The sequence below is a fragment of the Coffea eugenioides genome, chromosome 10, assembly GCF_003713205.1.
Source record: "Coffea eugenioides isolate CCC68of chromosome 10, Ceug_1.0, whole genome shotgun sequence".
Classification (NCBI taxonomy): domain Eukaryota; kingdom Viridiplantae; phylum Streptophyta; class Magnoliopsida; order Gentianales; family Rubiaceae; genus Coffea; species Coffea eugenioides.
Genome location: NC_040044.1, coordinates 36,793,832 through 36,935,357, shown reverse-complemented (window position 1 = coordinate 36,935,357; position 141,526 = coordinate 36,793,832). Strand labels below are relative to the sequence as shown.

General features: G+C 35.2%; 15 protein-coding genes, 1 non-coding gene and 1 pseudogene across 25 annotated transcripts; 8 read left to right on the top strand and 9 right to left on the bottom strand.

The window, feature by feature from the left end:
• Positions 1-17,682: 17,682 nt before the first annotated feature.
• Positions 17,683-17,788, top strand: LOC113750928. The gene has a single exon (XR_003464698.1). It is a non-coding gene; the product is annotated as a small nucleolar RNA R71 (small nucleolar RNA).
• Positions 17,789-26,485: 8,697 nt separating this feature from the next.
• On the top strand, positions 26,486-28,148 carry LOC113748933 (beta-D-glucosyl crocetin beta-1,6-glucosyltransferase-like). Its single transcript, XM_027292533.1, has one exon. It carries the CDS (start codon positions 26,521-26,523, stop codon positions 27,949-27,951), a length of 1,431 nt encoding a protein of 476 aa, XP_027148334.1. The 5' UTR covers positions 26,486-26,520; the 3' UTR covers positions 27,952-28,148.
• Positions 28,149-28,511: 363 nt separating this feature from the next.
• Positions 28,512-30,912, bottom strand: LOC113750799 (pentatricopeptide repeat-containing protein At3g29230-like). Its single transcript, XM_027294742.1, has 2 exons — positions 28,930-30,912; positions 28,512-28,831 (listed from the first exon to the last, which is right to left on the bottom strand). Exon 1 carries the CDS (start codon positions 30,910-30,912, stop codon positions 29,020-29,022), a length of 1,893 nt encoding a protein of 630 aa, XP_027150543.1. The 3' UTR covers positions 28,512-28,831; positions 28,930-29,019.
• Positions 30,913-33,841: 2,929 nt separating this feature from the next.
• Positions 33,842-38,032, bottom strand: LOC113748738 (increased DNA methylation 3-like). 2 transcript variants are annotated; one of them, XM_027292285.1, is made up of 3 exons: positions 37,730-38,032; positions 34,317-34,851; positions 33,842-34,153 (listed from the first exon to the last, which is right to left on the bottom strand). In XM_027292285.1, exons 2-3 carry the CDS (start codon positions 34,795-34,797, stop codon positions 33,894-33,896), a joined length of 741 nt encoding a protein of 246 aa, XP_027148086.1. In that variant the 5' UTR covers positions 34,798-34,851; positions 37,730-38,032; the 3' UTR covers positions 33,842-33,893. The 2 variants fall into 2 exon arrangements, with proteins under 2 accessions (XP_027148086.1, XP_027148085.1); XM_027292284.1 differs by having other exon boundaries at positions 37,884-38,032.
• An 801-nt stretch (positions 38,033-38,833) lies between these two features.
• On the top strand, positions 38,834-40,835 carry LOC113749071 (pentatricopeptide repeat-containing protein At3g21470). Its single transcript, XM_027292719.1, has one exon. It carries the CDS (start codon positions 38,834-38,836, stop codon positions 40,580-40,582), a length of 1,749 nt encoding a protein of 582 aa, XP_027148520.1. The 3' UTR covers positions 40,583-40,835.
• Positions 40,836-40,955: 120 nt separating this feature from the next.
• Positions 40,956-43,095, bottom strand: LOC113749072 (psbP domain-containing protein 4, chloroplastic). Of its 2 annotated transcripts, none has more exons than XM_027292720.1 (5): positions 42,573-43,095; positions 42,141-42,244; positions 41,839-41,950; positions 41,387-41,614; positions 40,956-41,298 (listed from the first exon to the last, which is right to left on the bottom strand). In XM_027292720.1, the coding sequence occupies exons 1-5, from the start codon at positions 42,889-42,891 to the stop codon at positions 41,234-41,236; spliced, it is 828 nt and encodes a 275-aa protein (XP_027148521.1). In that variant the 5' UTR covers positions 42,892-43,095; the 3' UTR covers positions 40,956-41,233. The 2 variants fall into 2 exon arrangements, with proteins under 2 accessions (XP_027148521.1, XP_027148522.1); XM_027292721.1 differs by having other exon boundaries at positions 42,141-42,248; positions 42,573-42,665.
• A 1,180-nt stretch (positions 43,096-44,275) lies between these two features.
• On the bottom strand, positions 44,276-48,748 carry LOC113749410 (probable glucuronoxylan glucuronosyltransferase F8H). Its single transcript, XM_027293142.1, has 8 exons — positions 48,358-48,748; positions 47,555-47,701; positions 47,240-47,304; positions 46,676-46,745; positions 45,789-46,004; positions 44,980-45,123; positions 44,758-44,893; positions 44,276-44,682 (listed from the first exon to the last, which is right to left on the bottom strand). Exons 1-8 carry the CDS (start codon positions 48,721-48,723, stop codon positions 44,453-44,455), a joined length of 1,374 nt encoding a protein of 457 aa, XP_027148943.1. The 5' UTR covers positions 48,724-48,748; the 3' UTR covers positions 44,276-44,452.
• A 991-nt stretch (positions 48,749-49,739) lies between these two features.
• On the top strand, positions 49,740-61,316 carry LOC113748858 (putative transcription elongation factor SPT5 homolog 1). Its single transcript, XM_027292439.1, has 22 exons — positions 49,740-50,171; positions 53,065-53,303; positions 53,387-53,533; positions 53,683-53,844; positions 53,942-54,025; positions 54,209-54,285; positions 54,380-54,737; positions 54,839-54,994; positions 55,076-55,173; positions 55,242-55,290; positions 55,361-55,516; positions 55,600-55,743; positions 55,832-55,928; positions 56,211-56,369; positions 56,491-56,539; positions 56,614-56,708; positions 56,819-56,897; positions 58,127-58,181; positions 58,263-58,350; positions 58,463-58,606; positions 59,858-59,958; positions 60,734-61,316. Exons 1-22 carry the CDS (start codon positions 49,859-49,861, stop codon positions 60,983-60,985), a joined length of 3,102 nt encoding a protein of 1,033 aa, XP_027148240.1. The 5' UTR covers positions 49,740-49,858; the 3' UTR covers positions 60,986-61,316.
• A 2,404-nt stretch (positions 61,317-63,720) lies between these two features.
• LOC113748978 (alcohol dehydrogenase 1) lies at positions 63,721-66,476 on the bottom strand. Its single transcript, XM_027292590.1, has 10 exons — positions 66,355-66,476; positions 65,977-66,113; positions 65,792-65,838; positions 65,348-65,673; positions 65,162-65,244; positions 64,994-65,069; positions 64,749-64,810; positions 64,554-64,649; positions 64,197-64,358; positions 63,721-64,090 (listed from the first exon to the last, which is right to left on the bottom strand). Exons 1-10 carry the CDS (start codon positions 66,389-66,391, stop codon positions 63,974-63,976), a joined length of 1,143 nt encoding a protein of 380 aa, XP_027148391.1. The 5' UTR covers positions 66,392-66,476; the 3' UTR covers positions 63,721-63,973.
• An 8,278-nt stretch (positions 66,477-74,754) lies between these two features.
• On the top strand, positions 74,755-80,966 carry LOC113750213 (auxin efflux carrier component 6). The gene is made up of 7 exons (XM_027294190.1): positions 74,755-75,179; positions 75,627-76,210; positions 78,839-79,061; positions 79,456-79,541; positions 79,790-79,947; positions 80,058-80,134; positions 80,879-80,966. Exons 1-7 carry the CDS (start codon positions 74,755-74,757, stop codon positions 80,943-80,945), a joined length of 1,620 nt encoding a protein of 539 aa, XP_027149991.1. The 3' UTR covers positions 80,946-80,966.
• Positions 80,967-85,934: 4,968 nt separating this feature from the next.
• On the bottom strand, positions 85,935-90,982 carry LOC113748727. Of its 3 annotated transcripts, none has more exons than XM_027292272.1 (8): positions 90,710-90,982; positions 90,518-90,602; positions 89,410-89,451; positions 88,590-88,758; positions 88,024-88,076; positions 87,686-87,904; positions 86,966-87,012; positions 85,935-86,640 (listed from the first exon to the last, which is right to left on the bottom strand). In XM_027292272.1, the coding sequence occupies exons 1-8, from the start codon at positions 90,973-90,975 to the stop codon at positions 86,586-86,588; spliced, it is 936 nt and encodes a 311-aa protein (XP_027148073.1). In that variant the 5' UTR covers positions 90,976-90,982; the 3' UTR covers positions 85,935-86,585. The 3 variants fall into 3 exon arrangements, with proteins under 3 accessions (XP_027148073.1, XP_027148075.1, XP_027148074.1); XM_027292274.1 differs by having other exon boundaries at positions 90,705-90,895; XM_027292273.1 differs by lacking the exon at positions 89,410-89,451.
• A 2,073-nt stretch (positions 90,983-93,055) lies between these two features.
• Positions 93,056-100,677, top strand: LOC113748950 (alcohol dehydrogenase 1). 2 transcript variants are annotated; one of them, XM_027292558.1, is made up of 11 exons: positions 93,056-93,145; positions 97,027-97,030; positions 98,259-98,391; positions 98,881-98,927; positions 99,037-99,362; positions 99,446-99,528; positions 99,620-99,695; positions 99,782-99,843; positions 99,969-100,064; positions 100,157-100,318; positions 100,454-100,677. In XM_027292558.1, the coding sequence occupies exons 1-11, from the start codon at positions 93,106-93,108 to the stop codon at positions 100,568-100,570; spliced, it is 1,146 nt and encodes a 381-aa protein (XP_027148359.1). In that variant the 5' UTR covers positions 93,056-93,105; the 3' UTR covers positions 100,571-100,677. The 2 variants fall into 2 exon arrangements, with proteins under 2 accessions (XP_027148359.1, XP_027148358.1); XM_027292557.1 differs by lacking the exons at positions 93,056-93,145; positions 97,027-97,030 and having other exon boundaries at positions 98,233-98,391.
• Positions 100,678-101,227: 550 nt separating this feature from the next.
• On the top strand, positions 101,228-102,710 carry LOC113750798 (annotated as a pseudogene).
• Positions 102,711-102,758: 48 nt separating this feature from the next.
• LOC113749878 (maltose excess protein 1-like, chloroplastic) lies at positions 102,759-111,013 on the bottom strand. Of its 5 annotated transcripts, none has more exons than XM_027293751.1 (10): positions 110,703-111,013; positions 107,801-108,145; positions 107,457-107,630; positions 107,070-107,360; positions 106,893-106,982; positions 105,509-105,610; positions 105,277-105,395; positions 103,548-103,610; positions 103,410-103,471; positions 102,759-103,177 (listed from the first exon to the last, which is right to left on the bottom strand). In XM_027293751.1, exons 2-10 carry the CDS (start codon positions 108,044-108,046, stop codon positions 103,095-103,097), a joined length of 1,230 nt encoding a protein of 409 aa, XP_027149552.1. In that variant the 5' UTR covers positions 108,047-108,145; positions 110,703-111,013; the 3' UTR covers positions 102,759-103,094. The 5 variants fall into 5 exon arrangements, with proteins under 5 accessions (XP_027149552.1, XP_027149556.1, XP_027149553.1 ...); XM_027293755.1 differs by having other exon boundaries at positions 107,801-108,122; XM_027293752.1 differs by lacking the exon at positions 110,703-111,013 and adding an exon at positions 109,293-109,518.
• Positions 111,014-111,542: 529 nt separating this feature from the next.
• LOC113749820 (tumor necrosis factor ligand superfamily member 6-like) lies at positions 111,543-112,474 on the bottom strand. The gene has a single exon (XM_027293684.1). It carries the CDS (start codon positions 112,448-112,450, stop codon positions 111,767-111,769), a length of 684 nt encoding a protein of 227 aa, XP_027149485.1. The 5' UTR covers positions 112,451-112,474; the 3' UTR covers positions 111,543-111,766.
• A 942-nt stretch (positions 112,475-113,416) lies between these two features.
• LOC113749601 (protein trichome berefringence-like 7) lies at positions 113,417-117,098 on the bottom strand. Its single transcript, XM_027293394.1, has 4 exons — positions 115,880-117,098; positions 114,544-114,702; positions 113,849-114,139; positions 113,417-113,710 (listed from the first exon to the last, which is right to left on the bottom strand). Exons 1-3 carry the CDS (start codon positions 116,746-116,748, stop codon positions 113,851-113,853), a joined length of 1,317 nt encoding a protein of 438 aa, XP_027149195.1. The 5' UTR covers positions 116,749-117,098; the 3' UTR covers positions 113,417-113,710; positions 113,849-113,850.
• Positions 117,099-121,801: 4,703 nt separating this feature from the next.
• Positions 121,802-127,677, top strand: LOC113750797 (WAT1-related protein At1g43650-like). Its single transcript, XM_027294740.1, has 7 exons — positions 121,802-121,974; positions 122,093-122,155; positions 122,288-122,404; positions 122,496-122,730; positions 122,839-122,997; positions 125,347-125,498; positions 127,473-127,677. The coding sequence occupies exons 1-7, from the start codon at positions 121,802-121,804 to the stop codon at positions 127,675-127,677; spliced, it is 1,104 nt and encodes a 367-aa protein (XP_027150541.1).
• Positions 127,678-141,526: the final 13,849 nt, after the last annotated feature.

The window sequence follows — 141,526 nt, the reverse complement described above, 5'->3', positions numbered from 1 at the left end:
CCAAAAACTTCCTTGCAACTTGCACAACTCGCACAATTTGTCCACTTTGAGCCGTCATTCTTTACTTCAACTTAGGGATGAAACAACAACTTGATAGCAAGACGCAAAGCTCAAGGCAACATCTTTCAAGCAATTTTCATCATTTGATTCTATTCTTAGCAAGTTTTGTGGATCATTTGGAGATTCTTTATCAAACTTTCCCAAGGACATTATCAAGCAAAGAAAGAGATAAGAGAAGCTTGTAGAGAATTCTCTATAAATAGGGGCTTGTTCTCTTCATTTGGGAGTTTAGGTTTGCGACCTTGGAGGGAAGAAGAGAATCACTAAAAATGTAGCTCTAAAACTACAAGATCCTAGTAGTTAATTTAGGAGTAGAATAGGTTTGTGTAGTTTTTATCCATTCTTCTACCTGTAGCTAGACTTTGAAGAAGATTTTAGGAGTAGAGATGGAGAGCTTGGGATCTCATGTGAAAGGGTGACTTCTTTCCTTCTACTTTCTTTCTTGTATTTGATTTTATGGTTTAGTTATAATATAAGTTTGGTCTTTTCTATAATTTTTACCATGTTATTCTAAAGTTCCATGCATAAGTAAGTTTAATCTCTTCTTTATTGGATGAAATGAACTTGGTTATTGTGTTTATCATTTGAGCAAATATTTAGCACTTTCATTTGTAAAATTTTGATTAACTAGCCATTAGTTATAAGTATCTAAAGGTGTTAGATCATCAATGAGAACTGAGATTTGATACTAAGTCAAAAAATTGCTAAATCTAGAGAGTTCACCTATGAGAGTGGAGGAGCATTTTTGTGAGTTTTTATTCATGTAATTTCATAGGAACTAATGAGTTTATAACTAATTTCATAACCATGAGAGTAGATATGAATTAGTTATGGATATAATTGATTCATTGTAAGAGTAGGTTTCATATACATTGGAAAATCATGCCATGCTTAGTCAAGGTGATAAATTTCAATAATCAAATCATTAATCTAAGAGAGAAAACTGAACCTAGGAATTTTTCTTGTGTTTGTATTTTTTATTCATTTATGCTCCTACTGTAGTTTTACTTTTTTGTTATTTATATTGGTCTAACTAATAAAAGAATTTGAATAGCGTCTGTAGATAATCATCTTTCTCTGTGGGATTAACACTCGAATATTGCTATACTCATGTATGACTTGTGCACTTGCTCCAAAGACCAAGTTGGGATTTGAGAGTCCAATAATGAACTTCATCCAGAAACCAAGTTGGGATTTGAGAGTCATTTTCTTTTTTTCTCTTCCCTCCTCATATTCATTTTATCTTAGGCATGGGGTTGAAGAGTCTAACCATAAACCTCACCTGATGATTACTTGATTAATATTAATAGCAATCAACTAAACTCAACACAGAAAAATTGTGATTCAAATGCAAACTTTTGATGTACTGGAAGGGCTGTTGTACAAAGTTCCGTTGACATATTCGAGCATGATGTGAAACTGTGAGCACTATCATCAATTCATCTCTTTTATGCATCTCTACAAAATCAAATGCATCATCTTGAACAAATTTTTGCGAAGCCTAAGCCACGACCGATTATTTTTTTAAATGCCCAAGCTGATGTGAACTTGAATTAATCAAGGTTGGTGACGAGATTGATATTTAGAAGTCTTGAGTCTTCTAACTGTCAAACTTTTGTTAATGCAAAATTAAACCATGAATTTTACTTTCTACATTTCGCGCTTTTCTTATTAAATTGTTATTGAAGATTTATCACTTATAAGTTCTTTTATTAGATTTTTTGGGTAAAGGATCAACAAAAAGGAGAACGTTTGGGAGAATAAAGGGACTAGAATGCAACCAATTTATGCTTTAAGACAAATAAATATTTATATGATACATTGCTTAAAAAAAATTTTTTTTTTACGATGCTTTACTACAAGGCTTGCATAGTTCACCAGGAGTAGAACTTCATGCAAATTGCTTACAAAAGGTAGATAATGAGAACCTTTGATATATATATATTTGTGTAAATCTAATCTAATCATGGTTAATTAAACTTGGTTGACATGCCAATACAATTTCATAACTCGTTAGGGTTTGCAATTTTTAAGAAGGTCCAGCACTTCATTACTTCTTACTGTTAGGTGAATGTACCTATGAAATCATCAAGTTAATAAAACAAGGGGAATTCGTAATCAAAAAAATATTTTTAAAGCTATATCTTGGAAGAGATTTGAAAATTCATTAATTGATTAATAAAGAAAAAATAACTCTTGACTCTGTGATGTTGAAGTTGAATTTACTTATTCATAGACATAAATTTACAAATCGATAAAATACATCGCTTTCTCTATCCTTAGATCATGTGCCAAGAAAAAGAAAGATCAATACTATATACTGCCTTCTGCGCATTAGTTTTCAGCCTTCTGCGTTCATCTATATCTTTTGATGTTGGACAGATGGAGAAAATATAATTGAGAAAATCACGCTGAGGTTGACGACAATTGCAGTTTAAGCAGCGGATGATGTTTCATGAATAAAGGTTGAAAATTACAGATAATCATAATTAAGTTTCTGGTTAATATTCTAGAGTTAATTCGAGTAGTTTTTAAAGCTGTACATCATAGTCATCATAAACATCATGTCGGCTAGAATTAACTTTGTTTAATTGGTATATGATAAATCTTAGAAATATTTTACATCTGCAACTCGATGCATGAACAGCTCAAAAATTGTGTGTAGTCGTGGTGATGTCAGACATCAAGTCAAAGGTTAACAGATTCAGCTTTGGCTGGATTTAAGCTCAATTTTAACAAGCATTTCAGCTTGTGCATTAGCACAGATGTGTTTCTCTTTCATATTCATTCATGTAATGAATATTCATTCAAACAAACTATTGTATCCAAAGTTAATAAGATATATTAGAACATTCAAAAAAAAAAACTATTGTATTTAAAATTCAAGGAAGTTGTTGTATCCAAAGTATTCAAACTACCATCCTAATTTTGCCAAACTTTTCTAGATCAGTTGATTATGATATGATAAGATTCATGGGATCCCATGTTCGGGTATAATTGAAAGGTGCAAAATGAAACTCAACCCGTAAACAAAATTCCAACAAGGGGAAAAAAAAAAGGAAATTGAGCAGAAGAAAACGTTGCCGGTTACCAAAAGGTCCAGAAGAGATCAATTCCCTCTTCCTACACGTCACTCATCGGCCTCAACTTCCAAAGCTGCTTCTGAATTGCCATATCAATCCCTTCACTCTCCCATTGCTTGCCTTCTTCTAGATCACAATAATGTGTGCCATGTCTCTGCCTTCGAATACAAAAGACACATGAACAAATGGATACACTTGACGTTTCTCTATTCTTGTATGCATACAAATTAAACAAAATTTGCTACTGTTTTGGGAGCTTCAAAAGGACGCAAATGCTACTCATTGATTTGAATCTTGGACCATGTGAACCGACTCTATTGGTTTTTTTCCCCCTTCTTTTTTGTGGTTGAGTATGATATTGGAATCTGTCTTGACCGTTGTTAAGTACGTTTCTGTTTGATGTCTGATTAAGTGCTTTTCAAGGGATATTATATTATTTTGTTGCGATAATTGTGAACCCGCCAGTTAGTGGTCTAAATTTATGACTTTGTGACAAATTTTTCGTAAGTTTTGAGGTTAAAAACATGTTTTACGTGAATAAAATCTTATCCATAGACATTGTTGAAGACTAACAAGCGAAAATGTGCTTGACAGTCACTTGCCGGATGTTAGCCACGGGCAGTAGTCTTGCTATTTTGGAATTTTGAAGCTATGGTTTTGGTGACCACGAGCCATGGGACAAGTGGTCATTGCTAGTGGTCAGGGAGTACTCCCACCTACCAAATCAGGGTTCGATCATGGCTACAAAGTTTGAGTTAAGGAGGTAATAGAAGGGTAGGGGAGTTAAAAAAAAAAAAAAAGCTATGATTTTGGTGTTTGAAAGAATAAGGAAGAGGAGGAGATTAAGTTATTGGGTATTTTAAGAACCATATAGAAAAGATCGTAGGGGCGTATGTGTTTCAAACTTGTGACTTAGAGCCTTTTGAGGAAACTAGTTTTTCGTATCTGGGTTAAGCTTGAGTTTCAAATTTATATTTGGTCAAATCTCAAGGAAGGTAAATATAGTTAACCTTTTTTTAATTTTTATCAATTAACCCAATGAAATTTACTTCTTTCAAATTGCAAAATTTCAATGAAGAAAACGCCTGGCGTTGTTACTTGTTAGTCATATAGGCAAATGCTAGATCCTCGGTCCCATTAAAGACCTCTTTTTTAACGTAAAATTGATCTTTATTGGATAGAAAACTGCTTGCAAGTACCTGACGCACATTACATCAAGTTACTTCTAAAATTCCCATTTCTCAGAAAAATACACTTGATACACCTTAATTCAATACCAAGTGGTGACTTTTATTTTTATTAAAACCCTTTTTAAACTATTATTTTGGGACCAAATCGTTGAACTTTTAAGTTTCATTTTAGGCCCTTTTTTTTTCCTTTATTCACTAAAAATCAAAAATTCATTTTCACTCAAAATTAATCAAAAATTCATTTTTATAACTCGTCACTTTATTTTTTGAAAAAAATGGGGCGCAACAAATACATTGAGGAAAGTTCCAACTCAAACTCAGTAACCAGTTTTCTTTCGTATTTGGAACATTTCGCCAACTGGCTACATAACTCCAAACCTTCTTGATCACTCTCTTGACAATCACTTCTGCCTCAACAGCTTGATGCTGAAATATTCTGCAATTCCCTTCTCGCCAAATGCCATACACAGCTGCCCCTAAAGCCAATCTCTATTTTGTATTAGCAAAACAATCAGCCTTTAAATGATGACTCTACCAATCAATATCAGTCCTCCAATCATAGACTTCTTTATACTGCAAACAACATTGTTGGATACGGGATCAAATAAATGCCGAATACTCACAATTAAAGAATAAGTGGTTGCAAGACTCACTTCCAGTACAATACAACACACATCTTTTATCAGTCACTACTCCCCAACCAAATAAACCAAATATTTTCTGAACCAAGCATGGTGATGCCATTTTACCTCTGTTGTTGAAGGTGTAAGAATCTCAACAGCGGATTTTACCTATTAAAGACTTTGTACTTTAATCCAAGTCAGTTCACACCCGCTTTTAATATAAGAAGGCCGGCTTTTCGAATGAACATGTGGAAACTGCAAAATAATAGATTATAGATATTAAAGGATTAAATCACACTCATGGTCCTAAAAGAATATAGCATGAGGTCATTTTTCATTTGGGTTAAAAGTGTGAGTCAATGACCAATTTTAAACATCCTTATAAATTTGTAAGTAAAAACAAAAAGTGGTAATAAGAGCTGTAAAATTTGGCAACAACGTATTAAATTTGGTTTAATTTTTTTGTAGTCTTTGGAAGAAAAGGTTGCAAATATTTTATAGTTGTCAAAATTATTAATTCGGCTATTTAATTCTGCACATTCAACTTTTTGCTGCTTCTTAGCAAATTCTTTACCAGCCTTAAGCTTAGAAAAAATGGACAAGTACAAACAAGATTAGGAGATTAATTGAATCCTAATATAATTACTGATAACTGTTCGTGCCCTTAGTTCCAAAGTTTCAACGAGGATTAACTTTGATTGTATCTGTGCCAGTGTGGAGAATGTGTGTTCATAAATACACGTATAGATATACATGTGTGTGTAAATGTATATATACATACATATACGTGATGAACAGAGATGTTATATCATATTGATCCGTTCTTTTTTCACTTCATCAGGATCAATCAAATTTAAAGGAAAATTATGAAAAAATGGAAATACAGAAACCTATTGAATCTTTAAGTGATTAGTGGTTTTATGATCCTTCGTGAATCCACGCTAAAAGAATATGGTGTCCTTGTTATTGTAAAAACTTTTAGCTTTATCTTTAAAGGTTACAGACGCAGCATGTGACATTCCCATGGTCAATAAGTTAACACTTATTTGAAGCCTTTTAATGTTTGTCTTTTTCTTATACAATGTGGAGACTAATTTAGGCATGGGATCGAGTAGAATATGTCATACGTATCTGCTTGCTAGTCTGGTGAGAGTGAGATAGATTGGTGGAGACCGTTTATCATATATTGTAGAATTAGTTTGTTAAATGAAATAGAACAAAAAGGCTCGTTGAATTTCTGGGCAAAAAATCCGCAGACGGGTCCAGGTGGATCTGTGCGCGGATCCCGAACGCGGCCGTGCAATCATGATTGGGTCCTTGTGTGGATTCCCTCTAGAATCTGGCCTTGAATTCAGTCCATAATCCGGGGCCAGATTCTAAGCAATGTTCAGACCTTTATTTGACACCTTTTACTTCACATGGTAGTTTTATTTTGGGGGGACATTGATTCTGAACCTTAAATATAAGTAGAAAACAATTTTTTGCTATAAAATTCACAAGTCTCTAAGGAATTAAACTAACTTTCATCATTTGATCTCTTCTTGTTAGAAGGAACTTGGCAATAAGTTTCCTTTTCTTTTGTTGTATCCTATGGGTAAACTGTCTTAATTCGTTAGTAATTACAAAGTGTAGTTAGGCAATTAAAACTCTAAGGATGGTGTATAATCAAACGTCGAGAGTTGTCAATTCTCCCAGTTTTGTTGTGATTCTTTATTTAGAGTTTTCTACGTTTTTAGTGTGCTTTGTTCTTTGTTTTGTACTGCACACATCAACAAATGTGGCAGGGTAGAAATCAGTTTATATTTTGAACTTTGAAGCTAAATAAGATGGCCATCCAGCTAAATATGAAGATAAGAATTTTAAGTGATGAATGATGTCAAATATGGAGCTATATATGAGCTAGATAAGAATGGAGAAGACAACTAGGAGCTGTTTATCAATTGAAATTGGACAAGAGATTTTTACAGTGGTGTTTTTATTTGTTTTTGTTGCTTTGATTTTGGGTAAAGTTTGGGTGATAGACGCTGTAACTTAAAAGATCAACAGACGCTTATCTCCCTTGATTTGTTGATATTGAAAAAGTATCACCACATTTTGGTTTATTACAAAATGGACCCCCAAACAAAAGCAGCACTCCCACCTAGTACCGCCCCTGGGCTTGGTGGCTTCTGCTCCAACACCATTATACAAAAAAAAGATTCCGACAGCCCCATGCGTCTAGATGAATTGGACTTCTATTTTTTCTATTCAACGTTCAACCGTCCGGAGTTGCTTACTTTTTCTTCTTTCTTGTGGACATCCATGTTTCTCTGCCAAAAACCCAAAAAAAAAAAAGAAAAGAAAAAGGGTTGTGATTTTGTCTATTTGGGAGTGTCAAATGCTAATAAGTTTCAACAATTTATAATTCAATATTCCAACATAGTTCTATATATCAATTAGGAGACAAATACATTTGTCCAAATCAAGATTTCCTGGTCTAAGCTGTAAACTCCTCGCTCTTTTTCAGATTTTGAAAAGCCACATATACAATGACTGGTGGAGTATAAAATGGAGATTCCTCTAGAAGTATACCACAAGAGAGTACAAGTTAAACAAGCTCAAAATACAAGTATCAAATGATTTCCAAGCTATTTATGCAACATCATGTAATAATAAAATAAAGGACATGTCAAAAGAACTTCTATAGAAAAATTTGGCCAAGGAATGATAAAATATTATCTCAACTCAGATGCACTTATAAGCTAAAATATTAGGCTTTGTTTGAATAGATGAAAAGTTGTGTGGGAAAGTGAAATAAAAAATATATATGAAAATCGTTTTCCAATATATGTTTGGTTTTTAAGAAAAAATTTGAGGGAAAATGGGAAGTTAGAGACAGTTATTGGCAATTATTAATTTTTTGTATCTAATCATCCATTTTCTCTCAAAATCTTGTAAATTTTATAGGACAAAAGGATAACAGGAAAAAAAAAAAAAAAAAAGTGATTGCAAGTTTCTGCAGTCGCATTTTAGAATTCAACCCGGTTCTCCTGAATAACGCCCCAGTCACAAGCATGTCTAGGTGCACTTTACATAATCTCTGACTACATTGAAAATCTAACCTGGAACATTTGGCACACATTTAAACCCACTTGTATAAGCAACTCTCGAAATTGTCATTAATCGATAAAAAAAAAGGGGTAAATTATATATTACCTACTCGAAAAGAATGTACATTGTTTTCACTCGTAATTGTCTAACTGAATTAATCCACATCCTCTGTTTTCTATCTTACGAATGTAATGCAATTCCCAGATTAAATTTGGTTGCGTCATGTAAGATGCACATATTACAAGGAAATGAGTACTTTCTTTAATCTTAGATCAATAAATTGTCAATTTGGGCAGAAAATATAGACAATTGGAGCATCTTTATTTTATCAACAAGGAAATTATGTGTTATTGCACGTTTCTCCCCAAATTATTGCTTCTATTGAGAGCATAAATTGCGTGCAATATTTGCATCTAAATGACGAAGTAGGATTTTACTTAGGTCGATTTTTGTATTGCAAAATATTGAAAAAAATTAACGAGCGAATCGATCCAATTGGGCAACAAGGGGAGTAAATGAGAATTAAAACCGTGTGATTGATCCAAAGAAATGTAATACTAGTTTTTTTTTTTTTTTTTTGCTTGGATGGTGTAATACAAATATTCTTTTATTTTATTTTTATTTTTTTTAGTGTAAACAGAAGAACTCGAACCCGAGACCTCTTGCTTACACTCCCTCCCCCCATACCACCCAATCCATCCCTCCCCCCTAATACAAATATTCAAATTGCAAAATTTCAATTAAAAAAAAAAAACAAAGCGTTGTTAGCCATATCGACAAATGCTAGATCCTCAGTGCTTTTTGAAACTTGTATTTTAAACCAAGTAATGTCCAGTTTTTAATAGAAGAAGGACGGCATTTATAGTGAACATATGGAAAGTGTAAAATAATAGATGATCGAAAATTAAAGCATAAGTCTTACCTACGACCCTAAGCAAATAAAAGTTGAGGCCATTTCCCATTTCAATTAAAAGCGTGAGTGGAGGACCATTTTTGAAACACATATATGTAAATTCATTTTAAAAAATAAAAAAATAAGTACAAAATAGTGGTACAAAGAGCATTAAACATTTGGCAGAAATCTACGAAATAAAAATGGTGATTTTTTTGGGTGAAATTATAAAAAATGAATTCAATTTTTTCAATGCACGAGTTAAAGTTGCAAATACTTCATAGTGAGCCACCTGCACCTATCAATGCAAGAAAGCAACATAGTCCTCAAATTGACTAATTCCGCACTATTTGACTCTTTTGTTCCGCACTATTCAACCTTTTGCTGCTTATAGAATATTGTATACCGACCTTAAGGTCAGGCAAAAAAAAAAAAAAAAAAAAGGGACTACTACAAATAAGATTATAGCAGAGTAGAATATTAATACATAGTACTATCCGCAAGAGAGTGACTTTTTAAATTATATGAGTATAATATGAGTATTTACTAATTATATTTTTAAAACTTGAGCAGCCCTCATAGTCAAGGTACCAACGAGCATGTAAGTTAATATTTTGTTATTGATCCTTTGTGGTTTCTAGCATGATGCTTTTGTAAGATTGTGGATTTTGACGTAGGGGTTTCTCGGTTTTGGGCGCCCGGAATGCTGATTAAATACTAAGAAGGTTCAACAATTTATAATTCTATTAGGAGACCATCACAATTGTCCAAATCAAGGTTTCCTAGTCAAAGCTGTAACCACACACTTTTTCAGAATTTGAAAAGCTATGTACAATGGACGGTGTCAAAATAAACAAGCTCAAAATATATCAGGATGGTGTCAAATGTTCTGCAAGATATTTATGCAACATCATCTACTAATAAAATAAAGCACACAAAATATAAAAAGAGCACTTGTTATGAAAAGAGCATTTACAGAAAATTTTGGCAAGAATGTTATATGGTCTTGAGAGAAGACGTGAGAGCATAAATTGCATTGGAATGAAGTTGCCTAGATTAAGATGGAATGAGGTTGTCTAGATTAAGTCGTGAGAGCATAAATTGCATTAGAATGAAGTTGTCAAGATTAAGACGTGAGAGCATAAATTGCATTAGCATGAAGTTGTCTAGATTAAGACAGAAATTACTTGGTCTTCTCTAGACTGTAGCCATATTGTCTCAACTCTGATCCACTTAAAGTCTTGCACCAAAGAAATTGATATTGAAAGTTACATCTGTCCAACATTTTTCTCTTGTACAATAATTACTGTATGCAAACAGAAGTTTCATAGTTGTACAAGTGACAGGTGTCGAGCCTGTGCAATAATAAATACCTGCTCGAGAAAAATAAATTTTCTGTGTATAGTAGTGAGCAGGGTCGAATCCACAGGGACTGGAAAAAATTCGATTCTTTTTAAATTCGAGACACGGGGGATTTTTATCAGAATAAAACTAAAAATAAATAATTAAAAAATTTAACTAAAAATAATTAAACAATTTAACCAAAAATAAATAATTAATTAATTAATACAAATGTAAATAGCAATCTAATAAATAATAAATAAATTTTAACCAAGAATACAACTACGCAGACACAGTCCATTCATCCGATCATTGATGCAAAGAAGGTTCACTTAATTTTATTAACAGGTTAGTTATAATCGCCGATAAACTCTAACGATCAGCTTTTCTTTAATTTATTGATAACCAAGGTACGACCGTTGATTACCCCTAACCAGGAAATATTCCTAGGTACGACCGTAGGAATTAATTTCCTAATTGTTTTAAAAACTAGAAAAGCCTAACCCAAATTAATAACACGCTACGAGGGTTATTTAAATCAGATTGAATATTTTCGTAGTATGTAAAAATACTATTTGCCACTAATATTAACCAATTAAACAATTACGGATTTAATTGATTAATTTGACAGGAGATTAAAAAGTCAAATTGCACATCGGGCCCTTGATATCCAATTAACAAAATAATCCCATGAAAATTAAAATATAAAACATGTAAATATTAACAAATTAAGGAACACGTAAAATTAATTAGATCTTACAGATATTTGGGACTGCGTCTTCACGTTGATCCTTGACTAGAAGAGAAAATTAGCCATGCCTTATAAGAAAATCTCCACGCAATTTAATTGAATTCAAAGACATAAACACTCGCTAATAATTTAGAATAAAACTTTGAATCTCCGTAGACTCTTTGAAGAAAAATTACATACCACTCAACAAAAGAAGGAACAAGTTCCTTCTTACATAAAAGACTACCTATTCTCCTACCTACGGAGCTTCTTTGGAGAGAAAACTAAAAACTAGTCTGATCGCTTCTGCCTTCTCTCATAGCTTTTTTTATTTAGCACTAGTTTCCTAAGAGAACTAGTGACGTAGGAAGCAAATTGGAAAAGCTCAATCATCAAAGCCAACACCTTGGCTAATGAGTATATCTCCCACAATAAGAACAAACTTTCTACGTGGTCCTCGCCTAATTGAGATGTTTGCCATTCCCATTCTTCTTCATCAGCAAAGGAATGGACGTTGGTCTTCACTGGACCAATTGTGTAAAGCTTTTAGAAGCTTTCACGTGTGGAGAAATCTTCTCAAGAAGGTTCCCTTTTTTAGCACTTTTCTGCTCCACTTTTTGAAATTATATCCAAATGTCAAATATAAATATATGTTAACAATTAAAACAATATTTGGCAAGGATAAAGAGGAGAATTAACAATAAAATTACTAACAATTAATACCCTATCAATTCCCCCCACACTTAAATCATGCTTGTCCTCAAGCATGAGAATAACTAAATTCAACAATGGCTAACTCTCATTTCATTTATTGCCAAGCTGCGTTTATCCCAAAATCAAGTTTTAGTAGCTAAGTGTCAAGACATATTTCTCTCGGTTAGCTCCTGAAATCATAAACTCGTCCAATTCATGGCTAACTCATATAGGAAATCAAAATATTAAGCTAGCAAAAGTTAGCAATTGGGTCAATTGACAACCAAAATCTCAACATTGAAGAACAAGGATTGGCAGGCCAACATGATCATAAGCTTACACTTTTTTTTTTTTTGGGAAATCTCTTATTTTTATTTATTTATTTTTCGATAAATGCTCAGTCCCAAGCTATTCAAGTCTTTTGACGTGAACTCTGACATTTTTAGATGAAAGAGCCTAGTTACTCAACTTTTCACAGCTTCAGGACTAACTAATCATAGATATCGCCACTTTTTGAAGCGAAAGTCGACACTTGTGGTGAAGACTCCCGGTTACTGGGTGACGGCACTAGCGGAGTAGAGTCATTTATTAATCACAATTAAAGCACCAGAATACCAGATAATTAAAGATCATGGCCCACGTCATCTCCTAATATGGAGAACTAAGATCAACAATTGCCCAATCCACACAACAATTGCTAATAAAATATTTATATTGCCTAAACAAGTTAACCACAATTTACACCAAGTCATTAAACTCATGATATTCACCAAGATAACATGCTTTTACTTGCCACTTAAACTAAATTCATAGAATAAATCATAACCAGCAATAGACGAGTGAGATGCCACATTTATTCATCAAGTCAACAGTAAGATAAGCAGCAAATTAAAGAAATACCAGTCAAATCCAAATCTCCCCCCACACTTAAAGCACACATTGCCCTCAATGTGACAATTAAACAGTAAAAATAAGAAGAAGGGCAACGAAACTCCCCTTAAGTCGTCAAAACAGCAGCGGGCTAGGTGCAAGTTGAGGTTCAACACCCACATGGTGCATAAACGCCGTCAAATTCTACGCCATGCTATGCACATTCGCATCAATATTGGTTACCTGAGACTCCAGTTTCTGAACTCGCATCTGGAGTTGGTGCCAGTCATCAGTCCTTGGGGTTGGAGGAGGTGGAGCAGAGGTCGAAGGGCCGGGGTCACCGCTAGCAGTGGAGGAACGGGCACAAGATGAAAGAGGGGGAATACAAGACGGTCCCGGTCCGTTCACTGGAAATCCTTCATAATACGGCTTGAGACGGTGACCATTCACCACAAATTTCTTCTTTGTTTTCAAACTCTGGATCTTCACTGCACCATAATGAAAAACATTAGTCACAACAAAAGGACCGATCCAACGAGAACGTAATTTACCTGGAAATAACTTCAATTTGGAGTGGTATAATAGAACTTTTTGCCCACTGACGAATGTCTTCCTTGATATCTGTTGGTCATGAAATACCTTATTCTTCTCTTTATAAATTACCGCATTCTCGTATGCTTCATTTTGAATCTCCTCCAATTCTTGTAATTGTAACTTTCTTTGAATTCCGCCTTCCTCGATATCCATATTGCATTGTTTGACCGCCCAAAATGCTCTATGCACAAACTCAACCGGGAGATGACATGGCTTTCCAAATACTAATCGATAAGGGGACATGCCAATAGATGTCTTGTATGCCGTCCTATATGCCCATAGTGCATCCTCTAGTCTCATACTCCAATCCTTCCTATCGGGTCGGACCATCTTTTCTAGAATTGATTTGATCTCTCGATTCGAATACTTCCGCCTGACTATTTGTCTGAGGATGGTAGGATGAATAGACTTTGTGCAAGACACAATATCTCCTAAAAACTGCAGCAATCGTCTTGTTACAGAAATGAGTACCCCGATCACTTACAATTGCTCTCGGCATCCCAAAACGGACAAAAATATTAGACTTAATGAATTCTACAACCACTTTGGAATCATTAGTGCGGGTGGCCTTTGCTTCTACCCACTTCGAAACATAATCTACAGCAAGCAATATATACAAAAAACCAAAGGACGAAGGAAAAGGACCCATAAAGTCAATACCCCAAACGTAAAAAATTTTAACAAAAATCATTGGGGTCTGAGTCATTTGATCCCTACGAGAAATATTACCTACTCGCTGACACTTATCACAGGACTTACAAAATAAGTAGGCGTCCTTGAATAGGGTTGGCCAATAGAATCCACTCTCTAGCACCTTACGAGCCGTTCTCTTCGGTCCAAAGTGACCTCCACATGCAAAAGAGTGACAATAGGCTAGAATAGATTGAAATTCAGCTTCACTTACACATCTACGGATGATTTGATCGGCACCCCGCTTCCAGAGGTAAGGATCATCCCAAATGTAAGACTTCGCATCGCTTCTCAACTTGTCTCTCTTCGCCTTAGGCCATCCTGTAGGAAACTTGTCAGTGACTAGAAAATTAACAATATCCGCATACCAAGGCAAAGATGAATTAATAGAAAATAAATGTTCATCGGAAAATGCTTCTCTCAGTGGGAGGTCATCTTCGACGACTTGTACTCGACTCAAGTGATCTGCTACCAGATTCTCCGTCCCTTTCTTATCTCGGATCTCCAGGTTGAACTCTTGTAACAACAATATCCACCGTATTAATCGTGGTTTTGCCTCTTTCTTGGTCAACAGATACCGTAAAGCTGCATGATCAGAAAAAATAATAACTTTAGCACCAAGTAAATAAGACCGAAATTTCTCTAAGGCAAAAACAACTGCTAAAAGCTCCTTTTCGGTGGTTGAATAGTTCAATTGAGCTCCGTTCAAGGCTCGAGATGCATAGTAGATAACATGAGCTGCCCTTCCCACTCTTTGACCCAATACAGCACCAACTGCATAGTCGCTGGCATCGCACATGATCTCGAATGGGAGGTTCCAGTCAGGGGGTTGGATAATAGGTGAGGAGGTCAAGAGCTCCTTTAACTTATCGAATGCCCCCTTACATGTTTCATCGAACTCGAATGATATATCTTTTTGTAAAAGTTGGAACAATGGTACTCCAATCTTCGAGAAATCCTTGATGAACCTTCTATAGAAACCTGTGTGACCCAAGAAAGAACGAACTTCCCGCACACTCGCGGGGTAAGGTAAAGTAGATATAACATCTATTTTTGCCTTATCAACCCCGATACCTGTAGATGATACTACATGACCCAAAACTATCCCGTATTCGACCATAAAGTGACATTTTTCTCAATTAAGCACGAGATTAGCTTCTATACACCTTACTAAGATCAATTTCAGGTTATCTAGACAGTTTTCAAAGCTTTCACCATACACACTAAAATCGTCCATGAAAACCTCAATAATCTTCTCAACATACTCTGAAAAGATACTTACCATGCATCTTTGGAAGGTAGCAGGTGCATTATACAATCCAAATGGCATCCTTCGGTATGCAAATGTTCCAAATGGGCACGTGAAAGTAGTTTTCTCTTGGTCCTCGGGTGCGATGGCAATTTGGAAATAACCTGAAAATCCATCCAAGAAACAATAGTAAGCTCGACATGCTAATCGCTCTACCATCTGATCAATGAAAGGGAGGGGGAAATGATCCTTTTTCGTGACGGCGTTTAGCTTCCGGTAATCGATACACTGTCACCATCCGGTGGGCTTTCGAACTGGTACGAGCTCTCCCTCTTGGTTTGGTTCTACCGTCACCCCTGTCTTTTTCGGGACCACCTATACTGGACTTATCCACGGGCTATCTGATATTGCAAATATAATTCAAACGTCTAGTAATTTCAGGATCTCTTTCTTCACTACCTCCATCATGAGAGGATTTAATCTCCGTTGAGCTTGCCGTACGGGTTTAGCATTCTTCTCGAGTCGAATTCGGTGCATACACACCGCGGGGCTAATTCCCTTGATATCGGCGATGGTCCATCCTATCGCCTGCTTATGTTCCCTGAGAACTCGAAGTAGTTTATCTTCTTGAATCTTTGACAAACCCGCGGAGATGATCACTGGAAGTGTCTCCCCTTCACCCAAGTATGCATACTTCAGGTGTTTCGGCAGCGGTTTCAGTTCCAAGATAGGTGCCTGCACCACAGATGGAAGTAACCTTTTGTGAGGTTCAGGTATAAAAATGGGTGCGAGGTCATACCTTGTCTCCATGGTTGGTAACGTTCGCAACGATCCAATCACACATTTGAGCTCTTCACTCAACTCTACCCCAGAGGTCGTTTCGGACTCGAAGTGCCTAGTTAAGGCGACCTCTAGCTCATCCTTGCCTTCAATTTCAAAAACCTCCTGTATAGCAGGGTCAATAACATTTATGGAGAAAACAGAGCTAACATTTGAATCGGATGGATATTTCATGGTCTCAAAGATGTTAAAGTGAACAATCTCACCATCAAATTCCATAGATAAAGTACCCTTATTAACATCAATTTTGGTTCGGGCTATGCTCAAAAAGGATCTACCTAACAATAAAGGTGACGGATCACGGGAGTGTTCATCCTCCATGTCGAGCACATAAAAATCAGCTGAAAAAACCAATTCATTAATTTTTACCAAAACATCTTCAATCAACCCGTCAGGGTATGCGTTGGTCCTGTCAGCTAGTTGGATTATTATTTCAATTTCTTTCAAAGGGTCTAAGTTCAAGGAAGCATAAATAGACTTTGGCATGACATTAATCGAGGCTCCTAGGTCTAACATGGCCTTTCCAATCAAATATTACCTATCCTACAGGGAATAGTAAACATACCTGGGTCTCCGCATTTCGGTGGAAGCTTCCTTTGTAGAATTGCTGAAACATTCTCCCCAACTATAACTCGTTCATCTCCCTTCAATCGCTTGCGGTTGGCACACAGGTCCCTCAAAAATTTTGCGTACCTGGGTACTTGTTTAATCGCATCCAGTAGGGGTATGTTGATCTCTACCTTGCGAAAGATCTCCAGGACCTCTTTTTCCTTGTCTTGCTTCTTTGATTTCTCTAACCTTCTAGGAAAGGGAGGTGGATTAGTTTTAACTGTAGGAATTGGGTTCGAGGGTACCTTTACATTTTTGTTGTCTCTGCCCTCCTCTTCTAATTCTTTCTCGATCCGTTCCTCGTCATTGTCTTTAGGAATCACGGGTTCGGGTCCTTGAACTTCCTTGCCACTCCTCAAGGTCATTGCACTTACATTCTTTGGATTCACCTCAGGTTGAGATGACAACTTCCCTTGAACTTGGGACTCCAAACGGTTGATTGTTATGGCCATTTGATTCATTTGATTTTGCAATAATTGCACCTGTTCCAGTTGATTCCTCATGCTTTACAAGTCTGAATCCGTCTTTTGTTGATTAGCAAGTAATTGCTTCATCATCTCTTCCATGGACGGACTTGAATTTGAAGGGGGTGGTAGTGGTGGTGGGCGAGGATGATACTACTGTTGGTGCCCTTGTGATCTATTTGGCACAAAGTTAGACTGTCTATTCCCTCCATAGCTAAGATTTGGGTGATCTCTCCAACCAGGATTGTAGGTACTTGAATATGGGTCGTATTGCTTTCTTGGCGCGGGCGCGTGGCCAGCCATGTTCACCTGTTCTGCAGTTTCTTCTTGAACCAATGGACACATTTCCGTAGGATGACCCACGGCAGTGCATACCCCACACACTTTGGCTTGCGATGCATTCTCCACAGCTAGTTGTCGCACAAAAGATGTCAATTCGGAGAGTTGCTGTTGAATAGAGGATGTTTCTACCTCATTCACCCTACGCGTAGGGATGTCCTCTCTTGAACCAAACTGCTGTGAGTTCTCAGCCATCCCTTCAATCAACTCCCATGCTCCTCGAGGAGTCTTGTTCACCAATGCCCCTCCACTTGCAGCATCGATTATGCTTCTGTCCCTGAAAAGCAACCCTTCATAGAAATATTGAATGGGCAGTTGCTCACTTATCTGATGCTGAGGGCATTTGGTGCACAGTTTCTTAAACCTCTCCAGTACTCATAGAGTGACTCGCCTGGGTGTTGTTTGATGCCACATATCTCCTTCCTTAGGCTCGTAGCTCGAGACGCCGGAAAGTATTTGTCTAAGAATTTTTTCTTCAGTTGGTCCCACGTGGTGATACTACCAGGCGGTAGGTAGTAGAACCAGTCTTTTGCGGAGTCCTTCAAAGAGAAGGGGAAGGCCCTCATCTTTATTTGCTCTTCTGTAATTCCCGGAGGCTTCATACTGTTGCAAACGACGTCGAACTCTTGCAAGTGCTTGTAGGGCTCCTCACCTGGTAGACTATGGAAAGATGGTAAGAGATGAATTAGACCAGATTTTAGTTCAAATGAAGTGTCATCATTTAAGAGATGAATTAGACCAGATTTTAGTTCAAATGAAGTGTCATCATTTAAATGCGGAAAAGTAATGCACAAGGGCTGCTGATTTAAATCAGGAGCAGCCAACTCCCTTAGTGTTCGTGCATTTGCCATGATGACTTCCTCTTGGTCTGAACCACTCGAATTGTCACCAGAAAAATTTGTCGGCTCAACCTCTGGATCAAGTCCCTGAGGTGCAATACCGTATTTCTCCTCCCTAAGCTGTCTGGTTTCTTTCCTCGTTCTACGCGCGATCTTCTCTACTTCAGGGTCGAAAATTAATTCGCCTGTATGAGAAAAGCGAGTCATAAACTAGAAAAATATCAGAAAATTAAAACAAAAATGAATTTAAAAAGAAACAAATAATTAACGCCAGTCCCCGGCAATGGCGCCAAAAATTGACAGGTGTCAAGCCTGTGCAATAATAAATATCTGCTTGAGAAAAATAAATTTTCTGTGTATAGTAGTGAGTAAGGTCGAATCCACAGGGACTGGAAAAAATTCGATTCTTTTTAAATTCGAGACACGGGGGATTTTTTATCAGATAAAACTAAAAATAAATAATTAAACAATTTAACTAAAAATAATTAAACAATTTAACCAAAAATAATTAATTAATTAATTAATACAAATGTAAATAGCAATCTAATAAATAATAAATAAATTCTAGCCAATGATACAACTACCCAGACACAGTCCATTCATTCGATCATTGATGCAAAGAAGGTTCACTTAATTTTATTAACAGGTTAGTTATAGTCGCCAATAAACTCTAACGATCAGTTTTTCCTTAATTTATTGATAACCAAGGTACGACCGTTGATTACCCCTAATCAGGAAATACTCATAGGTACGACCGTAGGAATTAATTTCCTAATTGCCTTAAAAACTAGAAAAGCCTAACCCAAATTAATAACACGCTACGAGGGTTATTTAAATCAGATTGCATGTTCCCCTAGTATGTAAAAATACTAGTTGTCACTAATATTAACCAACTAAACAATTACGGATTTAATTGATTAATTTGACAAGAGATTAATAAGTCAAATTGCACATTGGGCCCTTGATATCCAATTAACAAAATAATCCCATGGAAATTCAAATAGAAACATACAAATATTAACAAATTAAGGAACACGTAAAATTAATTAGATCTCACAGATATTTAGGACTGCATCTTCGCGTTGATCCTTGACTAGATGAGAAAATTAGTCACTCCTCATAAGAAAATTCCCACGCAATTTAATTGGAATCAAATACATAAATAACTAACTAAGAATTTAGAAAGAAACTTCAGTCTCCGTAGACTCTTTGAAGAAAAGTTGCACACCACACAACAAGAGAAGGAAGAACTCCTCCTCTGAAAACCAAAAACTACCTCTATCCTCCTACGGAGCTTATTTGGAGAGAACTCAAAACTAGTCTGATAGCTCCCTTTCACGTCTAATGTCTTCATACATAAAAACCAGCCATCCACCAAAGAGGTCATCATTTCTCTACACAATCAATTCCACTCCACTCAAAACAAAAGCAATTGTCGGTTTTCTTTTTGACCAAGTGCACACGTTCACCAACAAGAAAGCAAAACCACAAATGTGCAAAGAAAGCAAACTTCAGACAATACTTATTTGCGGTCCCCACCAACTTTGATACGCTGTCTAGCCAAATTGAATTCCCAAATGCAATTCCATTCTTTCTTCGTTGGTTTGCACCGGAATTGTGTAAAGCTTCACAATAATCTTCTCAAGAGGTTTCTGCTCCAATTTCTGAAATTATATCCAAATATCAAATATAAATATATATTGACAATTAAAGCAAATTAAAGCAATATTTGGCAAGGATAAAAAGAAAAATTAACAATAAAATTACTAACAATTAACACCCTATTGGAGAGTTTGGAGTAAACCACGTTCTCTTCCTTGGCCTAAATAACTAACTTGTTTGCCTGTCACTTGATTCATTTGGTAAACACCCAATATACGACAGAGTGGGAAAAAAAAAAAAAGAACGCAAGGAAGAACGTCAAGTGTTGAAGGACTAGTGAAGGGGTAGAGAGGGATTAATTCAATATGGAGAAATCAACACCCTCGACATCTCCATTGGATTGAGTAAGATTTCAATCATGTTGCTTCGTTTACTTATTTGTTTGAATTTTCACTAAGAAAAACCCCTAGGCATATTACTAGGGACCTAGGCTATTGACAAGCTTAAATGTAATTATCAATGTTTTATTAATAGGTTTTATATGTTCAGAACTCTAAAATCAAATGGGTATTGTTATAGTCCTGATCAATGTCTTTGGCACATATTATATCGCTTTGGATTGTTTAGTGTTGAAGGAAATATAGAAATTGTACCCAACAAAGATAAATAACTAGAGAATCAGAATCTTCAGTCTGACATTTGGTACAAATTTTGAAGGCAAAGTAGTGATGGTTTGTTGTGGTTTTTTGGTTAGAATCAAAAGGATGAAAAGAGTCAAAGATTGATCAAATTGGTGGGATTTGCGTAATTACAAAAGCATTGATTACAAATACAAAAAGGGCCATGGCTTTTGATTTCATAAGATTGAGTTTGTAAGAGAAGTCAATTCAACAAAATAAATGAAGAACACTTGTTGATGATATTAGGAGAGGAAAATCATAGGTTGAGATGATGGGTTTGAAGATTTGTTCTTCTTATTTTTATCTTTCTTCAAAATTTAGTATTGGCCCTTGATTTCAAGATAATTCAGCTAAGGCTCAGAAACTAGTATTTTTAATTGTCTAACTAATGTCTCAGGCCGAATGCATGTGAACTAGTGCTCTCTTATATGATAATCAAGGCTGGAATCAAGTAACGGAGGTCATTTAGGCCAATTTACTAGGACCAACTATCATCATTCTTGGAGCTAGACATAAAGAAAAAATAATGATAGCTTGGGTTAAAAGAAAAATTTTGGGCCTATTAGGTTTTCTAATAAATGAATGAACATATTTTACCAAGCCTAATAGCTGCATTTTAAATATCCTAATATGGACTCGCTATAAGTTATTAAATCATTAAAAAAAAAAAGAGAAATTCAAACTTTACTTCCAAGGCTTATATTTTAATTGGTCAAACTCAAGATATCTTTTATTAAATTCAATTTCATTACTAAATAGTATCTAATAAATCCGCAAACCAACTCTAGAAAACCAAATTATCTTCTAAATCTCAGTTGATTAAAAATAAAATAGAAGAAGTTTAATTAATAAACGGGCTTAAATCCTAGGCCGGCCGTACCCAGGACCTGACCCAAGTTAATGTGGGCCATTTTCTACATAAGTAAACAAATAAACAAACAAACAAACGAATGAATGGATAAATTGATAATAAATGAATTCTATATAATCGAGTTAAGAGACTTCCTAAAATTAGGACACCCTCTAAAAAAAAATCGTCTCAATTAACAAATTTTTTTAAAACGAAAAATCTTTTATTTCAAGAAACTATATAAGTATATTTTAGAGAATGTCCAGACACGTTTTCTTGGTTATTTAAGGTAGGGTTAGGCACTTTAAGAATAAGATAATTAAATTAATTAAGGTATATATGTTATTGGTTATAGGCTTGAAGCAAGTTTAAATGGATCATGGTAGATGGTGCTTACCTCTCTGTATTTTTGAAATGTTAAATATGAATATTTTTTTCGAGTAAGAGCATTATTTTGGCATATGAATAAATGGATCACGTATGCCTATTTCAAATGTTTTGCAAGCATGCAATTACGAATACTTGAAATATTTTGCTATGCAATATTTTATGGAATGAGTGGCATATTTTCATAAAATGAAAGAAAGGTGCATGTGATGTGTGAAATGATTTTATATTACGAAAAGCTCTAAACGGTCATGGAATAAACGGTAGGGGCTGTAGTCCTGCCTAATGGTCATGGTAGTCTGGTATAGAGTTCGGCCGATTGACAAGGTCATGATAGTTCGGTATAGAGTCCGACCGATTGACCTATGTATGTAATGAGACCAATCGGTAGTCATGAAACCTATTGGTCACCCACCTAGAAGGGTTTAATCTCTAGACTGGGTACTCAGAAGCCAGATATTGCATGTGCTGGTTTATGAGCTATGTTATGAAATGAAATGACATGATTGATATAATTTATGATTTGCAAGTATGTTCAATGAATACAATCATGTCATATTATGTGTATTTCTAAACTATGTTCGGCGGGGGCCACCTCTAGAACCTACGGGACTAAGTGTCACGTCGGACAGAGGCCACTTATGTTTAAGCCACTCACTTTCAATGAGATATGTTTATGTAATATATGAAATGAGATGATAAATGTTTGTAATTGCTGTATGCATGTGGTATGGTGTGACCAAATTTGTAAATGTATATAATATGTATATAGCTACATGATCCAACAGGGGAGTAAGTACTACCTACTGGGCATACGTCGCTCAACCCACGTCCATTTATCTTTCTTGTAGATCAAGGAAGTCAATTCGTGTACGTTTAGAAGATAAGTGAGAAAGGTATATAGATAGATGTTTAAATTCTGAGGAGTTAGAATAAAGCATTTTGTAGATATAATTTATTGAAGTGTACGTGTCTCATTGGTATATGTAAGATTTAAATTTTAGTGAATTTTTGTAAGTTATGACTATGATGCCTTGTATTTATGGGAGTAAGGTCTCATAGATACGACATGCCACGTTGCAAATCCAGTCCAGGGACCCGGATTTGGGGCGTGACATGAAGTTAGTAATCTGGCGACGTAATTGGCTAGTGATTGGGCGCATTCTTAGCTTTTACGCTTGTGAAATTACCAAAATAGTCACTTGTAGTACCACAAGTTTTCTAGCACTTTAGACATTTTGTGTCAAAATGTCCATACAATATACAAAATAAGTGGTGAAAGTTTGAGAAGTTTCTTTATTATTATTCTTTTTTTGGTTGGAAGACAATATACAATCAACTAGAGTTAGAAGTGAAATAGACCTTTAGCTCACACTATAATCATAAACTTTGACCGAATTTGGATGTTTTGGGAAAGGGGAAATGAGCATGTTCCTGTGGTTTCATTTTTACTATTGAATTATTTGCCTATGATATGATCACAAGTTTAACTTCAACGGGGTTGTGATAACAGAAGATTGTCTAAACTCGAAAGAAGACTTCAAATGGTGGAAATTGCGAATGAGTGTGCATTTGATCGCATCTAATCAATACATAATATATATGTATATATATATATATATATATATATATAATGAAAGTTGTAATTTCAATTACCCATATTCTCTCTCTTAGGTGGTTTACCTAATTGAAAAGAATTAATGGAAAATTAACCGGTTATTTGGATACTTGAGTTTCAACTATATTTGTATCTAATTCTTTTATAATTAGTTTTCTTTATAGTTTTTCTCTCTTCTAACAACTTTATCTTTTTACATAAGTTTGAGTTATTTGTTCTTATGGTTTCTCTCTCTTCTAACAATATGATAAATTCATATAATTTTTTTATCCATAGGGATTAAATTAGTGTTAAAAAAAACTTTAACTGGTAACTCATAGATTTATCAATATTGCTGGAATTTAATATTTGTTGATGTAGAAAATAAATTGCTAAATCTTTTGTACTTAATTAAGTAGGAATATGTAGCTAGATCTATGGTTATTATAAAATTTTTAATTATATAAAAAATATCCACATAAAAAAGTAGAATATCTATTGATTTTTTGATATGCGTTATAATATTTGATGAATGTTTTTATATTATAGTAAAAGTATGTAAAGAAATTTTTAAAAATTAGTATGATAGTTAAAGAAGTTGTGAAGAAGTTTTTAAAAGTTACTATGATAGTTAAGTATTTTTATTACATCAATTTTGTAAAATTAATATGAATGAACTTGTAAGATCATCGTTAATTTTTTATCTAAATTGTTCATGCTCGCACAAATTCGTAATAAATTTTTTTAAAAAAAAACTTTGCTAAGGAACAGGCAAAATGCTAGTTCAACTTAATGTTGTACATGTATGGGAGCCACATAACGGTTTGGTGCCCTAGCAAATGGAAGGGGACATCTAAAGTAGTAGGACAAGATTCACATTAAAGCGGGAGATTTGTAAACCAATTGAGCGTAAACAAATGAGGTTGAGGAAAAAATTATATCAGTTGCAATACAATCATAAAAGCTGTGACACATTAGTTAAAATAAGAAATATTTATTATTTTGGTGCAGTCTAATTGTAAACCAAGGAAAAAAAATATGAATGATCCGTAAGGGGGAAAGATGTCATTTGACTTTAAATAAAAGTGTGATTGGATAGAGGTTTAGTTAAGCAAAAAAATTAGATTAATCTCATAACATTTTTTGTGACTTGATATAACGTACGTGAGACAAATTGATAGTTGATAAAATTAAAAAAAAAAAATTATTCGGGTAAGTATGTTGCACACCATGCAATTAGTGTTTTAGATTAGGTAAATTTGTGGAATTGATTAGCTAACACAACTTTTAATGAATACACATTTATTAAGCTTTCAATCCAAATAAGGCTAAATTACCTTCTTTTTTTTTTTTGCCCTTAACTGGAATTCTAAGCCAATAATGTATTTTAGGTGATTTTCTTTAAAAGGTTTATCAATTTTAGTAAGGACCGCATCATCATTACCAGCACCAACAAACAAAGAAAAGTAAGAACACATGCATCTATTGAATTCTTCAAGAAATGATAAGCAGAATGCGAGGCGTCCTTTTTTTTTTTTTTTTTTTTCGATTGTCATCTCTATCTCTACTCCTACTCCTACTCCTATTCTATCTACGAGGAGGCTCAACTGAGCCTATGGGGACCGATGGGGACAGAATCACCACCGGATCAAACGGGTGCACTACGCACCCGTCTGAATTTAAAGCAGAGCCACAAGAGTGACATTTTTTTTTGGTGAAACCTTGCCTCTAACCCATCAAAGCCTTAAAGGGCTTGGTGGTGGCCACAAGCCCAAGAGCTGGTGGTTGAATGCGTGGCGTCCTTTGAGGCATGGGAAAATGAAGACGTGGACTACTCCAGCAGCATTGGGCAGAGACAAATTCATAAGAAAAGAAAAGGGGGTATGCTTTTAGTACGTGCGGTGTTGGAAGAAGAGAGAAATGACAAGGGAGTACGATGGGAGCCAACTACTAGATTGGACAGACTTTTTTTTTTCTTTTTGGGTAGTGGATTGATTACACAGACTATTTAAGAGGATATATTCTAAAAGAATTTTAACAAACACAAGAAAATTTTCTGAAAATACCCAATTAATTTAGGGGAAATCATTGCATGAAAATATTTATCAGATGAAAGATTTTACATTGACAAACAAATATTATTATTAATTTATTGTTCATGTTTCTTGGGACTGGGTAATTATGGTGGGGTGGAGGCGTGCACTGTGGTAGGTGAAAGCGTCCGTCTTACCAGATACCTCGTACATTTCATTTATTCATGGACCCGCCAGTGGGCCAGTATTTTACATGTGTTAACATTGCTTTGGCGTTATTTTTCGCGCCAACAAATGTGTCATACTCCCTCCGTCCAACTTTGATAGTCCTGTTCTTTTTTTCACACAGTTTAAGAAAAAATAGTTAACTTTGTTAGAACAATCAATTTAGGTAGTTATTTTCCTAAAATACCCTCACATTAATTAGAGTATAACTTTATGGGAACTTGAATTGATAGTAAAAAAAGAATCAACTCTCATTAAATAGGGTAGGTTTATAGTAACAACAACTTACATTGAATAAGGATATTTTAGGAAAATTAAAATACAACTACATTCTTCGATTGGAAAGTGAACTATAATTTGGGACAGACAAAAAAGGAAAACATGACTATCAAAGTGGGACGGAGGGAATATAATTATTTTTGTACAAAAGTCTGATGACAGCAAACGGGTCACCAACTCTTAATTTGTCGGTACTTAGGACCCAATTCGACGTGATTGTTCGGATTAGGTTCCTTTTAAGCTATTATTGTTTCTTCTAAGGTCTATCATGCTAATTTTTTAAGGGACAACATTATGTTACTGATCGATTCAAAAAAATAAAAGAAACTACTCTTTAAATTATTGAATGGTGACGATTTCACACGATCAACTTTCCAATTATTGAATTTAAGCCAAGTAATTGGCATCTACCAAGCAGCAAATTCGTTAGCATTTGAAAAAAAAATAGCACTTGGCATCAACTTTTCTTTTGGGTTGTGATTAGTTGGAATTAAATAATTTTAGCTTATTGCTCAACCATAATTAGTCTTTTTGTCCTGAAGTCGCTGCTCAACCACTTCATTATCCGTCCAACGAATCCAAAATTGAGATTTTTTATTATTATATAAGGAATGCTACCATTCTCCTGACAAAGAAACCCATAGGATTCCAGAGATTCAATCAAATCGCCAATGGAGAAGACATCAAACGAATCTAATACTCGTAGATTCAGAGTTTTGATGTTCCCATGGCTAGCTCATGGCCACATATCTCCCTTCTTAGAACTATCCAAGAGACTTGCCCAAAACAACTTCCAGATCTACTTTTGTTCCACTGAGGTAAATCTGAGTTTCATCAAGAAAGATAGAAACTTGGACGAGTACTTTTCCGATCATTCAATAGAATTAGTGCAACTTGATTTGCCACACTTCCCTGAACTCCCTCCACACTATCACACAACCAAAAACCTCCCACCCCACCTGCATCTAACCCTCCATGTTGCGTTTTACATGGGAAAGACCAACTTCCAAAACATCCTAAACATTTTGCAGCCAGATTTGCTAATATACGACATGTTCCAAGCATGGGCCTCGGAGCTGGCTTCACTTATTCATATCCCATCTGTTCTTTTCTTATGCGGTGGAGCAGTTTTCTGGTCTTGGTCGTACTTTTACCATGTCATGAATGAAGGAAACTCCGGTATCGATGGGACTTACCCTTTTCCTGCAATTTTTCTCCGGGATTATGAAATAAAGAATTCGGCAGCATGGTTCTTAGAATTCAAGAAAAACGTTCCCGAAGAAGTTGTGCTGTCTATGACTAAGAGCTTTGAAGTATCTTCTGACATTGTTTTGCTGAAAACCTGCAGAGAGATTGACGGGAAATACATTGATCACTTTTCTTCCTCTCGTGGGAAGAAGATTTTAGCTGTAGGTCCTCTTATTGAACTAAAACATGATGATACCAAGATGGAGGAGGAGACGGAAAGCAGTTCCCATATCATTGAATTTCTGAATGGTAGAGAGGAATCATCAGTGGTTTATGTTTCTTTTGGGAGCGAATACTTTTTGTCCGAGGAAGAAAGGGAAGAGATGGCATACGGGCTGGAGCTGAGTAATGCTAACTTCATATGGGTAGTCAGATTCCCCGTGGGACATGCCATTGCCCTTGAAGAAGCTCTACCAGAAGGGTTTCTGGAGAGGGTGAAAGACAGAGGTGTGGTGGTGGATGGATGGGCACCGCAGGCTAAAATTCTCGAGCATCCAAGCACTGGTGGTTTTGTGAGCCATTGCGGATGGAGTTCTTTTATGGAAAGCTTATATTATGGGGTTCCATTGTTAGCCTTGCCCATGCTTTATGATCAGCCTCTCCAAGCTAGACTTGCGGTGGAGATTGGTGTTGGCATTGAGATTTTGAGGGATGAAGATGGGCGGATCAAGAGGGAAAATGTTGCTAAAGTCATAAAAGAGGTGGTCGTAGAGAAAATAGAGCTGGGAGAATCAGTGAAACAAAAGGCTAAGGAATTGGGTCACAAGTTGAGGGAAGAAGGTGAAGGGCAGTTGCATGAAGCAGTAGAGAAGCTCAAGAGTTTATGCAGCAAGAACCAGTCGCAAGAACAGTGAATCCAAGGAATCCCATGTATCTCAATAATGTTTATGCTGAACTATTCTATGCTATGGATGCGTAAAGATTATTTACATTCATGTGCGGATGATGTATGCCAAAGAAAAATGCCTATCATGGTCTTGAAATTTCATAAAAGTTATGGTTTTTACAGCTCTTTTTTGTGAAATAACTCGTGCAGCATGCTGTTCTGAAACTTGGCATTCAATGCAACTTTTAGTGACACAGCAAACTAACTTTCATTTGGCCACAACTAGGTGTTTGTATCCCAAAAAAAAAAAGTACTTTTCTATCTTAATTAGTTTCAAAACAAGTACAAGCAGCTTCTTTAATTTGTATTCGCTTCATTTCAAATTTTCCAACAAGCGAAAATAAAACTGTCACTTTAGAAGACTTGTATAAATAATTGTTTGGTTCACTCAAGCAATTAAGTAGAAAGGGCTCTGAAACTTCATCAGAATATGAAAATTCATAGTGAGCAATCAACATATATATGCGTGGTAACTACTAAAGAGTTTAGTTAGTTTAATCATGTCACATATTGCTATTCGTTGTTACATGAAACCAGTAGCTGTTTTTTAAAAAGAATAAAAGTATCTGCTGTCACTAATTTTTTGCCATGAAAAATACTTTTAGATGACTTCCATTGATGAGCATCACGCATTGAAAGAGCATTAGTGATCAAGAAACACTTTATGATGGAAGCCCATTTAGTTACAGCAAAAAAGAGTGGTCCTACCTCTTTTTTTTTTCGAATTCCAGAGCCGGCAATGAGTTGAGCAGCGATAATGGAAGAAGTTGCAGAATCAGCATTACTGTTGAAAAGCCAAAGGATGAACTCCTCATTCTATCCGTGATAGCTGAGAGCCAGAGCAGTATCTTCAAAAATAAATGTACAAGTTAGATGTGCTTCACTTAAGTTTCATAAAGCACAAATGCTTTTTATCTACAAAATCTAAATACAGTTCACATATTACCCATACAAGTATGTTGTCCATCTGTGACAGCATAGCTTTCCTCTCGGATATCAGATCTAGAAAAAGTCGAAGCTTATACATAACTATGCATTAACCAGAGTTCTTGCACGTCTGACTCTGAGAAGAAGCATTGGTAGTCAATGCAAGGGCCAGGAGTCCCTGCATGTCATAAACTGACTTTAAGTGTCCATTCAGGCTAGCTAAAGACCTATAGACCTCTTTCCTTTGTGTATGCCTTGTATCCTTAGCTAAAAATTCATGCACACTGTTTCCTATTTGGATTGAGCTACAACCAGGTACCTTTTCTGTTCCCTGTTGCCTACTTGCTACATGGACGTCCAATGCATCTTGCCATCTTCCAACATGCAAGCTTAAATTTGTAATCAATGTTAAGTAACCAGGATTCATTGGCTCTTGCTCGAAGATCTTTCTTGTCAGTGACTCCAACAACTTTCCATTACCATGGATCTTAAAAGCAGAAAGTAAAGTAGCCCAAATGACAGCATTAGGTTGTAAATGCATGCTCTCTATGATCCTTAATGCCTCTTCCAACTTTCCTGCTCGACCAAGGAGATCAACCATGCAGCCATAATGCTCAATTCGTGGTGTAATATCAAAGTCGTGCACCATCTGATCATAAACCCTTTTACCTTCTTTCACCAGTCCTCCATGTGTACAAGCTGAAAGAACTGCAATAAAAATCACATCATCTGGTTTTAGTCCTTCTGAGCACATTTCATCGTATAGGTCCAAGGCTTCAGTACAATATCCATTGACTGCCAATCCTGATATTATTGAAGTCCAAGTAATAATACATCTCTTTTTCATCTTTTGAAAAACTGCTCTTCCATTTTCTACATCCCCACATTTCGCATACATGTCTATCAAAGCATTACCCAGTGGAAGTGACAGTTCAAATTTATTTTTCCTAGCATAGGAGTCAACCCATTTTCCATGGTCATGAGATCCCAAGTGAGCACAAGCCGACAGGACACTAACTAAAGTAGTTTGATCAGGCTTGCATCTGCCATCAATTAACATATGATGAAACACAGAAAGTGCTTGATCAAACAAGTGACCGTTAACATAACCTGCAATCATTGCATTCCAAGAAACCACATTTTTTGCTGGCATCTCACCAAAAATCTTCCTTGCTGATGGAAGGTCACCAACCGTTGCATACCCTGAAACCATTGCTGTCCAAGAGACTACACTTCTTTCCGGCATCTTATTAAAGATCGCCTGTGCAGTTTCCATATCACCAACCTTTACATAACCAGACAACATTGTATTCCAAGAAACATCATTTCTTTCTGGCATACGTTGAAATACAGACTGAGCTAACTTCAATTTTCGAGCTCTCAAAAGCCCACTGATAACCGAATTCCATGTCACAATACTCCTTTCCGGCATGGACTCAAACAGCCCAATTGCAGATTCTATCTCTCCACGGCTCATACACCGTCCAATCAACGTATTCCACGAGACAACATCTCTTTTAGGCATATAGTCAAACACCTTTCGAGCCACACCCAAATCCCCACAACAGTTTCCATAAAAATCCATAAGCGTATTCATAACAAAAACACTTGACTCAAATCCCAACTTCACAATCTGATTATGCACCATTTCACCATCTCCCAACGCCTCAAAAGACTCAAAACATCTCAAAAGAAAAGTGAATGTGAAACTGTTAGGCGAAATCATTGAGGCCCTCATCTTTTTATAAGTCAATAATGCATCATTACTAGTCTTACCAATGAAGCATTGAATCAAAGTATTATAAGATATAACACTGGGATTATTCATACTTTCAAAAGTTGCAACAGCATAGTCAAGTGAAAGGTCTGAGGATCGACTTATGAGTTTGGGTACAATAAAGTTGTCATCTTTGAGGCCATTGACGATAATCTGAAGATGGGTTTGTTTCAATTGTTTGATCGTTTTGCATTTCTGCAACAATTGGAGCATAGAATGCTCCATTGCTTTGTAGTATTACCATTCAAACAGAGCTCCCCTTTAACGGTTAATAACGGTCAATTCAAGAAAGCAACATGAGAGGGGCATTTTCGTAATACACAAATACAAAGACATGGTGCTATATTACTATGTCTAGCTTAAGCCTTCTCCAAAAGAGAAAAAAAAAAAAAAAGGAAAAAGTGGGGACCTAGATCAAGCCTCAAGGAAAATTCTTTTTAAGTGTCAAAAAGGTGCTTTGGACACTACCAAGTAGTTAAGTTAATTATTATGGAAAAATCAAATTGCCCCCAAAAATAGCCTAAGTCTCCCTAAGAAAATAATTGATAGTCTATACTGGTAAATTGCTCAAGTAATGGAGTGTTGATTGATTTTGAGTATTACTAAATTTGACGCTATAGTAAGACTTCTAGTTTAAACTGTTTAACATGGATTTAGTTGCTCAAGTTAACTTGGCTGAATAAGAATTGATTGGCCATTTGACAGAACCATGGTTTATTTGACAGAACCATGAACCATATTTGAAAATGATATACTACAAAATACTGTTAAAAGTTACAATAATTGTGAAATTAAGCCTTATTCAAAAGTATTTTTGAGCCAAAACAATTGTCTAGAAATTCATGTTGAAAAGAAAATAAAACTTTCTAGGAATGCTTATCAAAGATCACCATTTTTTTTTAAAATCATTTCTCTAAGAATTGATTATCTTTTACATAAAAAAGCCGTGCTTCCAAATGGTTTTGTATCCCTAAACTAGTTTGTAAATGGCAAAAACTGTTGGTAATAGTTTGTAATGAGAATGTTGAAGTTCATTGTCCCACATTGAAAGAGGATAGAGTGCGCATTGTCTATATATGCATCATTGTCTTGTTTCCTTTACAAACTTGTTCCAAAATATTAGTTTGGAGGGAAAGTTAGGTAGGAAAGTTATTTTAATTTATATCTCATACACTTGAATATGAATCGGAAGATATATAAAATCTTGACAAGGGCACTTGGGGCACCTTGGGGCTTTCTGATTAGGATAGGGGGTTAGAGGTAGTTAATGACGGTTACATTTAGTAGACATATCTATTTATTGGTTAACTACCTATACACCTATTCAATAAAGATTGCATCCTCTGATAGTGCCTTGGATAGGTGCTTCAATTCTTTTAAATAGTAAGATTTTGACAAAATTAAATCACTTTTTCCTTTCATTGATAGTTTTCAGACTTTGTTGTATCCTAGAGGTAATTTGTCTAACAGAGGCAAATAACACCTTAAAGTGCTTTCACGCCTCAAAGTCTCTGCATTTGTTTAGTTTAGATTTGTTATTTACTACAATTTCTCAACAAAAACTTGGATGAACCGGTATGCAGACCCATTTTATGGACCTCGTGATTGTTAAAAAGCCACATTGCTCCTCCCAAGCAAAGTTAGAGTTCCCGTTCTTGTATTACACTACTATTTTTCAATTGAAAAGAAGAAGAAAAAATCGAAAGAGAAAAGGCAAGGAAAACCCTTCAATTCTAGAGGAACAAAACCTATGATTTTCCTCATTCTTACAAAATCAAACCTTTCATGGGAGGAAGTTCATGAGAGTTTATGCAAGTTAAGTTACACGAATCTGATGTATTATTAAAGTTTTGCTTAGTTTATCGAGAAGATTAATTACAGAGAAAGGAAGAAAGAGTGGAAACATTGAAAGATGAAGAAAAAATTCTTAAGATAAGGAGAACGCAAACATCATACGAAATCTTCGCAGTTGAGTCTCATAAAGACCCATGTAGCTGCATAAAAATCTAATTTTTGCTTATGTGTGTGATTTTTTTATCAATATACAAATTTTTAGCCTCTTTAGCATTTTTAATTGTAAGATTATGTCAATGGATCTAGTAAATTTTGGATCAGAAAAATACTAAAATAGTTTATGCCAGATTAGTAATGAGTTATTAGTTTGCTTGTTCTTTATGTTGCTTGTGCTTTGAAAACCGAGAAAACGATCTCCACAAAAAAGGTAAATTCATATTTCATCTCTTTCTTTTTTTTTTTTTCGAGATTATGCTAGAGCTGTTAACGAGCCGAGTCGAGCTCGAGCACATGATAATCGAGCTCGACTTGAACCTCTAATCGAGCTAACTCGAGCTCGCTCGATTAGTAATTCGAGCTTCACAAGTTGTTCGAGATCGACTCGGTGTACTCGATAGAAAACTCGAGTTCGAGCTCGAACTCGAGTTTTCTATCGAGTCGAGCTTATCGAGCTCGAAACTCGAGCGAAAACCACGAGCTGAGCTTATCAAGCTCGAAACGGGAGAATGAATTAGGTTAGAATATCAAATACACAATGAAATGACGCTAATACCCCTACTATTCGAGCCTGTTGAGCTTTAATCGAGTCGAGCTATGCTCGACTCGTCTATTAAACGAGCATCCAGTTGAACTCGAGCTCGGCTCGTTTCTCTCAATAAACGAGTCGAGTCGAACCCTTATCGAGCCGGGTCGAGCTCGGCTCGCGAGCTACCCGGTTCGATTAACAGCTCTATATGCTAGTAAGATGAAGTTGGCAATTGGACGTGAGTGAAGATAGAAAGTGAAAGTATTTTTTATGAAGAATCAGTGATGGAAGAACTCAACTTTTGTATGCAATTAGGCTTTTTTTTTTTTAAGTTCAAAAATAGGGTATATTGAATTTTGGATTCTATCAGTAATCATCTGATCTGCATTTTACTGATGGTTCTCAGTTCATTTTAAATGATATGAAACAATTTTGTTTCATTACGACATATAGCTAGTTTAATTTTCAAAAAAGTATTCTTCCAGGATTGTCAACAAGAATTCAGAAAATGAAAATAGCTTAAAATCTTTGCACAAGTTCGTTGTGTTTTCTTTTCAAAAGAACTTTGTGGGATCGCTCTTCAGAAAGTGCTTGAGCACAAAAAACAGAACAAAATAAGAAAGGGCGAAAGCCATTGCTCTACTTCTCTTGGTGGACAAGATTGTTCCTACTTGTTCATACTAAAGTCTCTTTCACTTTTTACTACGACACCTTCAAAAATGCCGTCAGATCTAAAGTTGGGAGAAAAAAGTCGCGGATCAACTGGTCCTGGAAGACTGAAGGAAAGAGTAAAGGGTCCAGGGGGGCATTGTTGCTGAAACTTCATTCCATAGACTCGAGAATTCCTCGAAACAGTTCTTGCACCAGTTGTTGTCACCCCTCGCACATGAACATTTCCATCGTGTTCGACCTCACAGCTAAATTCACCTGCAGTGAAACCATTCTCAATGTCAAATTTGACAAGTATTTGTGTTCCTAGTTTTTAACGCATGGAGTATTTGAATAACAACAATTAGTGCAGACGGATGTAACTAAGTTGGACATTGGCACAAGCAAGATGTGGAAAATAAAGAGGCAGAGCTATTTATACCAGGATCTTTCTTTACTCCAGGTAGGGCGACACAAAAGTAATATGCTGACTTGCTAACACCAATATCTACAGCTCCTACGGGTGGCCCAATTCCTCCTCTATTTGCTGCTCCATTCAAGATGACACGCAAATCTGAGCTACGTTCTTGCATATTGGGAATGGGAAGAAGGGGCATCATACAAGGTCCATACAGTGAATTGTTTGTTTGTAACATGGATGTCTGAGGATCACAAAGAAGCTGGTTCTGCAGATCATATTGGAAGTTCATTGATGCATCATGATTTTCAGGTTCATCAGAATCCCGAGTGCTAGGGACTGCAGTAAGAGGTGAACGATCACAACAGTGGCTCTTTTTCGCATCATCCTGAGATGTTCTTGAAGAACTATCATGGTCATCATTAACTTCATTCGCAAATCTTTCCCTGCTGCTGCTTTTCCAAACTATTCTCTTAACCTTCATCTCTGGATGTAAGTTATTCATTCTGATTTTAAAGTATCTCCAATGGAAGTATAATTATGCGCCCTCAAAGTTTATCTATAATAAGATTGTCAATACAACATCATAAGGGCAAATAAACAAAAATAGGAAGAAGAAGAAGATTAAGGAAAAGTTAAGCTCATTGTATACTAGTTTCTTTGCATGTATCAATTAGATGGCCATGTCAAGTAGGGTGTGTTTGTTAGTCATCTTACTTTGCATCAATAGTTGAAAAGCAATTAGTTAAATCCCACCAGTATCAAAAACTAATCATAATTGTTCCACGGGATAATCAGAACCTTCCTTAAGATGGGTTCACAAGACAATATTTTTCCACATTAAAACTTGGGTGTGAAAAACTACTACTGCTTTTTCATATTCTGTAAGTCCTTGGATCATAGTGTCCTCACTTACAGTTAACAAAACTCCAATATCTAATCAATTCACTTACCCATTCTAGAAGTAGTTGTCTAGTTCAATCAATAAAGAAACACATGTAGCCACCAAAATCACAAGTCTAATCATCATCGTCAAGTTCTAAAGATAAGCAAGTGCCAGATACAAGCACATACTGGATTTAGGGTGGGAAACATTGGAGCAATGCGAGGTAATATAATAATATAATAATAAAGTGAAGAATAAATGAATTAATTGAACACATTCACTGCAAACATAAGCAGTTTAAATATTATTATGAAACACAGAAACAGAATCTGTGTCCTGCATGCCGCCATTCAGTCGACCACCCGAGGAATTACAGATTCGGAAGCACAAATATATGGATAATTTGCAGCAAGTGGTCATGACTACCAAGTAAAACTAGTAGCCAAATAAAAAGCCCACAACACGTATGCACCATTCAAACAATAAAAGACTTTGATCCTGCACCATGCATTATCAAGCACTAACGCTACTTACTTTTTCCCCAAATGCCACCAAGAACTAAGGCCCTGTTTGGTTCCAAGAAACCAGTGAGGAAATGGAAAGTGAATTCCTTGTAGAAACCTACTCCTTTCTCTTGTTTGGTAAACAAAGGAAAGTAGTAGGGAAATGGAAAAGAATTCCACGGAAAGTAATTCTTTTTCTGAATCATGGATTTTGTGAAAAAAATGGGATAGGAAAACATGAAAAGATAAAGAGAACTCATCTTAAATCAATCATAATCAATTTTGATGAAGCTGAACTTTGATGAATGATGATTCTCACTCTTAAAATTGCCTAACAATTGTATTGTATTTTAATTTACTTTAAGTATAGTGGACAACCATGGTTAGGTTCTAAATGGTGGACAACATTGACAATTCAATTGATTATGTAAACAATTCTATAGTGAGTAAGCTGGTAAGAGAATTGCATTGTTACAAAACTAAGTTCAAAAGCAAGCTTGAATCATCAAACTCCATAAAATTGAAACAAGTAATGTATTAATAAAACTGAAAAATAACCAACATGTTAACCCAAAGAATTCAAAAGAAATAAAAAGTTGCAAAATTCACCAAAATTTAGCTCTCTTTATTCCAAAAAAAGGCCTAATAATCTGAAATTACATCAAAATCCACTACCTCATAAATTTATGGTAAAATATCAACTGAGTTATGGTTTCTTTGCTTTTTGGAGAAACAAAAGAATGAAAAGTAACCTTTGTAGTTGCAACTGCTGCATATAAGGCAGTTTATTTGAACTATTTCATAGTTAAAAGGTTGAAAATAGATAAAGGGTACAACCTTTCTATGCATAATAGTAATGCTTTTTATTACTGAATCATTTGCTATTACAGAGCTATAACCATATCCTAGTCGACAGCAGCAAGGCCACAAAAGAAATTTTTCAATACATTGGCTGCTCAATTATGCCTCCAACATTTACACTTCGGAGGCTCTATCTGCGAGTAATACATCTTCTTAGCGCATTCGATTACATTAGGACAGAGGATTCTACTAAGGGAAGAGAACCATGTCCTTCAATATGACTCCGTCACATACCTATCTTCTTGGAACACTGCATTCACATTCAATTTTTTGCACATGCTCTAGAAACTTGTCATTGGCATCTGATCAACAATAGCATGTACAACCACATTTTAACAAAGAAATCTCATTTTGCAGTAACATTGCTGAATTTTTGTCGAAACTCAAACGTCTTACCGTTGCCATGGTCGAAATTACATAAAATGAGATTGAGGCAAAGCAAATTCAAGAGTCCGCTGGACAAAATACAACCATAGATAACTTATAGAAATCCAACCTGCAATACCCTTAAAAACGATAAATAATTGTCAGTTTGGTTATTTAACATCACAAACATCTCAAGTTTATGGATGTCATGAGTTAGTTAGAAGTTTCAAGAATTTCACATATCTTTCCATGTAGATTACACAATGTGATGTCACATCACATATGGTTGGTTCTTATATCTGGACTAAACTGATGAAGTTAAGTTCTTTTCTGTATCTTAGTCATAATGACAAATATCTTCCTAAGGCTAAACTGCTAATTTAATAATATTCTAAAAGGATTCTGATCATCCCCGTTTTACTCCCGATGGTCATGTAGGATTAAGAATCTTAAACTTGCTTGCATGGTTGTAAATCAGAAAATTCAAAGAATATATCAATTAAATGTTGGTAAGATCAAGATTAGCTGTGACTTTAGTGCTTAATGAAGGTAACTTAAGTTAGCTTGAGCAGATACAGAACAAGTCAAAATTCATCTCCTTATACAACCAATGCATGTATGATTAATAGACATAAAAATCTATGCAGACCCATATACAAATTTCTAAGGCCATGAATCAGGAATACTATACATATCAACCTACATTACAGGTATAACCACGAAAATCATCACCATCAAACGGTTTGAGAGATTGAACAGCTTGGAATGGTACTAACATAGTCTACTCACAACACCAAAGCGAAAAAAAAAAATCAGTTTACCTGAATACAAAACAATAATAAGTATAAATCTCTTGAATGAACAGGAAAAAACCAATTCCTATGCCCATGGAAACAGAAGAAAAGCAACAGAATTTAGAAAAAGGACCCCCGAGGGGAGGGGGGTAGGGAACTGAAAGTCTCCAAGGGAGCAAACCTATGCCAAAAAAGAGCAATTCGTTTTTATTTTGCACTTCCCCTGAGCCTTCTATCGTCCTTTCTCTAAAATTGGCAACGCCGACTGCCGGAAACCACGTTGGAGAAGGAAATCTAGTGGCTAGAGAGGAGAAAAAATTGTTTGAGAGAGGCTAGGGTTCGATTGCAAAGGGGAGACGTTTTTTAATTTGACCCGATTTCTCTTATTACCCGGTAGGATCCACATTTGGCCCAGTCCTTCGATATTTTTACCCAAATAGAGTCCGCATATTGACCCGGTTCTCAGTGATTTCCTTCATTTCCTCCCATTCTCGTAAGGAAACATTTGTTAAAACTTAGAATGTATTATACATTTAAACTTTATTTAAAAATATTTTTAAGCCAAAACAATTTTCTAGAAATTCTTTTATATTTAAAAAAAACTTGCTAGGAATACTTATCAAAGATTAACACATTTTTTAAATCATTTCTTGAAGAATTGATTATCTTTTACATAAAAATAATCGTGCTTTTAAATGATTTTGTATTGCTAAATTATTTGTAAATGAGTTCACCTAACGACGAAATATCATGAAATATTTTTAAACGATAAGCAAAAATATGAAAATTTTAAAAATAAAAAAAGTGAATCATCTTTTAATTTATTTCTATTGCTTAAAATCGTATTATCATTTAGTATAAGATTTTTCCTTGTAAATATTCAATACATAGATCCCAAATTAACATATATAACCAATGTTTTTTAATCCTTTTATTTCATTTTCCAACTAACCTAGAATAGAGTAATATTGAAGCAAGTTTGAAATAATTTTACCAATTAATTGAGAAAAACAACCCGAAAACAAAACCAGAAATTGTCACACTCCAGAAGGGTCAAGTTCTTGGTTCAAGGGCCTATAAAAGCTTACAATTCCCTCCATTCCATATTATCAATTCAAATGAGTACGCAATATGCAAAAAACAGCAACATTTCTCCAAAATCCATCAGAAACTACGAGGTTTTCTGAAGTTGGAACCCAAAACAAACGTCAAAATCACGAGAAAGAAATCCTCTTTGAGACGGAAACTAAATACTTGAGGCAAAGTTCTGGTTTTGGCCATCCAAACATCACCAAGAACCCATCGTCAAAGTGGTCTTCTTTGATCAAACACTGCATCTTTCAAGGGAAAACAAAACAAGCCCTTTTGATCTATAACCGAAATCGTGGAGTAGGAAACATTATCCTGGGTGCAATCCCTTTAGCCCTCAAGGCTTGTGCTTCATTATCTATGATTAGCCTTGGCCAAGCTTTACATGCTGAATCTATTAAAGGAGGGGTAGAAGGTGATGTAATGGTAGGGACTTCTTTGGTGGATATGTATGGCAAATGTCGCAAAATAAGTTATTCGCGTAAAATGTTCGATAATATGCCTGAGAGAAATGTTACTACCTGGAATGCAATGATAGGAGGGTACATGAAAGTTGGAGACTTGAAATCTGGAATATTCTTGTTTGAAGAAATGGCATTAAGGACCTCAGTGACTTGGAATCAAATGATTGATGGGCTAGCGAAAAATGGAAATATGGCGATGGCTAGGCAGTTTTTTGATAGGGTGCCAGAAGAGTTGAGAACTGTGGTAACATGGACTGTAATGGTTGATGGGTATGCTAGCGGTGGAGAGATGGAGGCGGCTACTGAAATTTTCGAGATGATGCCAAAGAGGAATTTTTATGTTTGGTCATCGATGATTTCAGGCTATTTTAAGAAGGGCAAGGTTGAAGAAGCAAAGGCAATCTTTGATAGGATGCAGTTAAGAAATTTAGTGAATTGGAATTCATTGATATCTGGATATGCACAGAATGGACTGTGTGACGAAGCATTGGATGCATTTACAAGGATGCAAAGTGAGGGGTTTGAACCAGATGAGTTTACTTTGGTGAGTGTATTATCAGCTTGTGCTCAGTTGGGTATCTTGGATGTTGGCAAGAAAGTGCATGAAATGGCGATCCAGAAAGGGGTGGTCCAATTGAATAACTTTGTTCTTAATGGATTGGTTGACATGTATGCAAAATGTGGGGATCTAATAAATGCTAGATTGCTCTTTGAGGAGATGCCATGCAAAACTACGGCAACTTGGAATGCTCTGATTTTGGGTTTTGCAGTCCACGGACAATGTAAGGAAGCTATTAAGCTTTTTGGCAGAATGGATAGCAGGGGTGAGAAGCCTGACAATATAACCTTTCTTGCTGTTCTATCTGCGTGTGCGCATGGGGGATTTGTTGAAAAAGGTTTAGAAATTTTCTCCAAGATGGAGAAATATGGAGTGACAGCGAGCATCAAGCATTATGGGTGTATAGTTGACCTCTTGGGCCGTGCAGGGAGAATACAAGAGGCCTATAAACTAATCAAGGAGATGCCCTTAAAACCAAATGAGACGATTTTGGGAGCTCTACTTGGAGCATGTCGAACTCATGGAGACACAGATATGGCAGAGCGCATGCTGGAGGAGGTAGACGGATTAAAATGTGGCTCTGCCGTGGATGACCCTGTTCACTATGTTCTGCTCTCAAGTATCTATGCAGCTTCTGAGAAATGGGAGCAAGCTGAAGGAATGAGGGTGGCTTTATTTAATAAAGGTTCTAAAAAAGCAGCAGGCTGTAGCACCGTGATGCTTGAAAGCACGGAAAGTAGTTTTATTCCGCCTCTAAAGACCAGTTGACATCTTTAACCAAATCAAACGAGTGGACCAGAGTAGATACTGGCCTTGCTAGTTTTTTAATCAATGATGAGGACTTGAGCAGTTCAGAGAATGACTTTGAGAGTACCAACTGCATACAATCCATTATATAGAAATACATTATTGAAACACCAATTTAATGCAATTAGAGGTTCTGCCTATGCCTCTATATCGTGTAGTCTAACTTTTAAATGATTTTTCAACCTAAATGGGAGAAAGCTGAATGTATGAGGGTGGCTGTATCAAATAAAGGTTTTCCTAAGGCAGGTTGCAGCGCTGTAATTTCCAAGTCATGGAAACTAGTATTAATCCGGGCTTGCAACATAGATGAGCGGTCAAGTGAAACAGCAGCACAAATTGTAGATTTCGTAAATTATTGTCATTCATGCCATTTTTGAACATATGGCCTTATCTCCCTTGCACTTCAGTGAGAATCGGGGCAAAACACTAAAAATTGTACTCTTCTAACTTTTATATATTAATGCTGCAAAATTAGAGGTTATGCCTCCGTATTGTGTATATCACAAGCTAGATTCTTGTAAATCATTCTGTATCCAGTTGATGCGCTTCCTTTCTTCTTTCTGGTCATCAGAATACTGGAGTTCTGCCACTTTACACAAGAATAATTTCCAATCATATGACTCTAAAAGATTCAGCTATCGTTTTCAAATCCTTGTAGTGTCTCTTCCATTGAAGTCCTGTAGAATGAGAATAACACATTATATCCCATGGTTGTGGGTGATAAGATCTGGCATGAAGTGCCAATAGCAATACTTAATTTCATACCACTTCCAGTGACATTGAACAAGTAAAGGCGATTTCCTGCTGCAGTAGCCGTGATAAAAATGTGAGGTGGTTCTAACTCAAACTGGTAGTATTTTCTTCCCGAGTGTTCTGCTACTTGAGCGCTCAACACCTTCCCTTCGACGTTCTCACCAATCACTTCCGGCCCAAAAGCCCCAATCACTTTATCTGGTTCTCCAATTTCTTCAATTTTTGCATCATCACTGATATCTATACACCCAAAAACAACCAACACTTGCATCAGCAATCAAGCTGATTTAACAGCTTATCATGTGAATGAGCCATTGTTTCAGAAATCTTCACAATTGTCTGCCTATTGCTTGTATGACCCTTCTGTTAGCTTATTATATTGCAACAACATCCAAGAAATTGCACCAGCTTCAGAATTATAAAGAAGAAAGGAGGTGGAGGGCAGGGATGGGAGGGAAACTCACTGTCCGCAAATCTTCTAACAGGAGCAACAATTACAAAGAGACGTCCTTCTTGGGAGTTGGCAAATCTCAAATCAATTTCTGTGCCTCCTAGATCTGCAATGGACACAGGAACCTGTATACAAGATAAGCTGTGGTAAAAAGAAGACTGTTCTAAAGAGTAAAGAAGTATTGGAAATCATACAAGATAGCAGAAAGCCGCTCAAACGATGAAAAAAATATGCTTTGGCTTCAGAAATTGGAGTTCAAAGATGAAAACGTAGAGATATTTATGAATGCTCCTCTGTTGAAGAGTTTATGCTTACCTCTTCCCAGCCATCAGGCACAGAAAAGGCATAGGGGATGATAGGACTCCATCCCACACCATGCCCTCCTGACTTGTCATCCGGCCTTCGATAAGTTCTCCAACCTGCCTGAGAAATTGTTCTACATAGTGAAGGAGTATGTATTCACATTGGACGAAGCTATAGAATTTGAAGCACCCAAGAATCTTTCACGTTATCAATTTTAAGGAATACTGCATGTATATACGTTGTCTACCAATTTTGGACAACAGAAAGAAAATGCAATTTCTTCAATCCATGTTAGAACAATTTAAGCATTTTGCTTCATAAGATTGATTATGCTTCCTTTTCAGTCTAAAAAGATCTTGAGGACGATAACCAGCATGCTTCTTTTGCTTTATTCTAAATAATGTTCTTGAAAGTGGGATTACCAGTACAAACGATGAATCTAACCTTGCTCATTTGGTTCTGAAAGGCCAGGCACCCTTCCTGCCAGAAGACCTTGTTTTACAACTGCCAATCCCACTCCAGGAAATCCAAATGCTGTTGTAGCTAAAGACATGGCAGAAGCCATTGCTGACCTCCTACTGACCGCCTGTATCAGCCTCTCACTTTCTTCATTCACAGTTTCCCTTTCTGTTGAACCTGCCCCAGCTTTAACAATTGAACCCCCTTTCTCTGATGCAGAATTAGCAACGAAATGTTTAGATGCAACAATCTGTTGATTGTTTGTCCCAGCAAGACAACAACTAGTGTATGATATTGTAATCATTTTTCACTCGACCGAAAAATAGAGTGGTGGCAGAGGGAAATGAAGAAGAAGAGAAATGAAAGTTCAACAATGGAAACTAAGAAACTAGTTACTCCTCTTCTTGGTTGCTTCTGTCCAGAAATGAAGCTCAGACGATTGATTGATTGACCTTATTCTCCTAGTACCTCTAAATTATTCAAGGGGCAAACTGTAGAAGATGAGATGCTGTAGTTACTTGTAGTTTTCCTGTGGCTGTGGTATTTTTTGAGATTTCTTTCCCCCTAGTAGTTGCATTCTGGTGTATCATCCACCACGTGTAACTCGGATGTTACAATTGCTAAATATCAAGGAGCCCAAAATTTCTTGTCTTGTTTGACAGCAAATAATATCAAAACAGCTCCTAGTATAATTTCCTTGTCACGTATTCATACCAATTAAGAACAATGGATTCACTAAAAACAGTTTCTGATATAATAATTTCTTTGTCCCGTAACAATACTAGTTAAGAATCATGGATTCAATTACTCCTATATGTTATGACTTAAACATGTACCTATTTCAGTATTGCTGTATATTAAATGAAATATCAATACCAGATTCTAAAGGTATAATCCAAAGCTGAGTACTCTTTTTGTTTCTTTTTTTTTTTTTTTTGATTGCAATGATGACATTTGTATAAATACCAAATTCTAAAGTTAGAATCCAAAACTGAGTACTCGAAAAATAGAGAATGGTTATAAAGTGGATCATAGATTAACTTTTCCTCTATAATTATAAAGTAGGGCATCTTCTCCTTTATTTTTTTTATCATTTTTTTAAAAATTTTTTATCACTTAATTTGCCTTAGCTACAATCATATTGTGTATCTTTGCCTGCCTATATATACTCCGATACTTCCGTTTGGATTAGTTGTTGTTTGTGATATTTTTGAAAAATTTTACTGTAACAATGTATATGAAAAATTTTTACAATAAAAATTTTTTAAAATATTTGATATATTATATGAATGAGATGTTTTTTGAGTTATTGTATATTACTGTAATATTATATTTTAAAAAATTATTTTTGAAAAAATGACCAATCCAAACAAAAATATAAAATTAAACACGTCACAGGGTCATGTAGATAACCCAAGGAAGATTAAGCTTTAAAATATCAACTCTTTTTCTTTATTTTTTCCCCTCTTGATGAACTGAAAAACGTCTTGATTTCGGCATATCCAAGCAGTTGAGGCACGAGGTCAAAGAATTCACATGGTTTGTCAATCTTTGGTGCCTTTACATTCGAAAACGAGCAGGCCCCAAACAAGTTTTCATGCCCCAAACAAGTTTTCATGTTCAGATTTCGTTGTAAAATTACGAACGCAATTTGAAGCCTCGTATGTGCTTGTTTTGTCAAGCACAGAAAGCACAGAATTAGCAATTCTTTTAAAGACCTCACCTTGTAAAAGATTCTGTATACAACAATCAATTTCACTAAAAGACTAAGCTAACAGAGAAAACATGCTGGAAGCAGCAAAATAATCTACAACAGCGTGTCAAAAGAGTGCTGCAGAACGTTAATGATTGTCCTCAGACAACATTCATGGTAGAGGCAGGGGTGGTTTCCACTTGCCAAACTCCACCAAATTCCTATTGATTATAGTTCCATTATGCAACCAGAAAGTTTCAGTTGATTGGTGGAATTGCCTCACTTTCTTCTGAAGCTCCCACAAAATCCCAGTAAATGCAGAGCATGACTCAGATTCAGGAGCATAAACCCACAAGCACCTTATTTTTCTACCCCGGGCTATCATCTTCTCTATGGCATTATCTGAGAAGCAAATCAAATGCTATTAGAAATGCTTTGGAGAACTTGGATTTGCAACAAAAGAAGTAGCAGGCTAACCTCCTATCGATTCCAAGTACTCCAACAGCTGAGGACCTATTTGCGTAGATGGCCATTTGATTGATATCTGAGAATAGTCGACTACATTCTGAAAAGGCAACTCCACTTGATCTGATAGAATTACTGGTACACACTCCTGTTCAGCAAATTACAATCATAAGCATAACTAAAAGGCGGACTGCGCTCCTGTTAATAGATACATGGAAGGGTTGAAAGACTAACCACAAAAAAGGACTCATAAAAGCGTAGGCTCCAGGAAGACTCGCCCCGTGGAGCTAAGCAGAATTTGGCATTGCGCAGATGTTGAAAATATGCTGCTCTCTCAAGCTTTTCCGAGCCACTGAACTTTAATTCTGGAGATTCCAACTGTGTACAAAATGAGCATGTACCTTTTTTTGGAGGAATGACCACCAAACAACTATAAAGCAAGTAAAGGCAAGCATAATTATGATATTAAAGAATTTTAGACAGGCTCGAGCAGCCACCAGAGAGAAGAACCTATTGACCTGGTTGCAAAAGGGTACATTGTCAATGGTACAATCTATGAACTACGGCCATCACTGTTAGAGATTATCATTTCAGTTGGTCTTCAGCCATTTGTATCGAGACTAACATTCACCAAATAAGGCTGTTAGTGATTTCTATATCTTCAGAAAGAGAACAGCAATGCGTCTAAGAATTATTGTTGTCAATATAGACCATAAATACAAGGTTCCACAGTTACCAGATTCTCATTCTTTATTATGAACAAGCTGAAAACTATGGCAGTGATGCAAAACCCAGGTAAACCGAACTATAATACTTTATAGGACAGAAAGAAGTGGCACTTGGACTTTGGAAACATCTAACATGAAGTGATGTATAAGTTTCGGCAGAGCAGAAAGAAGCTTTTAAATGCTTATTTCCTCATTCTTAAGATCCAAAAATGTATATAACATTCAAATACTATTTACAAGTACAGCGATCTGCTTTTCTTTATTCTGACCCCGATATACTGCAGTGAGGAAAGAGGTGAAAGAATAAACTCGTACCTTATTCGGGAATTGCTTTCCAAGGTCTATCAGTTGAAGACGACCAATTTTTCCCTGTGCTCGTCCTAGATAGTTTGCCAAATATTTCCTCTTTCCTAAAGGCAAAGGCTCAACCAGCCTATCCCCCTTGGTCATCCTATCATCAACATTTCCAGGAATGATTATATCTTTCCATGTATTGAAGGCACTAGTGTCTCGTTTATCAGTCCGGTCTCCCTGAATTACATTTGAAGACCATTTGTCGTGTAAGACAGGCTAAAAAAAGCCAACAAGTAATTAATGAGCAGTTTTCGCCTGTAATTTAGTGGTGTAAAACTCAAGCCATGTACTCCCCTTAAAAATAAAAAATCTGAGGAATCAGTAAGTGGAAAAGCTTGAGTTCAATCTGAAATGCTACTGCTCTAATATAAAAAATGTTCATCCCTGTCATCTCAGTTAAAGCACCATAACAGGTCAATTGATGAATGAATCACGTTCTTCAACAAAAGCTTCATTCTTAAAAACCCGAATTACCCATTCATTCTAAACAGAAGAGACACACAAACAAATCCTTCAATTCAAATGAGCAAACATGTACTAAACTTAGCAGATATGGACATGGACTTTAAAAACCATTTTGGCACCAAGAACGTTTTGGAAAATTTCATAAAGTTATTCTTTGAGAAACAGACAACAGAAATTGCAAGCACTGGACAAGGGCTGTACTGCCTAAGACTCGTCCATTGCAAAAGAATGAGTTACATATTCTCCAAAGAGTTAAAACAACCTACTCGACCTTTGGTGAATATTTTGGAAAATTAGGCACTTGTTTTGTGCGTAAACTACACTTCTCTCTCCTTTTACCTACTTCATTCAGCATAAATACCCATGCCAAAGTCAAACTGTACCTCGGGAGTAAGGATAATGGAGCGGTTCAAATAAGTGGCCCAAGACTTGAATAAATGCGCTCCAGCACCACTGCAGTAATGAGAATTAGGTAAACCCAGCAAAGAACCACCATTAAAGCTGAATAAACACCAATACAGAAATAGCAGCCACAGCTGAAATACCCTTTTGGTTCACAAGGAAAGTCAATAAAAACATTAACAGAGATTAAAAACCCAATCTGCTAACATAAGACCCCTGTTCCCCACCCCCCCCTCCCCCCAACCCCCCAACTCACCAAAAAAAACACACAAAAAAAAACTCTAATGCAGGATTAGGACAGGACAAATAGGATAGTTCAGACATGTCTTGCCAAAAGTTTTGAATAGAAAAATCCCTAAAAGCCACTTCTCTTACAGAACTACAAAGCTTTGACAATTGACAGCCTTTTAACTCTTTTGCAGTTCAAAATCTAAAACTGACATTCCTACTTTGTTCACCTGCCTATGCAAGTTAGATAACATAATATTATTACGAGTCACTTAAGATCAACAAATAACACTAAACTGCGAATAAACCCACAATACCTTGGGAAGACAAATATGTGATTGCGTCCCCCTGAGACCCTGAAATAAGGCATTTGACTTAGTACCTGCGAAATGTGTGCTGCCATAAGTAAAGAAAATATCTTACTCCAGTGTGATGGGAAGACAAGAATGCAGCTACAGAAAGCCAATAAAGTTCGTAACTTTTTCAATATTGCACAAAATTGAAACACTGCAGAATTTTAAGGTTCCTAATGGAAAATATCATTATCCAAAGCATCATCAAGAAATTAATTCCAAACATGTAAGCAATGAACTCATCCAGGCAAGATTCAATTTGAGATGATGGATTATCACCTTGACATAAGTTTGGTTAATTTCTTTGTCACTCAGGCCACCCATCATCCGAACACATTTGACATAAGTTGGAACGAAGAACAAATCTGCTTCCTCTTTTTTATTCGTCCGGAACCTCGACTGCAAGAGCATCTGGTGTATCTTAACCTACAGCACATCGAAAAAGCCACTCATGACAAATCAAAGTAATTTAAATCATCAAAGCAGTGAATTCCAGGCAGTCATCAATCTAGAAGACGGAGAACACGAGCAACAACCCTACAAACTTTTATATAGTTCTAAAAGAGCAAATGTGCTTTCCGACCAGCACAAATCAAATGTATCTGATCCACATTAGAAATGCTACACATATTATGTCGAGAAATACGAAAGAAAAACCAATCAAAGAATCCAATTTTCTTTCTCTCATCGACCTCACAAATTCGAGAAATTCACTAGTAATACAATGGGATGTACCACTATTTTATTCTACAGAGCTAGTTCTCCTTTCTGATCATTACTGTATAATTCCTTTCAAATCCTACCAATAACCCTCCATTCTAAAAACTCTAAAATTACTCCTTCCTCACCATTTTTTACCATCTTTCCTAATACCCATCAATATATAACGAATATTAAGCTTTTCTTTTCTTTTCTTTTTTGTCCCTTTCCTTTTCTATTCCCCAATGCAAAATCACAGTTAATTCAACTTAAACCATACACAACAATTTCCACCATCCCCGGAAACTTCATAACACAATTAAAATCAAAATTATTGCACAAATGTGTAAACAACTGCACTTGAATTTTCATAAAAAAATTACCTGAGTGCCCCACTGGCCCTTAACACAAGCCTCCGGCGTAATCTTGCCGTCACGGCCAAAGAGCAATAATTTAAGCCCGTCGATCTCCTTTTCATCGTAGACGTAGATCTTTATCGACAATTGGGCCCCGTACCCCCTCTGGGGCCAAATTAGGGACCCGCCGGCGGCAACCAGAGCGGCGTCGTATTGGCTGTAGTGGGAGGGGACGCTGTCGAAGGAGGAGGAAGGGGGGAAAGTCTGATCAATGAGTCTGGTGAGGAAGAAGGTGAAGATTACCAGAGCTAGAGCTCCAATCTGGTGCGTGCGGGTGCAGGGCGTTGCCGTGGTCGTGATTCTGCTGCCGGTTTTGCTGTTTTTCCCCGCCATTTTTGTGATTCAGTCCAAGACGGGACTGTGATTGAAGTGGCATCGAGATGCACGATATGCAAAAGGGAATATTGCATTTTTTGTCCCCCAAAGTTTGGAAAATGCACTGATTTAGTCCCTAAGGTTTCCATAAAAACACATCCACCTATGCTATTTTTTTTTTTTTATAAATATTTTCAACTTTGATACAAGGAAATAAAAGTTAATTGTTTTCAACTTTGATAGTACTCCGTAAAAAAAAGATAAGACAATTGACAAAATGTAATTAATTACGGACGGTAAATTTTAGGAAGCAAAATTTTTATATATGCTATTTAGTGTCAAATATAAATGTCTTTAAATCAGGATGATCCTGATATACTTCAAAGTCAATTATTATATGTCTGACCAAAGCCTATTAGCAACAAACAACCATATAAAATACTTGGGAAAAGGAAATATATTTTTTGGTGATCTCTAAACAATGGGATCTTGATTTTGAAAACAAGCCATCTAAATTTTTTATTAGAATGCTTATTCTCACTGAAATAAAGGTAAATTTTTTAGGAAGCAAAATTTTTATACATGCTACTTAGTATCAAATATAAATATCATAAATTAGGATGATCCGGATATATTTTAAAGTCAACTATTATATGTCTAACCAAAGCCTACTAGTAACAGCCATATAAAATGCTTGTGAAAAAGAAAATATATTTTCTGGTGATCTCTAAACGATAGGATCCTGATTTTGAAAACTCGCTAGCCACTCGAATTTTTGGGAAGATTTTCCCTCAGAAAAATTTTCGTGAAGATTTGTGGTTATGGGTTTTGGGCCGTCAACTGCCAGAAGGTCAGGAACAAACAAAGGTTTTTGGGCTATTGACTCTAAAAAAGGAACAAAGGAAAAACTGACAACCTAAAATTTCAATTGAAAGCCCAATCCACAATGGTAGCTCAGCCCAACTCCCTCCACCCCTCACCGTCCTCATAAATTCACAAGAACAACACACTCCACTCTCTCTCTCTTCAAAATCCCCAATTTTTCCATTTAGGGTTTCACAAATCTCCATCTTTCCTATCAGCGACCGACACAATCAAGAATTAAGAAGAGCTTAATTGCAGTTGTAAGGAGAATTACGAAGTGAGATTTACGATGCCGCGAAGACGAGAAGAGGAGTACGACGACGAGATGGAGCCGGAGGAGGATGAGGATGTGGAAGAGGAGTACGAGGACGAAGAGGAAGAATATGATGGAGGAAAGGCCGGGAAAAAACGGCGGAGATCGGATTTTATTGATGATTTGGCGGAGGAAGATGATGAGGAAGAGGAGGAAGACGATGATGATGAGGATTATGGCGGCGGCGGTGGAAAGAGAAAGGCAAAGAAGAGGTCGGGGTCGCATTTTTTTGAACTTGAAGCTCAAGTTGATACTGATGAGGAAGAAGAGGAGGAAGAAGGCGAAGATGGTCAGAATCTCATTCAATTTATTTTGTGTGAATTCTTACTAATATTTGAAATTTACTTAATTATACGTATCTTCCACCTCGACTAACTGTCGGAATTTACAGTTACTGTTTTGCGGAACATTTGTGTGGGCATATGTGATTAAGTTCTAATCTAAGTGGTGAAATTCGGTGGAAACTTTGGATAAATTTTTAAGCTCTAGGATTTTTTTTAGGAATAACAATATGTTGCATGGTTTGATACATGATCTGTAGGTGAAGTGTCTAATAAGTTGTGAAATGAATTGTAGGAGAACAGTGTGCATGAGTTTTATACGGGTTGATGATGTCAATTGTCCATCCAAAATTTTATTTTTTTCCCTTTGGGTCTATACTTTTTCTTGAAATTGATCTCATATAAAATTTTTGGATGGTTTTTGAGGATCTTCGGCTATGGATTAAAATGGGGCACAAAAATTTTGGTGGTTTTTTGAGGATCTGCATCTATGGATGAAATGGTACATGTAGTTGATTGAGATTAGGCTGGTTAGTGGACTGGTCAAATGTTTATACCTAAACGCTTTGTTGTTGGTAGGTTGAAATAAGGTCTGAACATTTGTCCTGTGAGTCTGAAATACAATCGCAGTGAAAAGACTATTAGCAGCTTAGGATCTCGGCTTAGAAATTTAAAATTTGTTCTCTGGTACACTGGAAAGCCAATGTAGTGTCTTGCATTGCTGTCTTCCAGCTTATCACTATACTGTTGGCTTTTCTGAGAAAGCACTTTACAAAATTTTAAAACTTGATGTATGAATCTCAAGGAGTGGATGTGGGTAAAAAATTTGTCAATTGAATAAAGATGGTGAGAGGAATATGTGAGCTTTCTCTGAGTGTGCTGTCCATGAATTGCCTTTCCTGCAGAACGTAGGATGACTGCAATGTGGGTTTAAGCTGGACAGATTCTTTTTCTTCACCTCATTAAAGTTCCAAACCAAACTTTACAGAATGATCGCAGCACATGCAAATTCAAGTGTAAAGCATGTCCACTCAATACTTATGAAAACAATATTTGAGACCTCAATTTGTAGTTAGTTCTATCTTATTATGTGCCAGATGCGTGCATCTGGTGTTGACTCATTGCAAATTGTCAATCTTCTAGGGGTTATGCACAATGGTTTTTCATATGTATTCTTGCTGATTATATGCAACTTTTACCGTGTTCTATGTGTCCTTTCTTAGTTAATCTAATCTTGGTGAATAAACCTGGCAACTTTTAGGATGAAGTAGGCTAAACAAGCCTTTTTTAAATTGAATTTTCACTAAAAATGCCTTATTGAAGTACATACTTGCTATTGCATCTCAACAAGGGATTCGCCCAATAGGTTCCCCCCAGAGATGCACCTAACTTAGGTTATCAAGGCTATCAGTACTTGTACTTCGTTAGGGTATGCCAAATGACATGTATTGTTTTTTATGCCTAATTTTTTGTGCTCTTGTTCGTGAATACGCCAGCTAGTTGATTTTCTAGTTACGTGATATTGACTGAAGTGAAATAAGGGTTTGAATGTTTATGAATGGTTCATTGAACTGAATTCACGATGCTATACTGGTGCCTATGCCATCAAACTGTTGGCTTTAATTCATTGGATAATATTTGGACCATTTCACCTTAAAATTGGGACATAATACGTGAAGCAATCAAAGTTGAAGAGTGAAATTCCGCAAAAGTGGTGTGGAATATTGTGGATTCCTTTGCTAATTCTTGGCCTTTTGAAAGTTCTAAGAGGAAGGGTTGTGGATACGTAGAGAATTGTTTTCTAGAATTCAGGGTCCTAAAGCTCTCAAAGATGTACTCCAGATAGGTGGTTGCATTTATCACTTGTACTTTTGTACATAAAAAGATTATCCTAGTTTGTCTTGATGCAAGTTTATGTTCTACACAAATTTTAAAGTATTAAAAACACTTTATACCAAACATTACAGCTGCCATCTATAGACATTAGTCTCATAATGTCTATAATTAACTAGACTGGATAGTTTCTTCAATAATGTTAAGCTTTTTTATTAGAGCCTTTTTATATCACTTGCTTACTGAATAATTAAGAAGTTTTTGCATTGCGTTATGAGCTGCTTTCTTGCAATAGGGTTATCTTTGCTGACAGAGCATGTGCATGTAGATTTAGATTGTGCTCCCTAGAACTCATTAGAAAACAATTTTTAGTCAATGTATTTGGTTGTGCTTTGTGTAATGATGATACTCGTCATTGGTGTTTGCTGGCCATCTCTGTGGGAGTCTTCTTACTTGGAATTTAATCTTTCTTTTTCTCCTATAAAACCCTAAAGAGAACATGCCTACAAAGAGTTCAGCCAATTTTTCCACCAGGGTGGCTTTTTGGAAACCTTCATGTTTGTTTTATTTACTGTAAGAAGGGTGAACGTGTCTTAAGTTCTACTTTTAGGATACTTCCTTAATTTGCATAGTTAAGTACCTGCTCAGTTGTTTACTGAAAAGGGGTAAATAGGCAATCAAATTATTTTTTCTTTGTCATGATCAATAAGTCTGGCTGACTGCTTTCTTCTGTGCTTGAGTATATTTGCTTTCTACTTTGTCCAATCATGTTTCTGGCATCATTATTTCATTCTCTATAGTAATTGCAAAACTGGATGTCCTACTCAGGAAGAATTCGTAGTTCTAATGTTATTATTTGAAAAGCCAAGGATTTAATGCTTCTTAAATTGCTTGTATGATTTATCCCACTGTTCTCCTAACATTATTATTTGAAGAGCCAAGGATTTTATGCTTCTTAAATTGCTTGTATGATTTAGCCCACTGTTTCTCAGCACAAGATCTTGTGTATTCCAACCGTACAGTTGACTGCTCTTCTTTTAGTGCTTACATGATTGATTTTCATAGTAGACTTTATAGTCGATACTGGAGCCGAGCTACCTGATGAAGATGATGAGGGTAGAAGGATGCATCGTCGCCCACTGCTTCATCGGGAGGAGGATCAAGAGGATTTTGAGGCCCTTGAGAGGACTATTCATGAAAGATATGGTAGGCGAGAGGTTGAATATGATGATGAGGCAACAGAAGTTGAACAGCAAGCTCTTTTACCATCTGTCAGGGATCCCAAGTTATGGATGGTGAAATGTGCGGTAAGATAGTAAAGACAGTTTTTCCAATCGGTAATGAGTATTTGGGGCTGGTACATAATGTTCTTGCAATATTTTTTTGGCAGATTGGTCGTGAAAGGGAAGTTGCAGTTTGCCTTATGCAAAAGGCCATTGATAAAGGGCCTGAGTTGCAAATTAGATCTGTTATAGCTCTTGATCACCTTAAGAACTACATTTACATTGAAGCGGACAAAGAAGCCCATGTGAAGGAGGTATGCAGTTTACCTGGCACTTTTTGATGGCTATGTTGTCTATAATTGAGATCCAATTGTGTCAGTTTTGGGTTTCCATTGGATTGGATGTGAAGTCTTGTGTTACCTGTTGAATTCTATTGAGACTCTTTTTTGGTTATATGGAACAGGCAATCAAGGGTATGCGGAATATTTTTGCTTCAGCAAAAATAATGCTTGTTCCAATCAAGGAGATGACTGATGTTCTTTCAGTTGAAAGTAAAGCTGTTGATATTTCCAGGGACACATGGGTGAGAATGAAGACAGGAACATATAAAGGAGACCTTGCCAAGGTATGTAAGCTTTTTTGCCATTTGCATGTGTTATTTTGTTATGCTTCTGTTCCATTTGGTCTTTTCTTTCTCTTACTTTAAGCTATTTGCTTTGAAGGTTGTAGACGTGGATAATGTGCGGCAGAAAGTTACTTTGAAGTTAATCCCACGGATTGACTTGCCAGCCTTGGCAGCTAAGCTGGTTGGTACTGTGTATTTTGCTTGTTACTAGCTTGTGTTAGTAGGTTGGACCTCCACGAACTAGTCAGACATGTTCCGATGTCCAGTTTGCTCTAATTAGTATTAGAAATTTGTTGCCCTTGCAACCTATGGAAGTGCTATTGTTTGAGTGGCTCTTGTATTGATGAAACAATTTACAATTCAGGAAGGAAGAGAAGTTCCAAAGAAAAAGAACAAAACATTTAATCCGCCTCCACGTTTTATGAATATGGACGAGGCCAGGTACTTTGGCAGTAAGATAATTGTGAAAAACAGAGAGTTAAAGAGTAGTTTAGTGCTCATCTAACATGACTGTTGATCTTTGTTTTGTGTCTAGAGAATTACACATACGAGTGGAGCGTAGAAGGGATCCGATGACTGGAGATTATTTTGAAAATATTGGGGGCATGATGTTCAAGGATGGCTTCCTATACAAATCTTTTTCCATGAAATCAATTAGCACTCAGAACATACAACCAACATTTGATGAGCTTGAGAAATTTCGGCAACCTAGTGAGAACGGGGATGGTGATGTAGCTAGTTTGTCCACACTTTTTGCAAACAGGAAAAAGGGACATTTCATGAAAGGTGACCGAGTTATTGTTGTCAAAGGCGATCTGAAGAATTTGAAGGGATGGGTTGAGAAAGTTGAGGAAGATACAGTGCACATAAAACCAAATGAGAAGGGTCTCCCGGTAAAGACAGGCTATTGTTGTTGGATGTCCTTTTATAGCATAAGTGTATATAAGTTGAAAATGGATAATGTGTTCCACTCTTGCTGTATTCTACTTTGCAGGCAACTCTTGCTATAGGTGACAGAGAGCTTTGCAAGTACTTCGAGCCTGGAAATCATGTCAAGGTTGTAGCTGGAGCCACAGAAGGTGCAACTGGTATGGTCGTTTCTGTTGAGGGACATGTAGTAAATATAGTATCTGACACCACTAAGGAGCTTGTAAGTTATTCCCTCTCAGTTGTTTTAAAGTTTGCTTCTCTAAAGAAGGGTTCTATAACTTTGTCATCTGATTCTGTTCAGCTTCGCGTATTTGCTGATAACATTGTCGAGAGCTCTGAAGTAACGACTGGTATTACTCGAATTGGAGAATATGAGCTCCATGACCTTGTGCAGTTGGAGTAAGTCCTTTTATTTGTTTGGATGTTATCAATATCAATTTAGTTCTAATTCTTGTATGTTAATGCAGTGATATGAGTTTTGGTGTAATTATACGTGTCGAGAGTGAAGCATTCCAGGTGAGCATTTACCTTTGAGGCAAGAGTGACTCTGTTGAAGTTATGATGATTAATGGGGTATTAATTTCAGGTCCTTAAAGGGGTTCCGGAGAAGCCAGAGGTAGCACTTGTGAGGCTAAGAGAGATCAAATTTAAGCTTGACAGAAAAAATAATGGAACACAAGATCGAAATGGGAACCGATTATCAGTAAAAGATGTTGTGAAAATTCTTGAGGGCCCCTGTAAAGTGAGAATTTCAACCTCTTGTCGGTTGTCTTTTGAAGCAAGGTTTTGGGGATTGACAGTTTTGCTATTCTTTCCATTCTTTAGGGAAAACAAGGCCCTGTTGAACATATTTACAAAGGGATTTTGTTTGTTTACGACCGGCATCACCTTGAGCATGCTGGCTTTATTTGTGCCAAAGCTCAATCCTGTGTGCTGGTTGGTGGATCACGAGCAAATGTTGACAGAAATGTATGTGGGTTGCATATCTTTGTGACTAGTTGTTTACTAATGTTAATGCATTCTATAATTAATTAATTCTCGCTGTTACTGTTTTTAGGGTGGCTCCTTGCATTCAAAATTCACCAAATTTGGAGCACCTCCTCGTGCTCCCCTATCTCCAATGAGATCACCTAGAGGCGGTCCACCTGTAAATTGTATGTTACAAGTTGCTTTTAGTGCTCTGATTGTGTTGTTGGTTATGTTGTCCCCTTCTCTTCAAAAGTTAGCTACTGGACATTAGTGCTGTGATTGTTGTTGATTAGGTTTTCCTCCTCTTTTGGTGTCTTGCCTTTTTGGATATTTATACTTGATTTCCTTATTTTTGCTTTGGCTATGAGAGTATACTATTTTATATTTCTTAATGCCAGGTCTATATGGCTTCTATCGTCTATTGCCGAGCTTTTATTTGTAACCCTTATGAGGCTCTTAATTTACAGCTGCAGGAAGATTTAGAGGTGGAAGAGGGCACGACAATTTGGTTGGTGCTATTATTAAAATTCGTATGGGTCCTCACAAGGGGTGTAATGGGATTGTTAAAGAGGTTAAAGGAAATGCTCTCCGAGTTGAGCTTGAGGCCCAGATGAGGATAGTTACGGGCAAGTGTTTTTTTGCTCTCTCTCTCTCTCTCTCTCTAAAATGTTTTTGAGAGACCTGTCCCTGTATGTACTTTTTATTATTGGGTTTCTTGCCTTTTACTCACCTAAATTTTACATGCAGTTAATCGTGATCAAATAACTGATAATGTGAATGTTTCAACACCATTCCGGTAAATATATTTACATTGCTATTTATTTCAATCTGTTTGGAGCATGAAGATTTATGAGTGGTTTCTTTTGTCAGGGAAAAATCCAGATTTGGTATGGGAAGTGAGACCCCAGTACATCCTTCTCGTACTCCACTACGTCCATATATGACTCCTATGAGAGATCCCGGAGGTACTCCGCTGTTTCTATATATCACTAGTTGAAGGTCTTAATTAGTGATATAGTAACTTACTGCCAAATATTTTGTGTAAATGGTTTTGTTGTTTCCTGATTTGCTACAGCTACACCAGTTCATGATGGCATGAGGACACCTATGCGTGACAGAGCATGGAATCCGTATACACCAATGAGTCCACCTAGGTGCTTTTCTATTTTATAATGCCCATTTTCTTTCATTTTTTGGGGATTTATTTGCATTTAGAGTGCATCAAAGCTGAGTTAAGCTGGTAGCTTGGTTACCTAGCTCAACTGTAGTCAAAATACCTAATTGTATGCACAGATAAGTTAACTTCTAAAATACAATTGTAGTCAAAATATCTAATTGATAGACGTTAACTCGAGCTTGGCTCTATTTAATTCAACAACCAATTGCTTGAACTTCCACATTGAGCTCAAGCTCAAATGCTGAATTTGGCTTCTTGGATATCATGATCATGTTTACCTTTGAAGAAGGTTTCTACTATTATGAAATATAGGTACTTGAATCTTTTACTAAATATCCTTAAGCCCATGAAATTCCACCGCTAGCAGAGTTTCTTCTTTTTGTGACAACCTGTTATGCCTAGTTGAGCTAGGCTGAAGATTAAATTTGAGCTTCCCACTGATCATAATCATGTATTCCTTGATATAAGTTCTTTTGTATCATGTAAATTGCAATACTCTAATACTTGACTTTTTGGCAAAATTGAAATTAAGACCATGATCTCGATTACTCTCAGAATTATCTATTACCCATCCCCTTTTTTCGTAGTTTTACCTGCCTAATCACTTTCCATTTATTCAGTTCTGGTTGATCATGAAAGAAAATTTACCCTATGAAAATAGGTGCATCTATATATATTTTCGTGTTGTTGTAAAGTTCTTATTTCTAGATTTGTTGGAAAAAAGCAATTTTTCAGACTGACAAGGAGAGAAGAACAAAAGAGAAAAGGTTAATTTCAGCATTTAGTGAAAGTTTTTTTTAAGGCAGCATGCAGTGAAAGTTGGCGAGTGGATGAATAAACGTCTAAGCTATTGTCCAAATTCTTTGACAGTGAGAAGGTCAAGGATTACAACATCATGTTTAGTTTCAAGTGATTTGGACATACGTGTAAACATAAAAGAATTTATGCAAACAGGCCCAAGTTATCTTTGTGTCAGTATATGTCTACCTGCAGGGCAAACTGTGAGGAAGTAAATAATTCATAAAACAGTCCCCTTGATGACTTTAACAGATTTGTATTCAAAGTATGTGATATTGCCTGTTGTTTGGAACTTGAGACTGGAAATATGGGAGAATTCACATAGCAAGGGTCTTAAATTTGGATGTGTACAATGTCATCTCTATAAATGATCGTGATGCTGATGTTTTTGTGAAATGGTTATATTAGGGACGATTGGGAAGATGGAAACCCTGCTTCATGGGGCAGTAGTCCGCAATATCAGGTATGAACTGCTCTTGCGATTCTCATTCAATTTACTGCTTGTTAACTAATTGCTTATGGAAATCCATTTTTGTTGGTTCAGCCTGGAAGTCCTCCGTCAAGAACTTATGAAGCTCCTACTCCTGGTTACGGTGATGCTGGGACACCAAGGGATAGTAATCCAGCCTATGGTAATTCTTGTGAAACTTGTGATTTGAGTTGCAGTTGTCTGGAATTCGGATTTCCAAATGTATATTTCTGGATTTCCTTTATATGACTCTACGTGTTGTCTTTACTTGGCAGCAAATGCTCCAAGCCCTTACCTACCATCAACTCCTGGTGGGCAGCCACCAATGACACCAAGTTCTGCATATTTGCCTGGTACCCCTGGTGGGCAACCAATGACACCGGGAAGTGGCGGTTTAGACATGATGTCGCCTGTAGTAGGTCTGTCTTTTTATTCCTCTTTATATACTCATTAGGTACACACACACACACACACATTGGTAAATTAGGATCATTGTATTTTGTGATGACCAACATGGTTCTCAAATTTGGACTATATTTTAAATCTATAAGGATGAGGTGGCAATAACTTTATGAAACCATGAGTCAAGGGATATCTAAATTGGATACCATTGTACTGAAAGCAGATTGGGGTGCTTTTATCCTCTGTGGTTCACCTTATAACAATTGTAGACTGAATGATATTAAGTATGAAGGTCCAAGATACCTCCATTTTCCAATTTTTTCCTCTTACAAAGTTTTAGGGTGCATTTGATAAAATTGAAGTCTGAAAACTGAAATCTGAAGTCTGAATCCATTAAATTATTAAATTGTTAAGTATTAAATCTAATATATTTGAGTGTATATCACATTCAGTGATAAGTGAATAGTTTATCACTTAATTTTGGGAGCAATTTTTGCCTAGGAAATTAAGTGCCACTTAATTAATTCAGATGTTCAATTTTTGGTTATCAAACGCGTTTGAACATATTAAGATCTGAGTTCGTTAAGTGTTGAATTGGGTTATCAAACAGGGCCTTAGTGTATAAAGCGTAGTACATTGATCTTTTTCCAGGTGCTAGTTTGATCCTTAAAGAGTTCAGAAAGGAATCATATCTGAGGAATGAACGGACTTATCTTCTGAAAAAAGGACTCTAAACAGACTTAGATAATGTTGTATGGGCATGTCTACTGCAAAATTTACACACCATCAAAACATTTTTAAACTGGTATGAATTAAGTTACAATAGTTCTCATGAAGAGTTTTTTTTTTTTTCATGATATTTAAGTTTGGGATGTAGAACACAGTCCCTCAAAATTTTGTTCTAAGTATCCAATGTTATTGACTTGTAGTATGTGAACCAAGATATTCAACTGCATAAAATAGGTAGCTGCTACTAGTGAGTATTGATATTTTGAATATTCAAAATCCTGCAGAAAGTCTTTTCATGCTTTATGTGTTTTTACAGATTTTAGCGATTGTGTACTTTGGCTGTGATTTCTAATGTCTGCTTATTATACAAGTACCCGTAGTTTGATGAGTTTCATTAACTGATTCCTGCTTTGACGATTTTTATAATGTATATATGAATTCTTTTCTACGGTTTATGTTCAGTTGCTAGTTCACTTCTACTTCTTTTCTTCCCTCTGATCAAAATTTACTTTGGTATGATGATGGACATACAATTTCAGGTGGGGACAATGAAGGGCCGTGGCTTTTGCCTGATATCCTGGTCAATGTGCGTAGGCCTGGTGAAGATGGTGATATTGGAGTTGTACGAGAGGTGCTTCCGGTATGTGTGTAATATATAAGAGGCTATATATGATTCTTTATCATTTGCTGTTTGTCTGGAGCTGAGACTGAATTCTTCACAAGGGCTGAAACTTTTTGCAGTTTTCATGTTGCACCTGCCATTATGTTAGTGTGAAGGTTTTATGTGATTGTTTTCTTGGTGGTTCTGTAAAACATTCTATGTTGGGGGTTTATGGAGCTTCCTGGAAAGGGGACTTCATAAATGCTTAGGAATAGATAATGAATTTAGAATTCAGGAGGGCAAGGGTTGAATCAGGGGCTTCTCATAATTCATTGAGGAAAGAATAGGTTTAATTAACATCAAAATTAGAATGACTTTTACCATGAATGTATGCAAAAGCCTGTATGGTTTCCAGCTTGAGAGCAAGCCTTGCTGAATGAAGTAGGTAGTGTGGTGGCACAGGAATGCTTTAAACCCATTAGGGGCATTGGGTTCAAGGCACAACTGGATGTTTGTTAATGTAGTTTGTGTGGCTTTACAGCTGGAATAGCTTCGTTTTAACCTGCACTTCTATAAAAGTTGCGCGCCTTATTTCTGAGCATCAGTAGTAGTAAAATTTTTCAAGGGACTTCACTATCTGATCAACTATATTGTGGGAGACTTGCTGACTTACTACGTTGATGTATTTCTATAAGCACAAATTTGCTTTCTGGGGTTGAGTAGTTCATTGCAAAATTTACTTGTGACCACATCTCTTTATATTTTGGTTTAAGATTTTATTTGAATTTATTTTGAGGTGTTTCTCCTGGTTCAGGATGGTTCATGTAGGGTTGCATTGGGATCAAGTGGCAGTGGTGAAACAATCACTGTCCTTCCGAATGAGATAGAGGTTGTTGCACCAAGGAAGTCTGACAAAATAAAGATCATGGGTGGTACTCATCGTGGGGCTACTGGGAAGCTCATTGGTATTGATGGTACTGATGGCATTGTCAAGTTGGATATTACCTTTGATGTGAAGATCTTAGACTTGGACATTTTGGCCAAGCTTCCACATGTTAAAGAGTAGATTGCCTTGTGTATCGTTTTGTAAGTATGGTGTATATTTATGATGCGTCAAGGCTTTTGTTTTTGTTTATTCTTCTAAACAGAGGAAAAATTCGAAAATAAGGAAAAACAAAATCATATCTTCAGTATTTTTATACAGGTTCATCCCCGCCAATCGCTTCCCCCAAACTTGTAATTTTGCAATCAAATTTTTTGCTTCAGGCTCGGTTGCTTCGTATCAATTTGACTGCATATTCACCGTCATTTTCCTGCCAATTCTCTCATGCATTGTAATAGAGGAGAAATAAATGAATATAACTAGCCCAACGAAAGCTTTTGCTCGGTTTTTGACAGACATTTTCCTTTGGACCTGTTTGTACTGCTTTAGACGTTTCATCGTTTGATTATGTAAAGGTCCACGACTAGACACAACAACCTTAGGGGAGACTGGAGACATTTTCCAGAGTGGCTTTTGCAGAGGAAGAGAGGAGCGAGGGGAGCAAAGGCAAAGTTTGTACCTTCCAAGTTTCCAATTCCAGCCGAGAGAGGGAATTGTCAGGATTTACTAAACAGCATGTTTCACTTCATTCCTGACTTCTTGATATTTTGAAAGAAAAGAAACAACTGCTATTTCCTCTTCTTCCATCTTCGAATAATTCCATCCAGACTAGGGGCTCGTTTGATTCATGGACCAGATGAGGTAGGATATCGGATTATTTATTCTGAGTTGAATCATTCTCGAATTAATAATTCAAATTATCTAGTGTTTGATTGATTCTATATTGGATAGGATACATTGAAAAATAATTTTATCTTGTATTGGTTGGAGATTGGATGAGATAGAATTATTATTTTAATAACCAAAATATCCCTTAATTTGTAGAATCGTTTTAGTAAAATAATTTATAAATTTTATTAAAATAAAATAATCTGCAACTCTAGAATTATAAAGTAAATCAACGGCTTAGATATAGAAAAAAATTTGCATTCACTCAAACTCAACCCATTCAACCCTTAAAAATAGGTTTCAACTTAGTTTTTGGATCTAAATTTTAAATTTAATTAAATAATGAGCCGAGTTTTAACTAAGTTAGGATTAAATTGAATAAAATTCAACCCATTTAAAAGTTTTAAATGAGCCAAACTCAAGCCAATAGAATATTTTTCTTTGGGTTGAGCTTGAAATTATATAAAATTTGATTAAGAAAATAAGGTTAGTAAGGGCAATATAGTCCTTTTATTATGATGTAAGTAGGAGCAAATTAGAAAAAAAAAATTTAAAGTAATTAATAGGGGTAAATTTGTCAAAAATTTAAAATAATGAATAGGAGTAAATTAGTTAAAATTTTCAATATAATTAGTAGGGGCAAGTTAGTACGTTTATTATCATATTATTGTGTGAGAGTATGATTATATAATATTCAGTACGAATTTGTATCATTCGTAAAAGCAAATTAGTCCAAATATTGTTATGTTAGTAGTATGGTCAAATTAGTCAAAAAAAACTTTGGGGCAAATTAGTCTATTTATATTGTCTTACCGCGTAAGGGTAAGGTTATATAATTATGAGAGTATAAATTTTATATTATTTGTAAGGATAAATTAGTCTAAAATTTCATCATCCTATCTCATAGTTATCCCTGAATAACTAATAACACCTCCCCATGGAATTATTTTATTTTATCTCATGAATAGGGGATTAATTTGATTAGTTGGGATGTGTTATCTCATGTGTAAAATCCAACTAAACGTGGGATAACATAAGATGATTAATTCAATTTCGTGTCATTCCATGAGCCAAACGACCCCAAGTGTAGCGGAGTAAGACTATCTTTAATTATAGAGTTAGAAATGTAATTCATGATGACGTTGAAGTAATAAAAAGAAAATTCAGTGAAGCAAAGTTATAGGTGAAGTATTCACGGGAGAAAGTAGTGGCAGGAAAGGTCTTTGCTAATATTTCTGAGTTGGGGTGGGAACAATTGCATGCCTGAAGATCTCACAAGTTGTATATTGTGAGCTTTCAAGTCCAAAGCATCTTGTACACCATGGGTTGTCGGTTGTCGGTGTACCTTGGGTAGAAATCTTTGGACAGTTCACATTCTACAGTGTACATGATCCATCTTTGGCTTTAAACCTTTTACTTCTCATATGCAGAGAACTGCTGCTAAGCCATTGACGTTTCTTCTCGAGGGAAAATGCTGTAGAGACTTCCAAGTCCGTAGACAGAATGATAAGTTTGCTAATTGAATTGCAAATTCAGTTATGAAATTTTAAGTTCCGTTGAATAATTCTGGACAAGACTTGCTATTGAATCTTATCACTTAGATGACAAGACTTGCTATTGCATCAACTTACTGCTCGAAACAAAGCTGAGGTCCCAAGCCACCAAGAAGTCTGATCTGATTGGTAGCGGTTGACATGAAGGATTAATCATTCATTGCTTGTTTTATTATGCAAGGTTCAATCTCTCTCTCTCTTTTAGTTTACGAAGGAAATTTCTTCCGAACAAAGGAAAAAACACAGGCGGTCCGTAAACAGCTATCAAAAGTTCAGGTACAACCTGCATGAGCAAAAATTGAAGTCCTGCCTTGATAGCCTATAGAAGCCTGTTATTGAACTAGATAGTTGATGTTATCAGGGCCTTAACTTCAATCTTCCTATTTACTCGAATTCCATTGATCATCCCGACAAGTTTCAAAAGCTTCAGACAGCTTGTGAGGAATTACACTAAAAGAAGACGTAGAAAACCATCCATTCCTCCAAAGATAATTGTGCAACTATATAATTTACTTGGGCAACAAAAGAAGGAAAAGAAAAGGCAGTACGTAGTCACATGAAAAGGGCTTGATCTTAGGATAAAATACAGAACGTCAACTTCAACTTGGGAGAATTTTAAATAACTGACTGATAATTATGATATGAACAATTTAAAGCTTCAAGTAAAGGGATTTGGTAAAAGTCGCAGGTAGTAATAGCAGCCTCATTAAAAGCATTTGGTTCTTCTTCTTTACTCCTCCATACGGATTAGGCATCGCAAGCCTTCTCCCTTGAGCATGTACTCAAAAGCCTTGTTGATCTCAGAAAATGTTACTTCATGAGTGATAAATTTCTCCACTTCAAGTTCCTACAAAAAGGGAGAGAAGGGTATTAGAAGCTCCACTTTCAATACGCATAGTCTCTTCCAAACCAAAGCAGATATTGAACTTGAAAAAAAACATCTGCGGACTTACTTTGTTCATGTATTTTTCAACAACAGACGGAAGGTCAGAACGAGGTTTATAGTTTCCAAAGAAGGTTCCTTTGAGAGTCCTCTCATTCAAGACATTCATGGGATGAGTCTGGAAGACAGCATCTTTATGTGGAACACCAACAAGAACAGCAACTCCCCAGCCCTGACATGGAAGGTTTCATAGTGTAATTAGTCTGTTTAGAAGGCCTACAAATATTGCAGTTCACGAGTGAACCTGCGATCCCTTTGATTCTTTGTTTGCTTTTTTAATCTTAGTACGTTTCAGTACAGAAACGTACATTTCATAGAAATTCTTGAATATAGTAGGCTAAAAGAGGGGAAGAGGATAGGAAATTACATCATGCACGCATTCAAAGGCTGAGATCATGGCATTGACGTTTCCTGTACACTCCACACTTCTATCCACTCCTCCATCAGTCATCTCAGCAATTACCTAGTAATGTTGAAGAGTATGTTAGTGCTTTGGAAATGTATTAAGTGGAGGCTCAGGATGCAACTGCAACCCACGATTGAAATGTCACCAAGAACAAACCTCTTGAACTGGTTTAGGGTAATCTTTTGGATTTACAAATTCATTCACCCCAAACTTCTTTGCTGCATTCAAGACAGAAACCTCATTATTAACCATTGAACTAAATTGCACTTGAGGAAGAAAACGGGAAAAGACCACTTATTAAGACCTATGGTCAATGAATACAGAGTGATCCATTTAGCTTGAATCAACTGAATGCAAGGTCTGAGTATGATTCTAACTGAATGATCAGAAAGATGGCTAACCTTGTTCAAATCTGTCAGGAAGCAGATCGATTCCTATGATTCTCGAGGCACCTGCTATTCTAGCCCCTTCTGCAGCCTGATCAAGTAGAATTGCAACAAGAACAGTTACTCGTTTGGAAATTTGGGCAGAATGAAAGCTAAATTTCGATTTCCAGTTCGAAAACTCACAGCAAGGCCAACAGCCCCCAAACCGAAAACTGCCACTGATGATCCCCTTCTAGGTTTAGCAACATTCAAAGTAGCACCAAGGCCTAAAATAGAAGGGCGCCGAAAACACAGGCATCAGAACATTAAACATCCAGCATTAAAAACTTTGAACTAGTGGAATCCAGTTTTCAATTCAAATTCTCATACCTGTGGAGATTCCACAACTCAAGACACAAACTTTGTCAAGAGGAGCAAGGGGATTGATTTTGGCTAGACAACCAACATGGACCACAGTGTACTCGCTAAATGTGGAAGTCCCAACAAAATGATAAATTGGTTTCCCATTAATTGAGAACCTTGATTTCCCATCATTAAGCATCACACCCCTGTCTGTGTTGATCCTGAGGAGATCACACATGTTACTTTCTTCTGATTTGCAATGACGACATTCCTTACACTCCCCTGTGAAAACAGGGAGCACATGGTCTCCGGGCTGAAGTTCTGTCACGCCTTCCCCTACACTCTCCACAATCCTAATCGCCAAAAAAAAAAAGATTCAATCAGTATCCATCTCATATGTAGTCCTAAAACCAGAATATGAGTAACAGTATAACGAGAATCAGTGAAATCATGGCTCAAACATAAACATACCCTGATGCCTCGTGCCCGAGAATTCGAGGAAACACGGAGTGTTGGCCCTGAAAATATTGAAAAGAGTACGCAACCTCAGATCAGCAAAATTTACTAAAGGACACTATGATCCATCAGGTGGATTTGACTTAAGACACATTGCATTGATTATATACTATGCAAAAGTGTGTGATTGTTGTTGTTACCTTCGCTTCCCAGAAATAAACATCAGTGTGGCAGAGGGAAGTGAAGAGAATCTTGAGCCGGACCTCCATTTTCTGAGGAGGTGCCACCTCCACTTCCTCAATGACTAGTGGCTTCCCTGCTTCCCATGCAATAGCAGCTGCAATCCCACACCAAATAAATATGAAAATCAAACCAAGAACCAATTATTCTTGCTTAAACCCCCCTCACAAACAACTAAATTTGATCCACTATCTAGTAAACTAAAGATTCCATGAATAGGCAAAAAGCCCTCTACAAAATTTCCTTGGACTAACACATAGCATCAACTCACATCTTTACTCTCCCACAAAAAAAAAAATCAACTCACATGCTACATCAAAAGCTAAAGGAAACTGTACCTTTGCAACGTATAACCTGTCCAGCAGTGCTTGCCATCTCTTCTTTCTTCCTCTTCTTTTTCTTCTTCTCTTTAAAGCGTTGCTTTTGAAAATGTGTTTCGTTATTCTGTCTGTAAAGTATTGCGTTTGTTTTCCGGTGAACTTTGACATGAACTGATGGGTATTTATACAATGGATAAAAGCATTTAAAAACAGGCCCCCCCCAAAAAAAAAAAATCAACCAGGAAACTGTGTATTATTTTAATGGTTATCATTTTCCATGGGCTACCACTGTTTTGTAATGGACCTTTATTAGTCAGCACGGTAGTCAATGTTTTCAAAAATACAACAGGCGAAACCGAAACCGTTCCTAGGTTTTGGTGGCCTGGATTTGTAATCTTGCGTCTGGTTTTGCTCCCGGTTTTATCCATTACCCTTTTTTTTTTTTTTTATTTCCAAAAGCTTATCCATTTTTGTTCTTGTAATGTTGTAAAAATATTTTATGCTGAAATTATGAAATTGAAATGGAGATGTTGAGGGCTCTCTACTCTTTTGTTATGGTACTTTGATTTTATCTTTTTCCTTTTTATCAGAAAACTACAAATACTTTTGGAGTTTAGAAAACTATTACAAAATCTACTAAATTGCTATTTTTTGAAGTTTTTTGTAAAAAAAATATACTATATCGATTTCATGTATTTATATGAGGTAAAAAAAATTTTTTAAAAAAATGGCTTTTCAAATAAGGCCTGCGATAGTAAAAGTGGCATTATAAAAAAAAAAACTCGAATTACATAAACAATTGTCAAATAAAAATTCCAAAAGTGAATTGATTAACATTAACCGTTTTTGCCCAACTTTTCTAGTAGTTTCCATAAGGGTGCCCAGTCAAGAGAAAATTATTCTCAGCAAGAGAAAAGAATGGTGGAGAGTTTAAGTTTAGTACTTGAATTAATAGCACATGGGGGCTTTTGTCACACTTGGACCCAATTTAAAAGGTGGAATGTCTTCCAAAAAAAAAAAAGAATTAGAAAAAAGATTATGTAAAACAATTCCAAAGATGTTAAAATACAGAAAATAATATATATATATATATATGTGTGTGTGTGTGTGTGTCTGCAAGAATTGTCAAATTGGACAGAGTCATCTTGCTGTTTGTTTAAAGAAGAATTTCAGATTGCCCCGCTGTTAGAAGCTCAATGAAGATTCTATACAAAAACCGCAGAGAGAATTTAGTGGATAGTTTCTACGTGGTTGGTTTAAGCTATTGATGGTTTCGTAGGAAGGCAAACATTTGGATTGATCCGATTTATATAGATTTTACGGTTCAAATTTTGTCACACCAACTCAAGAATTAACGGTGTAATAAGATTTGGATCACATGATTTACAAAATTAGATCTATTCAAGTTTTTGATTTGTAGGAATTGCAACTTTTGATTATTACCCTTCAGATTTCTATGGATCCACTTTGCAAGGGTGGCTTCCAATCGACGGGACGCGAGGCGCAGATGATCGTAGCGTAATATTTATTAGAAAAGATGTAACTGCATTTTAATTGATTGTATATGCTTACAATGGGAGTTTAATATTCTGTTACTATTTATATGAACTCTATATTATAATTATAAGTAGCAAATCAACCCATTTAATTAAATTTACCCATACCCGCCCATGAATAGATGGGTATGGGTATCTTAAGTTTTTGCATATGGGTATAAATGGGTTACCCAATAATACCCATTTAATAAATGGATATTATTGGGTAACCCATCAAACCCAATTAACCCATTTAGAATTATTTTCCCCCAAATCTCCTCCCTTTTCCCGCCCATTTTTTTTTTCAGATTTTTCATTTTGTTATGATGTTAACTACTTTTGTTTCATTATTATTGTTATTTGTTGGTTTTATTTTATCATTTTATTTTCTCTTAATTTGTTAACTTACTCATTTTTTAGCATTACCAATTTATAATAAAGTTTTAGCCTCTTTTCCTACATTTTCAAAATGAAATTTTAAATTTACACATGAAAAAAATTAGGGTTCAAAATTTTTGGATTAAGTTTTTATGTTAATTTTTATAGTACTTAATTTAAATTTTTATTTTTTTATTAGTCAATTATTAAATAGTATGTAATTTTGCGACATAGAGTACGGATAGAAAAAAAATTGATAATTATGCTTATTGAACATTATGCGTAAATATTTAAAACTAATGATGGGTGCAAAAAGTAGTATAAATTGATAACTTAGTTTGCAAAAATGAATTTAAATGAGTTTACAAAAGTTAAAATAAATGGGTTATAAATGGGTAATTGGGTTACCCAATTCATTTTTTGACTTACCCATTTATACCCATCTAATTAAATGGGTATAAATGGATTGACTCACTTATATCCATTACCCATTTTACCCAACCCAAATCCGCCCAAGTCATCCATTTTGACACCTCTAATTATAATAAGTATGTATTTGTTATAAAATTTTACAAGTAATTAATATAGAATTATATAGTATTTAAAAAAATATTAAGTCGTTTTGAATGATTGTCAATAACGACGGACATTATGCCCCCAGTCCCAATCAAACATGGGTCTACTTTGCAATTTTGGAGGTTCCGTCAACGTTTGCATATTTGCTCGAACAGGAATACAGAGACATATGATAGGCGACAGCTTAACAGCAACTGTCAAGAGTTGCTATTTAGCCTATTAGCCTATCACCGTCACGAGCACCTTTTGGAAAGTACATTGAAATTAAGAAAGTCTATTAAGAATGCCCATTTTTAGAAAGTAGAATGTCAAGACTTGTTTGAAAACTAGATTGGACCACATTAGCCCATAAAAGTCTCGTCCCTTCACCTGGTCAAATGCCTCAAGCTCATTTTGCAGCAATATATTTCTTATGATAAATGATATATATATATTGATAATGTATCTATTATTTAATTTGAATGCATGATAATTAATCATAATTTAAATTTAAAATTCAAATTTTATATATGTGATATATACCAAACCATATTAAATTAATCCTATTTCTTAACATTATTTTTGTGCTATGTTTATCCTCTCTTAAGTTAACTCAATAGTGTTGAGACAAGTTTAGGCATATTAATGAGGTTATGTTGAACTCCTAGATTCAACTCTTAAATATTTATATATTTTTTGCCTCACACATATCTTTTTTGTATCTCTTTTCTTATGAGGTTTAGACTTTAAAGTCTCCTTTGAACTAAATTAAAATCAATAAAAAAAGAAAGTAAATTAAAATCAATAAAAAAAAAGAAAGGAAGGAAAAAAAAAACCCCCACATTTGTGGTGGTTTGTCAAAAACCCATTCCCTTGTGTTATAAGTATTGAAATTCTCACAAGAAAATACATCATTTTCTCTCGTAGGAATCGAGATGTGATAGCCCACAGCTTATTTGTTACTCCATCCTCTCACTTACTTTGATGGTTTTGTTTTTCTTTTCCATCTATCACAAATTATAATCCACTTTTTTAATTAAAGAATATAGTTAACTTATAACTTTTCTAAAATGCCTTTATTTAATGTAGGTTGTTATTGAGTATAATTTATCTTATTTAATTTAAAGTTAATTAGTCATACCCCATTTAATGTAGGGTGTCTCGGGAAGATAGTAAGCTAGATAGAAATTAAATTGTTAAGAATTTCTATTTTGAAATCTTGATTGGACCACATTAGCCCATAAAACATTTGATCTCTTGACCCGTTCATCTTTAAATTCGTTTTGTTGCATCATATTTCTAAGGATAACAACTAATCAAAATTCAAATTAGAAATTTAAATTTTGAATATGTGATATACATCTAATCCTATCAACGTATACAGAGTCGATGTATAGAAAATTAATTTTATTTCTAGACAGTCTATGTTTATCCTCTCATAAATTAAGAGTGTCCTCAAGACCTTAGCCTTAGGCACATTAATAAGGCAATGCATAGCTCCTTGATGTATAACTCTTAAATCTTTCATTTTCTTTTGCTCTTTATAAATATCCTACTGTTTCTCCTTCATTATTATAAGGTTCGAACTCTCTCTTGAATGAAATTGAAATCATCTGATAAACACAGAAAGAAAAGAAAAGAAAAGAAAAATCTCACATTTGACCATTTGAATTGTCAAAAACACCATGCCTTTCTTTCTTTGTCTTGTAAGTGTTGGAATTCTCACAAGAAAATACTGCGTTTCTCTACAAAAATACATTTATCTTCTTTTAGTATTAACTTTAACAGTTTACATCTGCTCCATTTTTTTTCATCCCTTTGCTTCGATTGCATGCGTCTATCTGTTTTTGTTTCTTGGGCTCGTTTACGATTCGACTTTGCCATTGGGCAAAAAACCCAATTAAGCCCTATGAAAACCCAACAATCGGGCAAAAAACCCAATTAAGAGTTATAAAAAATTGCAACGTCAGCCATACACAAATGAAGAGAAAAATGTTGCTTAGATTAAGATCCAGCCCATGATCAGAAACTGCTAAGATGGAACTTGCAGCACAAAAAAGTTCTGCTATGTTCGATTCCACTTTTGAAGTTTAAAGACAAAAGGAAGAATTTCAATATAGTTGATGGATATTTTAGAATTAGCATTCCATCTGGATATACATCAATCTTGTTACCGTAAATTGCATTCAGAGCCTAGAGATCCAAGAAACAAAATGTAGTAATTGTTTGCCTAGGTCTAGAGAGCTTTAATTTTCAACAACATCTAAAGAGCTAAGCAGTTAATTCTATGCTTTATTTTTTTTATTTTTTTTATATTTAATAAAGTCTCTCTTAGGGTATCATTATTTTCTCTCTTTTAGTGTTTACTAGTGAAAGTTTGCTCTCTCTTAAGGTTTCCTAATGAGAGTGTTGTTCTTTTGTAGGATTTTATTTTTCAAGTTTTATTTTTTATAGTTTCTTTATTAGATATAAAAGTTTTGTTCTTATATCATTTCTCCTATGTGTTTTGATAAAAGTTTTCTCTCTTTGATTCTAAGCAATATTTTCAAACTTGGGATTTCTTAGATTATTTCATCGAATTCTCAACATCAAATTTGAAATTGAACCAGTTGGATAGCAAATATAGTATTGTTCTCATGCACAGATAATCGTTGGTCTACTAATGGTTTATCTAGATTTTGAATCTACAAAAATTTCACAATGTAATCTCTCGTTCTAGTGATCTTTAGATTTGTAGTACACGTAACACGCTATTCACTAAAAAAAAGAAGAGAATAATTTATCCTTTACCTTGCTATGGTTTGGTACTTTACTACAAAATCTCCCTATAGTTAATAACTTCTGCATCGTCTCTTCAATTTGGGTTGAAGTGTCACCGTTAATTGGTTTTAATTGAAACTAACGGCTAATATTGAAAAGTTAAATTCAAACAAAGGTACAAGTAATCTTGCTTTAGCTATGTCTAACTGCACTTAGTAAAGTACATTTTGTGTTTTCAATCTTGTGTGAGATCAGCTACTTCGTTCTTATAGAAAGAATCTCTTTCTGGATTTCATGTCTTGATCATTCCATGAGATATGAAGTGTGCAACGCTAATATGTTTCAAGTTTTCTAGTTCAAAGTGTATCTAAGTTTTTTATGTGGAGACATGGTAAAATAAAGACGGCTGATAGTTGCTCTCTCTTTTATCAAAGCACAACTACAATTTTACAATCTTAAGGCGCAGCCAACCAAATCCACCCACTGGTACTGGCAACTAGAATCTCAAGAAAGGCACTATAAATGTCCATAGAATCTCAAGAAAGATATATCAATCAGAGACATATTGCACCTTCTACCAGGAAAGGGGGAAAAAAAAGACCTATATTATATCTTAAACTAAAAAGAAAGGAGAATCTAACTAGGCTATATAATAAGGTGGAGGAAAACTCATCTAAACTTAGAGGTGGCAAAATGGGCGGGATGGGCGGGATTTGCTTGGGTTTGTGATGGAACCGAGTCATATGGGTTTGGACCCAACCTTACCCATATGTGTTTTGGGACTAACTTGGGCGGGATCACTTTGGGATGTGTTTAGATTGATCCCGCCCAATACCCAAATCTATTTTCTACATATTTTTTTTCCTTTAATTCATTTTTATTTTTTTATATAATTTTAATATTTTTGATTTATTAAAATTTTTTTAGTTTTATTAAATAAACATGCAAGTGCTTTATACTCAGGATTCCCATAAAAAATTGGATTAACAAATAAAGGAAAAAATAGATATACAGTCATATTCCAACATATATCAAGATGACCAAGGTACTTAAGGTGTTGAATATTTATCCTCATCATTGTCCAAAGATGACAGGTCTAAATTGACTGAAATGTTGAAAATTCTTGTGGATAATGACTAGGAAAACTACTAGATTATATTCTCTAGTATGACTATAAAAATTGTTAAAGATAATTTTTTAATCTAAGACTCCGTTTGGATTGGCTATTTTTTCAAAAAATAAGTTTTTCAAATACAATGTTACAGTAATATACAATAACTCAAAAAACATCCCATCCATATTAGTATATCAAATATTTCAAAAAAATTTTATAGTAAAAATTTTTTCATATACACTGCTATAATAAAATATTTCAAAAATACCCCCCAAAAATAGCTAAACCAAACAGAGCCCTTGTTATTTGAGCCCAATGGGTACCCAAGTATTTCCCAAGTATTCCCATCAATTAATGGGTACAATTGGGATTTGTCCCATTTTAAACCCAATATCAAAATCCAATACCCATCCCGCCCAAAGTCCCCATGGGCATGGGTAACCCATTGGGACTTGGGACAAATTGCCACCTCTATCTAAACCAAAGAGATATACTGACATCTGGATATTTTTAATCGTAAGATAGTGAGATTTGATCTTTTCAGCAATAGCCTATAAAGAGCATTAAATCCCTAATGTGGTCAGCTTGCTTGTGACAAGTTGGTTCTTGGAAAGATCATTTGGGCCGTATCATAACTAAGACATAGAGTTGGAAGTGAAACAGTTGAGTTGCAGAATTCATTTCTCATTCTCACATATTCATACTTTGCTTTCATGTTTTCCTCCCTTTTTTCTGCGTCATTAGTCAATATATCATGTCTCAGTTGCTTAGCCGCAGTGGCACTTGTTGGCATGAGCGACATTTCTTGCCTCTCAGACTGGATTTCTGATGGCACAACTAAATCAGGGAAAAGGCCCAGAATGATACATTTTAAAGTAACTCTTAAAGACAAAGGAGGCGTAAACTTAAAATTTGGAGAAATTTATACTAAATCTTATGTATTGATTTTCCTTTTTCCTCCAAATCCCTTTAAAAAAAAAGGAGATCTTTATTTCTATGACTGATGGCTTGTCATATTGCTACAAGATCCGGGTAAGGTTGGGTTGAATAATAAAGTAAAAAAAATTGTAAGTAGAAGATCCTGATTCCAGATCTCACACTTACAATATATATATATATATATATGCTAATAGTCATATAAGCTTTATTTTTATGATATAAAAATAGTGTAATAATAATAAGTATAATTTTAAATGACAAATTATAATATGACATTCATTTACGAGTCATAATCGGTGTTGTGGCCATATAGAGATGACCTTATTTGTAAAGGGGTAAAAAATCTATTCGATGACTAGTATTATAGTTTTTGTGACCAAATTCCTTCTTTCTTTAGTTGCCTATATGATTATTACAGAGACAACTATAAAAAGGAAGAATTTTGAGATGAACATGTTCATGGCAGCCTGCGCGCACTTTAAACTTTTTTGAAGCCTCCCCACTTTAAACTTCTTTAAACTTCTTTGACCTCAAGAATAGATTCCTAATAATCACCAGGAGGAAGATTCAACTCATAAAATAATGCTGTCCGATCAGAAAATTCCTTAACGATTTCAATGCTTCATCTCGGTTGTCCGCAATTACTTATCATTTTTGCAGAAAGAATCGACATAGTTTCTGAATACAAAAGGTAACCTTTCTAACATTGACTAAACCTCTGGTAAGTTACTTGTTTACCACAAGTTAAACTCGTCTTCTGCTACCATATCAGCCAATTACAAATCTTCTTAGACACTACTGTACCAAAACGACATGATTAGTAAAGTCTTCAAGAAAAATTTTGAAAATGTACATCAACTATTGGATTAACTTTTTGTAATTACTTGAGTACACTTTTTCTTGTTGGTTTTCCACATCAAATATTGTGCATATAATTTACTGTTCCCGTCCCAAATTTTATGCAATGAATAAGACCTAGTACCAAAAAGTAATTCACTGTGATCTGGTATCTAACACATGTGGAGAAAGGAGCCTTTAAGTCTGCATATCCCTCCCTATATATACTCATCAAACTTTCTTCTCATCCTTGAATTTTACATAGCTTACTCATAATAAGAGAGGGAAGAGACTTAAAAGATGATCAGTGCTAGTGATTTCTACAAGGTCATGTGTGCTATGGTTCCTCTATACTTTGCAATGCTTGTTGCATATGGTTCAGTCAAGTGGTGGAAAATCTTCACACCAGAGCAGTGCGCCGGGATTAACCGGTTTGTCGCAGTTTTTGCAGTTCCAGTGCTATCTTTTCACTTCATTTCTCAAAACAATCCGTATGAGATGGACACAAAGTTCATATTAGCCGATACTCTCTCTAAGATGTTTGTGCTTGTTTTGCTATCAATTTGGGCTGTTTGCACAGGAAAATTCGATTGGATGATAACCCTCTTCTCAGTTTCTACTTTGCCGAACACACTAGTCATGGGCATTCCTCTGCTTAAAGCCATGTATGGAGATTTCACGCAAAGCCTTATGGTGCAACTTGTAGTCCTTCAATGCATTATCTGGTATTTCAACTAAGCTCTTTTTCTCCATTTTTTCCTTTTGTCTCTCAAAAATTTCAATGGTTCCTTTGACTTTTAGTTCATTTTATCCTTGAAGAGGGAATAACACAAAAGGAGATTGATGTGGAAAGAGACAAATTCTCTTCCTGAAAGCAAGCCGATAAAAGAGAAAAAGTAGACAATTTAGCCACAAAGTTGATTCAATTTTGGCTGCAAAACTCACTTCAAGTTCAAACACACATTACACTAACAAAATAACCACTGAGAAACTAAAAATACAAATGGAAATAGGATCCAAAATGAAGGTTTCATTTCAGTTCTCACTCAGACCAAGCAACCATTTTTTTAAGGAATGATTGAATTAATATAAATGTAACGAAAATATACCCCAAAGAAATTACATAAACTGTTTAAATCAGTCGTAACACTCCCATATTTACTGCAATGCAGGTACACCTTCTTGCTATTTCTCTTTGAATACAGAGGTGCAACGATGCTAATCCGCAGCCAATTTCCTGGTTCCATTGCTGCCTCCATCACCAAATTTGAGATAGACAACGATGTAATATCCCTAGACGGCCGGGGCCCACTTTGCACCGAGTCAGAAATGGACGTCAATGGACGCATCCATGTTCGAATCAGACGGTCAACATCTTCAGCTCCTGAGTCCGTATTATCATCATCCCTAGGACTTACTCCTAGAGCATCAAACCTATCCAACGCAGAGATATTCTCAGTCAACACACCAGCACCTTTGCATGAATTCCACCATGCAAACGGTGATATTGCTTTTGGGCATGGTGATTTAGGGTTTGGATACCATGCAACAAGTCCTAGGTTATCGGGTTACGCATCATCGGATGCCTACTCACTTCAGCCTACTCCTAGGGCATCAAACTTTAATGAAATGGACGCTGTGACCGCGACTGCCATCGTAAACACTCCGATGTGGATAAGGTCTCCGGCTGCTGCCGGGAAGGTGCACCGCCAGCCGTCTCCGACAACGAAAATAGTGTGGGACTCACCGGGGAAGGGTCAAGGTGGTCTTGGAGAGGGACAAGGGCACAAAGATGCTCTTGGAGGTATGTTAATGTATTGTCAACTTTTGACACGCGACACTACTGCTTCTTTCTTTCCTAGGACTTGATGATTAAATATACAAAAGCAGACAAAAATTGAGACTGTAAAAATTAATCCCCTATATTGTAAAGATATTTCCATTTGAGCATGAGTAAAGAGGCATGACGCAGATACCAATGGAGGATTTCAAGTTTCAATAGAGAATGTATGTTATGAACTTGGATCAACTAGTATAGAGAAAAAAAAAAATTTTTGGTCCCTAAAACTTAAACGGAACTAAAAAAATTACGTAATTAAAAGTTTGATATTCTACATGAACATGATTTGGTAGTATAATCAAGTGTTCTAGCAACAAATTTGGAATTCGATTATCACCTAGCTTATTTGGGTCATTGGGATCTGGAAAAATATGGATCACATGGTTACTAGAAAAAGTAGCAGGCATGAAGTAGTCAGAGATAAATTGCTTTCTTCTGCGTCTGGTTGTACATTTGTCTCCTGAGCTTGTAGATGTCTCATTCTTACCTCAACTGACGAGACCAGACATGACTGGACCTTCTCATTGCAAATTTCACAATAGCAGAAAATTGAGGTGATAATCATACATACATGGGTAAAACTCTGATTTAGAACCAATAGTTGTTGTATTTTGTAAAAAAAAAAATGCTGTACTTTAAAAGATTTTGACGCTATTCTCTCTTCGAATCATTTGGCCACAAACCAATGTATCATAATATAGTATAGTAGTACTTTATGTAGTATTTGCAGCATGATTCTTTTATGATTGGTAATACTTTAGTCATTTTAGACTTCAAGAAATTAATACACTAAAGTCATCCTGATTTTGGATTTGTCTGTATCTCAAATTTCTAGACAATTGCTGCCTGTAGCATCGCATGTTGGTGTTGGTGTTTGTCTTGGATTCTCATGGGAATTTTACTGTTTCCTTTTGCCTTGCCTTTTTTTTTTTTCTTGACTTTCTAACTTCTTTGTCGTTCTCTTTTGTGGTTGAGACTAATAAAAAGCTAGGAAATGACAATTTGGGTTACAAAGAAAAAAGCACTAGATGAAAAGATTGAGTTGAAGGAAAAAAAATTGAGACCTTGAAATTCCCTCTTTTTTCAATCTTGTAGAAGATTATCGTTTGTGCCAGTTAATTACTTTCCAGCATTTAGTCCTTTGTTGGCTTCCTTCCTTGCTCTTTTTTCTGATTAATTAGCTCTTACTCAAGCACGTTCATGGATTAACTTGGAATCTACCATTTAAGTTGTGCTATTCGAGTACTTATTTAATTCAGGAATAAAATTCCATATGCTAATCCGATTTCTTGTCGTTAATTACTGGGAAACTCTTGTAGTCCAGATATTTCAGTGATTTGTTTCATACAAACTCAAATTGTTTTGAGCTAACGCCAGAAACTTTTAACAAATACTTCTGAAGATTCCTGGAAAAATATATTGAAAATTAAACTTTTCTTGTGCACCAAAATCTTCAATTATAGATGTAGATACAGAACATATATATGTTTCATTACTAATATCCTTCAAGTTGTATGATGTTTGCATCCTGATCCCCTAACATGACAGGAGCTCTTAATGGTTCTAGCAAACATCGACCATTTTTATACAACTCTTTTTTTTTTTTTTTCCAATTTTTGCATATTTTCCAGTACAAAATATACATTTTTTTTCCAAACAAATTAAGTAGCATTCAAGCCTTCTGGCCCATCGACAAGAATCACTCCCCCAATATAATTGTTCAACAGTGGGTTTTTTTTTTTTTTTTTTTTGTTTGGTGCTAGGCAAACAAATCCACTTTTACTAACTATAAGCACACTAGATTTCCAAGTTCTATAGTGGAGTTGACTAGTCTAAATTCATACTTACCCACGAAAATAGTCGAGATTTATATTGTAGTTTCATGTGACTAGTGTCTCTAGACAAAATTCAAGAGATTCACACCTCTTTCTTGACCATGTTAAAGAACTATTTACAAGTAATTAGAATCACCTAATATTTCTTCATGTAATTGGCAATTTTTTTTTTTGGGTTAAGCATATAATTGGTGGTCGGTCAGACTTTTTTAGCAGGTGAAATGATTACATTAGGGCACATGTATTTGGGTTGATAGGGAAGTTATTTGGGGTCCATTGTCTAACCATATTGTGTAAAGACAGTTTCATCATGGTATCCACTTTAACTTCCTGCATGCTTGTCCTGAACCAGTATGATGCTTTACCTATATATTCACCTAAAGTGGTCGAGATGGTCTTAAACCATACATGCCCTTAGAAAATGTAGCCATAAATATGAGCAAAGATTTAGATTATGGTAAAAATCTATATCTTTTTAATTGTGGACTATTGAAATAACAAACAAAATCAGTTCATGAGAGCTTGCTAATTTGATTTTCAAGTTCATATTTACAGGGAGGACAATATTAAGAAGAAGAAAAAAAGTCTCACTCCTGCGTGAGATGTTGAATGGGGAAATAGAGAAAAAAGATTAAATTTATAAACATTGAATTTCATATTTTTCTTTATAAATAAATAAATGGTTGGTTTTGTCGATAAATATGAATAGTGATGATCCATTTTATTGAATGTTGGCTTGCAGAAAACGATCTTAGCTTCAGAGATTGCTCAATTGTCGAAGTAGGTCCACATGGTGCAGCAAAAGATCAAGAAATGCCAAATGCTTTTGTCATGTTAAGACTTATTCTTATAATGGTAGGCAGAAAGCTTTTGCGTAATCCAAATACTTATTCCAGTGCCTTGGGGCTTCTTTGGTCGCTCATTTCATTCAAGTAAGTTTCTTAACAATGAATTATTATCTAGTATTATATGGATAATTATTTTCTGAAAAAGTAGAAAAAAAAATTTTGATCAATTCATTGCTGCGATATAGCAGTGATTCTGTCCTAATGCTTGTTCATAACAGTTGGTTTTAAGCCATAAACCTGTTCTACAATCTATTGTTGCATGATCAATTCATGTTATGATGTCAAAATGTTGAATCGAGATAAAGATATATTTACAAAAAAGAAATAACGAATCACACGCGCGTTAAAAAAAAAAAGGAATAATTGTGTGCTTTTACTTTGTTAATAATTTCTCTCTATCTCTTTCTCTCTTTTTTTTCATTTTTTTTGGATGTGGATATATTTGTGTATGATGCTTAGTTTGTAATCTTGGGTACAGATGGAATTTTGGGATGCCAAGTTTGGTTAAATACTCCATCAAAATAATCTCCGATGCAGGTCTTGGAATGGCCATGTTCAGTTTAGGTAAGTGATCTTATCACTGATAATTCTCTTCAATGTGGACAAATCAAATCATTAGCTTTTTTTTTTTTTTTTTACGCAAAAGTAATTATCATTGTGGTACAAATATTTTTGAGTAAAATCTAAATGTGGGAGGACTAATTACGTTGAAATATTTAAACATAAAAAACTTTAGTCAATGCTAGAAGAATTCATCTAAAACCTTAAAAAACTTTTCCACATCCCTTACATCTCACAAACAGATGTTGCAGGGTTATTCATGGCATTACAACCTCGGATTATTGCTTGTGGCACGAAAATGGCGGCTGTAGGAATGGTGATTCGTTTTGTCTGTGGACCATTGATAATGTCAGCTGCATCAATTGCGGTTGGACTAAGAGGAATTAGATTGCATGCGGCCATAGTGCAGGTGATAATTGTCATGCTCAATACTTTGCAGATGAAAATAAAAAGTGGTCTAATCAATTGTGATTGCAAACTCAAGTGAAATTTTTGGTGGGTTTTCTGGGATTCTTTCAGGCTGCTCTTCCTCAAGGAATTGTCCCTTTTGTCTTTGCGAGAGAATATGGCTTGCATCCTGATATACTTAGTACCGGGTAAGCTTTATCCAATCAGAAAATACTAGCTGCTGCAACCTTTATATCTTTGGTGGAGCATGAACAGTTCAACATTTGACCAATCACGAACCTAGCTAAAAAGAAGAAAAAAATGTTACTCTTTTTTGGGTTCCAAGGTATATACTTGGTAATAATTGAGGATTTTCAGTGGAGTTCAATTCTCATTCAACCCATCTCCTTCTCGTCCTTCCCAATGCCCCCCCAAAAAAAAAGGAAGACAAATATAAACTACTATGAATTACGGAATGGAATCCACCCACTATTTGATACTTTTTTCCATTCCCAACTAAAAAAGGAAATCCATTCCCAAGTATATATTGACTTAGCAAGAAAAGTAGGACTCTAGCTTCATCTTGAACAAACTCATTTGACACTGAAAGTGGAGAATGAATTAATGTAGTTGAACAAACTCAAAATTACGAGGTATATCCTCTTTATCATGTACTGTTTGAAAATTTACAATAAACAGGTTGAGATCTATGCCAAACTTCTACCACTTTCTAGTGGTTTATTTTAAAAAAAAATTAAAGAGCATAGTTTTTGTAATTCGACTAGGGCTAGATAAATCAACTGAAGCATTTGAATTGTAGACATAATACCTCAATCTAAGCTTCAAAAGGTTGGAAACTCTAACGAAAAATGAGTCTGTCTCTTTCACTATGTGCCTTAGTAGTTGTTGCACAGCAAAATTGTTTAACAGTAGTTTTTTTTTTACTTTTACAGGGTAATATTCGGGATGCTGGTATCTTTGCCTGTAACGCTGCTATACTACATAGTCCTCGGCCTGTGATGAACATAGGGAACTCAAAAAGTAAGAAAGCAAGAATCCCATGTACCCAATTGGCAACATTTCATATATATGTCCTATGTATTATGTTAGATCCAACATCTAGCCAACAAATAACAGTCAAAAATTGACTAAATCTATCTATGGTTTTAATTGAGAATTTCTCAGAAAGACTTAGAACAGTTATCTAAAGCTGCAATTATGATTGGAGAGAAAGCAAATCAAAGGCTTAATTTATATAGATAGAAATGAATTAGCAGTGGATTTTAGTTTACTGTGTTTTACTCATGTAATTAGTGCACGTTCAAGTTAGTGGAGACCGAAAGAATTGGACCCTATACATAATTGCTTACGACTGAGGTATCAGATTCTCGTAAAATTATTGCAAGAGACTGTGTAAGTTGTTGAAGGGCATAGATCTATGTTTGACCCAAGAAAAAGATGAAAACGGCAAAATCATTGAGTCATTTCCCTTTGCATTTTTTTGTCAACATCGTATCAAAGGAATCATTTTGACGAATATTTCTTGCAATATCATTTCAACTTTCAAAGGTTATGCCCATTGAAAGACTTGCCATTTGTCAGCATATTCAGCAGAATCGACTGCTTTGCTGAGTCATATTAAAAGTGGGTCCGCCGGGCATATCTAGCCTCTATAGTTATATTGTAGCTAAACAGTTAAAAAAACAAACAAAAAAGAATAACCAACTCCTCTTGGTTGGCCAAATTTCAATGAATATGGTTAAATTAAAAATATCTCAATTATGATGTCCTTCAAAATCATTTTTTTTCATTTAGTATCGCGGCATTTTCGAAATGTGGTGATCATAAAACAGTATCTTGCTTTTGATTTTCTTTATTTTTTTGCTAAAAGGACTGTCGTATGAAAATGATCATTCGCCGCATCCAAAAGTGGATACCGCGATGGACTTATTCAAGTTATCTTGTGTTTGGTCATAATTAGTATTGTTTTTGGTCACAATTAGTATGATTCATGCACTCTTCTGTCGTCAAAGTAACATAAGCATATCCATATACTTTGGCAGGGAAGACGAAGAAACACAAAGATTGCGGTGATACGCACGTGTAGGTGCTTTGGCAGCTGGTGATAATGCTAAAAATAGACCATAGCAAAGAAGATATGTTCCAACTTCGTAGTCCCTCTCAATTGTATGACTAAATTAGTCTGCTGAATGTTCAAAGTTTCCCTAGTTTATTATTATACGCCAATTTTCAAATGGTAGAAAATGGGCATAAGTTCTTTGCTAAAGTGCTTGATTAGATCCATCTGCACGGAGAAAATAATTCGGGCTAATACATTTACAGTTGACATATATTCAAATGCGACTGATCAAATAAAAAAAGGGCATCGCATTACATGCAAATGCAATGCAATGACCATTATATTCAAATCTTAATATATAGGAGTACCATATTTGATGGTCGTCCACATTTTGAAAATTTGGTGACCCTAACTAGGGAAAACGTCTTTGAAAAACTTTTTAAATTTAGCAATATTTCTAGAATTTCGCCCTTGGTTCGAGTGGCAAGTTACTCGGTTCCCCATGCAAAGTCTTGATTTCAAGTCTTGTAAATGGAGGGACGGACTCTAAACACCGGGTGTAAGACACCAACCCAAAAAAAAAAAAGGTGTCTTGTAGCACCAAAAAGAGGAAAAGAAAAGAGAACTTTTCAACTCATCTCATCTCGCATGGCCTTTGATGAGAATGCAGAGAAGTGCAAAGGAACTTTTCGACTTTCATGCTAGCTTTAAGCATGCATGAAGAAAAAAGAACTAACTATCCTTCTTTCTCCTCACCAAAAAAAAAAAAAAAAAAAAAAAAAAAACTTTCCTTCTTTCTCGTATTTTTCCTTGCAGTCAAGCACTACCAAAAGTCCATACCAATAATAGCATAAAAATCACTCTAGAAAGTTTTAATAAAGGGATAATTGCAGAAACCTCCCCCGAGGTTTCTGACATTTGCACTGACCTTCCCTGTAGTTTAAAAAATTACACTGACCTCCCCTGAGGTTACTAATCCTTTGCAAATTCAGTCCAAACGATTAAAATATTATTTTAGGGAGTGAAATTAGAATTTTGTACCAAATTTGTCCTTTGTACTACATGTCCAATGAATGACAAAGTACTACAAATCAATTAACAATTAATAAACTTTAAGGAGTATAGTTTATAGGCAAATACGCATTACCTATTTAAAGTACCGGCTCTTTATGGGTATTTTACTTTCAAACATTTAATTTAATACAAATATTTACGCTCAAATACAGATTTGTATTTACTTTCAAATATTTTATTTTTGTTAAATACAAAAACTACCAATCTCTCTTCCGTAAAAATATTAATATAACACTTTTTCAATTTTAGTTGCAAACATTTATGTATTTAACATAAATTAAATGATTCAAAATAAAATGCCCATAAAGAGCCAATACTTTACTCATGTAATGGATGAAAGCCATAAAGAATTAATACTTTATAGGCCATTTCTTCTTTTTTAAAAAAAATTTAATTTATATTAAATAAATAACCTACCGATTTTCTTTTTGCAAAAATATTACTGTAACACTTTTGGAATTTTACTTACAAATATTGATATATTTATCATAAATTAAATGTTTGAAAGTAATATACCCGTAAAGAGCCAGTACTTTAAATGAGTAATGCGTGTTTGCCCATAAATTATATTCCTTAAAGTTTATTAATTGTTAATTGATTTATAGTACTTTGTCATTCATTGACCATGTAGCACAAAGGGCAAATCTGGTACAAAATTCTAATTTCACTCCCTAAAATAATATTTTAATAGTTTGGACTAAATTTGCAAAGGATTAGTAACCTCAGGGGAGGTTAGTATAATTTTTCAAACCATAGGGGAGGTCAGTGCAAATGTTAGAAATCTCAGGGGAGGTTTCTGCAATTATCCCTTAAATAAATTCTTTCAATGTAATATCCATTGTTGGGATCAATCGCAGATTGGATTTGATCAACACTTAGTTTGGACTACAAGAACATAGGGTTGTATGACATTACAGTTAAAAGCCCAATATAGCAAAGCATATCACCTGTCTTCCGCCTTCTGATGATGAGAAAAAGATAATAATGTGGCATAATAATATAATATTTATATATTTATATTATAATATATACATATATATAATATATTATAATTATAATATTATAATTATAATATTATAATTATAATATTATAATTATAATATTAGTATATTATATAAATATATATTATAATTATTTAGTTAAATATAATTATATTTATATAAAATATATATTATAAATTTATTAATATTATATAATAATATATTTATAATATATGTATATTTATAAATGTATATTATATGTGCATATAATTATAATATATACATGTATATAATATTAATAAATTATATAATTATATAATTATATTTATTATTTTAAATATAATAATATATAATAATAACTATATCTAATTTTAATATTATTATATTTATATAAAATATTAGTACAATTAATATTTATATATTATATAATTATAATTATATATTTATATTATAACATTTGTATAATTATAATTAATTATATATATAATATTTAATTTAATTAGTTACAAACTTATAATAATGATATTATTATATTATATAATTATATATTTTAATTATTTAGTTAAATATAATTATACCTATATAATATATATTATAAATTTATTAATATTATATAATAATATATTTATAATATATATATATGTATATTTATAAATGTATATTATATGTGCATATAATTATAATATATACATGTATGTAATATTAATAAGTTATATAATTATTATTTTAAATATAATAATATATAATAATAACTATATTTAATATGTAATATATAGTATATTTATATAAAATATTAGTATAATTAATATTAGTATATATTATATAATTATAATTATATATTTATATTTATATTTAATTATATTTATAATATTTAATTTAATTAGTTACAAACTTATAATAATATTATTATTAGTTATATGTATTATATAATATATATTAATTTATGTAATATAATTAATATTATCAATTATACTAATAATTATACATGTTTACTAATAGAAATTATTAATTAGTTAGACTAAATTTATTAATACATTTATACTAATATATTTAATTAGTGAAAATTTCTTATATCCCATTTACAAAGAGCCAATAACTATCATTTACGATGTGGTTTATAATATATTTATTATATTCTATTCCGAAATAGTCGACGAACCAAATATTAACTATAGTAATGATACACATTCCAGGTACTTGAACCAAACAAATGTATTGGAATGAATGACCTCATTCCAAACCCAGGATATCCGATTCCGATTCCGAATCCGATTCCGATGTGCGAACCAAACGCCACCTTAACTAGAGAAAATATTAGACAAGTTAAGAAGATCATGATGCAGGGCTAATAAACACTTGGAATACCTCCAAATTACGGGCCCTTTTTTTTGATTGGGTTGCATTTCTTTTCCATTTATTGACTACATTCCTCGTGATATTTTTCATGTATGTAGAGACCAACAGAAAGAACTGCTAACTGAATTTGATTGGTGGATATTGTAATATAACGACGGGTGGCTGTAAAAACCGACAGAGAGAGAGCTGCCTATGACAAGTTTTAGAAGAAAATTAGCTTATTATATTACTCCTCCAACTCTGGAGGTTCGCATGCTTGATGTACAGAAGCAGTTAGGCACAATTGACTTCACTTTGCCTCTGGAGTTTTTAAGTAGCAACCCTATAACTGTTGAAAATTGTTTTGTTTAGGCAATAAAATATCCTCTATCAATACATATATTGGTTGCCAATCTTTTCCTTATTATCTCGTCTTAGTAAAACCCTGCTGTAACTTGGGATTTCATCCGCTAAGCAAACCATTTTTTGATTGTCCTTACAGTCAGCTCTAAATATTCGCCAATATGGACACAAATCAAAGCAACAAGCATGATCCTGCATCTCTAAATTAATTGCCATTCCTGTCAGACTTCAGATCAACACAAACATCTGGGAATTCACTACCAGTTTTCTTACCATACTTGAGCATACCAGGAGGTTGATACCCCCGATAAATAGACTACTCATTACAACTGGGAAGAAAGGGCTCAAGTAATAAGGAGCTAATCTACCTCCTTTTCTTTAAGGAACAAACCTCAATCTTTTTGCGTGAGAAGCAAAAAGAAGTCAAAACAACTGAGATATTGCAGGCAGAAGGCATCAAATCCCTTTGTTGAAATGAAAGAATGGCTATTCAGACACCTTAACCATGTTGAGCCCAACGCAAAATTTTGATTTCAAAAGACAGCCCAATCTCTAGTCATGCCAAGTGCAAGTGAAAAAACGCTCAGATTTCTATATCTTCATCATTTGTTCTCATTTGGTCACAATGTCTTGGAGATGTCTACTGAGCTTGAAATCAGAGCATGTCAATCTTGCTATCAATTGAGTACTGAGAAATCTACATTTTCGATCTTCCCAAGGCTTTCCAAGTATCGAAGGTTGACTTGCTGTCATGAAGGAACCTGGTAGTATTGCTGTGGACATTTAGAAGCATGCCCTCCCTTTTGCATTAACTCCAGCACCACAACTTCAAGAAAGAGTCACGTGCATTTCAGCTCCTGTGCTAGCAAATATTTCATCCACCCTGTATACAAATGAATGAAATTACTGCACTAAAGCAATGCCATAATGTTAAATTGTTCTATGAGTTCTTATATCTCAATTATGGGAACTTTTGGCATTATCTCAGTTTTGATGGCTTAACATTCTAATCAAGCAATGGCCCCCACCTTACCTTCCCCATTAAGGTGAGTTTTGAAGACATTCATTGGGCATAATAATTTCTGCAATTTTTTGAATGGACTCCCACAAGCCTTTTATTAATCTGTGACTCTTGATCCTCAAGAGTAGGATATATTCTAGCTGCTATTAACTTTAAGAAAATAGACTCACGACCTCAGATTATCTACCTGCTTCTCTCTACGTTGACCTCAGCAATCAAAGTAGTTAAATAAATCTGCAAGAAAGGTGATCAATTTACATGTGTGAGAGAGAGATAAGTGATAATGAATTCGACGGACAAGTAAATCATAATGTTCAATTTTTTCTTTTTCATAACTGATAAGTAGTGCAATAAGTAAACTTCATTCCTTCATCTATCTTATTTGATTAGTCAGCTTAACAAAGATTCTGCCTCAATGTACATTCCTTCATGATTATCCTGATCAGAAAAGTCACATTTGCAAAGAGCCTGATTTCCTAATTTTTAGTAACTCAAGTTTGAAGGTCTTTAATTCCATCTTTAAAAGCATCACAATTTCAGGATTTCCACTCGCTAATCAGTTAAGTTTTAATAATATGCATCCATTTCTGCTATAATCTCAACACCATGGATTTGGGGAGCCAGATGACAAGAAATCAAACATTGTAACATCATATCTCTAGGCAGCTTCAAAGAAAAATGTCAAATGACCATATATTTGGCAGAACACATCATTATAAACAGTGGTTGAGATGTCAAATTACTGTCTTGCTAAGGTAATTGTAACCAATCTGCTTTGAAACAAGTGATCCCAGTGTAATGCAAACAAATTAAGTGCATATTGCACATAGGCAAACCACTACAAATAAATTGTTTTGAGATGTGTATAGACACTTTGACATTAGAAAAGTAAATACTATTCATATACCTGTAAAACATTCCGGTCTTGTTGATGCCTACGTTGAAAAGATTCAACTTCGCCTTTCCCAAGGCTTGGAAGAACTGGCTTGCTAGCTCCATGTGAATACAAGGAACATGTATGCAGATCATCAAATTCTCCTGGATAAAGTTCATCTGACCAACACAAGCTACTGAGATCTGGAATTCTTTCATCACCCAAGGAAAGCAGCTCCATGACAAGCAACCTCTGTGTATATATATATATATAATTCAAGAAGAATAAGCATAAGATCAGTAACACAAATTAGAAGCATGAATTACAAACCAAGAAAAGCTTGTTGAAAGCCAGCCACCTCCATACTTCACCTTCAAGTTTAGCTCTGATACAAATATCTGAACAAGGTCCTGTGCTACTTTTTCTGAAGAAGAAAAATAAAAGCTAATTATCATAAAGACATCAATTAATAGAGTGAGACCATGATAAGTTGGTAAAAATTTTGCAAGAATGACAAATAGGCAAGCTCTGAACAGCATCACACCTTCACATCTTTGCAAAAGCAGGTAAAAAAGATACAAGACTAAAAATCAGAAACATATGTTATACAACTCAGAAATCTACATTTTAACTGTTTCGACAACATTAGAAAGAAACTTGTTGAAAAAAAGAAAAGCAAAAAAATTTGACATCCACAAAAGGAAATTTACATGTCCCATGCCTTTAGCCCAGGTACACTTGCAATCATGTTAGCAGTTGTTGTTCATCGTACATATAAATAACCAGATAAGTTTTAATAATTTTTCTCAAATGCTGTATTTCATAGATTTTTTTGCACCACAATGAAGAGAAGAATAGATCTATTGCTCTGATGGACAATCAAGAATCAATATACTAGAAAGAAGCAATTCTTCATTGGCATATGCAGTAGACATACCAAAAAGAGAGATTGGCCAAAACGTGAAGACTGGGGCTCCCCCACCATCACCAGTATCATTCTCATTTTCAGAAGAGAGAGAAAACTGAGCCAAGGGGCTATTGGTTGTTCCTTTCAGATAGCACCTCATAGATCTAGATGTGTTCACCATCTGAGTTACAACGCCTACCTGTTATGATAGAGCTTGCCAATTTACTTCCACATAAACCACTAAAGCACCCAAAAAAGGACATAATAAAGTTGGTACAGAGAGAGAAGTAAAAGAGAGTTGTTGCCCTTGTTCTCAAGCATCCACACATTAAAGAGATCAGTATTACTGCAAAACTGTGCATTCATTTATTTAATGCTTTTCAAACATCTGGCAGTGATTAATAAACATTACAATGTACAAAAATGAAGATAGGTTAGTAATTGCACAAAGACGAGAATAAGATGAAGAAGACAAGTCAAAAACATTTTAAAATAGAAAATCTTCTATCCCTGAGACCTAATAAACTGAAAATTTCAAGACTGATAAAGTAGATTAATCTTCATAAGTGGGGTGTTGATCTTGAAACATGGAGAAGTCACAGTAAGTCACTTGAAATTCTGGAAAGCTGTATGCAATCTATCTTGTTCCCAAGAAAGCAAATCATGCAAATCCTCCCACATAATTATAATTGCTGAAGTTGTGCAAGGCCCATAGTACTAAAGGAGTTCATTTGCAGACATAGGGCAATGCATTTTGCTAATTGACTAAGCAGAAACTATAAAAGCAGATGAAGTCAATAAAAGAAAAAAAACATTTTGCATAAAACCAATCAGTATTAAGTATGCGTACCATATCTTTGTATGATGCCAAGAGTTTATTATGCTGAATCTCCTACAAAGAAAGGGCAGGGCAGCAGGCAGGGAAAAAGAAACTGATAAGCATTTACTAAGCATTGTAGTATTACAAAGATTTATATTCGCATTAATATGGAAGATAGTATATTTTTACTAAGCCCATTTCACATTAGATTAGCTTCCAATATTGGAGACTGAAGGACAAGTTCTCATGGATACCAAAAGCTATTCACATTTATGTACCTTTCAACATGAAAACCGGAAAAGAAAAGTATAAGAACAAATAAACATGTAAATTTTGTGAATAAACCAAATATCAATTAAAAAAAATAGAAAAGCAGGTTCTCTTCTCTATTTCCTCCAATAATTCTTTGCAAGGTATGATACTGATGTACCATAACAAACCCAACAGCCAAACACAACAGTTTTAAGGAATTGTATGTTTTTCTGGCATTGACCCTGCCAAATCCTATCAAAGCCTGGCATGAAAAGAACCTAATGAACAATCAATGAATATGTGGAAATGCAAATATACTCAAGCTCACAAAACGCTTGATCCAATAGTGCTTGATATTTACACATTTATCAACAACATCACACATAGCTACAGTTGAGGTCACCACATACAAGTTTAGAGAGAGTGATAAATTAACAAAGCAATCCTGGTAAGTGCAAAAATTTCTTACCATCAACTCTGTTCCTTCAAACCCATATACAAAGCATAAAATGTCAAATTTTGAATGAAGCCTTCTGTGCGTTTTGGTTCCACATGAGAATTGAAATTAGACTGAATTACTCAAGTCACATTACTAACAGTACATCAAATTCAATGCAAATCCAATTCCCATAAACAAACCAAACATAGCCTTAATTGATAACTGTACACCAGATCACACATAATTTCCTATAACAGCACTCTACAGATACTACTATAACCATTGCCTAGACCATTTCATCTAAACAAGCACAAATTTGCGAAAACCAAACCTAATTTCTCGTAAGTTAGTTCTTCACAAAAGCACCCAAAGGCTCTATCTCAATCACTATTTTCAATAAAAGCTGTTTAAAAGAAAAGAAACCAAGTTTTTAGCAAACACACTAACTTGTTGCTTAAACAACTTCGAAGAGGCTTTTTTCCGAATACTTAGCATGCCACTCAAAATTCCCAAATCCATCGCATCCATATACCTGTAAAACCAAAAAAACAATCCCCATTTTAGATAAAACACTAGGTTTAATAAAAGATTTTCTGTATATTGTTAAGAACATTAATAAATGCTGGCTTTTTACCGTACTTCTGGGAGAGATAGGAGTTGACAAGAGTAGTGGCTTGAGAGCGAGTAGCGGACGAGCAAGACTGCCAATCTTGCCATAAAGAAGCCAACTTCGACCATTGGTTTCTAAGGTTTCGCTGCGCTGCTGGCCTCCATAGCCTAATATTTACTACTGCAGAAAAAGGAGACGAAGAAGAAGATTTTGGGGTTTGAAATTGAATGCTGAGTTCTTCTTTTGTGGTTTGTTCATTTGAAGCAGAAGAAAGAGGAGGGGTCTGGGATTCCATTGGCGTACAAATAGTGGGTTTGTTTTGGACAGTGTATTATTTGAAATATTATTTGAAATAATTACTGTAGTTAGGGGTGGGCAAAATTATCCGCTAACCCGAAAACCCGTCATATCCTATCCGATCCGATTCGAAAATTAGAATATCCGATTTTTATTATTTGATCGGGTCAAAATAGGGTCGGGTATCCGCTAAGATGCGGGGCGGGTTAGGGTCACATAATTAAAAACCCGCGGATACCCGATCCGCCCCGCATATATATATTTTTTATTTTTATTTTTATACACACACTATAAAATAATAAGTTAGAACTAAATAAGTAATTTTATTGAACAAATTGCATTACAAATATGAGAGACTATAGTTTATTTACAATATTCATTTGTAAAGGCCATGATCTTATATTTTATAGAAAAAAGTTTAATTAATGTGGAACATATATATTAAAAATTGTGTTACTTATTTCAAACTTTTATTGATTTTGAATTCTTTTAATTTTTTTCATTTATCTTATATTCTCTTTATATGCTTGTTTCTTGGTGGGAAACCTTTTTTTAGAAAAAAAAATTATTAAATCTTAGATGAATGTGTAAAATATAAAATTAAATTGGTATAAATCATTTTTTTTAAAAAAAATAAATGATAAACGGGGCGGGGCGAGTACCCACTGATCCGACCCTATCTCAGCCGGTATCCGTTATAGGGTACCCGCTGATATGCGGGGCGGGTAAGGGTCAGAAAATGGCTGACCCGCAAGGTGCGGGTTGGGTCAGCCAAATGGTGAATGGGGCGGGTACCCGACCCGCGCCCACCCCTAACTGTAGCACTTTTTGTGATATAATGTATTTGAGATAAAAAGGTGATTGGGAATATAAAAAGGTAGGTTGGGAAATGTGTTTGTGATGCGAGCAAAATATTATTTGGAATAATTTTGGTATCCAAATAGGAAATGCAGCCTTTAAGAACCAACCAAACCAGTTCTCAGCGAAATTGAAATGTAGGAATTTGCATGTGTGTGGTTTATTACAGGTCACAAACAGAATAGTTCTTTGAATTTCTTCATTGATCCAAAGGGAAAAAAATAATAAAATTGGGAAGAAGAAAAATCAGATATGCAACTGAATGACTTTGTAGGCGACATATTTTGAAGAACAAAATATCCTAAGAGAGAGGGGGAAAAGAAAAAGAAGAAGATAGAGTGATGTGCATCTTAAACATTTTGTAGAACAAATCATCATATTAAATATTTCGTGAGGGAGACAAAATCAAACTAGAAGAGAGGATGTTTGAGTTAGAAATTTTTTCTTCACTGATTGAATGCCTTGTTGTTCATATTGTACAATATCCAAGTTTCTTATTGAGTTTTAACACCCAAAAAATAATGAAAAGATTTAACAGCTCTTGGATCTAATGTTCCTTAATTAGCAGTCTTAAATAATAGATGGGAAGTTTATCGAAGCTCTTAACAATACCCTTATCGTCCTTTTCTTTTTCTTGAGGTTAAAGCCATCTCTAGTTTTATCAAGTATTAACATCCTTTTTTTTTTTGGTTAATTCTTGTTGCACAAATCAGTCTATGAATGAATTAGGAAACAGTAAACCAAAATCACGAACATTTGCAAGAAAACCTTCTTGCTGATCAAGCGACTTCAGTACCAAGCAAATAATCTTTTCCTATTATGACTAATTTCTTGTTTCTCAAACTTTAACTCCTAACCTTTTTACACCTATACCCTCTCAAATTGTTGTGGCTAAAATTTTTTTACCATATTAACCTTGCGATTGAGATTTTTTTTTTTTTTTTAAATGGAGGGCATTTGCTGGAAGGACACATGGCAAATTACCATGCAAAATAGAAGGCTGCTATTAGTACTGAAAAATTAGTTAAAGAACTAAGCCACGAAAAGACAATCTAGTACATTGGACTTAGGTGCGTGTCTTTCCACCGTGCAAGAGGGTAATCAAAGAATAGTGGCGTTTCTGGTACTTTAGTTCCACATTTGGCGGTGGACAAATCCTACATATGCACCCCAAGCATCTCTGTATAATGCATGCATAATTGCACTAGAATTAATCTCACCTTATAATCAGAGATTCCGGTCATTGATCACAATCATTTTAGGCACAACAATGTCTAACAGTACTGCAGGTCAAGTTATTCGATGCAAAGGTACCATATTTGTATCTTGTGTTTTTTTCCTTAACTAGCATTGATTAATGTGGATGTGGGTTCTAGTCATTTTTCCTTGATTTTGATGTATTATGGTGTTAGAGATTCTTCTTTTTACACAGCGTTTATGGATGTTTGGTAATTGTGATGAATATTACTGTAGCTGCTGTGTGACAAGTTTTCTAGATCAAAGACCGAATGCCTCTTTTGTGCATCTTTTCCATTTAAATAGAAAAACTCTGTACCTTCTCTCCTCCGTCAGAATATCTACCTCCCTAATGTATTAATTACATATATGCTAATATACATCTAATATAGTAGACCATAATCAGCTCTCCTTGATTAGTGCAATTAGTAGACTAGATCCCATAAGCAGCTGTTCTTGTCTCTAGCAGATCAGATCTCATAATCAGTTGCTGCCCATGACTTCCATAAGCAGCTGTTCTTGACTTTTACTTTTGCTAGCAGGCTGTCCTTGACTTCCATAAGCAGCTGTTCTTGACTTTTGCATTTAGTAGACCAGATCCCAACTACTGCCCTTGATATCCCCCCTCAAATTGATGCTGGTGGATCAAAAAGCATCAATTTGTCAACCAGAAAATTGTGTCTATGACGGGAGAGAGCTTTAGTAAATATATCAGCAGTTTGGAGATCAGTGGTAATATGAGGAAGAGAAATAACATGATCATCATATGCTTCACGGATAGAGTGACAATCAACTTCAATATGTTTTGTACGCTCATGGAATACAGGATTAGCAGCAATGTGAATAGCGCTAGTATTATCGGCATGAAGGGGAGTAGGTGCAAGTTGGGGAAACCCAAGCTCACCTAAGAGGCCTCGAAGCCAAATGATCTCAGAACATCCAGAGGACATAGCACGATACTCTGACTCAGTAGAGGATTTAGACACCCTATCTTGCTTTTTGCTTTTCCAAGAAATAAGAGAATTTCCAAGAAACATGCACCAACCAGTAATTGATCGTCTAGTATCTGAACACCCTGCCCAGTCAGCGTCGCTATAGGCTACCAAATGAATAGGAGAATTTTTGGAGAAGAAAAGACCACGAGAGGAAGTGCCTAGTAAATAGCGAATAATGCGACGAACAGCAGCTAGATGGAGATGCCTAGGCGTCTGCATAAATTGACTAACTTGTTGAACAGCAAATGAAATATCAGGCCGAGTAATAGTTAAATAGTTAAGACTTCCCACCAATTGCCGATAGAGAGAGGGATCTGAGAGAAAATCACCCTCATCACGGCGATATTTAACATTTACTTCCAAGGGAGTATCAACAGACCGACCATCTTGAAGACCTGCCAAAGCAATTAATTCCTGGATGTATTTATGTTGATGTAAGAAAATACCAGCTGAGGTAGAGTGCACTTCTAGGCCCAAAAAATATTGTAGAGGACCTAAATCTTTCATATGAAAAGAACGTTGAAGATGCTCTTGAAGTTGAGAGATTAATGCAGAGTCATTTCCTGTGATAACAATATCATCAACATAAACCAGAAGTAAAACCAGTCCCTTATCAGTCTTGCGAAGAAACAAAGAGGAGTCATACTGGCTCTGAACAAATGAGAAGCTAATAAGGGTAGAACGGAACTTATCAAACCAAGCCCGTGGAGCTTGTTTTAAGCCATAGAGTGAACGTTTTAGCTTACAAACATCAGAAGAAGATGTAAAAAATAACCCTGACGGTGGAGTCATATAAATATCTTCTTGAAGATCGCCATGTAAAAAGGCATTCTTTACATCCATCTGTCGCAATGACCAGCCTGTAGAAGCAGCAATAGCTAGAACAAGTCTAACTGTTGTCATCTTTGCCACAGGAGCAAAGGTCTCCTCATAATGTACTCCATACTTTTGCCGATTACCAAGAGCTACTAATCGTGCCTTATACCTTTCAAGTGAGCCATCAGATCTCAATTTAACAGAAAATACCCATTTACAACCAATGGGTTTAACACCATCGGGACAAGGAACAAGATCCCAAGTATGATTCTCCTGAAGAGCTTGAAGTTCCTCATTCATAGCTTTCACCCAACATGCTTGTTTAGCTGCCTGTAAATAGGATGTAGGAACTGTAGTGTCAGTTATAGTGGCAGAAAAACCATACCGATCAGGCGGACGACTAAGACGTAGGGACCTTCGAAGAGTGGTTGGAGCAAGGACTGGATTAGTGTCAAGAAGAGGTTGTGATGAAGAAGCCTGTCGTCTCTGATAAACAATCCCAGGTTTAAATCGATCAACTGGTGGAGCAATATCATCAAAGTTAGGAAGAACAACACCTTCAGACGAGGAACCATGGTATGGAAAGTAGTGCTCATTTTCAAAGAAAATCACATTTCTAGAAATGTGTAGATGATTAGCAATAGCATCATAACACAAAAATCCTTTATGAGTTGTACTATAACCCATGAAAGCACATTTTACAGATTGAGCTGTAAGTTTGTGACGCTCATGAGGAGGTAAGTGAACAAAGCAAACACATCCGAATGTGTGTAGATTGCCATAATCAGGATGTACACCAAAAAGACGATAATAAGGAGAATCAAAATTCAATTGTTGAGAAGGTAGACGATTGATTAAATAAACTGCAGTGGATAAAGCTTCCACCCAAAATTTAGATGGAACCGAAGACTGCAAAAGTAAGGTTCGTACCATATCCAACAAATGGCGATGCTTACGTTCAGCCACCCCATTCTGTTGAGGGGTATAAGGACATGATCGTTGAGATAAAATACCTCTCTGTTGCAAAAATGCTTGAAAGGCATGTGACATATATTCCCCGCCATTGTCAGAGCGTAAAACTTTAATGCAAGTAGAAAATTGTGTTTCTACATAAGCTACAAATTTCTTAAAAACAGCAAATACTTCAGCTTTAGTACGCAAAAAATATACCCATGTGAAACGACTATAGTCATCAATGAATGTCACAAAATATTTATATTGTGCATGTGAAACAACAGGAGTAATACCCCAAACATCACTATGAATGATCTCAAAACTTGTATTAGCATGACCACCATGACTAGGAAAAGGTAATATTTTACTTTTCCCTAGTCTACAAGTAGAACAATCAAAAGACAATTTATGATTAAAACACTGATCCTTGCTCCCCAGAAAATCATGCTTTATTAAATGAGATAAAATGACATTATTTGGATGACCCAATCGTTGATGCCATACTTCAACTTTATTGTCAACAACCATAGAAGCCAAAGACAAACTACTTGGAACTGAAAATTGCAAAGGAAATAGTCTGCCCACTTTAGGCCCCTTCGCGATCACCTTCCCCGACACCTGGTCCTGCACAAGACAACCATCACGAGAGAACCGTACATCACAGTTATTATCCACCATCTGACCAACAGAAATCAAACTAGTAGACAACCCTGGAGAGACAAATACATGACGAAAAGAAGGTCCAATATCACCAATGGCTGTAATTGGAAGATTACTGCCGTTAGCAATCTGAATATTTTGTGTACCAGTATATTGCCGTAGATTATGTAGTGATGCAGATGAACCAGTCATATGATTTGATGCTCCAGAATCAACTAACCAAGGAGTAGAAACAATTTTACCTTGACCTTGAAGTCCAAGAGTAGAAAATGCTGAAAGAATCATTTGTTGAACCATTTCTGGAGTAAGTGTTGTGGCTGTGGATGTAGAACCAATAGTGTTAGAGTCTTGGACAGCACCTTGAAAGGCTTGGACTCTTCGATTCTCAGGGCGTGTAGGACAGTCCTTGATAATGTGTCCAGTTTGCTTACAATAATTGCAAAATTTCTTTCCACAATTGCGTGCAATATGCCCAAGTTCCTTGCAACTATAGCACTGTACTTGTCCCTTTCCGCGATTCTTCCCTTGAGCAGCATAGGCAATATTGACAACTTCAGATATCTCCTTTGATGTACCTATGATAGTTTGTGTAGCCATTCTCTGTTCTTCTCGCAACAAGTCACCAAGACATACGTCTAAAGAAGGAACTGGGTTTCTATTTAACAATCCAGCTCTAATCGCCTCAAATTCAGGCCTCAGTTTCATTAGAAACTGGTCACGCTTACTATCTTCGTGAACCGCTTGAATACCGGCTAAGGCTTCGCTTGGTACCTTAGAATAGATTATACCAGAGTATTCACTCCATAAATTAAGAAATCCAGAATAATACTGCTCAATAGAGAGATTACCTTGGCTACATGTACTAATTTCCAATTCAAGCTGAAATCTTCTTGCTGTATTATCTTGATGATATACACGCTTCAAATGATCCCACATCTCCTTTGCTGTATTAAAGGAGCGTAAATTGTTCACCATATGAGCTTCAATAGATGCTAGAATCCAAGAAATAATTCTAGCATCCTTTGCCTCCCATTGACTAATTTCCTTTCCATCTCTAGGTGCTGTAGAAGACCCGTCAATATGACTCCAAAGCTCTTTGCCTTTTAGAAACATCCTAAATTGAAATTCCCATGCCGCATAATTTTTTCCAGTGAACTTGATGGACAAAGATTCCGTATGTATTTTTCCCAAAGAGTTTTCCATAGACATTCTTTCAAAAAAAAACAAAGATCTGAATTACAAGAAAAGCTGCCAACCACAATATGATTGACCCAAAAGGATATCTTGAAACCAAATGATTGATCAAAATAATCAACCCAAGAAGGATAACAACTCAGAAAGTTTGGAAAGGCTGAGAAATTCAAATAACTGGCTCTGATACCATGACAAGTTTTCTAGATCAAAGACCGAATGCCTCTTTTGTGCATCTTTTCCATTTAAATAGAAAAACTCTGTACCTTCTCTCCTCCGTCAGAATATCTACCTCCCTAATGTATTAATTACATATATGCTAATATACATCTAATATAGTAGACCATAATCAGCTCTCCTTGATTAGTGCAATTAGTAGACTAGATCCCATAAGCAGCTGTTCTTGTCTTTTGCTAGCAGATCAGATCTCATAATCAGTTGCTGCCCATGACTTCCATAAGCAGCTGTTCTTGACTTTTACTTTTGCTAGCAGGCTGTCCTTGACTTCCATAAGCAGCTGTTCTTGACTTTTGCATTTAGTAGACCAGATCCCAACTACTGCCCTTGATACTGTGGCATGGGAGGCGGGAAAGCCGTTGGTGGTGGAAGAAGTTGAGGTGGCACCTCCCCAGAAAATGGAAGTTCGTTTGAGGATTCTAGTTACTTCCCTTTGCCATACTGATGTTTACTTCTGGGAAGCTAAGGTCACTGTCTATTCATTTTATTAATGCTTTGATTTTGTGGGGTTTCATATTAACTTTTGAAAATAATAGGTAAATTGCAAGAGTAGATTCTGAGAACTTCTGCACTTATATTTTGTTTGTCTGTTTGATCTGATTATACAAGCAGATTTCTGTAGTTCACTTGTGGACATATGGTGATTATTTTTTGAGATAATTAGACATGTATATCAAGGAGATTGAGATGGCTAAACTGAATGATGTTTCTGTATTGATGGCAAAGTAATCCAATTTTCTCGGCACAAGCATGTTTTTCCCCCCTTCCATGTTTCCATTATGGTTTTGGTGATATTGCCTTATATCAACTACAGATTTTAAGTAAACCATCCAACGGTCTATTATTTGAATATCGAGTATCCAGTGGATGAGCTATCAGGTTGTCTAATTTATAACTTTTCATCTTTCTTTGATTTGTTATCCTGGAATTGACATAAGTGAGTTGCATATATACAGGGTCAAACACCACTCTTCCCTCGGATATTTGGTCATGAAGCAGGAGGGTAGGCATCTAGATTTCTCTTTTGAAAGCCTAACATTAGTAGATTAATTTGATTTTCAGAAATCAGATCATAAATTTGCTTCCCTTTTTTTCTTTGGGGCTCAACACAGAATTGTGGAGAGTGTAGGTGAAGGGGTGACGGATTTGCAGCCAGGAGACCATGTTCTTCCTATATTCACAGGAGAATGCAAGGATTGCCGCCATTGTAAGTCAGAGGAAAGCAATATGTGCGACCTTCTCAGGATAAATACCGATAGAGGTGCCATGTTACATGATGGCCGGACAAGGTTCTCCAAAAATGGGCAGCCAATATACCACTTCCTTGGGACTTCAACCTTCAGCGAGTATACTGTTGTCCATGTTGGTTGTGTTGCCAAGATCAACCCACAAGCACCACTAGATAAAGTTTGCGTTCTTAGCTGTGGGATATCTACAGGTTTGATGAGTTTAAGACTCTTAGCAACATTATAGAATTTCTCAAACAATGGTGTAAAAATGATGTGTGGTTCTTCTCTGCAGGACTTGGTGCAACTCTAAATGTTGCAAAACCAACAAAGGGATCAACAGTCGCCATTTTTGGACTTGGGGCTGTAGGCCTTGCTGTAAGTAGATAATGTTAGCCTTCTCCTTTGCTTTTGTTGATGATGGACATTTAACAAATGAGCTTTCCTTTTGCCTTGATGACTGCTACAGGCTGCTGAAGGAGCTCGCATTTCCGGGGCTTCAAGGATCATTGGTGTTGACATGAATGCCAATAGATTCAATGACGGTAATATTGAAGAAATTGATTTGCATTGATTGGATCTGCTTGGTAAATTTTTGAACCATTATTGACGCTAAGTATATCTGAAACAGCAAGGAAGTTCGGTGTTACCGAGTTTGTAAACCCAAAAGATTATGACAAGCCAGTTCAACAGGCAAGTTGACGTTTCGACAAAAAATCTCATATCATAAGAGCGACAAGGCTTGTAAATAACCAACTATTGTATTGCATGTATTTGCCTTTCACTTCTATGGTTTTTAAGATCTCTGCATTTATCAGGTGATCGCTGAAATGACTGATGGAGGAGTGGACAGAAGTGTTGAGTGCACTGGAAATGCCAGTGCCATGATCTCTGCATTTGAATGTGTTCATGATGTAATGGCCTTCCTAGTAATCGTTTCTTTGATTTTTTTTCCTACAGTATCAATCAGTTAGAACTGAAATTTCATACTTCAATTTATTGACAGGGCTGGGGTGTAGCTGTGCTTGTTGGTGTGCCAAACAAGGATGATGCATTCAAAACACATCCTGTGAATCTGCTGAATGAGAGGACTCTCAAGGGCACCTTCTTCGGCAACTATAAGCCCCGTAGTGACATTCCAGGTGTTGTAGAAAAATACATGAAAAAGGTAAAATTTTTTTGTCAGATTCTCAAAAGTGTTGCTCTGATTTTCCTTTATTTGTATGTCTTTCCAAAGTTATTTGGACTTGTCCTATGCAATATTAGATTCTTCAGTATTTGACTTGTTATCTTCTGTTTATAGGAGCTAGAGCTTGAGAAGTTCATCACCCACGAAGTCCCTTTCTCAGAGATTAACAAGGCATTTGACTACATGCTACGAGGAGAAAGTCTCCGCTGCATCATCCGCATGGAAGCTTAGAGCTCTTGCCTCTTAAAGATTTGGGAGGACTGAAAGTTTTATGGTGGCAATAAATAGAAGTCTCGGGAGGTAGTGATGTTAGAAAGAATGTTTTGAGTGCATACCATTGCTAGACTCTTTTCAATTACTTTAGCAATACAAGTAATGATATTGATTTCTTCTTCGTTACATGATCAATTTTTATTTCATTGTTCAACTGCAAAGATCAAAATAGCTTTATAAGGTCGAAAGTGAAAGGATATCCCACAAAATAAAGGATTTTAGCACCATTCCAAATGTGTCTTGGAGAAGAAATTAAAGCTTGTATGGACTTTTAGTCGAAGTCTCTTTCTTCTTCTCTGGTTGCTTGTCTACACTTCCGCTCGCGCCTTGTAATTCCACTTAAACTACATATAACGTGTAGATTAAATCTACAAGAAGTTACTGTTCTAATGAGCAAAAGTTTTGGGATGGAGGGAGTGATTAAATTATTCATACTTTTCAAGACCCGTTTCAGAAGGCAAGAACTGAGAACTCAGAAGTTAGAACAGATACCATTTGTCAAATGATCTCCAATTATTTTGTGGAGTATTATATCTTTTTCTTAGAGAAGTTTAGCGGTCATTGCCACATGACTTGCCAAAGCTCAGGAAGACAAACTCGTGGCATTCCATAGAAATGACACCAAAAATCAAGAAACTGACCAAAAGTTTCAAGCCAAAAGTCAATTTTCATCAAATTATATAGAAACAAACTTCTTAACTTCACAAAGTTAATTAAAACATCTACTGCTAACTAACTGAAAGGCATCAAATGGATAAAAATGATGCTGAATATTCAAGTTAGGAGAAGGGTTTTCCTCAAATCTTGAAATCTTTACCAACGTATCAATTGTACCTCTTGTTTTTCTCGTCTTCAATGAGGTCTCTGGGGCTCTTTTGGAGTTGAGGACAGTGTACGAGCAGCTGGTCCTCTATTAGCCCTTCTTGGCTTTCTGCTTTGCCCCCTGATATCGAGTGTCCCAGAAGCATTAGTAACAGTAGAGTTGGGCACCATGTTTCCAGAAAATGGAGGCTCTGTGATCTGGGTTTCACCAGCATTGGGAGCTTACTGAAGGTTTCAAGTAGGGTGGATGAAATGGCTCAGTGGAATCATAGACAATGCGCTGTATCCAGTTATATTCCTAGACCATTTGAAGTCCGGAATCCCAGCTCTAGCACATGGCAAGCATAGGATGAGAGCTGCGCTGGTTTTGACGGTTGCACTAACTTATGTAAACTATAGGGACTTGACAATTGTGGGATGGATTGCTGTAGTGTTGGGGGTGCTTTCTCCTCTTCCTTTCTTGGTTATGGCAGGTGTAGGCATTCCAAAACTGCAGCCTTCTAGATGGTTTGCTGTGGACTTGCACAATGTGGACTGAGGACTGGACTTGAATGTTCTTTTCTGGAACTTGAATTATGGGACAATCCTAGTACAACACTCCCCAAGGCTCTTTTCTATGCACTTATTCTGGTTGTTCTAAGCTACTTAATACCTCTTCTCACTGCAACTGGAGCTGCTCCAGTTCCACTTGATCGTAGGCAGTGGACAGATGGCTATTTCTCAGATGTAGCTAATGATTATTGGATTCAGGGGCCTTCAGCTGTGTCAAATATGGGGATGTTTGTTGCTGAGATGAGCAGTGACTCATTCCAACTACTGGGGATGGCAGAAATTGGATACTTCCAGCCTTTTTCAGCAAGAGATCACGCTGTTACTGGGATTATCATCTCTGCATCATGCGTGATTCTGCTCTCATGGTTGAGCTTCCAAGAGATTGTAGCTGCAGAGAATTTTCTCTACTGTTTTGGGATGATTCTGGAATTTATAGCTTCTGTGAAGTCGAGGATGGATCATCCTGCTCCACCTAGGTCCTATAAGATGCCTATCGGAACAACTTGTGCACTTTTAATATGCATTCCTCCCAACTATGTTAATATGTGTTGTCTTAGTCCTAGCATCTTCCAAAGTAATGGTTCTTAGCTCCTTAGCTATGCTAGTTGGCTTAATCATGCAGCCTTTTCTACGATACAGCAAGGAAAAGCAATGGTTTAGGTTCTCCGTCAGACCTAACCAACCGGTGCGACCTTCTAATTCTAGTCGGATTCCTGAACCATAGTCCGGAATCACCCTTGATAATGAGATAATGCAACACTTAACTGCATTCTTTTAAATCTAAAATTGTATTGAAAAATATTAACACTGTCATTTTATTAACTATTGTTACATGCCAAGCATACTGCATCTGCTTTGTCAAAGATAACATTTGAGGTACATTCATACAGGAATTGTACTGTACTCGTTGAGAACCTAGAGGCAAGACAGTGCCAATCGTCAAGAATAAGGTAAAGAAGTGACTCCTACAAAGGGGTTTCTAAACCGAAATTCTCTTATTGAAGCCAGTAGCCTGGTTCACAATTCCTACCGGTCTCTGATGAAGTCTTGGATAACTCGTGCATTTCAGACAAACAACATTTAAATCAGACGTAGTGGACCAGTAAATTCAATGACCAAAAACCAACTCCTTCAAGGATGTCAAGGGGGAAGTGTATCCATAAACTTGTGTGTCCTTCCAGAGTGTCATCCCTGTTCCGCAGAAAAAGGACCAAAGAAGGCCAGTCAAGTTAAACTTAAGGATATTCTGTCCCTGTTTTGTTGAAGGACCATCAAGCCCTATTCAAGCTAAATGTCTAAGGATGATGGTAAAAAAGAATCTAAAAAGTTATTACCAAGACATAGTCTTATTATTCAAGCACTACTTCAGCTATGCTACAGATTTTGTAATAAAAGAAGTTCAGAAACAGAGAAATTGACCAACCTATCCAAGCCACAAGGCCGATTGTTGCCGCCCCGAAGAACTCGCGGCTGATACACTGAAAACTGGAAGAAAAGAAAGAATTTCAGCAACAACAAAATCGTCAACCCAAGAAATCTTCTGCAAAGGTAAGAAGCATACTAGTAGAGGCATAGAAGGTTCCCCCAACCATAGAAGACGCTTGCCCAACTTGAACCAGTGAACCTGAAGAAGTGTTTTGAATATAAGATTTAATCATTTGGAAGGATTTAGCAAACAATAACAATATAAAAAGACATACTAAAATAGTATTGTAATCAATCACTCAAAAGTCTAAAAACATCAGAAGCTTAAATACAAACTAATATCATACAAAAGAGGATTGCTTTCAAACAGATACAATTATAAAAGACGTTTAGCACCATCAAGAACACATTCCGCATGCTGTCATGGTCTACAGACTAGAATGACACTATTGGAATTCAACAAACAAAATACCGCACATTGATGAAAAAATCTTTCCCTTGAAATGGCACAGGATATGCTCAAAGTAAAAGTGACTCTGGAGGGGCTTTTTCTTTTGCTTCAAAGCAGCATCCAACCCAATGATAGAATATCTTTAGCAAACCACATCCTCTTTTCTCCTAATGAGACGCACAACTTACCTAAGGACAAGATCAAGAAGCTCATTTGGGGTGAAGGCTACTCAGTTGTACTCTATTAGGCTATTGCGAATCGAGTAATCAAATGTCTCTCATATAAAATCAAAACTGTCAAGCAAAACCCAAGATGGCAAGATCATGCACATTATACAAGAGTGCTCCTTTCTCTTTTCTAGTTGTGACACTAGAGTACCATGTGATAGATTTCACAGACCTGTGACCTAGTTCTGCCCTGACACAATTTTAAAAAAGAATTTATGACTAAAACTACAGAAACAGATGCATGTTCCTGAGCTGAAGTTATAATTTATACTTCCTGAACACATCTTGTTTTGGAGTGCTTTAGTTCCAAGTTGTTGCAAAGGTGAAATGTATGTGATATAATTATTGATAAACAAATATATTCAAGTTGATAACAGAACATACCATTGACCTTATAGAAGTTTTACAGATACTTTTACAAACATAAAACACCTCTATGGAGCACATATATAAGCCACTCTAGGTGATTCTTATTTAGTCATCCAAATAACATTAATGAGGATGGGATCTTGTTTTAAAAAGAATTACAGTTCGTGAGAAGCAAAACAAGCCTTAACTTGGTATTCGACATGAAAAACATGATAAAGTTGATGAGATAATAAGTTTGCATTGTATTCTAGAGGAAATAAGATGTTCTTAGTCTTGGGCTAGTTGTCTTCTACAAAGAGTACGAGAGTACATTTTCAACAAATAATCATTAACTAGAAAGTTTCACAAACCTAATTAGTTTGCTGGACTTTGAAGATATAACCTAGAATAGCTTACATTGTTACTCATTATAGACACAAAAAACCATAGGATTAATGGCTACATGGTAGGCACTCATAAGCATTTTGTTTCATTTACTATAGTAATTATGGTCATAGGGATACCACCAAAAATAATTCAATCAAGCACTTCAAACCATCCGGAGTGCAAAAGCGTCCCCAATAGAAGGACACTTTAAGAGATTTTCATGTAACTGTGGGATTTGTGCCAAATGAATGTTCAGTCTTCCTCCCACCATCTCTTGCTCTCTCTCTCTGACTCACTCCTTAGTTCTCTAGCATTTTTACAAACTACCTATACTGAAAAGCCAATCCAATCAAGAATAAAAATTTGAACTTTTAAGTAAGCACGTGCAGTCTCTAGAAAGCAAACAAAACAGAACTGAGGGCTTTAGAGAGCTTGAGTTAAAAGAATCATACCACATTAGATCTCGAATAAAGAGCGCACGGGGGATCATAAGTCCATTGCCAACCATAGCAAGCAGCATTGAGACAGATGATAACCCTCTGATATTTTCAGGATTCCGGAGATTTGTCCACTGAAAAAAAAACCATCATGCCTATTAAAAAAGCAACCTCAATAACCTCTCAGAATATGTCTTTTGAAGCAGAATAATCGTTTGCTCTGTGGATAGAATTAAAAGATAACTACCGCTTGTGCAACAGGCATCCACATAAAAAGAAGTGTAGCTGTCCACCCAGATATCGACCCAACAAATTTGATGCCTCTATCTGAGAGTTTGCGCATCCTAGCCTGTAAATGTAGCTGCTGTCATGATTACATGCGCTCTGGAGTATTTTCCATCTCAGCTAATTAAGCAAAAAAACTGACTGGATAAATGAAGATTTTCCATGATCTTCTAAATGTAACTAGCAGACTTAGAACAAATGAACATATGCGATCAACTAGAGGAGGAGTAATAATATGGATATCTAGCCGTTTCACATTAAAAGAGTTTAACAAGACCAACAAATTTCCCACGTGCAAGAGGATTAACTTGTTTGGCACTTGCAGACTCCAGCAATTAAAAAGTAGCTTCAACTTCTCACAAACATTACCCCTTTGATGATTTTCAATGACATAGGAAAATCAAGCTCAATCTCTTGTAAAAGCAACAAACATTTGACCTGAAAGGTCAAGTTGCATGTGACACTTAGCATGTCATTTACTGTATTTAAACTAACATAAGCTTCATATTTTGGGCCATTTATAATAGGATGCTAAGTTAGTTTTCCACAAGGGCATTACATCCTGACGGTACAATGGAACACTAACTGGAAAGGTATGAATATATACACCACACAAAATTAAAACCACACTTGTAATGACCGATGAGTGGTTTTTACATAAAAAAGGATAGTGCCTCACAGAGCCGATGAACAAACAGAAGAATTGAAAACTGAGGCCAATGTTCTACTATATACCATTTCTCATTAATATTTTTCATATCTTTTTTCTTTTTGGGGAGGGGTGAGGGGAAGTTGCTTGCAAAAAAGTCATTTCAGCAAATCTCCTGTAGAATCTTTTTCTTGGTATTCAAGCCGAAGTTTCTGTGAACTATAAATAACACCAACAAATTCTGTATGCCGCCTCGTTTCAACCAGTATTTCTAACATCAATACCTTTAAAAGAGCTAGGAGACTCTTGTTGATAAACAAAACCATGGTAGTCAAAGTAACAACTTCCAGAGAAATTAAGTCAGGAAAATCCGAACATGGTAACATAGAAATATCCAAAAATTACACCCCATTCTTCATGTCTTCATGGACTACCAACCTCAAATTTGAGATACTATAAAAAAGATTTGAAGAAGCCTATTGCTTCCAGGCTTGAAAAGAAAAATCTCTTCGCATCAGAAGAATATTTACACCATCATCCTATGTAAAATTAAATTGTAGTTTCATTTTATGACTCCTATGGCATCAATTCTCAATGTTACCTTCATGGTTTTCACATTTATCATTTCAAACCTCCAGGGATGCATCAATTATTAGGACAACAAAGGAAATAAGTAAAGTAGTAGTTTAAACCTTACCATGAGAACAGTCATCACAGCAATGACAAAAGCTAAGAGACCCGGCAGAACAGTATTTGGTACATATGGAAGAAATGTTGACCACATGACCTGTAAAATTCATGGTAAGGGCCAAACCTAACATAATTTGCCTTTGTCAAGAATTTTATCTGTGTGTGCTTGAGACAGAAATATCACCTGTGGAAGTGCAGATAGTCCTGCAATCGTAATAAAATCTTCCCATAAACGCCAGATCCCAGGATTAAGCAAGTAAAAGTAATTCATAAAATTCAAAATCAAGCCAGAAAAAACCACCGTTGAAGTGACAATGTAGTGAGGAAGAGGCATAGCTCCTGCCATAGCAAGCTGCGTAATAACAATATATATGGATACAACTCCTAAAGTTTGCACTACTACAACTTCAGTCTCCCTTTTCTTTATGAAGTATGATAGCAAAGATAAATTCCCAAGTAACCCAGTGAACATCCCCTGCAATTTCATACAAAATGTATAAAATAACTCTCCAACTACTTCAGTTACAACTAGGATTTGAACTTAAGTACTTTTCGAGAAATGTAGTAATACCAGCCATGGGACGGCAAATAATGCTGTCTTATTCCCCGCTAAGAGGTTACGGGCATTGAGGATAATCTGAGGCAGTTGCAACAACAAAAATGGTATATTTGAAGCTCCAGCAAACTTTGCACTTAATGAATTCCATTCTTTAAAGTTCTTGCCTCCCCTCAGATTCTCAGATCCCTTTATTTGACAGCATTTACAAGTATTAGAATAAAAATAGAAACAAAGACACTATCTTCATTTGCTTTCTCTGTAACAAGATTTTGATGTATGTTTGTCTCCTTTGACTGAAAAACAATTTCCATGAAACTAAAGTACTGTCTGTTGCAATTTATCATAAACGATAGAACCTGTTGAATGGGGTCAGGAGCATTTGACTCAAGTGCTGCTACTGGCCTAAGCTTGTCACAGCAGATTAATGGGCCATTCAAGAGTCGTTTTGTAAAATTAAGTTTGCCATGTAATGATTGTTGCAGATATTTGCGCTGAAACTGAAGAGGCTGTAACCGATAGGTGCAGTACTCAGAGATGCAATAGTTGATACATCCATAATTACGTGATGGCACCTTACTCACAGGCACTACTGAGCCAGCCATTTACGAACTCAAAAGCACAAAAATCACAAATTTATGCCCATGCGTTGTGTGTCTCAGGGCTATGAAAAGATTTTTCCTGCAGAGGGGGCAACTCCAGCACTGAGTAACAAAGAAGGGCATCAGTTTACAGAGAAAGAGAAAATCACAAAGATCCAACTATCATGGGAAGCAAAAAGAGAACCATACACATCCAGCAGTTACAATGTCATAAAGGTTGTCAAAATGATGTTCCTTTCAAGAGATAATGCCTGAATGTAACTAACAGGAAAGTCAAACCAAAATGACAAACCATGAGAACAAGATTGAAAAACCAACAAAAAGATACATGATCCTTACCCAAAGCAGGAAGTATATGGCAAGTTTGTAGACCAGAAAATATCGATGTTAGAGGGAACCTATCCCATTTATTCATATGAAGATTTTTAACAATTCCACATAATTATCAGAAGTTTTAGACAAATTTGCTGTTACATACTCATAATAAAACAATAAAAAAGACTGATGAGCACAAATAAATGACTAACAAACAAACCTAACTAGAAAATGACAAACTTGGAATCATCAGCTCCATGTCATATTATATTGCATTATCATCAACGATTTTAAGTAATCATTCAAGCATCAAGTTCATAGGAGCTCAAAGCAACACAGTATGTATAATTGCGGTAGCGCAAATGTAGTCAATCAACTTCAAGGGTCAAATCAAGGGTTACAAATTCCTGACCCCGAATTTAATTTACTTCCATAGATTTTTTTTTAATCTAATTAAGTAGTCCATCTGCAAAAATGCACTAAAATCATCCCAAACACGATAACCATTAGAAAATACATTAAATCCCTTATTTCCTATCCGATAATATTCTTAACAAATAAGCACCCAAAAAAGGGTGTCAAAGACCAAAATCAGCAATAACTACAAGGAATCATAAATTTGAAAACTTTTATATCAATATTATTGCCTCGGCAATTGGAGTCCTGCAACAATATTTGCTCTACAAATTCCTAACCATTTCAGCAAAATACCAGCAGAATTAGCTATAGTTTTAATGGCCATGCCACAAATTTGCATAATCCCACAAGGGCTCAGCCTTCTAAAAATTCTATCTCTAAACCATCAATACAGATCAAAACTATCATCAAGAAACACCCCCACCCCAGTAAAATTTTGAAGAAGGGAACTTAAAATCACAGTTTTTTTGACATTCCTTCAAGCAGAACCAGTACAACACTAAATTAGTTCACATACCTGCAGGAATAAGTTCGATAAAACTGAAGACAGTGTTTCTTGGTGTGTTTGTGTGTGGAAAAAAGGGTGGTGAGAGTTGAGAGGAGGAAATTTGACACTAACCAATAAGCTCAAAGCAGCAGGAGCGGCGAGAGAGAGAGAGGGTGAGAAATGGGAAGAAATGGAATGCACAGAATCACATTCATAAATAAATAGTAATGAGTTAAAGGAGCTCAGATATCAAAACGTGATCCGCAGGAGGTGGATGGCGGTGTGAACTTGGGAGCTTAATTAGGAGGGAAACAAACAAAAACTGAAACTTGGGATTCGAGTATCAATAATACCATCCTAACATCCTTTATTTTTTCCCTCATTTTCTTAAGCGAACTCAAGAATATAGAACATCCTTTATTGGAATATAGAGTTAATTGTCTCCTCATCTTTGAAAACAGTCCCTATAATTTCCTCAAATCTACATAATCTTCACAAATTTACATATTGTACAAGTTTGGATTTAATACCACATAAAAATTTTCTTGGTTTTGCATGTAAAATAGGACACACAAGTTTTAAGGGTAATTATTCACTATCTAAAAGATAAACAAGGTAATGTTAAATTAAATGGATGTAATACTAAGCAATTTCTACTTTATTTGTAGTCCGATCATATTTTAATTATTGATTTTTACTATTATAATGTACGTCTAAAATGGTACTCAATTTTTTTATTCCATATCACATAACAAACTTCCTTTTTTTTTTCAAGCATATCATGTAACAAAAACAAACTTCAATTGTTTCTAAATGTGTGATATGTAGTGTTTTTTTTTTTCTTTTTTTTGAGAAGTTCAAAGATCTTGATTCATCATGGTCTAGTGGTCATTCTTGTTGAGTTTTTCTTCGCCATTATTTTTTGCTTCAGTTGTAGAGACAATTTTCACTCAAACAATGTGTAAATAGTGTAAATTAGCAGGTTGCTTGAAAATGTAACATACAAGGCAAACTCTAAAAGGAAAGAATTTTCAAAGCAAATTTTGCATAGGGGCCGGCAGCCATCGTGCTAGGAAATTTTTAATGCAAGGATAATTTTTGAGAATTTTAATCAGTGAACTAAGTACAATAGGACAATAACATATGTACATTTTTTGGGTCTAGCTATTAATTTAGTGCACTTAATATGATGTAGTAATAAGCAACCATTGCACACGTATGTTGTACATTGGCATTTAGGGGTTGTACATTTCCTACTTTCAAGTGCCAATTCATATGCATTTGGGTGGAAAGAATGGTATATTACCATGATGGGGAGAAATTACAGAGCTAGAGTAATAAGCAATTTGTACACAAAAATTTGAACATTATTGCTCCAAGCATAAACAAAAAGGTTTAGTAACATAGGTAATATGGATGACCAAGATAATTAAGAGATACCTGTGAGAGAGCTGGATGCTGTTTGATTAGTTTGGAGCTTTCTTTTCTAAAGAAAATGTGAAGATATATGAACTGAAGAAGTTGGGAGTCCTTAGCTTTTGAATATGATGGAATGAAGTTGAATACAATGGGGGGTGGCAGAAAATTCTTGAAGCTGAGGAGATGAACTATTTCCTGAACTCATTCATCAGTTTTTTGTGTGCTTGGGGGGGTGTTATCAATTGCAAGAGAAAGAGAAGGAAAGATTTCGATGCTCAGAAAAATGAGGATGCAATTGCTCCATACAAACTGCAAAGCACCAAAATACAAATGGGTGTGAACTATACCAGTCATGCCACTGGATTAGACTGCATCCTGCATTGACAGATGAAGGCCAATCTGGCAGTCTAGTGAATTGGAATTTTCTACTGGTGTAAAGTCATTTGGCCTTACTTGGTCTTTGTCTTCTAGGTATTTTATTTCTTTAGTTGGGTGGGGAATTTGCCAAATAAAAAAAAAAAAAGTGTAGCTACCAGAACCTACTATATTTTATTGTCCCAATATTTTTTTAAATAGAAAATAGAAGTGTAGCTTTATGGTCTAATTTCACACAGGTTAATGTCATGTTCATATTGCATGTAGCTTTCTATCACTGCCATTAAGAAGAACATATTTACAACACTGATGAAAAATAAATGTACAAATTTGCAACACTGATGAAAAAACATATTTGCAGGTTAATGTCATGTTCGTATTGCATGTAGCTTTCTATCACTGCCATTAAGAAGAACATATTTGCAACACTGATGAAAAATAAATGTACAAAGTGATTACACGTTATGCAATGGCAGCAGCTGATCATGAATTAAAGCATTTAACAACAAATTCATTCATCAATCAAAAGGAGGAATAAATTATACAGCTTAATTTCCCACAAGTAGGAAAATCATTGATCACGTTACATATTTCTTTTACCTCGTGATGTTTATTTGACCAATTTTTATTCGAAATGCAAACAATGCCTTAAAGCAAAAAGGAAAGTCTTGGAAGTGATGTTCAAGTTATTGAACACTGAATGTTATGAATCAGCTGGGATTTTGCTTAGAATGGTGATGGACAGGACTAGAGGAAGATCTCCCTTCTTCAAGGCTGCTAGGAGCAATCTCTCCTGATTTTGCATGCATGTTTTGCTCATCAGATAAACTCTTACTCTTTTTGTAATCTACTTCGTTGACATGCACATCATCCTCAACGGAAAGGACTACTGTTTTTTGTCCATGAGGTCCTTGGACTATTGCTTCCTGGACCTTCAAGTGTTCATCCATGTTGACAATCTTTGTCTCTTCCACAGCCTTCTTTTTTCTCTTCTTCAAGAAGCACCAGAGGGCTAACAAGGAGCAAGCAAGGAACAGAAGACAGCCGAATGACACGAACACAATGATTATGACTGTTGAATGATGGTCTGGTGGCGATGGAGGTGGTGGTGGGAGGATATGAGGAGGTGGTGGAGTGATAGGGTGTGGTTTAGGTGGTGGAGTACGGTGGGGAGGTGGTGGTGGGGTGACATGAGGAGGCGGTGGGCTAGTCGGTTTGGGAGCAGGTGGTGGAATGACAGGAGGAGGAGGGGGCCTAATCGGACCGGCAGGGGTTGGTGGAATAACAGGAGGAGGAGGTGGGGGCCTAATCGGACCGGCAGGAGTTGGTGGACTAACAAAAGGTGTTGGTGGGGGAGGAAAATGAGGGAAGTTGTAGTTGTTGACGGAGGCCATTGCAATGCTTTTGGAAATCTTGGGATGATCTCAGTTGGATGATGAGATAATCCAGGGAAGGGTTCATATTTGTACTAAAGATTTCAGCCTGTTTCTTTACGACAATGCTTTCAAGCTTCCAAAAACGTGGCACTCATGTTAAGATTTGGAGTCTTCACATTTTGATTAGAGTGAAAAACACTTCTTCAACAGCTTCTTCTTGCCTGCTTATAGTTTCATAATCAAATTGGAAGTGGTAATTATTGTTCCATAATCAAGAACATGTACAAATTGAATTTGCCCTTAAAAGACTTCTAAATTGTACTAGTGCCCGCTTAATTACAAGTATATAATATCTGAATGCTTGACTCTGAAAGATTAATGAGGGTAAACTATGAAAAAAACACTCTCAAAATTTTTTTCTTTCTGCTGCCATCAGGCCAGAGCTGCACATTTCGTTGCTTCTGTTCTTAAAAAACTGCAGCAAAATATTCCTGAGCCAATTGCCTGTTATTAATCTAATATGCATAAGATTTCTGAATTCAGAAGAAAAATCGTGTTTTACCGACCAGTTCAAAGCTAAAAAACGTTTTAATTACTGCCTAGATTAATTAAACCAGAGAACTGAAGAAGATCCTACTTGTTAACTCCATGACATACCTCCGGAAAATAAGATGCTAATGTGATTTAGTAGATCAGAAAGGAGAAGCATATGCAAATGAAGGAAATGCAGAAATCTTAGGTAGCAGGGAGTCAGGAATCCTTTTACTTTGATAATCAGGCAATGGTAATCCAAAAAATGGTAACTAAAGCCATAGCAGGATGAGATATGGGGTTTCTTTCTGAATGTCTACTTATATCTTAAGTCAAAGCTCTGTTAAGATCTGATACTTTAAAGAGCAAAGATTGCAGCATTTTTGAATCCCCATCCACATACTTGCATGAAGGAGATGAAAAGAGAACAAATAAAGCAAGCTATATTCCTGTTATAAAGAGATCAAAATGACCAGCTTGTCATTAAGGGAATCTTTGTACATATGAAGCCATTTCCTGAGTTCAATTTACATCCTCGGTCTTCCATTATCAGTGAATTTCTTTACATTGGCACAGTTGGAAAAGAAAAATCTAACTGTCTTCTTGATGATGAATAATACAACAAAGTAGGAAGTGCCACTCAATGTACAAAGAAGCTCTATTTGCAGAGTCCTCATTCCTCAGTGACTCAAAAAGGGGAACAATAAAGTTGTATATGTGCAGTGAAGTATATGTCAATTGTCGGACCTGTTGAAGGAAGCATATACCTTGATCAAATGGGCATCATACCCGTGAAGCAGCAATAAAGTGAAAAAAATGACAGGTATGTACAAGCAAGCTCAATTATATGGACATGCAAGTAGGATAATAAACTTGCTACTTTACATTCATTGAGGGCCTTGATCTGAGAGCAGAAATGAGAAGAGCAGTTCGTTCCAAACATCAGGTACTCCAGGTAAGCACCAGTGGCTACAATCAGGTACTGATGGGTTGTCACTCCAAGTCCCCACATGTGCATCACTTCTGAATGCCCCCATGGGAGTTACATGCAACACTGTGACAGGTATTGATGTATTCTTAGCAGCGTCAATTATGGCATCAGAAAACGGGTGCTTGTCCCTGCCGTTAACTTTTGACATGGGCTGCTCTGTTACTTTGCAATGCTGTCGGGATGCACTACAGATACAGATACAAGCATCAATATAAGTCAACTAGAAATTTGGAAAATTGTTGTAGATATAAGAAATAAATGGTAATTATGCGAACTAGGGCCCAATTAAAGTTTGCTCATGGTTAGAGTGTTTACGGGAAAAGTTACCAAAAAGGAAACCTTTGACATTCCACCAATACAAAAACAGCAATAACAAGCCATCCAACAAATACTAAATGCTTCAGGAAAATAAAGAAAACAATATATTTAACATGGATGCAGCTGCTAATGCTAAAGAAAATTTAGCTGCTGCAAATTTATTCTACCAATGCACAGGAAGACTTAAATGGACATAGCAAAATCAGAAGCAAAATAATCCAAATGAAATCACTGCTGATTAGCTTCACCAAACATGATGCACAAAACACACCTCCAGTGGGTGGATTCGAATGTCCGGAAAAATACACGAGTTTTTCTGGTATTGATCCTACTCTCGACCCAAGATTTCCAAGTGGCCAATGCTGTTTTAAAAGCACCAGAAATTGGCATCCCAAGCTTCATCTTTCCACCAATTTGAAAGTACCAGCCCCTGTCTGAAGAATACACATCAGAAGCATTCTCAAGAAAGCGTAAAAAATTACAGTGCTAAAAAATGGCAAAATAGTAAGTGTAAAAGTTTTGACCTATGTATGGCCTAAGAGAACTTTCCTTACAGGCTCAAAAGCAGACACGTGTAAAAACTTTTGTTTGACCACAGCAGAGAAGAAAAGTAAGGAGAATACTAGCATATATCATACTATCTTAATTGCCAGAAAAAATAACTGCTTCAACGAGAAAAATGAGGCTAACATTAGACGTTTAATTGAATTAATACATACGTATTGAAGAAGGTAAACTCTTCTGCAAATAGATCTGTATTAGAAATTGCACTAATCCCTGTTTTTCCCATATTTGGGAAGAGACAAATAAGTACAGAACACATCTTCATGAATGGCAAAATGTTTTTATACCAACTTAGAACATCATCTTCAAGATTCCCAGGAAATGCTCACCATAAGAAGCAACATCATCTTAGCTCATAGATGTGATCTGACATATTTTAAGAGAATATCAAATTTTAAGTGTCTACCTCGGAGTTTATACCTATGGTTATCTGGTAATATTCAATTTGCACATTGATGTGTACTTGTGAACAAACCTACGTCTCATTTAATTCTTCTACACTACCATTACATGTCTCTACCAGTGGGGTGAATAAAGCATCTCATTAGAGAGAATTGTTAGTATGTTGAATCAGTTATTTTCAGAGCAGGAAGTCCTCAGCTCTTGCAGGAAATGGGGAGATGGCAGCTTCTGTGCTAGATTTGAAGGTTCAATTTCTCTTTTCCCCTTAGACTTAATGAGATTACCATAGAAACTGCTGCAAAAACCAAGGATACCACCCTCTCCCCCCCCCCCTCCCCAGCCAAAAAAAAGAGAATCCAAATAAGAAAAGCAACAGAAAAAGAAAGAATAGAACTCAATACCACTAAATTAGTCATCAATGATACAAGGAAGGTGTAAGACTTATCTAGGCACTAGAAATCCAACAAACCATAAATCTAACACATAAACCATATAGTACTCAGTCTAAGGGATAAAAAAAAATGGATGTCCAAGAATCTAGAGTGCACTTGAGTGTCAGATTAACCAGAAGGGTTTAGATGATATCAACTAAGATAACCAAAACAAGTATTGACAACACATACGTTGACTAGACGACTTACATGTCAAAGAGCTTTCCAGGTGTCCACCAATGCCCTGAATTGAAGATAAGGATATCAGAATCAACCCATTCTTTACTGATATCATCCAACCTATCAAGCTGAAGTGCTACTTTAACCCTCTTTGGAGCTCGCTTTGGCGCCTGGTGTGGCTGCACTAGGAAAATTGACCGGTAAAACTCCACTGTGAAATTGAAAGAACCGAACCGAACCGCTAAATGCCTAATCTGTTTACTAATCTTGCTTCCATTGATTTCATACACGCTCCTCTTATCATTGACCCCAGTCATAAGCATACACACCATAGATTCCCATTGAGTCCTACTCAATGAATCTCCAACAAAGACAACCCTTTTATCACGAAGAAATTCCAACGTCTCTTCCACATCAAACCTCGGGATATTACAATTCTTTGGTTGCCACCTCCACTTAAGGTACCCTTTATCTCGCCGACCATTAGCTAAACAATTAAATCCACGTTCAGCAAAAGGACAATTTGATGCATTATACGAAGGAAAACTATCATCAGCCACCCAACTTCCATCAAACACATTGCATTCTCTAACCAAATCAGGTAATGCACTATCAATATCAACATCTAACTCAGTTGATGTGCTATTCATATCAATCACAAACTCAGGTGATGTTCTGTTGTCAGGATTATTCATCTCTGGTTGAAAAGTTGGAAACATGAAAAAATAACCAGAACTTATAGCTGCAACAAAGAACAGCAATGATCCAACCACAATAATCCCATTAAATGACTGAAAAAACCAGCTCTTAAACATCCCCTTAGCTTTCAACTTTCCAAAACTCAGAACATCAAAAAAGGCAGGCCTCAATCGCCAACAAACACTAAAATGACCGACCATCTTGAATGCAGAGCAAGAAGTTAACTCTCAAAAAACTGAAATTCAACTTAACTTAGCACCATTGCTTAAACAAGATCAAAATACCCAAAAAGACAGGATTTTTAAAGTAATGAACCAAAAACTTAATTGAAAATGAGCAACAAGAAAAACCCAGAAATAAGATTCTTTTTAGCAGCAGCAAGAAATGAGCTTCTTGAAAGCAAAAATTAACAAAATCTTACAGTTTTCTCTAAAGGGTCTTGCAGCAAAGTGTAGATCACGGGGTGAATGCTGTGGCAGTTGAGTTGAGGTAGCATTGGAAAATATGAGCAAAGGTGGAGGGTGTTTTTTGTAATTCCAGAGGTGGGTGATGTCTGAGACAACCAGTACTAGAGATGCTTTTATTGGTACGGATGTGATCTATGAACTAAATATGGTGCTGATGTTTTGGGCTATTATTTTTTCGAATAAATATGAGAATTAGGGATAAATCACCTGCTGTAAAGTCCAAGGAATAAGATGCACCTCCGCAATTAATTGGAGCTTTGAACCTTCTTTGATCATTACCAAGATGGTTTCTCGTAAAGTTCCAAAACTGTGGTCTACATTTGTACTGAAGTTGATTACTTTTGGCGTTATGCTGGGTGTCTCTCTCTGTGGTCGGCCAAGATAAAGGTAAGTTGGGGAATGTTGCTGTTAGGTGTATTTAGGGATGGCCATGTGCGCGGGCACCCGTCCCGCGAGGGGTTAATGGGGAGGGTGTTGGGGCGGAGGCGGGGACGGGGGAATATTCCCCCCTCTCCCCCCACCCGGCTTAGAAACGAGGCGGGGGAGTGTATTCCCGTCCCGCCACCTAGGGGTGAGCAAATTCGGTTCTTACCGAATTCATAACCGATTTCAAATTCAATTCGGTAATTTGAAATCGGGTATTTGGTAATTTGGTACAAATTCGGTACGTACCAAATTCACCGAATTCTAATATGGTATGAAATAGGTAATGAGATTATGAATTAGGTAATAACCGATTTCGCATTAAAATTCGGTAATTGAAATCGGGTACCGCATTACCGCATTCGAATTACCAAATTGGTATATAAAATTATATAATATATAGATAAATGCTATTTAGTATTAGTATATACTACTAATACTTTATTATATTATATAGGTAAATGCTATTAATAATAATTAGTATATGGTATTATCAATTTATCATCATATCATGTACTTATAATAATAATAATATATAATAATGTACAATATATTATTTTAGTATTTGTTAATTGTTATATGACTATAATAATACCAATATATAGTAATACATAACAATATAAGATAACTATAATACTTATTATTTTATACATGAGTAACATGACTAGAATTAGATAATAATTAACACATATATGTATAATACTAAATATTAAACAATAAACATAATTAGTAATTAAATTTAGATATTGGTAATTTGATACATCATTCATGTTTGAATTATTGAATATTTGAATGCGTAATCTCTAACTTGCAAGTATTAGTGTACTCTACATATTTAACATAAAAATTCATATTATCTATTCACTAATCTTAATTCTTAAGACTTTAAGTATAGATAAGACAACTAAGTAGTTAGCAGTGTAAGTGAATGCATATGAATTGCAAATCAATGTACTAGTGTATTGACTTTCACAATAATATATGTAAGTAAATAAGTTTTATTTTGATTTGAAATAAATTATAAGTTTGTAAGTAATATAACTTATCACTACTCATTGTAATTTGTAAGTTTGTAACTAATATTACTTATTATTAATCATTGTAAATTATAAATTCATAAATTATCACTAATCATTGTACAGTCTAAGGTTTATTCTAGTTTAAATTAATCACTTTTTATGTGTTCCTTAAATCATAGACTAATGATTTTAGGCATAAATTATCAAATAAGTTAAAATTCATATCATCTATTAACTAATCTTAAGGCTTTAAGTATAGACAAGACAACTAAGCAGTGTAAGACTGTAAGTGAATGTATGTGAATTGCAAATCAATGTATTAGTGTATTGACTTTCACAATAACATGTGTAAGTAAATAAGTTTTTATTTTGATTTGAAATAAATTATAAGTTTGTAACTAATATAACTTATCACTAATCATTGTAATTTGTAAGTTTGTAACTAATATTACTTATTATTAATCAGTGTAAATTATAAATTCATTGTAACTACTAACTAATATTGCTTATAATTAATCATTGTAAATTATAAATTCATAAATTATCACCAATCATTGTATAGTCTAAGGTTTATTTTAGTTTAAATTAATCACTTTTTATGTGTTTCTTAAATCATAGACTAAGGATTCTAGGTATAAGTGATCAAATAAATGCCAATTAAACCACAAAATGATTAGAACATAAGTAATGTGTTCAATTATGAATAAATTTAGGGATCAAATCAGTAATAATTTATAAATCATAGATGAATTCGGTTTAACCGAATTCATTACCGTTTTCGAATTTGAAATCGGTTGCGGAATGAATTCGGTTATGCCCAATTCGAAATTGAAAACGGTTTAAATTTTTACAGGTAGAATAACCGAATTCACCGAATTCAGTGCACCGAATTACCGAATTTGCACCGAATGCACACCCCTACCGCCACCCGCTTTAAAAAATAAATAAATATAATAAATATATATAATATATAATTTAATTAGTTACAAACTTATGATAATGATATTATTAGTTATATGTATTATATAATGTCTATTAGTATATATAATATAATTGATATTATTAATTATATTAATAATTATATATGTGTACTAATACAAATTATTAATTGGTTATACTAAATTTATTAATACATTTATACTAAATCCCTAATTACACTTAATACAATAATATTTTTTTCTTAAAAAAGCACAAGCACAATAATGAATTAGTGATTGTATTTGTGCCAAAAGTAAAAACTTGACTACTTTAGTTATATTTATTTCATCATGTTGGATTGTATTCAAATATTTTTTGTTTGATTGTTTTTATAAGTTTCAATTGTAAAATTATAATGAATAATAATTTGATGATGTGTTAATATTTTAGTACTTGATTATTTGCTAAAATTTAACCATAATAAAATTATATAACAAATTTTTGTTAGCCCCGCGGGGCGGGGGGAGTGGGGGACGGGGGATTAGGCGGGGGCGGGGGATGGGAGAGGGGTCCCCCGCCCCGTTGCCATCCCTAGGTGTATTATGGCTTACACTTGGATATATCTGATCTTTAAAAATTCAATGGTCTAAATTATATCATATTATCTCATTAAATGGTGTGGTACAATTTGGATCATCGAATTTTTGAAAATCGGATTTATCCAAGTTTTAGCTTTATATTGAGTATTTTGAAAAAAGGAAATATAGAACGTAATCTTCCTAAATAAATGTGAAACGAGTTTCTCAATGATTGTACACGCGATAGTAGTATCAAGAAGAACAAGTTAAATATGACTTCAATCTTAGCTGTTAACTTTGAATTTTGAAAGTAAATTAAGTAGCATTTGGCTTCACTTATTTATATTGGATCAAATTGATAACTCAGTTTGAATTATGAAGCATGGTTATTCGTTTTTTTTATTTGCCAACGCACTTAAACCAACTGCTCTAGTTTGAACACTTTATGGGATTCGAATAGTGAATGAAAATTTGGATGACCAATAATGACAAGATACATTTTTAGGGTTTGATGAACGGATGTCCTAGAAGCAAATGTTAAGATAGGCGTTAGAATTTACAAATATGAGTTAGTATTCATATGCTAAATTAGGTATAAATTAGGTATGTAAATGGTGCTCCGAGAAAACCATTTTGGCAAAAATGGAACAGTTTTCTAGCTTGTCTTCTTTCTTGTACCTTTACAAGGAGATGATATCCACCCTAATCTAAAAGCAATCAATTTGGCAGAACCTTAATAAATCATTCTTGAATCACTACTATTTTTTAATCATTTTTGTTTTTGCCCGAGCAGGATTCAGGACTAAGGAAGTGAAAGACACTTTTTAAATCAATCTGGCAAAAGAGAATATTAAGAAGCATCTTCTTCATTCCTTTGAGATTATCAAATTCGGTCTAGTTTCTATTTTGTAAAAACAAAGAAAGTACATCATTGAGGACTTCAAATATTTTGTATAAAAACAAAGAAATTACATCATTTAGGACTTCAAACTTGTTTGGGGGCTACGAGATCCCGTCGGTAGAATGAGTGAAAAAGCACCAAAACAAACTTCCCTATTTGGGACGGACCAAATTTTTGGCAACTATGAAGGCTCCTATATATTAGCCATACACCAAAACAATGCCAAGAATGATAGTTTTATTTAAAAAAAAAAAAAAGGATTTTTCTAATGAGTGCTTACTAGCATTCATTAACGTACCTAAATCACATCCTAACTTACAACGTATATGCAGACATCAACAATTATTACCCTTCCTTATATTTTATATACTTTTGCTAATTAATTTTATTTTTTTCAAAAATTTAAAACTATAATACATCTTAAGAAAGATGACGAGGGGAATTCGTTGAATATATACGATAATGGGCACTCGTTAAACAGATCCAAAAAATAATAATTATATCATAAATAAATAATAATAAATATCAACTGAACTCTCTTTTTTCTTTTAATCACATTCCCAGTATCATTTTTATTTTTTGACGTTTATTTGTTAAACTACGTGATAAAATAAGTGGAGAGAGTTGAAGCTCCCCAAATTCAGATATCATCCTAGGTCCAAAATCGCCTTCCCCCCTCCCAGCTTAAATTTCCTCTTTTTCATATGAGAAAAAAATTTTAAAAAATGATAAAAATGCAATCAACAAAAAGTAGAGTACTATTAACATTTCTCACTAATTAATAAAAAAAAAAAAAAGGAGTTCACACTTCACGGTACTTTACTTAAGCCGGCCAGCATGGCACGATGACGAGCCAGCAACTCACACTAATCCCTAGGCGTCCTCTTCCGTTTCCGCTCGCCCGCATATCAACAGACAAGATGGCCTTGCGATATTCCCTAGCAGCTATGGAAAAGCACAAGCCTTACATAGTAATGCTGATTATTCAATTCATCTACACTGGCATGGCCCTATTCTCTAAAGCAGCAATAGCTGAAGGCATGAAACCTCCTGTATTTGTTGCTTATAGACAAGCATTAGCCACACTTGCCTTGGCTCCCTTCGCATTTTCCTTTGAAAGGTAGCCAAAAGAAAAAAAAAAACAAAATCTTTTCTTTTCTTTTTAAATTTTTTTTTTCTTCTGTCGACCAAAGTTGATGGATTAACTCAAATTTTCTTCCCTTCTATACTTTGTGCAGAAAAGGTTCTCATCGACTAACACTCAATGTACTCTGCAAGATCTTTTTTGTGTCATTGTGTGGGTATGAAATCGTTTTGTTATCTTGATGCAATTTTTTTCTTTTTTTTTTTTAATCTTTTAGCTCATGTAAATAAAGATGAATCGTATGACTCCTAACGCAGTTTCTTTTCCTTCTTCATGGGACAAATTTCAGGGTAACGTTAAGTTTAAATCTATACTTCGTTGGAATGGATTATACTTCAGCAACTTTTGCAACGGCCATGACAAATAATATACCAGTCATGGTTTTCGTCATGGCTGTCTTTTTAAGGTATCAGCACAAATTTAAGTACGTACCAAAATTAATATTGAAAATTTTCACTGAAAAATATAACCATCTTAATTTTGGTAATGATAAGCAGGATTGAAAGCCTGAGTATAACTCAGTGGCATGGGATGGCGAAAGTGTCGGGCGCAGTTTTGGGTCTTTCAGGGGCTATGGTGGTGACTTTCTACAAAGGTCCTGCTTTGTATTCACAACATGGCAAAGAAATCTCAGACCATTCTTCAAGAACTTCTACTAGAGAAGAATGGATAAAAGGGTCTCTTCTCCTGCTCGGATCAAACTTAACATGGGCTATCTGGCTTGTCATGCAGGTTCTTAGTCTTTACTTTCTTTTGAATTAATTTTTTTTTCCAATTATTTTTGGACTAATAAATTTTCTTTAAACTTCTTTATTCTTACAAAATGAAAAAACTTTTTAGGCTCCAATTCTCAAGCAGTACCCAGCAAAACTTCGGCTCACGACGTTGCAGTGCTGTTTCAGCTGCGTGATTGCGACAGTTTATGGTGCAGCTGTGGAGAGGAACATATCCTCCTGGAAACTTGGATGGGATCTTAATCTTTTATCAGTGGCCTATTGCGTATGTTGTTTGTTTATTTCTTCATTTATTTACTCTTTTTTAAATTTCTTCATATTCATTTTTATCTTGAAAAAAAGGTTGAACGGGATACTGATTGTGTCTAAGCATGTCAATGGATAAGATTTGATTTGAATTCTTTTGATCCACATCCAAATTTATTAAATTTAGTAAGACTTAGACCCAAACTCGGATCCTTATGGTCTAAAAAAGTAGATCTAGCTCGGATCTAGACCTCTCATGGGTGTGGACATCTCATGGGCACCCATGCATATAGTGAAGAATTAAAGTAAAAATATTTTTAAAATATGTAGAGTTAAAAAATAACATAAATATTAGTTTAGCTGGTGTTTTCATAGATTAAGAGAGTATCCTTTAATTTAATAATCATGAAATCTTATTATATTCGATTTGCCATAGAATATTATATCATTTTTCAAAATTATTATATACAAAATATATTTATATATGGATATATGCAAGGTCTGATTTGGATCTGAATTTGGAATGAATCATAGAAAATTAGACTCTATCCAAATTCACAACTCTCTCACGGTGTTTAGATTTGGGTAGGGTGTGGACTTGATAAATTAAACCCAAATCTATTAACATGCCTAATTGTATCCTTGCCTTGTGAAGTTAATATCAACTTTTGGGTGGGAAATTGTGTGATATTTACTATTTCGGGAATCTAATTCCACTAGCTCAAAATCTAAACTGAGCTAAAACATAACTTTAGTCACTTGAACATCCTAGTCTAACACTCTTTATGGTACAAACCAAAAATCATATCAGAATGATTAAAGCACTCTTTTTAAACAGCTTGGTTTCCACTAAGTACTTTATCTACGACAAACAATTAGAAGCCAGATTATGAAACATGATCATATCCGTTAATTTTTTTTTTTTAGTTCTTAGTTCTTCAAGCTTTACTTAGAGTACAATTTCATTTAAAAATTAAAAGGAAAAATAGCCATTTTGATCCCTTATCTTTGGATTTTTGTTCAATTTAGTCCCTTATCTATTAGTGAGACCTTTTTATTCCCATATTTTTACTACAAAAAGCCAATCTAGACCCTGTAACAGAAAATTAAAAATTTCTAACGAAGTTAGTTCTATTAGAGTTGTAACCAATTTTATTCCTTATATATCACCGTATACGCATTGGTACATGTGTGTATATGTGTGTGTGTGTGTTTTTTTTTAAATTTTGTTTTTTTATTCAAATATAGACTTGTAGTGCACAGAATCGGCTCCATTAGGGGTTTTTAATTTCTCATCAAAAGTTCTCTATTGATTTTATTTTGTGAAAATAAGGGTTTAAATTATGTAAAGAACAAAATTGGACACAACTTTTAAGATAATGGACAAAATTGGCTTTTTATTTTTGGGTTAAGACAAGGATCTAAAATGGTCATAGTGATAGATAAGGAACTAAATTAGTTTAGACCCCAAAGATGAGGGACCAAAATGTCCATTTTCCCAAATTAAAATTAAGAAGTTAACAATAAGGATTAACTAGTGTTAAAAAATAAAAACACATCCAATATATGTGCAATTAGGGAACTATTTAAAATTAATCAATTTTGTTTGTTACATATAAAAAATTTGTATAAAATTTTGATGAAAGAATTTTGGTTTATATGGTTATAGTGATTTGATAGTTACAATACTTAGGGTGGTTATGAATAGTTATATTGGCAAAATATGATTATGTGACTAGGGTAGAAAATAATGTTTGCAAGGATAAAATTAGAAATTCAAAAGATGATAAAAAAGTGTTTACTCCAACTACCACCACTCTAGCATTATATATTGGGAATTATATATTTTATAGATATTTCCTACACTCATAATAAAATAATTTTATCACCCAAAACGCATGCCACAGTTCCAAAATTGAATGGTAGTAATTTATTATATATTTAAACCTGTCGGTGTAAAAAACATTTTTAGGTCTAATGACAAGATTTTCCCTGTTTCTCTTCCCCCTCCTTCTATAGCAGGGCATAGATGCTGGCTGAGATGTCCTTAGTATTAGCTAACCATGGGGAAAGGACAAGGGGAGTTCAAGGCTTCAAGCCATTCTTTTTGTCATCCCGGTCGTCGTCTAGAGTCTGCCCGTTGCTCTTGTATGTATACAGATGCTTCAGTCCTTATGGGGTATGAACAAGATTAAAATTTCAAATTCATTAAAATGAGGGAAAAGAAGAAGTTGTTGGAGGACCGTACACATTTCATTTTCATTTTTGTTCTGTACGGGCGGAGGTCAATCTTTCTCCGACTTTGCACGCAAATTAGTAGATAAAATGTTGGCTTTACACTTGACCGGTTACCTTACCTCAATTGCAGGGCATTGTTGTCACCGGGCTGTCGTACTGGTTGCAAGTATGGGTGGTGGACAAGAAAGGGCCCGTATTTACTGCCATTTTCAGCCCGTTAGCACTAATTTTAACAGCAATCTCTTCAGCTATGATTTTTAAAGAGACGCTTCATTGCGGCAGGTTTGCACCTTGTCATATCTATCCAACAAACTGAAAATTTACAATAAACCAGAAAAAAAAAGGAAGAAATATAGTTTTGGTCCTTAACGTTTGAGCTGTGTGTCAAATTAGTTCCTAAAATTTTGACCAAAATAAATATGATCACCAAAGTTTCTAAGTTGGAGCAGATTTAGAACAATTGAAGGAAATTCTACCACTATGAATGGTCAAAATCCAATTTCCATTAGTCAACTATTTTGACTTTGCATTTTAGTCCCAATAATTTGGAGTTTGAATCATTATACTCTTTTATGTTTCAAATAGAAATGTTGAGGATTCTAGGATGAAATTAGATATGAATTAGGTTGAAATTGTATTATCTGTAATGGTAGAGGATGGCAACAAGGCGGTTTTGAGGCAGAGAAAACTTTGTCCTACTAAAGTTCCCTTAGTTCCTACCTCGTCCTCATCTCTCCAATCCCCATCCCCGTCTTGCCCTACTATCATTATTATTTTTATTTGATTTAACTTTTTCAATTTGTATAGATGTAATAATAGTTTTATTGATCATTCTTTTGAAGTTTTAGCAAAAAATTACATCATTTTATCATAACAACATAACATGTTATTTATTTCATATATATATTTACATGATAACAATAACATAGCATTTATTTTATATTACACACACACATATATAGATTTATGTATGTATTAAAATAAAGGTAGGGGTAAGGCTAGGGATTGGGAGGGGATATGCCTTGACCTTTGCCCCCACCCCCATCCCACCCCCGCCCAATTCCTCCCCTATGGGTCGGGTTGGGGCGGGAGATTGGCAGGGAACATGCTCCCTTGCCCGCCCCCCATTTAATGTAAGGGAAGAAAAATTGCCCCCTCCCCTATTTTGCCCCGCCCCATTCCTCCCTCTACGGGGCAGACACTCACCCCATTGCCATCTCTGAATTAAATATTGCAATACTAAAAACAAAAAGGAAAAACTAAATTAACTTTTCTTTTCCCTTTTTTGTATTTGTTCATACTACTAATTTCTTATACGTTTATTCTTTCTTGCATAATTGGTCTCAAATTTGACACAATACATTTAATCATATGAATAATTAATTGATAACGAATTTGATTACCTTTTCACTTATTCCCATTAACAACTATATGTCATTAAGTTGATTGAATAATAATTTTTCTTTTTTTTTTGGCATTTCAATTGGTTATCAATTAAGTTTCAATTGAAATAGAGATTTTATAATTGTTTAAATTCTTCAACTTAATTGTCAATTTTAGATGAACATAAGTATAAATACATTAAAAATGTATTATTGAAACATTTGATTTAATATAAAGAAAAGGCAAGAAAAAAAATCCTTACGAGTACTGCATATTTATAATCATCATTGTTTGTTAATATAACCATAATTCCTAACTATGACTGATTGAAGTTCATATCCACAAGTCATACAGCAATTTGTATTATAGTGTTTAGTATATTATATACTAAAAGTAGGATTCTTTTCTTCCTACTAATTTTTCTTTTATCTATGATTCATGTGTTGTTGTTCGTTTGTAATTAATTTAAAAAAGAGATGCTCTTTATTCTAATTCACATTTTATTTCATTCGAAATAGAACTATCTGAAACATAAGGGACCATATTGAATCAAAATATCCAACATTAGGGAACTCTTTCAGGGACTGCATTTATTTTGGTTGAAACATTAGAAACCATTCGACTCACATGTCAAATATTAGGGACTCAAAGTGCATTTCGGTCCCAAATAAAATTACTCTCTTGTACTGCCTTGTGCAATTTACCAAAATGTAAGTCACCTTTTCATAACCAAATGTCACATCTATGTGTGTTTGTTTATATATACTGTAACTAAATTGTATTCTCTCTTTTCCAAGTAGATTAGTCAAAGCAATTTTTTTTCCCTAACTTCAACGGGATTCTGATTTATGTTGCTTATGATTTGTGGAGCAGTGCTCTGGGGGCTGTTCTAGTAGTGGCTGGCCTATATAGCTTTTTGTGGGGCAAGAATAAAGAGACCAAAATCCATGCAAATGAAGAAAAATCAAATCAGACTAAAGAAGAGGTTGCATTGGAGTGCATTACACCTACATCAACCAGCAATGAGGTTGGAGGAATGCAAACAGATGCGTTTCAACACAAAAGGGCTTTCAGCTGAGGTGTGCCTGATTAAAGAGACATAATTATTTTGTGTCTTCTTTTTTTCAATCTGTAAATGAATTCTACCAAGAAAAGGGAAAAAATGAATGAATATTTAACGTTTTACTATTGATAATTTGGCATACTTGTGTTAAATTAATTGGTCCCTGAATGCATGTAGGCATGTCAATGGAGCTCGGAATTACCTAGACGGCTAGACCCAACAAAAATCCATTACATGTTTCTTTGGATTCAAATTTTCAAACTAAATCCTGCCGAAATTTAGATGCTGTGAAAATGTTTTGTAACAGCCAAACGTGCATTGTTGTATCCTTTGACCTTCCTATGGGAAAAAGAGGCGTTTCTATCACCAATATTCAACCACTGAACCCTGGATTTGTCCTTATAAAAACTTTCTTCAGCAAGTAACAAATTTGCATATTCAACAGTCACAGTTTTATTCAATTGAATAAGCTCTGCAACTAGAGGATTCCCTTGTAAGGGCCTCTGCATAATATTTAGCTGTTCCTTCTTTGCCAAAACTCTGCTAGTGAAGTCATTGAACTGCTCTTTTAGTTTCTTCAAACCAGACTTCACACATTTCATCTTTTTAGAAATAGCTCTTACAGCATTTCCTGCTATTTACTCAGGCCAGCAACCAGCAACAACTTCTAAAAATGTCTCATGTTGTTTCCAGAAACTATGAAAGTCAAAGTTTATAGAATCAATAATGGAGACACACATTGGGAAATGATCAGACACACATTTGGTGGAAAAATTTCAGCTTCTGCCTTAATTACCTTAGAAAGCCAAACATCATTCACAAACATTCTATCAATTTTGCTATAGATTAATGTTATCAATACATTGATTAAAGTCATCCATAGCCAGAAAATCAAAATCCACACTTTCCAACCTTTCTTCAGAATTTCTGGTGGCATTAAAATCCCCTAGAATTAACCAAAGAAAATTTTCCAACTTTGCACCTTATCCCCTCGAGACAATCCCATAAAGCTCTTCTATCTTCTGTCTTATTCAGACCATATGCAATAGTAAGAACAAAAGACAATTTCAAACAAACTGGGGAAACAAACTGTGGGAATCCAGAAGCTGACACTTAACATTTATTTCCTTCCAACAAAAAAGAACTCTGCTAGCATGACGATCAGAAGCATTATGCAGAAAAGACCATTCCCGGCAAACATTTTATTAAAAATGCTACTAATGTCTTGTAGCTGAACTTATTTTCTTCACTATCAATAATATCAGTAGAGGTACTATTCACCAATTTCTGTATAGCAATCTGTTTAACAAGCCTGTTAAGACCTCTAATGTTCAACAAAGCACTTTCATTTATGAGAGGAAGACTTTCTACTTTTACCTCTGTGCTTCTGACGAGCACTCCTCCCACTTCCAGCTGCACTAGATTTCACCTTAGCACCCTCACTTATAGTTACAAGGGTGAGACGACATTCTCCATAAGAATCACAATCTCAATCCCTTGGATAGGAATATTATTCTCCTCCAGAGTGCCAGGGAAACACCCATCCACCTTCGTATCAACAGAATGAGAACCTGAATGCTCAAGAATTCCTACTCCAGAAACTACATGCCTAGATATGGGAGAATTCTGCAAGTTAGAACTCTTAACTTCTTGCTGGTATCCACCAATCTTGTCCATTTGTTCAACTAACTGTTCATCCAAGTGTTCTTCTGATTGTTCAACAATTTGTTCAACCATCTTCCGATTCAACTGTTCATCTTGGTCATTTTGCACTACTTTTGAAAATCCATTTCTTTGCCACTTTTGGATTTGCAGGACACTTATTTATTCCACGCCCAAGCACCTACACTTATTACAGCAGGGAGGAACCCACTCATATTCAACCTCTTGTCCCATTAAGCCTCCATGCTCATCGAGTTGGCCTCACATATTCAGCAGATAGCTCAACGCATACTCTAGCAAATGAGACTCGAGTTTGCTGAGCAGTGTGTTGGTCGGCGTATAGGGGCTTACCCACAAAACTCACAAGCTTACTGAGAGCTTCATTTATGTAGTAATGTAAGTTCAACCCCGGGAGATGAATCCACACAGGAGTAGTCTTGAAATCAATTTTTTGCAAATCCAAATTTGGACTCCATGGCCTAAGAAACAGCATCTTACTTCCCCACTGCCAAGGAGATTGATCCAAGCCCAGGTCCTTACTTTTGTTGGAATGTATGCCCTAAAACAATGTATTTGGTTTTATTTTATACATTCCTAAATTATATGTTTTGTATTTTAATAACTTCTTATTTATCTGTTAAATATTAGATATAACTGATAAAGTCCTTAGAATATTTACTAATGTGATGGTAGTCACAAGAGTTGATGACTATGAGATATCAATCGCTTTTATAGTAATATTCTTAAAACTCCCTAGTTATAGTACTAATGAAATAGGACATCTTTAGCACGGTAAAACTAGTACACAGTTAGCCTCTAATTAATGTAATTAGTGGTTGTTCTCATCAACTATGGTATGATGATACCTAGGCTAATGTGTAGATGATTTGGAAAGTACAAATGCATTGGATTGATCCATTTAGAGATCCCGTTAGGATATCTATCTAGTGCCAATGGTGTATCTCTAGTGAAAAATTGTGTAAGTGATCCTACGACTTGAGATCACCATAGTATCTTGAGTGTGAATCGCTACATTTTGACTCTAATTACTTGTTACTCTTCGTGAGTGCCTTAAAGTGTAGAAGTTGGATGTAGTGTGAACCATGTAAAGAAAATGGGTGATTGAGATAGGATTTACCACTCCGATAGAAGGAGTTGATATCCGGATGGCCACTAGTGAGAAATTAACCCTAAAGTCGACTATTAGGTAAATTGAAGAATGTCTTCAATTTAACCTAATTAAGGGTAAATTTCGGGAACTAGAAAATTTAATTAGTCATCAGGGAATTGGCACTTATTCCTTATTCCTGACTAATTGGATATCTTTGGTGAAAGGATAATAATTACACGGTAATTTTTCACGGAAAGGTTAGGTCAAATTCCATTGACTAATTCCGAATAATTGGGTAATCGCGATGTGTTGCTAGACACCGTTCGTGATTTATAATTATGGATTAATTATTTATTATAAGTTATGATAAAATAAAATTGTTTATTTTATCTAATTATTAAACCATAATTATTACCAATGCATTTGGGACCTATTGGGTCACACGCAATAAAGATTTAATCCTGGATTGAAACTATGTAAATAATCGGGGTTTAATTTTAAAGGAAAATTAATCCCAGGCCTTTTTGAGCAGATAAGAGTAAATGGTTATCTCTTATCTATCAGATAATGATAGATAGAGTCTGGTGTGATGAGAAGTCTTATTGTTTTGACTTTGAATCAAACAAGAAGACTCATCATTCTAGCTTATCATAGATCTCTCTCTTTCTCCAATGGTGTCTGGGGGTTAGCTGATATACAGATACAGAGTGTGAGCGTCACATACGAGAGAGAGAGAAAAAATATACGTTTGAAAGGAGTAAAAAGGCTAGCACCTTTTTCTCTTCAACACATAGTTCGTGAGACGATCCAGGGTTGCTCTAGCGTGGATATCAGTAGAGGCAGGACGATTGGACTGCTTAAGGGCTGACCATCCTCAAACAACGCTGCTGGGAGACGCCGCTTAGATTAAGGTAATCCTAAAACCCTACCTTTAGTACATCATACGTAAAATCTAGGGTGATTCCTGGATGGTTTTAGGGAAAAATTTTTATTTTTCCGCTGCTGCGTAGTATCCCTAAAACCCAACAACTTTCTTCAGTCTCAGCATTGAACACATACACCCCCTTCCTCAACAGTCAACACTGTCACCTCAACCTTACCTATGTCCTTCCATTTAGAGTTGACAAATTGCTGTACAACGGAGAAAGGGACAAATGGCCTAAGTATAAAGCCAACAACAGCATTCTTCCATTTCCTAATGCCACATTCCACATCCTCCGAGCATAGTTTAACTATGGGCACAATCCGCGTTCGGCAAAAGGACAATTTGATGCATTATACAAAGGATAACTATCATCAGCTACCCAACTTCCGTCAAACACATTGCATTCACCATTTAAATCAGGTAATGCACTGTCAATATCAACATCTATCTCAGTAGATGTGCTATTCATATCAATAACTAACTCAGGTGATGTTCTGTTTTCAGGATTATTCATCTCTGGTTGAAAAGTTGGAAACATGAAAAAATAACCAGAACTTATAGCTGCAACAAAGAATAGCAGTGATCCAACCACAATAATCCCATTAAATGACTGAAAAAACCAGCTCTGAAACATCCCCTTAGCTTTCAACTTTCCAAAACTCAGAACATCAATAAAGGCAGGCCTCAATCGCCAATAAACACTAAAATTACTGACCATCTTGAATGCAGAGCAAGAACTTAACTCTCAATAAACTGAAAATTCAACTTAACTCAGCACCATTGCTTAAACAAGACCAAAATACCCAAAAAGACAGATTTTTAAAGTAATGAACCAAAAACTTAATTGAAAATGAGCACCAAGAAAAACCCAGAAATAAGTTTCTCTTTAGCAGCAGCAAGAAATGAGCTTCTTGAAAGAAAAAATTAACAAAATCTTGCAGGAAAGTGTCGATCACGGGGTGAATGCTGTGGCAGTTGAGTTGAGGTGGCAATAGAAATTATGAGCAAGGGTAGAGGGGGTTTTTCGTAATTTCAGAGGTGGGTGACGTCTGAGATAGCTAGTACTACTACTAGAGATGCTTTTATTGGTACGGATGTGATCTAAGAAGTAAGAACTAAACATAGTGGTGACGTTTTGGGCTATTGTGGGCGATTATTTTTTCGAATAAATACGAGAATTAGGGATAAATCACGTGCTGTAAAGTCCAAGGAATAAGATGCACCTCCGCAATTAATTGGAGCTTTGAAATTTCTTTGATTTTTTACCATGACGGCTTATCGTAGAAAGTTCAAAAATTGTCGTCTACAATTGCACTGAAGTTGAGTACTTTTGGTGTTTCACAGGGTGTGTCTTTCTATTAATTTTTTCCTTTTCTATAGTAGGTCAAGAAGGTAAGTTGAGTAGTGTTGTTGATAGGTGTATTACGACTCATACTTGGTAGATCCAATTTTCAAAGATTCAAGGGTCTAAATTACGTCACATCATTTCATTAAGTGGTGTGATACGATTTGAGTCATTGAATCTTTAAAAATTAGGTCTATCCAAATTTTTGCCTTATATTGAGTATTTTCAAATGAGAGGATATGGAACATAATCTTGCCAAGTAAATGTGGAACAAGTTTCTCAGTCATTGTACATGTGATAATGTACCAAGAAAAACAAGTTAAATATGACTTCAATCTTGATCGTTAACTTTGAATTTTGAAATTAAATTAAGTAACATTTGGGTTCACTTATTTATGTTGGATCTAATTGATAACTTAGGTCCTATTTAATTACTTAATTTAATATTTAAATTTAATGGATTCATTTTTCGTTCTGACTGTATACCTTTTGATGGATCTAAACTAAACATGCCCTTGACCACTCATCTCTTCTTTGAACATAGTCAGAGAAGAATTAATAGAAAAAGGATAGGGATTTTTTTTTGCTGTCGAGATCTAGAAAATACAAGGTGCAAGCGTGATTGATATTATTGTTTTCCAGCTTAAGTACATTTTTTTTAGATCTTTTTAGGAAAATGTTCTGTTTCGACCCTTCTTATTCATCTCCATCTCTTGCCCGGCTATTGTTACATGGTTTAGTGGCATTTAAATTTCCGTTGAAATTCAGGATTGTTGTTGTTTGGATTTGTATGCCAATCTGGATATAAATTTGTGGCAAGTTCTACAAAATGGTGAAGAAGTCTCTACCATTTTTGTGATAAAGTTAAGACTAACCAATGACAAGAAGAAATTACTGAAATTGGGGAGGGTTTGTATAGAAACTTGATGAGAGAAGTTATCGGTGGGCAAGTACTGGTTGCTCGAAATTGTGGGGTCCACATGTACTTAAAGAGCTCCACTATCTTTCAGGTTGTTTTTGCCCTTTTGTTATACCTAATTTCTTATTTTTCTTTTCGTATTGGTATCTCTAATTTTATCTACTACTCTCTTAGTTGAATTTACAAATCCTTTCAAATATTTTCTTTTCTCCATTTCTTAGGCAGGATGCTAGAAAAAAGGTTCACCTTCAAGAAGAATATTCAAAAACTCTGTAGCTGAAGTTGCCTTTCATGTGATTTTGAAGTTAGTTTTGTTTTTTCTCTGAATATTAGATGTTATTTTTGTTGGATTTTAAATCCAACATTGGACTTATATGTGAATAATTATGGGTTGCAAACTGTCAAATAAGGTTAAGTCCAATTAAAGTGATCAAATATGGTTTGGACTTAATGTATCTAATAGGATGTTGACCTTTAATGTGTAGAAACTTAAGGACTCCTATTTCTATGATGGACTGAAATAGGGCTCCAAAAGGTAACAAGAATACTACCTATAAATAGGGTTATGGTCCCCAAGTCACACGTATCTTTTTGTCGTATTTTCTAGTACCACAATATACAACCCTTTCCTGATATCCCAGAGAGATACTAAAGGGCTCTCTCAAGCATCGGTAAATACGTGTTGACCTGGAAGGCCACCCCAAAAATCTCTAGGGATTCAAGCACCAGTTTGTCAACATGAATCAAGGTACGCTTCCGCAATTTTGTGTTAATTATTTCTTAATAACCGCCATAAAGATCTTGGGGTTTCATAGGTGATGGTTTTCACCAAAAGTTAAATATAAATAACCGCCCTAACAAGTGGTATCAGAGCCGATATGGTTGATTATTAGGAAATAAGTTGGATTTAGTAATTTATATGTAAACATATATATATATATATATATATATATTTCTATCTCATGAATTCGGTTTTTGGATATATATATATATATATATATATCCACATAGGCCATTAAATAAGAAAAATCTTGGTAATCGAGACTGTCTTGAATTTTGACTATGAATGCATGGATCCGTCGCATGATGAATAAGTCATGATATGGCTTTGTCGTTATATTAAGATTGATTGTTATGATGTTATTCATGTTATTGATTCATAGATTTCGTTATATGGAATTTAGTGGGTCCTACCTTAGTCAAGCTTCGATTGGCCGATTCGTACTTTCTTGTGCTACTTTAGTTGATCAATTGTTAGCTTTGTCTGTAGTCTCTTGGTCATAATAATTCCATAGTTGTGGTTTTTGATTCACGGAAATTTGGTCAAATTCTATTCTGGTCATGATTGATTGCTATGGTGTTAGATTGTCAATTACATTGATTCCATGTATTGGTTTTATAGAATGCATGTGGGTCACACTTTAATTGGCAGACATGAGGTATCTTTTGATTTCCCTCTTCTTAATGATTAAATTGACAAAGTATGATGCAATCCAGTAATTAGTATTTTGGTTTGGTTTCTGTATAAGAGAATTTGCATATATTTATATATTAAGGAAATTAGGGTTTCTTTAATTTAAGTAAATCCTAATAAAGTTAAATATGACATTCAAGTCTTATAAAGTCCATATGTTAGGCCCACCAAATATAATTTTTTTTTATAGAGTAACTATGGACTTCAAGAAAAATTTGGGACTTAAATGATAAATTTGGGTCAAATCATGGATATGGGCTTTTAGTCCAATAAGTTTTGATCCAATTTGACTGATTTGACCAGGTTTGACCACGTTTTGACCAGAGTTGATCAAAGTTGACTTTGATTAAAATTTTTGTTTAATTTGTATAATTTTAAATTTGAATATTGGTATGATTATATATATTTTGGAATAAATTAATTGAAATAATATGCCACCAAAGTTACCTCTATTATGGAAATTAATTTATTTTAAAATATAACTAGTTGGGTACTTGTAATTTTATGAATATTGATCGGCCCAAACGAAGGTCAATATTTAATAAAATTATATGTGCACTTGTGGTAGTAAATACGTGACAATTATTTGAATTTTACATGTGATTTATAAATTAGTCCAAAGAAAAATTTATTTTTGACATGTTATTATTATCAGTATTTATTACTGCACCAAGATATCACTTAGAAGTTAATATTTTTGTTTTGATTTATGTGAGATTGTTTTAATTATATTATGTTTTTTGTTCAATTGCGAATGATCTTACAAATATTACTGTCAACATCAATAATATTTCTATACTGAATGGCACAAATTTCAAGTCCTGGAAAGAAAATCTCTTGATAGTACTTGGAGTAATGGATCTCGACCTTACGTTAAGGGATGATTCTCCCCCACCTCTTACAGATCAAAGTATCTCTAATGAAAAGAGAAATAATGAGAGGTAGGAGAGATCAAATCGCTTGTGTCTGTTGATTATTAAAAAGGCCGTTTCAAAAGCATTCAGAGGAATAATGTCAGAAACGACTGTAACCGCTAAAGAGTTCCTTCAGGATATTGAAAAATGGTTTGTCAAGAACGAAAAGGTTGAAGTTGGTACGCTCTTGACACACCTAATTTCAATGAAATATAGTGATAAAGGCAATATCATAGAGTACATCATGGAGATGTTTCATCTTGTTTCGATATTAAATGCACTTAAATTGAAACTCTCTGAAGAGTTACTAATGCATTTGATTTTAATATCTCTTCTTACACAGTTTAGCCAGTTTAAGGTGAGTTATAACTGTCAAAAAGAGATTTGGTCTCTAAATGAACTCATCTCACACTGTGTAGAGGAAGAGAAAAGGTTGAAATAAGAGCAGATAGAAAGTGTCCATCTGGTATCAACCACTAATAATAAAAGCAAGGGACTTAAGAGAAAAAAAGGAAAAAGGAGCTACAGGTACAACGCCACAAAAGAAACAACAAAAGAAATCAGATGATCAGGGAAAGAATAGTTGTTTCTTCTGTGGAGTTGAAGGGCATCAAAAGAAGCATTGCACCAACTATCACGCTTGGCGTGCTAAGAAAGGTATGCTTCTTAATTTTGTTTGTTCTGAAATTAATTTAATTTCGGTACCTAGACACACATGGTGGTTAGATTCTGGTGTAACAACTCATATCAGTGTGTCTATGCAGGGTTGCCTAAATTGTCGAAAGTCTAATGATAATGAAAGATATATCTACGTGGGCGATGGCAAAACAGTTCAAGTTGAGATAATTGAAGTTTTTAGATTATTGTTAAAAATTGGATTTTATTTGGATCTCTATGAAACATTTGTTGTACCGTCTTTTAGACAGAATTTAATTTCTATTTCTGTTTTGGACAAATTTGGTTATTTTTGTTCATTTGGAAATGAAAATTTTGAATTGTTTCATGATTCAAAATTGGTTGGTTCTGGTTCTTTAATGCATTACGATAATCTATATTTAATTGATACGATTGCCTCATTTAATGAATCTCTGCATTTGAGTACTAGAGGAGTAAAGAGAAAATTAATCAATGAGAATTCAGCTGCATTATGGCACAAGAGATTGTGACATATCTCCAAACGGAGAATGGAAAGGCTTGTGTCAAATAAAATTCTCAACCCCTTGAATTTTATAGATTTTAATGATTGTATTAATTGTATAAAGGGGAAACAAACTAATAAAAGGAGATTTGAAACCAATAGGTTCTCAGACGTTTTAGAACTTATACATATAGATATTTGTTGACCATTTCCTACATCTGCTTGGAATGGTCAACAATATTTTATAACGTTCATAAACGATTTTTCAAGATATGCTACATATATCTCATTTCAGAAAAGTCACAGTCACTGGACGTGTTCAAAAATTTTAAAACTGAAATTGAGAATCAGGTCAATAAAAGAATTAAAAGCGTCTGATCTGACCATGGTGGTGAGTACTATGATAGATATGACGGTTCAGGTGAACAACGTCCAGGACCATTTGCTAAATACCTGGAGAAATGCGGTATCGTCCCACAGTACACTATGCCGGGTTCACCCACTATGAATGGTGTAGCTGAAAGACGAAATAGAACACTTAAAAATATGATAAGAAGTATGATATGTCATTCTACCTTACCAGAGTCACTCTGGGGTGAAGCACTTAAGACTGCAACATATATCCTTAATAGAGTTCCAACTAAAGCAACTATCAAAACCCCTTATGAGTTTTGGACAGGGAAAAAATTCCAGTTTAAAGCATATGCATGTTTGGGGGTGTCCAACTGAGACAAGGCCTTACAGGCCAAATGAAAAGAAACTGGACTAAAAAATAATTAGTTGTTATTTTTTGGATACTTTGAAAGATCCAAAGGTTACAAGTTTTATGATCCCACAACTAAATCAAATTTTGAGACAGGAAATGCCCGGTTCTTTGAGGATGTCGAGTTTGGGGGAGAAAATTCAGTAAGGGACATTGTCTTTAAAGAGGAATATATTAATATTCTCACAGGTGTCATTGATATTGTTCTGGAATCTATTCCTGAATAAGATCATGACATGACAAATCAAGACAATGTCGAAGAACAAACTGTTATAAAAGTTCAAACTCTCCCTCGCCAAGAACCAGTGCCATTAAGAAGATCCACTAGAGAAAAGAGAAGTGCAGTATTAGATGATTACATTATTTTTCTCCAAGAACATAAGGATGACATTGGATTGATGGAAGATAATCCAATCAACTTCCGTCAAGCCATGAAAAGTTTAAATTCTCAAAAGTGGATCGATGCCATGAATGAAGAGATTAAATCCATGAAGGACAATGATATTTGGGATCTTGTCTCATTGCCAGAAGGTGCGAAACCCATTGATTGTAAATGGATATTTAAAATCAAGAGGGATTCGAAAGGCAATGTGGAAAGATACAAAACTCGTCTTGTCGCTAAGGAATTTACATGAAAAGAAGATATCGACTATAAAGAAACCTTCTCTCTGATCTCTTCAAAGGACTCTTTTAGAATTATCATGGCACTAGTGGCGCATGTCAATCTTGAGTTACATCCAAAGTTATATTGATATAAACCATATGATTTGCAATCTTAAGTTTGCAAACCATATGGATCTTGAGTTATATGGTGCAACCAGAAAATTTTGTATCAGGAGATCCAAAAAATATGATTTGCAAACTTAAAAAATTCATCTATGGGTTCAAACAAGCGTCTCGACAATGGTATTTCAAATTTCATCAAGTGATCATCTCATTTGATTTTGAGATGAATTTAGTAGATGATTGCATATACCATAAGTTATGTGGGAGCAAGTATATTTTTTTGATATTGTATGTTGATGACATTTTGCTTACCAGCAACGATATTGGTCTATTGCATGAAACTAAGAAATTTCTGACTAAGAATTTTGAGATGAAAGATCTTAGTGATGCATCTTTTGTGCTAAATATACAAATACACCGAGATCGATCTCAGAATATTTTAGAACTATCACAAAAGGATTATATCGAAAAGGTTCTCAAAAGGTATGGCATGCAAAATTGTAAATCAGGTGACACTCCCGTGGCTAAAAGAGACAAATTTAGTCTTGAACAGTGTCCTAAGTATGATTTTGAGGAAAAAAAAATGCAAAAGATTCCTTATGCGTTAGCAGTAGGGAGTCTAATGTATGTTCAAGTATGTACGCGTCCGGATATTGCGTACATTATTGGAATGTTGGGTAGATATTTAAGTAATCCAAAATTAGATCATTGGAAAGCAACCAAACGGGTCTTACGGTATTTACAAAAAATAAAAGATTACATACTCATATATCGGAAGTCAGATGAGTTAGAGATCGTTGGGTATACTGATTCCGATTATGTTGGATGCCAAGATACTATGAAATCAACGTCAAACTATGTGTACTTGATGGCTAGAGGTGCTATATCCTGGAAGAGTGCTAAACAGTCCCTCATAACATCTTCCACAATGGCTGCAGAGTTTATAATTTGTTATGAGGCATCCAACCAAGGAATTTAGCTGTGAAATTTTGTCACAGGATTACGTGTAGTGGATAGCATTGAAAGACCACTCAAATTATTTTGTAACAACAAGTCAGCAGTTCTATATTTCAATAATAGCAAGAGTTCGACGAAATCTAAATATATAGATATCAAGTTCCTGTCTGTTAAAGAAAGAGTACAGAATGGACAGTTATCGATAGAGCATATCGGGACAAACTCCATGGTTGCGGATCCACTTACTAAGAGATTGCCATCCAAAATGTTTCATGAGCATACTGCTCGTATGGGTGTCATATTGATAAATGATGTACAATTTTAGTGGGAGTTTGATATTTTAAATGCTTTTATGATACATTTCGGTTATTAATGATTTAAGGGTATTTTATGCATAAATAAAGTTTGAATTTATTTATACTCTGACTTTGGTATAGTTTGATCTCATAAAATTTTAAGGTGGACCAGTTGGAAATAGGCATGTTTTGATTACATTACATGAAATTTTTATGCTACACATCCACATCATGATTCATGTCATTCAATTGCATCGATATATGTGACCATTGATGGGTCGAGTTACGAAATTATAACAAAGACCGCTTTGATCCTATATTGGTGTAATTGATGGATCGAATTGGTTACAGATACATTGTGATAATGACAGTAAAGTTGAATCATACGATTAATTATAAAACATAATTATAAGGTTACACATATAGTCCAAGTGGGAGATTGTTGGATTTTTAATCCAACATTGGACTTATATGTGAATAATTATGGGTTGCAAACTGTCAAATAAGGTTAAGTCCAATTAAAGTGATCAAATATGGTTTGGATTTAATGTATCTAATAGGATGTGGGCCTTTAATGTGTAGAAACTTAAGGACTCCTATTTCTATGATGAGTTCAAATTGGGCTCCAAAAGGTAACAAGAATGTCACCTATAAATAGGGTTATGGTCCTCAAGTCACACGTATCTTTTTGTCGTATTTTCTAGTACCACAATATACAGCCCTTTCCTGATATCCCATCGTCAGAAAAGATACCAGAGAGATACTAAATGGCTCTCTCAAGGATCGATAAATACGTGTTGACCTAGAAGGCCACCCCAAAAATCTCTAAGGATTCAAGCACCAGTTTGTCAATATGAATCAAGATACGCTTCCGCAATTTTGTATTAATTATTTCTTAATAATCGCTATAAAGATCTTGAGGTTTCATAGGTGATGATTTTCACCAAAAGTTAAATATAAATAACCGTCCTAACAATTTTTGCTACCAAGTTGTGGTTTTTGATGCTAAGGCTTGTATTTAGATTATGAATTATGTCTAAATAGGAGGGATATGATATTATCAATAAACTTCTTAAGAAAAGAGTTGGCAGTGTTTTGTTAAATTGATGTCCTATTGTTTCAGATAGGAGATTGATTCGAAGAAGAGATATGCTGTCATCTAATTGGTTGAATTCTTATCAAGTACCACAAAATTGGACAGCGGTGTTTGTTTGTTTCAGCCTTAAGTCAAGCTAATGATTATGTTTTGTTTTTTCCTCCTCAGTGCATTCCATTTTCTTGCACTTGTTCTTTTCATTCGTAGAACATTTGTGATTTAAGCTCATAGGGGTGTATATGGGAGTGTATTTTTACATGTCTTAACAAGGTTTAGAATATTATTGGACATTGTTATTAAAACATGGGTAATTTAAACTCAATGCAAGTTGACAAGAATTGTTGGGGTTTTCATTTATTATTCGATTGAGGAAATCTTTTACTTAAAATATGAGTATATTACATTCTTAAGATTTCAAAATTAAACAGTTACAGTTTTTTGGACAATGAAGCAGAAAAAATGCCAAGAGATTTTGTCATTGTCTTTGAGGTTATCTTTTTCCTTCTTGTTATGGCTAATTTCTTATCTTTATTTGTAT

Bases quoted from the DNA above. Each gene is read 5' to 3' on its own strand.
- LOC113748950 (XM_027292558.1), top strand. From the start codon at position 93,106: ATGTCTAACAGTACTGCAGGTCAAGTTATTCGATGCAAAG. The intron at 98,928-99,036 runs GTAGGCATCTAG...GGCTCAACACAG, and splicing joins TTTGGTCATGAAGCAGGAGG to AATTGTGGAGAGTGTAGGTG. The intron at 100,065-100,156 runs GTAATGGCCTTC...ATTTATTGACAG, and splicing joins CATTTGAATGTGTTCATGAT to GGCTGGGGTGTAGCTGTGCT.
- LOC113749072 (XM_027292720.1), bottom strand. From the start codon at position 42,891: ATGATTACAATATCATACACTAGTTGTTGTCTTGCTGGGACAAACAAT. The intron at 41,951-42,140 runs GTAAGCATAAAC...TCTTGTATACAG, and splicing joins TGCCTGATGGCTGGGAAGAG to GTTCCTGTGTCCATTGCAGA. The intron at 41,299-41,386 runs GTATGAAATTAA...CTCATTCTACAG, and splicing joins GTTCAATGTCACTGGAAGTG to GACTTCAATGGAAGAGACAC.
- LOC113749071 (XM_027292719.1), top strand. From the start codon at position 38,834: ATGCAAAAAACAGCAACATTTCTCCAAAATCCATCAGAAACTACGAGG.
- LOC113750213 (XM_027294190.1), top strand. From the start codon at position 74,755: ATGATCAGTGCTAGTGATTTCTACAAGGTCATGTGTGCTATGGTTCCT. The intron at 75,180-75,626 runs GTATTTCAACTA...ACTGCAATGCAG, and splicing joins GTCCTTCAATGCATTATCTG to GTACACCTTCTTGCTATTTC. The intron at 79,542-79,789 runs GTAAGTGATCTT...CAGATGTTGCAG, and splicing joins AATGGCCATGTTCAGTTTAG to GGTTATTCATGGCATTACAA.
- LOC113749878 (XM_027293751.1), bottom strand. From the start codon at position 108,046: ATGGCTGGCTCAGTAGTGCCTGTGAGTAAGGTGCCATCACGTAATTAT. The intron at 105,396-105,508 runs GTAGTTATCTTT...TTTTTTTTTCAG, and splicing joins GGATGCCTGTTGCACAAGCG to TGGACAAATCTCCGGAATCC. The intron at 103,178-103,409 runs GTTGGTCAATTT...TCTGCGGAACAG, and splicing joins CGGCCTTGTGGCTTGGATAG to GGATGACACTCTGGAAGGAC.
- LOC113750797 (XM_027294740.1), top strand. From the start codon at position 121,802: ATGGAAAAGCACAAGCCTTACATAGTAATGCTGATTATTCAATTCATC. The intron at 122,405-122,495 runs GTATCAGCACAA...AATGATAAGCAG, and splicing joins GTCATGGCTGTCTTTTTAAG to GATTGAAAGCCTGAGTATAA. The intron at 122,731-122,838 runs GTTCTTAGTCTT...AAAACTTTTTAG, and splicing joins CTATCTGGCTTGTCATGCAG to GCTCCAATTCTCAAGCAGTA.
- LOC113748933 (XM_027292533.1), top strand. From the start codon at position 26,521: ATGGAGAAGACATCAAACGAATCTAATACTCGTAGATTCAGAGTTTTG.
- LOC113749601 (XM_027293394.1), bottom strand. From the start codon at position 116,748: ATGGTCGGTCATTTTAGTGTTTGTTGGCGATTGAGGCCTGCCTTTTTT. The intron at 114,703-115,879 runs GTAAGTCGTCTA...TTCTTCAGACAG, and splicing joins CCTGGAAAGCTCTTTGACAT to GGGCTGGTACTTTCAAATTG. The intron at 114,140-114,543 runs GTGTGTTTTGTG...CTGTATCTGTAG, and splicing joins TTCGAATCCACCCACTGGAG to TGCATCCCGACAGCATTGCA.
- LOC113749410 (XM_027293142.1), bottom strand. From the start codon at position 48,723: ATGGCGGGGAAAAACAGCAAAACCGGCAGCAGAATCACGACCACGGCA. The intron at 46,746-47,239 runs GTATTGTGGGTT...TCATTACTGCAG, and splicing joins CACATATTTGTCTTCCCAAG to TGGTGCTGGAGCGCATTTAT. The intron at 45,124-45,788 runs GTACGAGTTTAT...TTTTGTACACAG, and splicing joins GAAAGCAATTCCCGAATAAG to TTGGAATCTCCAGAATTAAA.
- LOC113750799 (XM_027294742.1), bottom strand. From the start codon at position 30,912: ATGGAGCATTCTATGCTCCAATTGTTGCAGAAATGCAAAACGATCAAA.
- LOC113748727 (XM_027292272.1), bottom strand. From the start codon at position 90,975: ATGGAATCCCAGACCCCTCCTCTTTCTTCTGCTTCAAATGAACAAACC. The intron at 89,452-90,517 runs GTTAGTGTGTTT...CTTTCTTTGTAG, and splicing joins CGAAGTTGTTTAAGCAACAA to GAGATTCAGCATAATAAACT. The intron at 86,641-86,965 runs GTAGATAATCTG...ATTTGTATACAG, and splicing joins GTCAACGTAGAGAGAAGCAG to GGTGGATGAAATATTTGCTA.
- LOC113749820 (XM_027293684.1), bottom strand. From the start codon at position 112,450: ATGGCCTCCGTCAACAACTACAACTTCCCTCATTTTCCTCCCCCACCA.
- LOC113748858 (XM_027292439.1), top strand. From the start codon at position 49,859: ATGCCGCGAAGACGAGAAGAGGAGTACGACGACGAGATGGAGCCGGAG. The intron at 54,026-54,208 runs GTTGGTACTGTG...TTTACAATTCAG, and splicing joins CAGCCTTGGCAGCTAAGCTG to GAAGGAAGAGAAGTTCCAAA. The intron at 54,995-55,075 runs GTAAGTTATTCC...GATTCTGTTCAG, and splicing joins CTGACACCACTAAGGAGCTT to CTTCGCGTATTTGCTGATAA.
- LOC113748738 (XM_027292285.1), bottom strand. From the start codon at position 34,797: ATGAATAACTTACATCCAGAGATGAAGGTTAAGAGAATAGTTTGGAAA. The intron at 34,154-34,316 runs GTATAAATAGCT...GTTTCACTGCAG, and splicing joins TGGAGTAAAGAAAGATCCTG to GTGAATTTAGCTGTGAGGTC.
- LOC113748978 (XM_027292590.1), bottom strand. From the start codon at position 66,391: ATGGCAAGCACTGCTGGACAGGTTATACGTTGCAAAG. The intron at 65,839-65,976 runs GTAACAACAACA...CAATATTTTCAG, and splicing joins TTTATTTCTGGGAAGCGAAG to GGCCAACACTCCGTGTTTCC. The intron at 64,650-64,748 runs GTTTGTTCTTGG...CAACATTACTAG, and splicing joins ACCCTAAACCAGTTCAAGAG to GTAATTGCTGAGATGACTGA.